The sequence below is a fragment of the Enoplosus armatus genome, chromosome 8 (genome assembly GCF_043641665.1).
Source record: "Enoplosus armatus isolate fEnoArm2 chromosome 8, fEnoArm2.hap1, whole genome shotgun sequence".
NCBI lineage: Eukaryota > Metazoa > Chordata > Actinopteri > Centrarchiformes > Enoplosidae > Enoplosus > Enoplosus armatus.
The window spans coordinates 8922896-9066373 of record NC_092187.1 but is presented as its reverse complement, the minus strand read 5'-3'; the positions used below and the strand labels follow the sequence as shown (position 1 = coordinate 9066373).

General features: G+C 40.6%; 10 protein-coding genes across 15 annotated transcripts in view; 4 read left to right on the top strand and 6 right to left on the bottom strand.

The window, feature by feature from the left end:
* acot7 (acyl-CoA thioesterase 7) overlaps positions 1-18646 on the bottom strand; it is a 54131-nt gene extending 35485 nt beyond the window's left edge. The window contains exons 1-6 of one of the 2 annotated variants that reach the window (XM_070910108.1): positions 18597-18646; positions 13153-13270; positions 10779-10935; positions 2044-2135; positions 1597-1711; positions 513-599 (exon numbers count right to left, since the gene is read on the bottom strand). In XM_070910108.1, coding sequence (XP_070766209.1) covers positions 513-599; positions 1597-1711; positions 2044-2135; positions 10779-10935; positions 13153-13270; positions 18597-18646 — 619 coding nt within the window. Of the gene's footprint in view, positions 1-512; positions 600-1596; positions 1712-2043; positions 2136-10778; positions 10936-13152; positions 13271-15059; positions 15305-18596 lie in introns of those variants that run through there. The other variant, XM_070910107.1, reaches the window with a different exon arrangement.
* Positions 18647-20055: 1409 nt separating this feature from the next.
* Positions 20056-20986, bottom strand: LOC139289483 (transcription factor HES-2-like). Its single transcript, XM_070911095.1, has 4 exons — positions 20897-20986; positions 20698-20793; positions 20497-20584; positions 20056-20390 (listed from the first exon to the last, which is right to left on the bottom strand). Exons 1-4 carry the CDS (start codon positions 20984-20986, stop codon positions 20056-20058), a joined length of 609 nt encoding a protein of 202 aa, XP_070767196.1.
* A 9025-nt stretch (positions 20987-30011) lies between these two features.
* Positions 30012-30971, bottom strand: LOC139289447 (transcription factor HES-2-like). Its single transcript, XM_070911056.1, has 3 exons — positions 30744-30971; positions 30455-30638; positions 30012-30346 (listed from the first exon to the last, which is right to left on the bottom strand). The coding sequence occupies exons 1-3, from the start codon at positions 30969-30971 to the stop codon at positions 30012-30014; spliced, it is 747 nt and encodes a 248-aa protein (XP_070767157.1).
* A 14249-nt stretch (positions 30972-45220) lies between these two features.
* Positions 45221-85723, top strand: espn (espin). The gene is made up of 15 exons (XM_070910854.1): positions 45221-45520; positions 48199-48392; positions 55741-55927; positions 56277-56459; positions 57718-57849; positions 59445-59700; positions 60303-60586; positions 64780-64941; positions 67693-67927; positions 69150-69203; positions 72768-72913; positions 73676-74053; positions 82839-82917; positions 83968-83989; positions 85576-85723. Exons 1-15 carry the CDS (start codon positions 45221-45223, stop codon positions 85721-85723), a joined length of 2760 nt encoding a protein of 919 aa, XP_070766955.1.
* Positions 85724-88762: 3039 nt separating this feature from the next.
* Positions 88763-101556, top strand: arhgef16 (Rho guanine nucleotide exchange factor (GEF) 16). The gene is made up of 15 exons (XM_070911211.1): positions 88763-88885; positions 89676-90315; positions 90921-90972; positions 91817-91980; positions 92446-92502; positions 94123-94283; positions 95583-95735; positions 95825-95954; positions 96446-96520; positions 96623-96715; positions 96945-97096; positions 97976-98164; positions 99406-99476; positions 100205-100306; positions 100463-101556. The coding sequence occupies exons 2-15, from the start codon at positions 89743-89745 to the stop codon at positions 100600-100602; spliced, it is 2112 nt and encodes a 703-aa protein (XP_070767312.1). The 5' UTR covers positions 88763-88885; positions 89676-89742; the 3' UTR covers positions 100603-101556.
* A 10-nt stretch (positions 101557-101566) lies between these two features.
* Positions 101567-106617, bottom strand: ybx1 (Y box binding protein 1). Of its 4 annotated transcripts, none has more exons than XM_070911207.1 (8): positions 106367-106617; positions 104347-104410; positions 104054-104087; positions 103873-103962; positions 103358-103702; positions 102990-103087; positions 102351-102637; positions 101567-101914 (listed from the first exon to the last, which is right to left on the bottom strand). In XM_070911207.1, exons 1-7 carry the CDS (start codon positions 106470-106472, stop codon positions 102397-102399), a joined length of 978 nt encoding a protein of 325 aa, XP_070767308.1. In that variant the 5' UTR covers positions 106473-106617; the 3' UTR covers positions 101567-101914; positions 102351-102396. The 4 variants fall into 4 exon arrangements, with proteins under 4 accessions (XP_070767308.1, XP_070767309.1, XP_070767310.1 ...); XM_070911208.1 differs by having other exon boundaries at positions 103002-103087; XM_070911209.1 differs by having other exon boundaries at positions 103421-103702.
* Positions 106618-108412: 1795 nt separating this feature from the next.
* Positions 108413-119259, bottom strand: ppih (peptidylprolyl isomerase H (cyclophilin H)). 2 transcript variants are annotated; one of them, XM_070910167.1, is made up of 9 exons: positions 119123-119259; positions 112323-112387; positions 112156-112179; positions 111274-111318; positions 110776-110818; positions 109894-109986; positions 109533-109624; positions 109389-109429; positions 108413-108949 (listed from the first exon to the last, which is right to left on the bottom strand). In XM_070910167.1, exons 1-8 carry the CDS (start codon positions 119186-119188, stop codon positions 109390-109392), a joined length of 468 nt encoding a protein of 155 aa, XP_070766268.1. In that variant the 5' UTR covers positions 119189-119259; the 3' UTR covers positions 108413-108949; position 109389. The 2 variants fall into 2 exon arrangements, with proteins under 2 accessions (XP_070766268.1, XP_070766267.1); XM_070910166.1 differs by having other exon boundaries at positions 109537-109624.
* Positions 115703-116758, top strand: LOC139288761 (probable G-protein coupled receptor 160). The gene has a single exon (XM_070910165.1). The coding sequence runs from the start codon at positions 115703-115705 to the stop codon at positions 116756-116758; it is 1056 nt and encodes a 351-aa protein (XP_070766266.1).
* Positions 119260-119864: 605 nt separating the features above from the next.
* On the bottom strand, positions 119865-122714 carry taf10 (TAF10 RNA polymerase II, TATA box binding protein (TBP)-associated factor). Its single transcript, XM_070910717.1, has 5 exons — positions 122332-122714; positions 121810-121967; positions 120848-120912; positions 120325-120439; positions 119865-120131 (listed from the first exon to the last, which is right to left on the bottom strand). The coding sequence occupies exons 1-5, from the start codon at positions 122462-122464 to the stop codon at positions 120042-120044; spliced, it is 561 nt and encodes a 186-aa protein (XP_070766818.1). The 5' UTR covers positions 122465-122714; the 3' UTR covers positions 119865-120041.
* Positions 122715-124227: 1513 nt separating this feature from the next.
* LOC139289402 (putative oxidoreductase YteT) lies at positions 124228-129468 on the top strand. The gene is made up of 14 exons (XM_070911001.1): positions 124228-124241; positions 124587-124695; positions 124869-124953; positions 125041-125114; positions 125228-125287; positions 125614-125721; positions 126001-126057; positions 126208-126338; positions 126595-126649; positions 126851-126943; positions 127055-127189; positions 127828-127929; positions 128421-128582; positions 128913-129468. Exons 1-14 carry the CDS (start codon positions 124228-124230, stop codon positions 129039-129041), a joined length of 1314 nt encoding a protein of 437 aa, XP_070767102.1. The 3' UTR covers positions 129042-129468.
* The last annotated feature ends 14010 nt before the right edge of the window (positions 129469-143478 follow it).

Below are 143478 nucleotides of genomic sequence, written 5' to 3'. Positions count from 1 at the left end.
AGAAAAACAAAAATAAACACACCCCTGGGATAATATTGGCTTATCAAGTGCTAAACTGATAGCAAACTGTAAAATATCTGGGTGTTTTGCTACTATATGATTGACTTTCTTCACCAGTCACTGGTTTACCAGCTCTCTCCTTTTTCAAGCTGGGCAGGAAGTGTTCACCCAGCTTGTTGTTTTTGGCTGCCTGCTGTGGGGGGGGGGGGGGGGGGGGGGGGTGATGATGAGAGCCAAGAGACTCAAACATACAGTGTTTGGTGGGAGAACCAAAACAATGAGCTAAAAGTGGGTTTGACACCATGAGGGACCCCTCTCACATTGTAGGAGGTCATTTCATTTATTGCTGATATCAAAAGAATTGCTTAATGGCCCGTTAAAGATTCCTCACTTTTCTCACAGATGGACTCTGGAACTGACTCTGCAACTTTCTGGCATTAACATTGAAAGTCACCACCTAATGACCTGCTCAACCGACAATCTGGAAATGCAAAAGAAACAGTTAGACTCACCTCCATGAACATAGTCATGCAGTGTGCAGTCAGACGGGCCCACCAAATGGATCAGACTGGACTGGCTGAAGCCAACTGTGTGTTGTTCTGCAATGAAAATGCACAAACAACAAAAGAAATGTGAGAAAAAATTGCATTGGAAAACTTGTTGTTGTGTGTATTTTGCCCAAGCAAGCCAACACTGACAAAAACTACATGCTTCCGTATGCTGCCCCGCTAAAGTCACTGTACCGACATGCAGCCTGGAAACAAGGTAACATACCTTTGGGTGGATCCTCTGCGGTTGAGTGAACATGACAAAATTAGAGAAATAGTTATCAATTTTACTATTACAATAACTGAATGCATTTACAGGGCAAATATGCACCTTTGTTCAACTTAACTGTTATTTAACAAAATCGTAATATTTAGCGAAAGGTACAAGTTAGAGGCAGTTCAACACAGTACATTTGCTACTGAAAACACATGAGGGATTCTTCTCTTACTCCATAGACATTATTTTACTTCAGTATTTAGCAATAATATGTCAACTTAAATATTTGTTTCAGTGTTTTTTACAGAAAAATCTAATTTATCTGAATGTCTAAACCAACCATTCAGACATATTATCTGAGCCAGCTAAAGTAAAATGTCTTAGGTTGAAGAAAATATTTGTTTTTGACTTCATGCTGCAGTTCATTATCGCAGCACTGAGTTGTAAAAGGTACAGCAATGGAAATACATACACTGACACAGAACATGGTGTCCTGTATTATGTGTACCTGAATGTTCTCCTGTTACTACAACCACTACACCTACTTATATTCCTGCACATTGATTGTACGACAAAAAAATGGATATCAATTCAGGCTCAAATACGTGTGTGTAGTGCCTCTGTGTTACAGTATTTGAAGGTTAAACCATAATGACACTTTCAGTGATAAAGTCAGCATCAATCATAACAGACATAAGAAGGAATTTCAGCTGGTATTTGCAACATCTTTAAATCCACGTGGGAGAAAAAACATCATCTACACCTCCGATTTCTGTTGTATATTAACTGCATGTTAGGATTTGATTTGAGGACTCTGCGGTAGGATGTTACCTGGGTTGGGAGGAGATGGCATCACCTCTTCAATCCTCGCTTTGGTCTCCAGTCTCTCAATCTTCTGAGCCTCATAGCGCTTTCTGCCCTCCTCCTCCTTCTCTGCACTGGCATACTACATACAGAACGTATACAGTATGAACGTATGCACAGCTGTACACACCCACTCCCTGTCTCTGCATTGATGCATGCAGTGTAAGTAAATCATTTTACCACATTGACAATCAAGACAAACAAGACAAGTGAAATGGACCTTTCACACCGTGAAATGTCATTATTTTTATCTTGACCAGATGGCCTCTCTCATGGATCCCCTCTCCCTGACTTGTGGTCGTGTTATTTCTGATACATACGGAGGGACAGAGTCAGATAGAGACAGAGAGAAGCTGACAGGTAAAATGCCAAACTTCGGTCCACGAAGGTCAGAGCAACCAAGTTTCCATGTACCTTGATGGGCGGCACCTCCATGATCTTGTCGACATTCTGCAGAGAGCAGGGGACGTACCACAGCGCTGCCTTGTTGGCCAGCTTTTTGGCACCTGCAGTCACAGAGAAAAGGTTGAATTCTTGTACCGATGGAAATGTCAGTAATGACTTTTACAGCTTTCTTCCAGCAAATAAACTGACACAATTTTCTCTGAGCTTTGAGACTGTAAACCAATAAGCAAGAAGTTTTGACATGTCTTTTAAATAAAACAACAATGGAGCAAACAATTTTGAAACAGCTGTTGTCAAAACAGACACTTATTAACACCCCAATAAAAGCCAATCCAGTTTTTAACAAATCCAGTGGTCTCTCTTCTGCAAACAAAAGGAGCAGAAAACAAATGAGGTCTTTGTTCAAAGACAATCATTCATGTCTACTCAGAACACATGCTCGCATTCAGTAAACTCAGTCCCTCCGTTAGTGCAAGGTTTAGCATAATCCCTAAATCCTGAACTTTCTGCATTCTCATGTTGTGATTATAAAATGGTTGAAATATAATGGCAACTCTCTCATTAAATTCTCTGTGCAAATATTTACATTGTGACGTTCATTCCTTTGACAGCCAAAAGATACAGAAACACGGTGAGGTGTTGACATCTGCGACGACTGAAAAGGTTTTCATGAGCAACTTTATTTAAGATGTAGGTGAAAATATAAGAAGGTGTCAACTGAAAAAAATCATTGTATCTGACACACTTCATCATTCCAGTGCAACTTACTTACTTTTGTTTTGCTCTTTAACCAAACCTCATTTGGACTGACAAACATGAAGTGTTGAATGATATTTTTATATGTCAGGTTTAATCTAATCTTTGGGGCAAAGTGACCATCTATTAGTGATAAGAAAGGTCAGAAAATAATGATCATTATTGGAGTATTTAGTACTCCTTTTGAAATAACGGACAATTATTTGAGTAGTTTCCCTGTTTAGACATTAGATATTTAAAGTCTTGTTCCATTTTTCCGTGCATTTCTGGATATTATGTTTCATTTTTTGTCATGTGTATATGAATATTTTGGAAAAATGTTGAAAAAATTTTATTCCTTAGATTTTCCTCTCTTGCAAATCCCTAAATAAAACGATCTTCATCATCAATGAGAGAAGTTCATATACGCGTCCTCCTGTGAATAGATATACGATCTGATATTTCCATATACCTCCATCCATGTGAAACCTTTTGGTGGTTGGAGGCTGTAGCATTAGCTCTGCATTCCTACAGAAACTTCAGAACCAGATGATCAGAAGCCAAAACTGGAAATCCCATCTCATAGCAATCAGACAAAGAGGTTGCCATAGTGATATCTGTTCTATTCTGCCTACACTTTTTCTCTTAATTTGCTAACAGAGAGAGAGAGAGGGGCTATTTTGAGGTTGTGTTGTTATGGCACACAAGGGAGGCACGCAGATTAAAGGCAGCACAGGGCCAGCAGGTTCAAATGAAATCACTGTCTTAAAGCATTATCACTTGTGGCTGCACCATCTGATGAACTTGGGTGGGTTAATGTGTCTTGTTAGGGCTGATAAGGTTTATATTCAGATTAATTTAAGTACTATTTTTACTATCCAATAATTCTAATTCATAAACTCATATAAAAATAGTTGCTTTGCCCATAATTTTACTACACATGCTACACATGCTTGTGTCAAATACATAGAACATACATTATGGCTGTATAAATGTGCACTGCATCCAAATATCCAAAGATATAAAAATAGGACATCTCGGAAATAAAGACATCTTGATGAAGATGAAGAATTGTGACTGTGTGCGCTGTGATCAACGGTAAACCAGACTTTGCAGAAGGAAATGTGAAGTTAAGAGAAGAGCGTGGGAGCAGCGACTTATGGCAGGCTACTCTTGGGGAATAACATTTGCATTTTACACCCAAGTTAAAGCCGTGCAGACAGCTGGGCCGCGTTGCCATGCCGACCGCACTTCTCTCCTCCTCCTCTCATTGGCTGCCACCCCTTGCCAACAACCAGGAAGTTGCCCACAGGAAAAAGGCATATTTACATATCCTTGACTCCACCAAGACGGAGTGACTCCAGTCTATTATTAGCTCCTGCTGGACCTTTTAAGTGAACTGTGTTTAGGACGGAGGGAGGAGGAGGAGGAGGAGGAGCGAGAGAGGGACAGAGGGTGGAGGGTGAAGCACTGGAATGAAACAGCCGGCTAAGAACCATTCCCAGTTCGACTGATGACCTTTTTGACCAGAATGTAAGCAGGGAACCGGCTTTGAATTCCAAATCCCTCTGCATCAAATGAAGACAATGTCATTGTCAGACCATGTCATCGCCTGGACTGCACCTTTATTATCTTCCTAGTATGCCTTATAAAAAGAGCACATACAGTATTATGCACTTTGTTAACGGAGAACCAACTTGAGACAGACCACATAACATTTTATCTCGCTTCCATTCATCTTGTTTGTATTGTTAAAATGCCTGTAGAAAAATGTGATCAATACTGAGAAATGGACTTATTGTATGTGTTGGTTTCTATGTGATTACACACAACTGAATGCAGTCACGAAGGAGGGGTCTCGACTAGCAGGAGGGACAGCTGGCTTACTTAGTTAGCATTAGCGAATTGGAAGGTTTTGGCTGCATCCACCCTGAATACAAGCTCCATAAATCTGCTCCCTCAAATTTCGACACTCGGCACAATGCTCAATAGTCTGGCTACTAGCACAGTGGCTTTGTGGCTGTGATGACAGCTGAGACAAATAGCACCCGGCAGTGGCAGGTACTTTTCTTTAAGTTGATGGTGTATTGGGGCAGCAGTGCACTGAGTGCATGAACGCGCAGGAAGACAAGTGCATGTGAGCGGAAGGATATTACACCGCAGACAATCCAACTAACATCACTTGGCTGATTTTACAGGAGTATAACGTCAGCAAACAGAAAGCACTTTACCATAAGCAGTAATAAAACATACTGATGTAAGCAATGGAAACTACAGCCACAGAGTCTGGCCGTCTGCTGCGGGACAAGTAAAAACAAAACAAATCAAATTAATCAGATTGTCTGAAACTTTCAGCTGACTACAGGCACCAGGTATTAACTACAAAACAAATAGCACCGGCACAGGCAGCCTGTGCTTTTTTTGTAACTATATGATAGGCAGCAGGATTCCCAAACACTATGCTCTGTCATATTTAATTATAAATTAGAGCATTTGTGGGTACTGATTTGAGTATTCACATGGGTGCTTAAGTGGGGAAAACATCCCTCCAGCACTACTTATGCATCATCCGATCCCCTCTAATCTACGTTTAAGGCATCAATCATTACTTCACACCATTCTTGAAATTTCCTCAGTGCACATTTTCTGTTCTCAAAGACTTTGAACAGTCCTGAATCCCAGTCCGCACTATCCTAAGATCTTTCATCTCTCATCTTGTCGTTCCTTTCCTCCTCCACAATTTCTTTCCCTTCCCGTCCGCTTCGCCCTCATCCATTTCTTTCAGCTGAAGCGCCTTCACTTGATTTATTGCTGTCTTTTACTTGTTCCCCCCTCTGCTCTGCTCTCCTCTTTGACTCTTACCCACTACCCTTCATTCTTCCTCCGAGCAGAAAAAAAAACCCCTTGTTTTCTTTTCTCTTTACTGAACAGCATGTTCCGGGCTCAGAGACAGTGCAGCATGGATCGTTCTTAGTGCTTGATCCCCATGATCAAAACCACAGATTTTCCATTGTGCTGAGCCAAGGCTCCATTACTTTTAACTAGAGTAAAGTCCCATTGGGGGATGTTACAGCCTGATAGAAATACATTAAATCATGCCAGGAGTAGAGTTTGGGGATGGAGCATTTTGACTGAAAAGGAATATCCAATGCTCAATTTTAGCATTATGATATATTTCAACTGTACAAGATTTAGTATTGAATGTTGTTATTGTGAGCGCTTCCCTTCTCAAGCAGCATTCAAAACTGAGAGACCCAACTGTAAAACAAAAAGCTGCTCCGCAGCTGATGGATTGCAGACTGATTCTACATAAACATAAACACACATAAAAGTTTTCAGTTGTACTCAAATGACCTTTAATTTGTCGTAGTGTTGTCTGTCCTGCTCAGTTATGCCCTCAGGAAATTCTTCTCTTCATCTTCTTCATCATCCTCTCTTTTTCAATGTTTAAATTTTGATTTGATAGATTTTACATCATAAAAGTTACACATCTTATTTCTCCTGCTGTGGGTGTTAATGACAACTGAATAATAAATAAAGATAATAAAGAACTGAGCTGCAGATCATAAACCTAAAAGTATACTTTTTTTGATCGTGTGTGTGTATGTTCACGTAGCACTCTTTCAGTACGTGAAGTCGTGTGACCCACTAGGATCATGGCAGGAACTGTCATGCTTATTTTAAGCCTCAACCCACAATGCATCGCTCTCAGCACTGTCTATGCATGTGTGTGTGCGTTGAGGGGGCACGATCTGTGTATGCTGTGTTTATGCAAATGCGTGCCTGAGTTTGCATGCAATACAAGCATTATTACCTCTGTGGGACTTTTGTGTACATGTGTGTTTGTTTCCAAGTGTGGCTGTGCACACGTGAGTGTGTATTCATACATGAATGTGCAGTGTTTTTTCTTTGTGTGGCAATCTCACATCTGCAGATCTTTGCCTGTGTGTGCGCAAAAACCTGATTGTGTGTGTGTGTGTGTGTGTGTGTGTGTGCCTGAGCACATGCACATGCAGTTCTCTAAAGTGGATCCATGTATATTATGTAGGATATGTATATGTGTGTGTGTGTGTGTGTGTGTGTGTGTGTGTGTGTGTGTGCATGTATATGAGTTTATGAGACTGCGCAGTTTTCTAGGTATGCATGTGTATGTTCATGCATGTTTGTACATACATGGGTATATGCAAATCTGTGTGTGGCAATGTGTGTGGGTCTGTGGGTGAGTGCGCATGTGTGTATGTTAGTGCGCATGTGCGATCCCCCCAGCGGGGACAATCATCACGGCTCGTGCCCACAGTAGGCAGCCTTCCCCTGGGGGGCCGTGACTGAGGCCTGCCTGACGAGATGCTGCCTGACTGACTGTGGAACCTGGATGCTTGCCTCCTCCCCCAACACGCGCACACGTGGCATAAACATGAATGCATAAATACAAAGATGCACGCACACAGAGCTTAATATACATACTGTCGCAGTGCACAAGGAGCATGCACGTTTACGTATACACAAAGCTGCAAGAACATGCATGGCTGCACCAACGCAGACCCTCTAATGTTCACAAAGGTGCATACACATATAAACAGAAACCACATAGGCAAGTCTACAACCAAACAGTAAAATTCCTTCTCCTGCGTTCCTGTTTCTGTCTGGGAAAAGATCTAGCCGGGAACGTGTAAAACCCTGCCAGACCTGCCTCAGTTTGAGACTTCTTTTAGAAAGATGGGAAGTGTGTGTGCTCAGTGTGCATCTGTGTGGGTGTGAGAATGTGTAGGTGTGTGACTTTTTCTATGCAGAATGTGTCAGCATGTGCATATCAGGCTCTGTATGCACGCAGGTTGTCCCTACACAACCGCGTGTGTGTGTGTCAGTATGTGTGGGGTAAGTGCGCGCGTCGTGTCGCAGCATGTGTGCAGGTACATCCACTTGGCGTCCGTGTCTGACTGGGCCACAGTGTGTGAGGACTGACGCTAAGCCGACATGACAGAAGCAAATAATGTCTGCTCCCGTTATCTTCTCTTCCCCCTCGGCCCCGCAGGAACCTTTTAAAGGGCCAAACACTGATGAAATCACACAGATGCCCGTGCACACACATGCATGTATACAGTACAGATGCACACACCCACTGTGCATGTACATACTATGTTCCACATGCATTACGCAAAAACACACATCCGCAAAATGATGCATTGAAATGCAAGGCGCAAAGAGAAAATCTAACGTAACCTTTCTCACAGTTATTGACATATGAATGAGCTTCTGCACAAATCCACCTTCAAAAACCTTAACATGTACACAAACCACAACATATGCTCCGCCATAGATTTACACAGCCCCACATACTGTGAATAAGAACGGACAATTCTTCTGAGGTTTGGATAGAAATAAATCCATAAAAACACACAGACATCCATAGGTTTGTATGGATAACAGCTGTGTCAACTCAAATGCACACAGCCATATACAGTATAAACACATATATGACCTACTTCCTATAGCTATGACCTAATAGACCACCAAGCCGCAGCCTCTCCTCTATCTCTGATGTTGTTGCTGCTTGTATTTCTGATTTGAGGACATAAACTAATCTGCTCACTGTAAACAGTGCTGGAAAATAATATCTATATACTGCTATTTAATTTTCCGAGATTGGGATAGATGTTTAATATGTGTTGTACTTGTTAGACCGACACATGATGGTGTTAAATATGAATCAGTTTCATTTGGGCTATAAAGTGAGCAAATCCCATAATAGATGTTGTGTTTGGCCCACACAGAATAATGTAGGTTCCCTTGTTGACATAAAATGTTAATATGGTGGGAATGTATGCTAATTTAGTAAAGAAATGTTAAAATGTGCGTCTAAAAGTGGAACTATCTGATATTTATAACAAAGTATATTAGGATGTCTTGGTAAAATATAGAAGGTTTACAAGAGCGACTTGTTTTTGCCCTCTTTATGAATAAATATAGAATACAGGAATAAACCATGAATTCCATTTTATTCAGATGTTATGACTGCACTGAATCATGAATCCTGTTATGTGCATCAAACCAAATGGTGCCTTGAGAGTATTCTTTCCATCAGCTCTCTTCCTGATCTTCCCTCTTCGGGGTCCTTCCTGACAGGCCATGTTCTGTAAGCGGGCTGTCCGTGTCGATGCCTGTGCGTACGTACACTGCTCTCCACCTGTCATCTCATATCTCTGCCTCCACCTCCGTCAACCTGCTTCCAGCCCAGCAACCAGCCAACCAACCAGTACAAGCCTGTTGCTAGGGCAACGGCTGTCTAGGGGATACTTCTTTTGTTTCTCACACCTCCTTTCCTTCATCCTTCTTTCTATCTCCCCCCTACTCTCACTTGTTCTTCCTCTTTCATTCCCTCTGCTGTCTTTTTGCCCATATGACAGACATGCCTGTCTGACTCTCTCCTCACATCTGTCTTTCTGTCTCACTACCTTTCTCTCCCTCTTTCGGCCTCTCTCACTGTCTATTACTCTCTTGAAGATGGACAGGCTGCTCTGATGCTGCAGTAGTTTCTCAACCAGCATTATATACTGATATATTGTCTATACATGTATTAATAGATGTAGACATGATTTCAAGCAGTTATAGTACAGTCAGCATATTACATCTGGTTGTTACAGACAGTCTGTGCATCGCTGTTGCCACTGGCATTTAAAGGTTCAGAGATAGCGCTAGGTCAGCCCAATGTGATCCTCTCTGTGCCTTTACTCAAGGGACTGTGTGTTTGTGTGTGTAAGCCTGCATACATATATGTGTGTGCATGCTTTTTTGAGTGCATGGCGCACATTAAATGTGCACATACCTTAATAATAAACAAGAATTACAGACTGCACCACTTGGCAAACATTCTAAAACTGGATACCAACATGGCTCTTAGTTTCTATTCCCCTGTCACATCACATAATGCAGAACCTCATGAAAGCAGTGTTTCATCTTTCATGCTTCTCAGGGCTGCGTTACTTACTGTGTGCTGCCCTCTACTGATCACACAGCAGAACATCACAGTGAGGTCATTTATTTCCCTCCTGACCTGACCAGACTCTATGTATATATCCAGCATTTGGACAAATTACACTTTTTCCAATTTAAAAAAACTGACCAAAAACACAAACACGCTCACCTACACACCCCATGCTTAACCTTTTGTAAGTAGTTATTTTGGTTTAAATACACTTTAACTCTAACTTGTCTCTGGTCCATGTCACACTTTGAGCAAAGAGATACATCCAGAGAAATGCACACCAATACAAGGGAGAGATGAATGAAGAGACAAAGACAACAGAACTGAAACAATCAGCTGATTAATGGATTAGTCGATTGTTAGAAAACAAATCGACAACTACTTTGATAACTGACTGACAGAGTAAAACTCCAGCTTCTTCAAAATGAGAATTTGCTGCTTTTCTCTGTTTTATGTTACTGTAAAATTAAGATGTCATCTTGGGCTTTGGGAAATTGTGATGGTCATTTTCAGTATTTTCTGAATTTTTTTAGACCAGTCAGGTGAAATAACCAACACATTAATCAATAATGAAAATTATCATTAGTTGCAGGCCTAGTTATTATAGCATATATTGTAGGTGGCAAGTATTTTTATGTGTGTATGTGGGTGTGTATCCTTGTGTGTGTTTGTGTACCTGCCAGTGAATACCTGCACCTGAATTTCGTCATTCTTTTCTCCTCTGCGGCGATGTGGGCAAGAATGAGGCTAAAGGTGAACGCTGCTGCGCAGGTGAGGCAGCAGGTTCAAACAATATACTCAGAATTCAAAACTCTTTTTTGAATTCATCATATTTGAGGTGTAACGGCATTATGAATATTACTTCTATAAACAAACGCAGCATTTTAGTAATTTGCCTAGAATGACATTTCATTTCACCACTCATTTGAACATATTATCGAAACAGTTTAAGGAATGCCTGAAGTTTGCTATGTGGTACATGCCCGTTGCCAAAGTATCAAATGCCAACAACATCCAAATGAGTCACCTGTAAGTATGTTCTCAGCCATGACTTTGACCTGCACCTCTAGTGAGTGCTTGGAGGTGTAAGTGATCTCAGCGGTGACGTGGGCGACCTCGCCAATGAACACAGGGAACAGGAACTCTGTTTTCTCCACCCGAACCAAAGCTGCCAAGCAGCGGTCCTGGAGAGAAAAAACAGCCTACTTAAAACATATAGAACATATTATACACACATTCGCAACAGTGCAAAAAAGGTTATGGTACGAGAAGTAACAGCATTAGCAAGTATCTGACATTTTTGTTCCTAAACAATCTGCTGGAGAATTTGGTTTGAAAGCCAGAGATCTTTCAGTCTGGACAAAAGTGGTGGACCCACTCATTAACATTGCCATGGCTAGAGCCACAGCACCAGTAGTCAGTTGGCATGGTGGCTCAGTGGTTAGCACACACGTCTCCCAACTTGAATATTGTTGAAGATTTAAAATCTCTATATAGGTATTGCCTGTTTGAAGCTCTGTTATCTAGAAACAAGAACAGCACTGATCTTATTTTAAGTAATTTGATCTTGTTTCAAGACTTCTGGTAGCTGGACATCCTGTTTCTTATTCTAAAATATCTTATCAAGTGATGTTTGTTTCAAGCAGAAGAAAGCTCATATCTAAAATGTTTTCACTTGATTTTGATTGGGCTGTTTTACAGTGAGGATGTTTAAGGCAGAGAAAGCAACAGAATGAGTGCCAGACAATTTAAGGCAAAGGCTGAGGGGCTTATGGAAAACATTAACAATTTCCAACAATGACGTGTTTCACTTTAATCATCTGAGCTGCTAAAAGTAAAGTAAGTAAGTGCAAGGCCAGGTGAAGAAACAGGAGTGAAGTGGGAAAAAAATCGTATCCACCAACATCAGACCGTGATGTCTCCAGGGCCACAACACAGAGATGCTAATCAGATATGTTTAAAGGCACCATGATGTCTGTAAAAGATCAATACAAAACATACACTTACAAAATATGTGCAACTCTTGCAATCAGTGTAAAAAGATGAGCAAGAAACTCAGACCCATAGACATGACACATTTCTCCTGTAATTCTGTATTTTCCTGGTTCAGGGTGTATTTCTGTGAAGTGCAACTGTTCAAAACTGATCATGAGTTAAATGGTTCTTAAATGTTTCAAAATCAATGAACGGTACAGACTAGGTCAAAATCTTGCTGACCCAAATCCCAATCTTGCCTGTCTTATATGGTGGCATTAGTTTAAGGAGAGGTTGTCAGAAAATCAGATTTTTACTGTTTACATTTGTCTTATTATCAGTCCTCTGTAAAGCGCCTTGAATTGCACTAACCTGTATGTATGAAAGGTGCTTTACAACTGAAGTTTGATTGATTGTGATGGTACCACTGACTGGAAACATGCCCATATGACAGATGTACATAAACATCAACAATAGAAATATAATTTCATATAAAAACATGCATTCATGAATGGTGCACAGCATATTAAAATTTGACGGAATTAACTTAAAAGCCGAAAGTCATTCTGTCTTTAAGTATACTTTAGAATATACTTACCTGTAAGTATTTTCATTCTTTATTACAATAGTTGATTGTGTCTTTATGAAGCAGATGTGTACTGTAGAATATGAAAAAGCACATTGTGTCCATAATTGTGTTTGTCTTTATGTCTTATCTGAGAGGTGAGATGTGGAACATCAGCAGAATGTGATCACATTGTTGCAGAAGGTGAGATGACAATCGAATGATGCAAGTCAAAAGTCGGTTAAAGTTTACCAGGTGAAAAGTCAAACCAAGACAGTGAGAAGGAAAATAACTCTCGGAGAGGCAATGCTGAAAAAATACATATATATATTAATGCAGCAATGCAGTTTGGAAAGACTCAAAAGCTGTTATAATGTTAATAAATTGTTAATAAATAAGGTGAACTGTGGATTTTTGTCATGGTTTTCTTATTATTTGAAGAGTACTGTCTTAAATTAAATAAAGCAGTTTTTTAAGTGTTGGACAAACTGTGTGTAAATAAGCATTTTACGTTATCTAAAGCAGTGGTTCTAAAAGCTTTTTAGCTCAAAGTCCCTTAAAGTAAAGCAATGACCCTTCACATGCTGGAGAGAGAAACTTTCAATGTTCTTCTTTCGCCCACTTTTTCATTTTTCTCCCCATTTTTTCACGTTTTCCATATTTATAAAAGAAGTGGTTCATATAAGTAATGATAATAATTTCACCTTTATTGTGCTATGCAGAGTATTTCTGCACTGCAGACTATTATGCCATTATATTTTATATTTATTTGTTTATTCAGGTGTTGAAAAGGAACATTAAATACTGGTCAAATGTATGATTGCACAGTTCACAGTGTCTGAACATAGTTGTTGTCTCTTACCCCGTTTTGTGTGTTGCAGTGTCGCGTGCCAACGATGCATCCAGCTTCCTCGATCATCTTGAGGATGATGCCGCCGTGGACGTTGCCCACAATGTTGGCGTCGTTTGGCGTCATGATCCTGCAACAAAGACAAGATGAGTGAGCGTTACTGTGGATCTGATGGCAGGATTACAACATGTGTTGGTAGCATTAGTTCTTGACCCGACCAGCCAGACTAACATATTGAGTGTGAAACTGCGGAAGAGACAAGAAGGGTAGTATCTTATTACTCTAAAAAAGTCAACATCATGAGACAGTCTTGGGCTGTGGAGGGCAGAAGATGTGTAAATCAGCACTACCATAGTTTAAAGAATGTGCATAAGCTGTATGTTTTCAGTTTAACTCACTAAGCAGTTACTAAGTACATTTCGATCACCTGATATATTCAGTTTTTGATTTATTCAGTTGTTGTTGTTGTTGAAACCTTATCTGTAAAAACAAAAGAACAGAAAAAAATCTGACATGTTTGTTGACTAAAGGCCAGGAGAACTATCTAGGAACATATCTGCTGTAATGTGCGTCTAGATAAACTTTTCAGATGGCATGTGCACACATACTGAGCTCAACATCAATTTCAAAGAACATGTCCCACATGTCTATCTCATGACTACAGACATAGCGTCATTATCGCTGACGGTGCAGTGTGCTGTCAGGTACATCAGCTGTTTCCAATTCTTGAGTGAGTGGGTTAAACTTGTCTTACCAGTTACAATGTAATCTGCTTACATACTCAGTCACAGATGTCAAAACACATAGATACGCACCGTTGCACTGACATCTGACTAATCATGTTATTCAGAGTTACAAAGTGTGTGTATGTGTGCGTGTGTGTACAATAAAAAGCGAGAAGATCCTGATCTTGACATCATTAGCAATCCCCTATTTTACAGGAAGGAGGAAGGTGTTTACTTCTAATAGAACTGATTGTGCAATAGTCATGCTTAATGTGTGGTTACAATAATAATTAACCACCTGAAGATTACAACTGATGCCAAATGATTAATGTTATCTTTTATATGAAAGGCAGATGACTTCCTCTAAAACAGTATGAGTCAGAGCTGCTTTTAGACTTGTGGGGAATTTTACAATTGCAACACTAAGTAACAATTTACCGGCATCAAGAACAGAGCAGGAGCACTACACTTGAGATTGTTGTATCACACATAGTAACCTGAAAATACATTAGTAACTCCTGTATATAGCCATGCATATAGCAATACAATGCAATTCATATTAATATTTTGTCCACTCCATTTATATACATATAGCAAAAATGTTATACACTGTTTATAATATATTGCAATCCAATCAACAGCACAAAAAGCTACAGCCTCAAAAATGACTGCAAATGACAACTTGAGATCAACTAGAGACCATCTTACGATGGGATCACGCCAGCCGCACGCAGAGTCAGCAGTAGTCATTACTACATCATGAGTACTCCGTACTCACACCCACATACCAACATAGCATTTTGCGCAAACATCCGTTAAGAACAACCATTAACAGTGACCCGTGTCTTGAAACGAATGTGGGCCAGAGGCGTAAGAGGCCCTTCATTTTGATCTACACCCGTAGAGATTCAGGACTGCATCTTGCACGGATGTGGAGTCCTTACCGCCCTTTGCTGCATGTCATCCCCTCTCTATCTCCCACCTTTCCTGTCTCTCTCATCTGTACCTATCCATTAAAGGCAAAAGCCCAAAAAATATCTTTAAAATAAACATTAGTAGTATTTTTAGTATTCTTGTTATGACTTCAATTTTGTTTGAAAACCACAAATATCCTGTATCCTGTATATTCAGCATAACTGTGTGTGTGTGTGTGTGTGTGTGTGTGTGTGTGTGCGTGCGTCAGAGATGGACTACCTGCTGAGTTGATATTTAGAGCCCTGCTGAGCTCCTGCCTCCACAACTTTCCTGACATCTCTGCTGACTTGCTGACTTTGACTCGCTTGGCGTTTCTCCACCACCGCTGCTGTCTTATCCACTTCATCTGCTTCCTTGCTGCTCCGAGGCCTAAAGCAACGCATCTTTTCACTCTGACTGACTCTCAGTCTTACTCTCTAACCCAATTCCCTTCTGTATGATCTCTATGTTCACATCTCCTGAGAATTTAGGCCCTGACGTTGCTGCCATGAGTAATGTCATGGCAGTGTTAACGTTGACCCCGCCTTGGGCGTCACGACTGGTCAAACTGGATTTCAACACACCCAGTGATGCACAGACAGACAGCAGTTGACCAATAAAATCTGGCATCATCACACCTTGGTTTGAGCGCCACAGCTGACAGAGATAGTAAGAAATATCTCAGTTACATATGTGCCAAGAGGCCCAGAGGCACGTGAAGCGCACTTAAAAGTTAAAATGTTGTTTGTGTTGAGTTAGAATGTGCTTTTTCTTTCAGAAACTGTCTGCCTAATTGCTTAGTTTATGAAAACATATCTCCATGGGATTTTTCTTCAACAATAGTGAAGAAATCTAGAATTAGAACAACCAGACAATACCAGACCAAGATCACAACCACAACAGATATAAGTGCCACAAGACATGTCTGTTTAACATATTCCACACAAAACTAGTCATAGGTTTTTATAAACATCCCACCGGCAGACAAACGAACATGCTAACATAGTCTGAAAGCCACTGATAATGCTTTTAAAGAAGGGGACCTGAAAGAACAAAAGTGTTGCCGTGTTGTTTCCAGAGTTGATTTAGAGGTGAATGCCTGCTAGACTGAAAGACCCTCAGCCCTTTAATCCTGTTCATGTACTGGATGGATCACCTCTATTGCATACAGAGTAGCACTAAAGTCATTCACAACTGAAAACTCACAGGAGCATCATGTCAGCAACTCCTCATTCTGTACGTGCTGTTTTGTAATGCACTGACAAGCTCAAGCATTTTATCACTGAGGTATGAGGTATTGTCTGGGTAGTTAAAAGTACCCAGCAAAATGGATTAGAATTAGTGAGTGAGTGTAACATATATTTACATGAATATTACACAATATACAGACTTTATATACAGGTCAAGGTGTGACTTTTCAGTTGCCTATATGCATCGGTTTTTAAGTTGTAACACCCACGCACTACACCTAAAAGTTTTTCACATTAATTCTCATTAGTTATAATGTCGTCTGGACCAGCTACACCAATAAAATAGACTAAGTCAAACTCTGCTGCCTGCTGAAACAAACACAAAACGTTTTACCTGTGTCGAGAAGAATAGAGGCAAAAACTGTGAATTAGCCTCATTAAAGCGCATCTTGGTGTCATTTCTGTCCCGAGCCCCGACAGTAAGAGCACAGCAAAGCACAAACAACTGACTGGGGTGGAGGGGATTCTGCATCACAAACGGGATCAAACTGTATTTTAGCCAGGCAATCTTACATTACCAGGTAAGACAGGTATTTGTCAAACACACACCTCAAGCCTACATGTGCATTTCTGCATGTTTGCATGGACAGATACACACCAGTTGATTATCCCTTACATTAAAAGGAAGGTTGAATTATCAAAAGACATTAGTATTAACAACAGCTGCCCAGAGAAACACGTTATATTTGCATTTTAGACATTTAGCTGATGCCTCTCATCCAAAGCAACTTGCAGGTGAGCAGAGTAAGCTTAAACCTAAATTACCACGTTTGTAAGCAAGCAGCAAGTGTCAGGATCAAAGCCCCAACAATATTCCAGCAATCCAAGGTGTACAGAAAAGAGTTAAGCAGTCTGAGGTTTTTTGACAGCAACTAGAAGAAGAAAGCAGGGTTACAGTCAAGAAACTTTTAGGAGAGTTCACTGAAAGTTAAAACTAACTCCAAATGAGGTCTGAAGATTTACAGCAAATCAAGCTATATTCAGCCAAATACACATAATCTCTATATGGGATTATATCAATTTGGTTATAGGATATGTTTGTATGGTCCTAAAAATGCATCTCTGGTTTGGAAAAAGTTAAGTCGATAGGAAGTAATAAAAAGTCAGATAAGTGGACTTTAGAGACAGGAGGTGATGTGATAACATCCTCCGCCTCTTCTTAAAAAGAGACGACGTGACTTGTTTTTTCCAGAGTTAGAGGCATTTTAACACAGGGAGTTGGAGTGAAGGAGACAGAGCAATGACCAGGCATGGGAAGTCTATGTATCCCAGGGTGGCTTAAGTGCTCGGATGTTTGAATATGACATAAGCAGCTAAGGGCAGCCAATAGAAACAGTGTGTGTGTGTGTGTGTGTGTGTGTCAAACAATCGTACAGTGAGAAGAGCATCAATGACGTGTCTCCAAACAGAAGAGTAGCCTCAGCATTGCAGCACACTGCACCATCAGACAAATATGGAACCTTAAATACACGAATAAAACACCATGACACGTCTGTGGATGTTTCTGACAGGGGTAATTGAAGGGAGTGTGTGATTTCACTACAATTCAGGGTAAAAAATATGAACATACACAAAGCAGTGAGTGGGTGAACAGTGTGTCAAAGTGTGGCACTGGCAGCTAAATAAATCAGGCCTTCAATGAATGCAACTGACAAGTCAAAACTGGACATATGAATGATGCGGTAAGTCATAAAAGTAATTTTAATGCTCCTGTTTTTTGGGAGAATGTAGAGCTATGGGCCAAACTATGTGGATTTGTGTTTTTTGACAACATTGCAAAACTTCATAGGAACTGACAAGGGATTCTTTGGAAGCAGCTCAGTACAAACAGAGCTGTTGTACTGTGACAGAGCTACAGGGCTCCACCTACTGGCCAGCACGAGTACAACAGACTCCGCATGCTGCTGAAGCTATGAAGCCAAGTCATTGCGAAGGTATTTGAATAGGTAGTAGACACATTAACACTGCATCGCTCGTAGCTGGCTGCTTGCTTCCAGTGTTCTTCCTCTGGGTATTACCTGTGGGGGAAAGGGATCAGCTGCACGCGATGTAACTGACACCGTCAAGACAAACTGTTTACAGAATGATTCAAGCCTGGCCTGTAAAATAAAACTTTTATTGGAGTTTCGGTATAATGATGGCGACCTTAAGGTGTCCTTGGTAGTTGAAGCGCGTGTCCTGCCGGTGCAACCCGCGTTGAGGTCATCATGAGACATGCGACATAGATGATCTGCACCTCTGCCGGGACCCCACAGGCTAAATACCGGGGAAACACGCCGTTTGATTTGTAACTAGCCTAGATGAATCACTGCCGACCACCGGAAGAATACAGACCGCGTGTCTGTGCAGACAGTAGCGTGCTGTGTATTATACCATGAGGCGGATTATCTGGGTTATCAATCCTGTGGGGGAACGACGCAACGACGCCGGTGGCCGCGGCGTTCTCGTCATTTGTCGATCAACAGCACGTTATTGGCATGCGAAGCTTGCTCGCACATGTGCTTATGTGTCGTATCAAACGTCCTACCTGCATAATTGAAGGGAGGATGCTGCCTCGCGCGCCTGCGGTGCCGACATGGTGGTGGTGGTGATTATGAGGAGGAGGAGGAGGAGGTCTCGGGGTTTTGCTGGTCTCGTGTTGCAGCGCGATCCCTGTGAGATGTGTGGAGGGGGATCAGACTCCTCCGGTGTCCGCCGGCTGCTCTGGTCACAGTCTCTTTCAGAAATGAGTCATCCGGAGGAAAAGTACCTGCACTTCACAGAGGCGCAACTATCATGCTTTGTTTAATGTGGCTAAATTGTTTTGCAGAAGTGGTTCATTCAAAGTGTCTAAAAATGTGCTACGCTTGTTTTACAAGATGACGTAAACCAAATGACAGCCATTTAGCGTCCACGGAGTGGCCGGTGCCTCTCAAAGGGGTAAATGGGAGAGACATGATTGTGCAACAGAAATAGAAACCATAACCGTGTCAGTGCCTACAACCGCCGGAGGAGGGCAGCAGAGACCGCATTTACTCCAGCAACATCAACGCGGGGGCGGTACTGCACGTTGCCTAATGTGGGCGCGTTTGACCACAACATCCGTCCCGAGTGACTAACGGTTTTTATTCTGTTCAAATCTGCCGGAGAGGTTTGTCGCCCAGGCCTTCTCTCATTAAACAAAGAGCTGTCTCCATGATAGCAGACAATACATAATATTTGCTGCACCAAGGTTCAGTTCACAGCCTGGTGAAGCTGTCTTTAGTTTCCATGCTCCTATTTGTTGCGAATTGCTTTTTCTGTCCCTGTAATTAAAATGTAAAGCACACTCAGTTCATCCCTTTGTGTGTAAAATGTGTCGACTAAATAACAGTTTCTTTCCCTTCTTTGCCATAGAATGGCCATTTTATAACCTTTTTTTTATGCGTAATTACGCACACGAGTAAAGGCCAATCTTCTTACGAATGACCATAAAGTGTAAACAAGAAAACCCAACACAAGATCTAACCACGAGATCGTAGTTTTATTAGTGTTTATATAACATATATACAACATTTGCTGTAAATAGCAAGAATAGAACACATCCCAACAGAGATACTGACAGTGACACATAATGTGTCTACAACTTTCATCTGCACAGACTCAGGACATTGAAGTCTATGGTGCAAATTCATACACACTGACCCTTTGGGTCTTACAGGGCTGTTTCAACGGCCCTTAATCACTTAGTCCGCAAAGAGGACTAAATATTTAACGTATACATACATGCAGATTTAAAAAATACGACTGTCTAAACTTGTCAACTTATACAGGACAACAGACTCGTGCGCAAAACGTAAGTATATAATACTCAACCAATACGATTTAACGATGAATTCTGGCTTTTCATCAACGGAGACGAGGCGGTGAATCACTGTGCGTATTTACAAGTGATGCTATCTCAACATGTTGCTTACATATGAAACACTTTACAGTCTTTTCACAGGCGTTTTGGGGAGACCCGGCCTCTACCAAGGTCTCCACATGGCTGCGCTGACGGCCTGCGGGCCTGGCTGCGCTCGGCTGGGAGCCACTGCGCAGCTGCTGCTGTTGCGGGACTGGCTCTCCAGTCTGGAGCTGAAGCTGGATTTGAGGCTCAGGAGTCTTTGTTGGATCTGAGGGAAAGTCCTGGAGCTCTGAGCGCAGCAGTTCAGGCAGGCTGGGGTGACGGTGGCGGACGCGGAGTGCTGGACGAAGTCGTTCACCCGCTGGCACGCGTCTTGATCCAGGCTCGTTTTGGGAAGCAGAGCGGAGACGCGCTGCAGGCAGGCTTTGTAGCCTTCCTTGTAACTGTCTGCGGAATCTGAAAAGGCAAGGTAATGTTAGGTTTGTTGTTCAAAAATAGTACGAGCTCATTATATATATTAATCTATCAATAGAAGTGTTAAACAAGCAGAACCACAACTCACTTTTGGTGTTCGCAGGGGGCATGTCGCTGAGGAACCTCACAGTCATTTCCAGGATGTCGGCTTTCTCAAGCTTGGAATAGCGAGTCTTCTGGAGAAAATAATAAAAAGCAAATGTTAAACATATGAACTGAAACGCTTCCTTAACTTTAGTATATCTGAAGAGTGTTTTCTGCATATCTTGAAATGTATATAATAACTTACATCTCTGCCTGTGAGGGGAAGGATGATGTTTTTCAAATTGTTCAGGCTGTCGTTGATACGGGCGCGCCTTCTTTTTTCCATCAGAGGTTTCATAGTCTGAAAAGAACACGTAATATTTAGCACTCATTCATCACATTAAGAGCAAGGCATCAGAGAAAATGTTTAAGATAATGAAACAAAATTCAGTGACTTCGCTTACCTTTCGGAGCTCAAGAGCTTCTTTTCTTTTGGCCACAGTTAGCCTTGGAGAAAAAGATTGGAGAGCTTCACAACCCATGTTTGGAGACATTTTCAGCGTCGTCTTTGTGCCAGAGAAGTGTCCAGAACACAAGTCGGTGAAGATGTGTCTCTAACTGCCAAAGGCTGCAGTATTTATCCAGGTTCGTGGCGTCGGTTTCAGTGCGTCACGGGTACGCCCCCAAGCCGGCACGAAACGATTTTGATTGGCCAAGTATTGGATGAAAACAACCCAAAACCATCAAATTTAGTAAGATAACCATCTGTCTTCTACTCTAATCCATGCGTAACAACTGCAGTGCGTGTCTGCGTTATGATCCATTGACTGAATCAAACAAAATGTGCGTCGAGAAGCTGAAGAAATGTGTGCGTAAAGAAGCTTAAAATCTGGACACCTCCAATGCACATTTACCAGATACCAGTTCTGTAAATTCTTCAATTTACATCATATAAAATGGTACACACTTAGGTTCATTATGTGATGTATAGTAGATGGAATAGGTTGTTCGCAGCAAATATAATAGTTAATAATAAGATATAAGTAATAGATGTAAGAAATATATATACTGGTGCGTAATTACACAGTGTTCAGAGGTGGCAGGGAACACAATGTAGGCTATATAGCATTCATTTATTTTGTGATAACTATGAAACATAACAGATTACATTAAAAAGTAGTATTTTCTCCGCAACAACATTCTCTCAGTTTGCCGAATTCCCTGTTGCTGTTCGACAATGAGGTTTTACTGTATTTTATTGTGTGCAATTTTCCCAAGTTTGATTACATATCCTTTAGATTACACATGCACACTTAGAACAACGGGGTGCAATACATACATGACTGGCATAGGGGTCAGGCTTGCGTGTATGGAAAAGTCTCCACAGAGATACAGACTCCTACTCCAATCTCATACCCAAGCCACGCTACTTTCAAATAACATCTGCTGTTAGATTTTGACAACAATAGTTTTGCATATGACGTTTTTATGCAGTTTCAGCCGGGGGGGGGGGGTCTCTACCTGTAGGGTGTATCCCGCTGCTGCCTACGCCTCACGGAGCGAGGTGGGGGCTGAGAGAGAGGGTGGGTAGTGAGGCAGCATGCACTTCTATCACAACAGCCACCGCCAAATATAAAATGAGCCTAGGCTATTAACTTATTAGGTGTCATAGCTATTCAGAATGTTTACTTGTAGACTTGGACTTGGTGGATTTAATAACCAACCATCGTGTCCTGCGAAGTATGAATAAAACTTTGAATTGGCTTTGAGATTTTCAGATTGTAAATAAAAACCGTAGAGACATGACAATCCATCAAATACCACTACACTCAGGGGAACCACGCGAGCAGCACGCGCCACGGGGACCAGATGGCCGTCTGTTACAGAGCCTTCACCCCCCCCCCCCCCCCCCCCCCAACCTCCATCCATCGACCTCCCCCACATGCTCCTCCTGCACCACACCAGCATCCTGAATGTCGCTGTCCTACCATGGATCTATCCACATCTCATCCGCGCACACACACACACACACAGGCTGCATTGCATGTATCTCTTTTTCTATAAACTTTACACGCACGACACATGATCTCCACGCGGTTTTGGCGTGGGTAGCCCATCTGCATGCTTCTTATGGGTCCATGTTGTTATTGTCCAACTGAAACACACCATTCCCCCCCCCCCCTGTTTGGAAACTCCGCGCTGCAATTGTCTCCTTCCGCTTGACTCCTGGATATTTTAGCGTCCAAGCTATCATGAAATGCTTGTTTATCAATATTATATGGTGATGACGAAACGCAAAGCTCAATCTGTTGATGGAGACGAAAACACATTGAGGATCTTAAAAAGTAGTGTCGTTTTATTCTGACGTGGAGACAACTTCCCAAAGTAGAAGCACAATAACCCACACAGAATTACAAATACAAAACTGAGAGCAGTCATGCAGAGGGATTCACAGACACATGGTGTCTTAAATAGACTTAAACTTGTTTTCCCTTCACTCACTGCAGTTTGATGTTTCCTTTTTATGGCGCATTGGGATATTAATGTTTACTACAATTTAAATGGAGTTGGGGGAGATTCAGCTCTGCAAATCTTCAATTCTAGTATTTCTAGAACTGGATATGAAAATAAACAAAGTCTACAGAGTCGAAATGTGGAGGTCACCATCATGTAGACGTGATCTTGTTGTGCTGCTTCAACAAAGCCAAGCGCTGCCCTGAAACTGAGAGGCACACTTGCTGCACGCGCCCCTCACCGCCCCGCTGGGATGGAGGGATGATGGGGATGGTGGGGGATGGTGGGGAGGTACACTTCTCCTCCGTTTTTTGCTCTTACCGTTAGAGTCCTCTTTTGTCTTTTCAAGCAAATTCGGCGTCGGTAACCCATCTGTGCAGGCCGGATAACAGGGAGCCTTTGTCTGAAAATGTCCCGACACTTCATGGGAATTAAGAGTCACACGCGGGCTGCGGGGATGGGGGAGAAACAGCGAGCGGGACTCCACCTGACTTTTGCTGCAGCGTGATATCAGCTGAGAGAAAACGGGTGGCTGTGGTGTTTTTTTTCCCTGAGTCTCAAACTATAGAGAAAACTATATCCAGCTATAACAACTATAAACAACGTTTGATCTCCACATGTGACCATCAGCAGGTCTGAACTGTTTCAATTACCAAAGTGAAAGAGAATGAGTTGAGATCATGCATGAAGTGTTCAACCCTTATTCTTCTCAATATGTAATGAGAGCAGCCTTGAGCACCACACTTCAGTCTACACTGCTCTTAAGGGAGTAAAATAGGTCAAATATCACAATTATAGAAATGAATCCTTAATGTGACTATAGGCTACATGTTTTTTCAATATACTTCACCATAGTCTTTCCTGTGTTTGACTGGCTGCTGGTGCCACAGGATGAAGTCAAAGTTATCACTCCTGATACTTGGATTTTATCTTTGTGGACAATCTTGAGTCATTTGTATTTATTGTGATGAAGATTTTGTGCCTCCGTGATATTGCAAGAACTTGTTTTGCTGTAAATAAAAAAATAGAGAATTTAGTGATGTTGGTGTTTTTGTGAGATGTGATTACTTTGTTCTACCGCAATGAAAATAAAATAACACATTTGAAATTTACCAGACAACTACAAAGAAATTAGTTCGCAAATACAAGCTGGACACACCGATGGCAAGGGCTGAACGACTACACAATAACATCCATTGAACAAAGCCTTCAACCCCTCACTGCATCAGTAGGATAAAAGCAGCAAACTGTGGTTTCACTTGCAGCCTCCATGTGTCAGTCTGTGTGAGTGCAGAGCATCAAACTGGACGTATACTCATCCGATCTTTCAACAAATATGGCTTTAAATGGAGTAAAAGAACATACAGTGGGAGCAACATGGATTTTTCCATTCAAACGAGAATTCATTTTCTTCAGTACACATTGACATTGTGTCACACATGCACATATCCTCTTGTGGTCTGGACACCCCCACCCCCCAGATTGTCCAATCAGGCATTATAGAAGTCTCTGCCTCTTGTTTTCTCTCTATTGTAAATCAGTCTCTGTCCTCCAGTTTGTTCCCTGACTATTTCAAACAAGCCTGTAGTCAGCCAATTTTAAAGAAACCTTGATCCAACACTCCCTCATGATTACAGACTAATCTTTAAATTTCATTTTCTCTCAAAAACCATTGAGAAGGCTGTTGTCATGATTTTGTCTCATCGTTGGTTCATATGATGTGTGGAGTTCCACAAGGTTCAACCCTTGGTCCCATCTTGTTCAGCTTGTACTGTATATGCTCCCCCTTGGTTGTATTTGTCACTTTAAGATTGTTGCCTACCAATGCAGACGATACCCTGCTTTATTTATCATTTAATCTGATGATTTTAACAATCTGGACACTCTACACTGTTGCCTTTCTGCTATCAAAGATTGGATGTCACTGATTTTTTTACAGCTAAATACGGACAAAAGAGAAATCTTGGTCATTGGCCCAGACCAAGTCTCAAAGAATATTTGTCCATACCTCTGGCATTTAGCAGAGAATATAAGCATATAGCATCCGCAAGAAATCTTGGATTTTGACCATCACATTAAGAAATTGGTTCAGTTTCAACTCAGAAATGATGCCAAAATCAGTTCAGTATTGCCTAAGAACACTGTAGAGCAAATTGTCCATGCATGTATCTCTTCCTGCCTGGATTACTGTAACTCCTTATTGTCTACAACTGCTCCACTTCAATTGGTTCAAAATGTGCCATTCTGGCCCACTTACATTGGCTTCCTGTATGCTTCAGAATTCAGTTCCAAGATCTTCCTACTCACATTCAAAGCCCTCCACGGCATGGCACCCTCTTAAATTTCAGAATTTATAACCCAATACTCTGCACCAAGATTTCTCAGATCTGCAGACCAATTGTTCTTAAATGTTCCACAAACCAGGCTCAAAACAAAGCTTTTACAGTTTTAGCTCCAACTCTATTGAGTGCCTCAATTGAGTTTGTACTAAATACTTAAAAAAAAAACATTTGAATAGGCTAGCATTTTTATAAGCTTGCTGCTTGCAATTCCAATTGGTTTTATTTGTCTTTTAATTTTGTTTTGTTCCTTAAACTGTTTTTATTGTTGAGTATCTGTTTCCATTTTATAAATCGTATTTTGCTGGCTGTTTTCATGCTATGCACTATTATGCATTTTTGTTGACTGTGAAGCACTTTGGAACTGCTGTTTTTGAAAAGTGCTGCATACATAAAGCTTACTTACTTACTTAAGTTGCTCGTTGCTACTTTCTTCCAGCTGGACTTGGTGGTATCCCACCACTGTTCAGAATCACACAATATAATGTGATGCCAAAACAGGCAAATACTCATCCAATTGGAAATTTCTACGCATTAAAAGACTACTGGGGATTTAGCATTGCACTTATAAAGTTGGGAGACTAAAAAGAGACACATAAAAGACGATTGGTCAAATTTGAAGCAGCAGTGGTGAAGACATCCTGTCTCTGTAGTATGGATCAATCTCAGAGCTCACTGGATCCTACAATTTCCACAATGCAACTCAATAGCAGCTTTCATTACACCCTTCCCACCAAGTAAATGCCTGCTCTTTTCAAACCCCAAACCTCCACTTTGTAAAGCAGCATTTCTCTTAAAATCGTCAGGGTTATTTGTTCCCTCCAGAGCCACTGAAGACATTATACAACAGGCTGAGTAGTGCATCTCTTGAAGTTTAGTTCACTCAGTTTTCCTGTGTAAAATCAACTCTGTCACCACACAAATATGTTGATATTGGATTATTCTGCAAAACCCCAGAATATATTAAATGACAATGTTTTTCTGTATCTAGTGTCAACATTTTCTTTCTCCAACATCTGCCTGGTATGGTTAAGGTTGGAGAAAAACTGTGTAGTAACTGCAGGCCTCTGACAGGATGTGAACTCCTGTCTCCTGCACAAAACTCAGACCCACCCACCAGCCTGACCTTCGTTTGATCTCCCTCACTTGCTACATAAAGGGCTCACTGCTTGCTGCATTGGCACTGAACACAGGCATTGTATTTAAATGAGGAGCAGATTTGTCTGATATGAACGTGATTACCAGGGATACTGTTAAAATCGATGAAATGCTCCTTCAAGACAGTAATGGGCACAGACAAGATAATGACCCGATGAAGCCAAAAGTGTGTCACTGTTTTTTCAAAAGTGTATTTTGTTTTTGCTTTTGGACATCAACAAACTGAACAATGTCTTTAGAGTCTTTAGAAGTTATTCTATCATGGGACTGTTTTCCAGTCTTTTCTGTCTTTTCATGCACAATTTTAGTCCTCTTTCCTTCTTGGATAAGAAAGACATTTTCTTCACGAATGGTTGGACCATTTAACACCTTGCCTATTATTTCCACAATAACGTATATCACAATTATGTGGTGTGCACTATGCCAATGTTTTATGAACTGTTTTGTCTCTTTAGGATTAAGCAGACTCACCCATTGATACACACTGATCATCATATTTTGTTGTTCGAAATTAGACTGTGAATTGATGTTTACGCCCCAGGAGCCTCTTCCTGTTCCTGAGGTGCCTTACTGAGCAATGGAAAAGAGCCTTCATGTTTGCTGCTCCCTGCAACATTAGAACATGCTTCAGTCAGGCATTAAGATTCAGGAACCTCTCGCTCTCTCTTTACAAGCTTTTAAATCCATTATCTGTAAATTGGAGGCAAGCCGATCCAGCTGTCACTGTTTCTAAATTATTCATTTGCTTGGAATATTATATTGTGATCATTAGTGTCATCTGTTTTAGGATTTGATTTATCCATGTTTGAAAGAATTTGAATCTATTGCAGATCTGTTTCTGTATTACCTACTACGGCATATTTATTGCTGTTATTTTATTAATCTTACTTTATCCTTTTGATCTTATATGTTTTGGGATCCATGACTTTTCTCTTTAAGTTGTATATTCTATGTGGTGGGCCAGAACACATTTTTAATCTCATTGAGGCCATTTCCTTGTTAAATAAATATATATAATATTGGCAGATGCTTTTGTCTAAACTGACTGAAAATAAGTGCCTTTATCCTCCATAGAAACAAAGAACATTAACAACTTAAAACATTTTTCCAAGTCTTAAAACAATACTTACATGCTCATATGTACATTCAAATCATCATAATCATAAACACAATAATCCTCGTTGTTGAGAGATCACTTCATAGCACAACTTTAATGTGAGAGATGGGAGACAGGACCCCGTTCTGTGCAAAACTACATTTTGAAGTTCAGCTAGAGCTGATATGACTCTTCAGCAGTCTGAAACAAATAAAGTGTATGAAATTCCCTCTTTGTGTTACGACCCCTCCACTGCAGCTCAGCAAGGACACACTGTCTGGAACCATAAAGAGGGAGTTTAATACTTAAATACTGTAACTTTAGGAAATACCCACTTGATAACTCAGACTGATGAAGCCTCATAGCCTCGGTTGAACATTAGAATGTCGATTTTGTCCTCCATCACTTCCATTAACGCACATAAGAGCATGCGAGTATTGTCTTAAGATAGACTTGAAAAAGTGGAAACTTAGTGGGAGCTTTAAAGGACCATCACTGTGGGTTTGTATAGTAGCTTGTCCTTTGCACTATTACTGACCATTTCCCACAGAATACCATGAGTTTTCACATACATTTCCTACCTCATAGGGAGCCACTAGTTTCAGTTCATCCCAGTACAGTTTGACAGTCAACCTGGAGAGACATCAAATGTGCTTCAGATACAGTAGGTGAGCCATTAGGGAATATTTCCTCACTGTTGTTGGTCCATTCAACAATTCTCCAACATACATGATTTATGCCTCGTCTGCCTCAAGACATGAGTGCATAAACAGATATATTGTCAGAAAATCCTGAATGTTGTGAAAGGGATAATCTGAATTTGTTTGTTGCAAAGTTAAATGTTCAAAAGCTGTGGTTCAAATCCAGGATGTTGGACCTTGAATGCACCGGCAAGTGAGAGTCCCTGCTCTCAGCTGCATTACCACAGGAGGATAATATCAAGTTGAATAAAAATAAACACTAGGTCTTAAACATGTTTCAAATTGATTTGCATACCATATTAAAGTGAATGAAACTAATGGCTGCCTTAAAGCTAAGACATCAAACTCCACGATATTCTTCAGAACAGGTCTACCTCCTGTCACAATACTTTGTAAGATGCCCATATCGTAATGCATTACAGATACGTGCATACTGCATATTAGACCAAGAGTTGTACACCCCCCCTCAATGCTTTTTGTTATAACAAAGTTATAATGATATAAAAATAATACTTTATAAAGTCAAGTATTAGAATTGGTCATTAATATTCTGCCCATGTTCAATAAAACGTCTTATAAATGCAATATTTTCATAATGGCTGGAGAATGTAGGTTTGCTCAGTGCACTGCTCATTTTCTGCCTCATGGAAAATTATTTTGAATATGACTGATCAGCAAAGTCTAGAGGGAGGAGGACATAAGAAGAAGCTGCAATAAGAAACATCTACAACTATGTGTGTGATCCTATGTGCTAAGATAAAGAATAAACACATGGGACACAGAAGTACTCATTTCCAATATAATTCAGTAAAAGTGGTAAATTCAGGATACTAGCCATCTACAGATATCACAGAAACACAACCAAGCCTTGTGGTATGACGACCAGTATGCCTATAAACTTATAGGCCTGCTATTGACAAATCACAGGGACATATTGACTAATAACTTTTAGTAAATGTTACATATTGTAAAATTACTGAGAAACAAGTGTGTGTTTCTTTGGGTTATGTCAACTCTTGACATTGTAATTCACAACTGCAGTTGTCTCAGTGTGTGTCCCGTCACACAACCAGTCCAACTTCTTCCCACCGATTTGGCGGCAACTAGAGAGGCGCCTCACATCTCCAACAATAGAGCAGCTGCTCATCAGCATCAATGGGCTCAGGCTGACCTGTGGCTTTATGCGTTTGCGCGCCTTTTTATTACTTCCACATAACTGAGATTCCCCACGATTGAGACGTCTGGGTTTCATGATAAATTTGAGATCTTCAGACCACCACAAAATATCAAACAACACAACCATCTTCGACAAGAGAGTACATTTATTGAAAAGCTTTTGTCAATAACAAAACAGTTGAAGTTTCACAAAACATGTTTTTTTCTTACATAATGTCGATGAGTAATACATAATCCTATTTAACACATAGTGTTTACAGACTATTCTTTTGCACAGACCAAAATACTTTTAAGTCCATCGTGCAAACCTCAAACAAAATAACCCTTGGGGTTTTACAAAAGTGTTGTCTACAACCCACATCTTTGAAACCCCAAAGAGGATTGCATTTTTAAAAAGTACATAGACTTCAGTTTCTGTGAGATCTGTGCTCGTGTGCCTTCTGGCATTAAACGCAAAATGAGCCAAATGCTGAATTACATTATTATACAGCAACTCCAACAATTCTCAATCGCTAATACTACAGTTATTGGAATACAGGTAGCATAAATAACATCACAAAATAAATAACACGCATGAGTTGAATGTCCATCTATTCTACCAAGGTCTCCACATGGCTGCGCTGACGGCCTGCGGGCCTGGCTGCGCTCGGCTGGGAGCCACTGCGCCGCTGCGGCTGCTGCGGGACTGGCTCTCCAGTCTGGAACTGAAGCTGGATTTGAGGCTCAGGAGTCTTTGTTGGATCTGAGGGAAAGTCCTGGAGCTCTGAGCGCAGCAGTTCAGGCAGGTTGGGGTGACGGTGGCGGACGCGGACTGCTGGACGAAGTCGTTCACCCGCTGGCACGCGTCTTGATCCAGGTTCGTTTTGGGAAGCAGAGCGGAGACGCGCTGCAGGCAGGCTTTGTAGCCTTCTCTGTAACTTTCTGCGGAGTCTGGAGGGAGAGGAGATTTGATTAGTGGCTTGAATTGCATATGTAGCCTATAATCTCAAATAAGATAGTTTGTGCGATGCGTATTGTAGTTCAAGAGAAGACGCTCACCTTTGACAGGAGTGGAAGGAAGGTCTCTGAGGAAACGGACGGTCATTTCCAGAATATCAGCTTTCTCCAGCTTGGAGTAGCGTGCGTTGTCTTTGCCAACCAGAGGAAGAATCAGGCTTTTCAAATGACTGAGACTGTCGTTGATACGAGCACGCCTTCTCTTCTCCAGCAAGGGTTTAAGAGTCTGGAAGAAATGAAGAAACCACGTTATTCAGCTGCACTTTTAAAAGAGTCAAATCAGAAACATTTCCAGGAACATAAACAGCGATAGATTCTCTCGTTCTCTTACCTTTCTCAGTTCGTTGGCTTGTTTTCTCTGGGCCACGGTGGACCTGGCAGGGAGAGGCTGGTTGGCCTCAGTAGTGATGCTGGGACTCATTTCGTTTGCTGCTTGTTGTTGTGCTTTTTGAGGGGAGATACTTGCTCTTGGAGCGGCTGAGCTGAAGTGTGCCGCAGAGCTGGAGAGCCTCCTATTTATGTGCGTCCGGCGCGTCAGAGGGGAGGGAACACAAGCCATTGAGCTGGGGGTTTGACACAAGGGGGGGCGATGCCTTTGGGAGATGAGCGGAGCTCCTGTCTGGACCATCTGGCCCCGTTGGGCCGCTGCGTCTACCGCTGGTATGCGGAGTTTCGCGATGATGTTGCGCTTTATTGCGTTTAAAATTTAAAGCTTTAACGTTCACCCAAGATCCAATTACACATACAAGCCATATAACGTTGTTCCTCCTTCACATATAGGATATAGCCTAATAACTGCTCGCTTGTACTTTTTTACAATAAGGATTGCCTCCTTTTTCACCTGGCTTTATTATTAAATTGATAATATTTCTGTTTATTGTCGTGTTCACACACACACACACACACACACACACACAACTGAGCGACCAAATCATTTTAGTTTGATTAGATACCCGAGAGCTTCACTGCTGTAAATGAACAATTAAAAAGTTGGATCAAAATAATCAAAACACATAAATTAAGTCCCTTTATTAATGCTCATGGGCTCGACTTGCCTTCCCGCCACAACAAAAGAAACACAGAACCAGATGAGTGATTCTGAGGTGACAGGACTAATCTATTCCTACAATTAATAAACCAGATACCCAAGCCACGCCATGTATGGATTAACATCTGCTTGTGGACCCTCAGCAGCTTGTTTCCAATATCAACAACACGGTGTTTACCTGGAGCAGTGGGGGAGGAGACTGAGTGACGTAGACAACCTGCAACATACGCAGATAGGTGCGTGCATCTGTGTGAGTATGGACATAATATATGAATAAGAGCCATGCAATACACAAGTCTGCCCGGATAACACGGTGAGGAGTGGGCCTGAGAAAAAAAAACTGGACCTCTTTTGAAGTGATACTCTCTCTTCTATGGACACAATATTATTATTAATGTAATATTTAACACTGTAGATGAATTAAATGAAACCGATTTTATTTCAACATCTTGGAAGAGTTTCAGTCAATCTCTGCTGCTGACCATTAAACCAAACACAGTGCAGTGAGCTGCCAGTCGGACTCACGCGTTCGGCACGCGCCACAACCGCGCAACAGATGGGAACCCCACCCCACCCCCACCCCCCTTACACACCACACACACCTCCCTCTCCTCTGTCTCCCACTCTGCTGCTGCTCCCATCAGCATCCCGGACCCTGCTCCTGTTCATGTGCCTCCTCGCCATCAGTATGCTTCAAATGTTTTGTGTTTTTTAACGGCGCAGATATATATATAGCAATAGTATGTCAAACCAAGTAAAAATAAGGAAGTCCAAAAACGATAAGTTCATAGCAAAGACAAATAATACTAATAAAACTACATCTATTTTAAAATATTGTTTATATTTAATATTATGATGTAGCCAATTGTCCTGGAGCAGTGCTTTTAAACCAAATTCAGTTATAGATCGTCTTGAATACCATTGAACAGACCGGCAGACCGACTTTACGCACAACATTTACGCACGTAATTGTTTACACTTCCAACCTTAAGGCTCAAAGTGAATAATAAAGAGCGGGAACATGTTCAACACGCTGAAACGTCATTGCACATTTCTGTTTATTTATTTGCATTTGGAAATTTGGAAAATGTAGCTCCACAAGCACATATAATTTCGAAGAAAACGCTGCTCCTCGGCTGCAAGCTGCCCTGCTGTAGCTGGAGGGTTTTCAACCTTCTTTTTCTTTTCTTTTTCTTTTCAAGCATTATAGATGAGCGATTTTGCACGCGTCCTGCCCCATGGGGCCCCAAATAACTGCCATCAAGTCCAGTCTGGGAACAGGACCTTCGAGATAACACCCCAAAAAAAAAAACTCAGTGGTCCAAGAGAGGCTTCGGTTGGGACCCTTTTTGTCCTTGTTTCAGCGTGGGTATCCATCTGTGCAAGCTGAGAGCACAGTGACCCTTTGTTGAAGGACGTACAGAAAAGTGGATTCACAAAGAATTCTCCAGAAACTGCACGGGAAAGGGATATGATTAGCTTCTTTGTTTTTTTCCGGCACAGTCTATTGAATTCAATGCCTGGCTATTTATGTCAGGGTGGGATAAGGAAAAAAATGGTAAAAATGGTTTTATTACATATCACTCTTATGCATTATGGATTATGAAGAATAAGTTAAGAATAAGTATAACAACACCCCCCTCACGTTTTGGGCAAGAGTATTATCTGGAGCAAATGTATCCCCAGACAACATCTTAAAACTTAATCCTTGAGTTTGAGAATAATATTCTGATCAATTAGAGTTTGGTCGTATAAACGGCATGAGACTGACACGAGCCACAGCGGTCAGACAGATGGAGCCCGTTTATTCATGCATGAAACCAAAAGCGTCGACGGACTCGCTGCTTTGCTGAAGGAGATCGTCCCCACCACGGCTACAGCCAGGGGCTTCCAGGCTCCTAGGGTTTTCCAGCCTTCAAATCGGGACTGCAGCTGAAAGGATGTCTGGCATCCCAAGCCAAAGTCTACGCCAACATTATGCGCATCACAGTGAAGCATCTGTATACACTGCCGGCTGCTGTGTGTCAAAGTCTGATTGAACTTCCTGTTGTTCCCAGTTTGTGATCAAAACCGACTTCACTGAAAATGAATTTGATTAAAGAAAGGCCCTTTCTGTTCACCATAAGACACTTTATACCCGGTTTTCTGTCGTAAAATATCCGGATAAAACCGTCATGTATTAACTAAAATTCAGCTGAAATGTTAGAAGTAGTAGAGTTAGAGCGTGTGGTGTGTTTTTGAAATATAAGGACATTTAAAACAGCTTATTTCACAGAGTATAGGTCTGTTTCCCCTGCTATCCTTGAACCAGGTTTTATCTTTGACAAAAATCAGATGAAACGCTTCAGTGGGGTAACTTGATATCCATGGCAATTTATTCAAATGTGTCTATTTATTGAAAGAAATGTGATGAAGTCTGTGCATCACTTCCCCTGAACTCATTAATACAGGTTTGCAAAAAGGGAGACTGTATTTAAACATCTGAAAAGAGGATAAATTACACTAAATGGTATTTCTGGCTCTATGGGTCAATATATCAGACTTGGTGCTTTTGCATTTGTGAGGGTCTACATGGAAATAAAGAGAAATGTCTTTGTAAAGCTTGTTTTGATTTAAATGATTGGCAGTCACAAATAATTCAGAAATACACTGAGGAGCAGAATGTTATTTTCTAGAAATAATCAAATTGAAGTTAATGTTTGAAACTATAAAAAGCATCTTGCTCAGTATTATTACAAACATACAACACACTGAAATATTTTGTAGAAATGCAGAGCTATTGAATGAATCTTTATCTCATGTCTCAAGTCTGCTGAACTACTGTGGGTTCACCATTCTGCTGTGTCTTATGGCAAGACACGTACAGCAGAGTGATGGACCAAGAGAAACAGGTCACACTGAACAGTTGTTGTTATTAGCCTTGTTTTGTTCTATGAGACCGTTAAGAGAGAGTCAAGAGTTAAATATAAAGATTTTAAGTGATAAAACAATTTTAATATATCAAAAGGAGGACAATCAAGCAACACAAACAACACTGAGAACAAAGATGTCAAAAAGACCAACATGGGGTCATGGCCTTCATCAGGGAAATGACCAAGAAGAAAAAACAAATGACTGAGCCTTTTGTTGACTTTACTATATACTGACACACCGAATTGATTCAAGCCAACAATGTCTTGTCTCCCTTTACTGCCTGTGTGGTACAGAGGGACTTAACTATAGACTAATGGTTTCATGAGGAAAAGGATGGGAGCAAACAGATTTGCATTAATAGTGCAAACAGTTTCACTAGTACTGTGTCGACACTACAGTCCAAACAACCTTTTTTCCCCTCTGAAGTTTGCTGTCCTTGTTCTGAGAAGCACCTGATTTAGCTGCACATTGGTGGCAGATGCACAGAGAACCCCTTTTTCACCTGATTACACCCACTGCTGGTGTGATGCTGGGCTGATCCCTGCACTGTTTGCAGAACCTGTGGTTTTCTGAAAGACTGTGGCACCAATGACTTCAGCACTAATTCACTCGCATGGTTGTAGATATTTTTCCACACAAACAGCTAAATTTGGCCTGATGATATTGTGGTTTTCTCACAAATTATCCTTTGCTATAAGTGGCCAAAAAACACTACAGTTTTCTTTCACTATGAATCCATTGCCATCCTCAGCTTGTTGAACTGATAAATGGCTGTGTTGCGGTTCAAGCTGCTTGGAGAGGGAATCCTTAATTAGACGGATTGTATTTCTAACAGAAAAGTGGGCTGAACTGCCTGTTCCAGCTACAGTATCAATAGCTCTCCACCCTACACCAACTCTACAGCAACATGAAGCTAGCCAGCCTCAACTGTGCAAACAGCTTTCTCTTGGCTCTTGGGCACATCTCTCTACTTCTGTATACCAGACTTCATGTGCTTCCAGCACAAAGCACAGTGTAAAGCTACTTTAAAATCATTCCCATGATGTATGATTGTGTAGCTGTTTGACACAAAAAACAACAGACAATGGGGAGAGAGATCAACTAAATAATCATTTATTTCCTTTCCCTTTACAATCTTTACCCAACTTTTATGATTTAAATTCAATTAGATTATATTAAAAAGCCATAAAATGTAACCATGATATTCTGGGTTTGGATTCAGCCCATATTCTTTGTTACATACTGTCACACCCTGCTTAAATTACGGTCACTCTCCACTTACAACTATTTAGCAAAATGTAAGCGTCTTTTCTTTTAAAAAGCACGTCTGTGAGAAATATTTTCAGGCTTTGGAAAAAAACAAAAACTCAATTCAAGCTGCATTAACTAGCTTCTTCCGTAGCTTTTAACTGCATCTTGGTCTTTATCAGCAGATTGTTTGCTCAGTATGATGAAGGCCATGTGATGAGGTTGAAAGCCCAGAAAAAATCTAGTAAGTGGACTTTGAGTTAAGCTTTTTTTGTCAAACTGTTTCAGGGTCACAAACCACATTTGATGTTCAGGCTATTGATCTCACAAACTTGAACTCTTTTCAATGCTGACCAATAACATTACAAGTCAGAAAATAAACACTCACTGTAAAGTTGTTTTTCTAAGTGATATCATCTTCAAGGTGAAGAGGAGGTCCCAAAACTGAACCATGAGCAAAGAAAACTTCATGAACAGTTTCCTTCTTCTCCTCCACATGACAGAAAGCAACATGAGCCTAGATCTAAAAAAAAAAAAACGTGGGATTAAGGGATTTTCTTTTTAGATGAAGGTATACACTCTTTGTAAGGGCTTCATCTGTGGCTTTGCATCTCCGATCAAGAGGAGTCAGGTGTGGGTGACTGGTTGACACTTTTGCTTCATGTGGTGGTGCTTTGTAAGGTAACCACTGTCCATGGTGCTGAAGAGCACTCTCTGGGTGTTTTGACAGGTGAACGCCATCTGCGACGCTTGATTCTGGCTCTGAAGTCACCCATTCAAGCCTGACAATACATGTTGGTCCTCATGTAGTAATTGTTCTCTACCACTGAAAGAGGTTCAGGACAACAAAGTCGGCGAGGAACTGGTTTGTTTAGATTTAGAATGAGATGTGTGTTAATGAAACAGAGAAGGGATTCATAGGTTTGGACTTTATCCTGCAGAGGAACTAATGAACGCCCTGCAAGAATGAATGATCCATCCAACACCAACACACCGGCTCTATTATCAGTACACAGTATGGAAAGAGACATTGGTCAAGATGGGTTCCCATAGGAAACAATCAAATAAAAAGGTCCATGTTCATTCAGTCTTACTTTGGGCTCATTATCTTATCCTGAGAGACATGTGACAACTGCAGCAAAGTACAAATAACAGTTTTTGGCTTAAGACCCTTAAAATAGATGGAACTTATTGACACTGGCCGCTTTAGGTATACTCCACAGCTCTACCATGAAGTCTACTTTTACCAAAGGTGATAATTCGTTTTTATGTTTATTATTGAGGTCGTAGTGGGTGGTGGTGTTGAAATCTTGCCCACCTCATGTATGTAAACTGTCAGGACTGTTGTATTGGACTGCCTTAGATTGTACAGGTGTACCTAACAGAGTGGCCAGTGTATATTCCTGTCTCCCTTTGTTCATTGTGTGATGTAGGTCAGGTATGTGTCAAAATTTTCATTTTTTTTGAAAAATCAAAATATCCTGATATCTTCAGCTGTAAACAATTAAATATACATGTTCGTGTGTTGACAGTAGAGATGCTCTTTGTGTGGCCTCAGAGGGGGGGTGGGGGGACATGGAGGAAGTAACGACGGGCATCTAAATATATAATAATGTATACTTTTACTTTATAAATAAAAAATTGTGAAATATTTGTTTGCAAATGTTTTTACATAGCGTTGTTTTGTCAAAGCACTGATGTGACACTTCTCCCTCTGGGGATGCAAAAGGAAGACCTATCAAAATTTGCCGAGAAGCTTCCCACGCCTAAACCAACGCTGTTTTCATAAAGCATCTGCTGCATCCGTGACGAAAATCCAAACTTTTTTTTTTTCTCCTGCACGACGTCCACTTGACGTCACGGATTCTGTCCCGAAGTCTGCGTCAGCATCCCGCATCCCTACAGGCTGCGTGCTACATGAGACGGTAACAAAAGAGAGCTACTGATAATAGTAATCTCCAAATAAAACATCACGAATCGAGCTGCCAAAATGATGCAGAAAAGTTGACTTATCAAAGTTATCAATTTCCTTTCGAATGAGATTATTTAAAATCTCAAACATACATCCAAGAGTCTAAAAAGATCTTACAAATATACGATGAGTGATTCAGCTCCCTTATATCTTCTAAACAATGCCATGATGCCCTCAGATGTCGTGCTCTCCGCAGGCTATTTGTTTTTGAAGGACATGAGACCAAAGTCTGTTGTTTGCTATTGAACACAAACATAAACTGAAACACATGGTAGAAATCCAGCATCCCGTAGTACTGAAGACATGAAAGATAAAATGTGCCGTAAAACACGGACAGAGAGAAATGCATAGATGTTGAATGAAAGACCACAGATGGTGGTTCTCTGTGAAAATAGTGTATGAAAGACATAAAGACTGGAGAGGTGTTGGAGATGTCATGCAAACACTAATTGTGCTTTTCTAACTCTACAGACGCTTTGCCATTTGTTACGTCCTTTGTCACGGCTCCCCTTTGAAAAGGAAGTCCCTGACAGTGGAAAGCATCAAGCCTGGCGTCGTTTTCAGAGGCGGAGAAACATTTTTTTTTTTTTTTGCTAATTGTACATTGCATAAATCAGACGGGATGGCTCAGACAGGATTTGAATATCCAAGCCAAAAGCCAAGCTGCAGGGCAGAGCACACATCTGGTGGCGCACATTTGTTTTGCTCTTCAAAGTTGACAAAGGTAAAGTTATGGCGTCGCATGGGCTTCTCCACCAATAGCGGTCGTCTGCAGCTCTGACAGACTCCTCGTTCACGCACCTCGATGTGAGCTCCACAGCAGGCCAACCCTCTATTCATGTTCGGGTAGATGCGTGAATGCGAAAATAGAGACACTATCTGACACTTCAAAATAAATTGCTGTTTATTTCTTCATCTTTTCGTAAGTAATAGAGTATATCAGAGATTGGAGCAGCCCCAGTGACAGGCAGGACAGGCGGCTTGTTGGCGGGGTTTTTGAATATTGGATTTGTGATTGAGGGGAATCCATTGTGCGGCCATATCAGGGGCACGAGAACAGCACGAGCCAAGAGAACAAAGGCAGCAGATGGCTTTCCTGCTCCGATGAATTATTGTGAAGTTACAGAGACACAGGGACCATTAAGAGTTGTCCGGGGGGAAATTAAGGAGTGGGAGGTTAATCACGAAAATACATTGACATTAAGCTATATTGCAGCAATGTCCAGTATAGAAGAAAACAGTCTCAAAGTGGTCAACTAATGATAATGTTGGCTAGATTTCTTTTATTTTCCAAAAATGATTCCTCATTTCATTGCTGTAACTGTTAATAACAATGGAATAAAATGAGAATAAAGGGTTCCCATTTTGCCAAACAAAAAAGGTGGTGCTGATACGGCAAGATGTAGGCTATTCATTGTTGCTAAGACAAATATGGATGTATCCATCTCCGCCTTTCTGGATTTCTTTGGGACATTTACCAAAGACATTGGTGCTTTTTGTTACATTTTGAATTGAAAAGGAAGCTGGCAACAGCAAATAAGCAATGAATTGCTCTTCTTTTGGTTAATTAAGAATTCCCTGTCCTACTCTTGTAGAGAGAGACTCAAGCTTGCAACACTCTTTAATAGGCCTATTTAAATACACACACACACATATATATATATATATATATATATATATATATGAATAACCCTTATTAAAATCTTATTATTTCTAGGTATTGCATGGTCCTGCACAGTCCTTCAGGAGTGCAGCTGAACTGAGCCATAGGGGGCGTGGCCTGTACGAGGTGCCCGCCCACAAAGAGAACTGCGTCTCTGTCATTGAGCCCCAGACCTCGTGTTGTAAAAGGGCGCTCAATACAACTGCAGTCTTCAACCAGCAAGCATGGGCTTCAAATGACGGGCAGTGGGGCAAGGAAGACACACCCTGGTATGTTATTTTACCGTTTTATAAATGTAGTAATATATTTATAATGTGTTTTGAACATGTTACTTATGTGTAGCATCTATAGGACTTAATTTAATCTCAAGGCACTGTGATTTACATGGATATATATATTATATTCATTCATATTCATATTCAATTTGCTGTTTTAATATGATCAATGTTTATGGTTATATATATTAAATATTTTGTGTCAGTATCTGATGTAATGTTGTCTGACCTTGAATAATGAGATTTGTCCAACAAATTGAAAATGACAACTACTGTAAAACCAAGGCTGCTTTAACTGTAATACGTTACTGTGGATGTTTGGATTAGATTTTAATATTGAGACATGCATATAATCTGCTATTTTATATCTTTACATTTCTTTATATGGGGTACAGCTATTCCGACTCCACTGTATGGATGTACAGTTATTTGGTGGAGGCTACAGTCAAATAAATGAGGACCTTATACCTTATATAGATAAGAATAGAGAAACCATTTAAACTGCACTTCACCATATTTCGAGTAAATTATATCACATCTGAGTGTCCACAAGTTTTGTCTTTTCACTGTAGATGCTGCATTGTTAAAACACCTGTCAAATTAATTTGACAAGACAGGCATAGTTGTTTCTGTCAATCGCTAATGAGCCTGAGTGTGAGAAAGTCTGACCGTAGAAATTCTCACTGCAGCTCACGGATGACTGGGTCACCCTGGGAGAGACATCACGCCTGCTCGGTGAGTTCAAGAGGACAGAAGACATCTAACTTATGTCTCAAGGCTGTGGGAAATAGAGAAGCAACAAGATGAACTTTTGTATAAGATGCTAGAACTTAGCCCAAATCATCGCCTGTTACTGCAGAAAACTAGCACCTTTATTCCTGCTTTTCTTATGACGCTGATGATATTTCTAGGAATGTGGGTGCACTACAAGTTCCAGGGATCATTATAAAGGGAAACAACCACAAACTATAAGTTACTATAAGAACTATATGTTATACAGAAAGCAAACATCTATATGAGAAAAACATGAGAAAATTGTTTTTATTTTCAGTTGTTAGGTGAGGTGTAAGATGTGTATTAAATATTTCAGTAAGGAACACGAGAGAAACATATATTAAAGCTTTCATGGCCTGAAATAGTATCTCTCTATACTATACCATAAAAAAATGGAGGCTTGACTTTTAATGTCTGTTTAGATTATGATATTTATGGGGAATCCAAATCACTCCAAAATTCACCAGTAAGAGTAAAATCATTGTACATCAAAATAAACAGTAGTAGGATAAATGTCAGCATTTCAAAAAGCATCTTACAGCAATAGCTGTACTAAAGCTGCAGTATTCATTTTACAACCACCATTCATGAAGAGTTTGACTTAAAATTAGCTTTTTAAGGTCCTCACATCTCAAATAAAGATTATGTTCACAAATTTGAATCAAATTTATTACAAATTTAAATATAAAATGTATTAGGCTACATTTATAATTATGTGCTTGTAACATCAACTTTTGAATATAGAGAATGCTTCACAAGAGACTACTTTAAAGTTTTAAATTTCATCATAAATTACTTTCAGCTCAAGCAAGAGTATATGTAAATCCAAAAGACTGCAAGGATGAAAGGAGGGACCAAGAAAGACAGAAAGGTTAAGGAAAAGATGAAAAGATGTAACTGATATTGAGGCGAAGGATAAATAAAGTAATTTCCTCTCTTTGTGTGTTTGTCTTCTTTCAGCTGCTTAATAAAGTTTATTTTGTCTGGTCTCTTTTTTAATAAACAGTATGTGTACTTCTTATTATCGATGATGGTGAACAATCGTTGTGTGTATTCTTTGTGTTATATTATGTAAATATGTGTATGTGATGTATTCATTACAATTATTATTAGCATTAGTATTAGAATTTTAGATGGTACATTCAATATAAATTTTGTGATTCAACATTCAGACTGGAGGCTTCCTCCCTGCACGCGCCTGCGAAAGCAATTACTTTATGGCACGCGCCAACCAGCTGGGCCGCTGCAGATGGGCGCGAGGAGCTGCTCTATTTAACTACAGGCCTACTGGTATATTGTATTTTGACATAACCTTGTTTTAGAAGGTGGGTTTAAAAATGTGTAGCCTGACGTGGTGAATGGAGATTTCAAGAAAAAAATAAGATTATCATTATTATTTTTATGTAATATTTTTTATCTTTTTTATTTTATGTTATTATTTTTGATAGGCATCAAATCAGAATTTTTTTTCAAATTTTCTAGAGGTCATTGTCATTAAGATGGGTCTGGGTCATCCATTAAAGTATTAAATGAAATGTCTGACAGGCATGACCTGCTATGAACACCTTTATCGCTCAAATTTAGGAGAACATTCGTATTTTGTTCACTTTTACCAGTGAATTTGGTACTTTTCTCTGGTTTTAACTGGTTTAAGCTGTATCCGGGCTATACCATTGCAAACAGGCAGTGGGTTATGTTATAAGCAGCATGAACTTGAGCAGAAAATTTGAATGTTCCCGCGCAGCAGCAGATGTGACCATACAATAGATGGGGCCCACGAGTTGAATAATTGAGTCCAATTTGAATAACTGTCGCACGTCTGACGCGTGCAAGAAATACCCCAGCTTTCCCAGGCTTTGCAGGAAAACCGTTGGCAGCCCCTTCCCAGTTCAATAGGGATTTAGCTTCTCATTGCTTGAAGTTGTGGGAGCGTCTTTAACGAACTCTGGGAAAAGACCCCAGATCACATACACATGATTAAATCCTGTGTTAGAACCCTTCACTACAGAGCTGTAGGTTGCACCTGCACCAAAGAAGGGTTGGGTAAATGAGGTCCAGACATAAAACACAAACTGGTAAATAAATAAATAGATAATTGATAAATAAACATCCTTTCAAAATCCAGAAATTGTGTGTAGGCAAATTAAGCAAACTGTGGGCTCATCTTTTTACTAAACAAAAAAAAAAATCACTGTAATTAAATTCAACTTATTAATATGCTACACTTAATTGTGTCACTACTCTTCAGGGAGTCCTGCCTGGGTACATATAAGCCGATTGAAAACAAACAAATAATAGTATGCCTCTTTGAAAATATATGCAACCTAATAAGACGCCTAATATGATATTGTTCAAACCTTAGGCCTTATTATATAGGCCTATATTTTTTATCTGCACGTAGGCCTAACATTCCTCTAATGGAAGACATATAGCCTATGGCATTGATGTAGCCCCCCCCCCAAATCGTGTCAGGGAGTTATTATTGTCCATTTCCTTTAGGGAATTGTACAATTAGTCAGACCGCTCGTGGGAATTTCCCCTCTCCTCCCCCAAATCGGCGCGTGGTGTCTGTGACAGTTGGACCGATGCAACAGATGGGCCAGAGAGGCACGCGCCGAGCACGAGACTCGCCCATACCCCCACCACCCCCACAGCAAAGCCACCCACATCAGGCCGAAGCCTCTGAAGCGGAAAAAACGATCAACCTAATCTGACAGTGAAGAGGAAGAAAGTGCGGAACCTGGCGCGAGGCTGCACGTTTTCTTATTATGACGTTGGCTCCCAAAGTATCCCGTGAAAATAAAAGAAACCCTCAAATAGATGTTAACCTATAAACACGAGGGAGCTCGACTGGCATGAATTTCAACAGCCCTCCTATTTTCAGTGTATAAAGCCTTCAAAGCAGTGAAATTAATTGTCCATTGATTTAATAAAAAAGGTGCGTTACTTCACTTTTTTTTTTCAAATAATTGTATTATTATGTTTAACGTCCAAACGTGATATGCGATATACAGTGATTTAGAGAAGCCAATAGAAAATGATGACTCGGCACCTGAACACCTCCGCAGGTGCAGTTACCTTTGTAAATATGAAGCTTTCCTGCCACCGTTTGGTGATCAAAAGTATTGCAGTTCATCACAACGTCAGGCTCATGAAAATATGGGTATCCGCTAATACCATATCCAGCAAGACTTACTTATAAAACTCTGGGCTGGCCTTGTCTGAACGACAGACTAATATGGCAATGTGTTTGGAAGTGAAAGCTGCGCAGAGAAACGTTTTACCTGAGTAGACTTGTTATTATTTAACTTGTGATGTGTAGGCTTTGACTTATTCTCCCAGTCCTGTATTCAAAATTTTACGCCAGTAAAAGAATCCAAGTGTTATAGCCTACCATATATTACATTATTGGATTATTGTTAAGGACACATCAACGCATACGCAGCATTTTCTTGTTGTAGCAGGGCGATGTGGAGCTATACTGTTAGGAATCTCAATAACAAATCATTATATAGAGGCTGATAACACACTGTTTTGTACATAAAATCTTAACCTGCAAAATAACTACTGACGTTAGATTAGTGGAGTTTATATATGTTCAAGAGTAGAGTAGGCTATATGTATAAAGTTAGATACAGTGGGGAGACCCAGGTAAAGTACATGTTTGTACATTGCAATTAAAATATTTGCATTACCACCCATTTATTTTCCAGAAGTAATTTGTTCCAATACATAAAGACCAGAAATTCTTTGTAACCACAACCATAGCAAAATAGCAAACACTAAACTTCAACTATTGGTTAAGAATAAACGTATTATATTGTGGTATACTGTCTCAGTAGCTACACAGAAAACAATATCGCTTTATATCAAACAAAGCAGAAAATTCTCAGGTATCATTTGTAATAGACTATCAGTTAAATGTGTTACAGGTGATACGCCATATTCTGTGACCTGAACAGGATTTTCACGGTTAGGGGGCAACAGCTCCTCAACAAGATTCTGGACGTCTGTAATTCTTCACTAACCTAAACAGACAAACACAAGCATAACACAAATTCAGAAGCTCAGTTTTGCACAAGGCCACCAGATGGACCCCTACAGGGTGCACACTGGTGTCCAGTGATGCTGATTTCAGAGCCACATGTTAAATTAATGGAGCGAGGCTGCATGCAAACGAGACTGGGCGTGTGTTCAAAAAGCCCATTTCTGAATTAGTGTTTAGCCGTGGGTCTATACTTGACTGACACCCACCACCACAGTTGTATAACTTTGTCTGTCGGGCTACAGACTCAGAGTTTTAAGTAGCCTGCTCGTACTGCCCCTTTAACTTCTGAGCCGATTTTCAGAAAGCAACAACCTGTAACAGGCTCAGCGTTCCTCCCCCTGATGGATTATTTAACAGGCGCTGAGTCCCATGTCGCCATCTGCTATTGGAAGAAAAACACTGCGGAATATTCTCTGAGGCACAAGATAGACTTCAGCAAACAGAGTAAACAAAATAATTAAATGAAAATAGTTTAGGCTACAGGACCACAGAAACTACACTAAACCTTTGCAACAGGTGTTGAGCATCCTGCGGGCGTTAGAGAGAAAAGAGGCGGACAACGGAGCCACATCGGCGGGCAGAACACAGGCAGCTTGGTTTGTCACTCAGATGAAGAATGGACTGAGTTTTATTCCAACATGTAAAAGGCTTGGCATATTAAAATGTGTGTGAACGGAAAAGGATCTTTCTTTTGACCGTTTGGCTCTGGGATGATGTGGAGCGATAACTGAGCTTTCCCACAAAATTAACCAGGTGACTGAGGTGATCTGAAGCTTTGCAGATACATGGCTGACCCCATCCGCGCGGTGAACTGATCGGGCTCGACGCAGGCAACCAAACCCAGGAGTCGTCCAACCCGCAGCAGTCATGGTGGTGGAGGAGGACAGGACGCTGCTCGCCGCAAGGCAAGGGGACGTGCAGACTCTCAAAGTGCAATTAGCGGCAAAGGCGCTCACCAGCGACGTCAAGGACGTGCTGGGGGCTTCGCCGGTCCACCACGCAGCCCGGGCCGGGAAACTAACCTGCCTGCGTTTCCTGGTAGAGGAGGCAGGACTGCCGGGCAACTGCCTGGCGAACAACGGGGCAAGCCCGGCGCATGACGCAGCAGCCACCGGCAACCTGGCCTGCTTACAGTGGCTGCTGACACAGGGTGGATGTCGGTCGGAGGTGAGTGATATGACCTGGGAGCCATTTCTCTGATGTGGAGCCCGCCTGCCCCCCCGCACCCTGCCCCCCTTTCACCTCAGCAACTGGGGGCCAGTTGATTTAGGGTATATTTTAAATAACGTTACATCTAAAACGTACACGTTATCTAAAAGACTTATAAAACAACATTTAGACCATCATGATACACTAAACCCATAGTAATAAAATTCAAGAGGTACAGCTACACATTTCACATGGTGTTTTTGTGTTGCAGTTCAAAGAGGAACTTCCGCAAGAGGTCAGTTGACCACAAGGCCAATAAATATGGTTTAATCTATATAATCATGATGCCATTAGTTCACATCTAGTGCCCAAATGTCCTTTTATCAAGCACTGACCCCTATCAAAGAAAAGAGATATGCACAAGAGCCTGGATGCTTTTTTTTGTCATTGTTTTGATGACGTATTGAAAGACAGCACACTCTGAGGAATAGAAAATAAAGAAATTCAATTTAAACTCACAAAACCTCAGCACATGTAAAATACTGGTGGGCATTAGAAAACGTTAGAGTAGCCCTCTGAACTTTGTGACTTTTGTTCTGGTTTGAGTTTAAAACTCACTTCCTCGTGTTCCCATGGCAATGAAGTATGCAAAACTGGATTTGCAAATGTGATATCCTTTATACAGCACATATAGTAACTCATGAAGGGCACAATTAGAAATGCAGGGGAAGATGTTTGGTAAGGAGTTTAAAGGAGGAGGATTAAACCTTATGAGCCCTTATGACTGAATTACCTCATTCCCATGTCCCGGCTGGTAGTAAGATGCAAAGTATTCACACCAGAAGAAGGAATGCAGCAGTAATACAGTTCTACTTTACTGCTCTCTGAAGTATTAGTTTAGTTTATAGTTGCATATATTTACCAGCATCTGTATCCATTATAGTCTGATGTGCCTCCAATTCTATTGGTCAGCCATCCATATATCTGCTTATATGATGCAGAGCATGCTTCAAGGTATCCCAGCATGCTTTGGGTGAGAAGCTGGACATGTCCACAGTCTATCACACATAGGGAGACACAACATTCACAATTACTGGCAACTTAAGATTTTCCAGTTTGCCTAACCTGCACATTTGTTTTGACTGTAGAAGGAAACCCATGCAGACATAGTATGAAGACCATGCAAACGTCACACAGATGAGACCCAGCCAGCTACATCAGTTTCATCCCCATGACCGTCTTGGTCTGAGGTGACAGTGCTCATGACTAAGCCACCGGGCTGCTGACCCATATTATGTCTTCTCTTACTCTAAAACGATTTAGACTGAACACAACACAAACAGGAGAACCCGAGTTAATCAGGCACTCAATCTGACCTCCACTAATCTGTGATTCTGAATTTGAAACACAGTAATAAAAGCTCTATCATCTGTTTGATACTGTCTCCATTACTTTTGAGGGCTGCCTGACAGACAGCAGAAGAGCGTCAAAGAGCTCCCCACGCCAACAGACCTGATAAGATACTTGGCTGACATTTACTCAAACCTATCAATTACTACTTGCAGTGTAATCTACTTGATGGGTCGTCAATGCTAGCTTTCACTTTTCACCATTGTGTCTTTTGCTTTTTGTTACTGCACTCTGATCCCGATTTTATCTTATGTAAATGATGTTCATTTGAGGCACTCCACTGCCTCAGAATACAGATTTAACTTCTTTGTTGACAAGAGAAGCATGCAAATACATTTCTTTCTATTTTCTGTGTTATCTATTGGCCCATCTCTTGACACAAGGAACAAAAGTATGTTACAGTTAAGTTTTAAAAGGAACATGGAAGCCGTTACCTCATGTGTTTGGGTTGCATGAGAGCGTTGCAAAAGCTATAATCTGTGTGTCTTTTAGAAAACCTTTAGTCATTTAGGTATTTTGGCTTTAATATCTGGGAGTAATGCAGCAAGTTAGAAGCTCAAGACATACTAAGTTTTCACATGAAGAATGTTGTGTGTGTGGCCAGTTTTTACAAACAAGGTATGCATTTATGTTAAACTCAAATATGCCTGCTACTCCTTATACACTTCAGAAAATCACAGTGTAAACAGTTTTGAGCACTGAAAGAAATTAACCAGCAGAATCATTCAAACTACTGTATGTAAACAATACATGATACATCAACCTTTATGAAAATGTTATATGACCCATTCATCTCACACAGCACAACACATTCTATGATCGATTCCCTTCATTTCAACAGTGAACACTAAAAGACAGCAGCCAATGACAAAAGCTCGTTCCTAAAATAAACTGTGGTGGAGCAGCACCAGTCACTGATACAGTTTGCTAGCTTATTAACATGACTTTGCCCTGATCTCTGGATGCCAACCACTGCAAGTTTCAAGGTAGTAAAGTTAGCATATCAATAAAGAAGCATTGTAAAGATTGGACATTTGCTGGAGGGTGCTGAGAGATTAAATCCTGATGTCATAATGTGGACTCAAACTAGGAGCAGGTTTCTACAGGAACCTACAGCACTGTATATTTTACACTTCACTACAATCTAATACAGTACCCCTTGGTATTGCCATTTTGCACCACAAAATTATTTTGATTATTAGCTTTTTTTAATGGAAAAAATGAATGGGAAATTGAATGTCAGAACTGCATATTTCAGCTCTATTCCTCTTTTGCTTGATTGACAGCACAGGGACAGTTCCGGTGCCACCGTTCTCCACCTTGCGTCCCGCTTCAGTCACCATGAGGTCACTGACTGGCTGCTGAAGAGTGGCGAGGTGGACCCCGGGGCCTCCACCGACACAGGCGCCCTGCCTGTTCACTACGCTGCTGCCAAGGGAGACCTGCCCTCTCTCCGACTGTTACTGGGGCACAGCCCAAAGTAAGAGCAACGTGGTTTTGTCTTTAGTGCCGTCTGTGAGCTTCTGAACTCTCAGTGTGATTTACAAGTTGCTGATTTCTTGTTGCTGTTGTCTAATAGTGATTTAATATGGTAACTTTAAGTTGATCTTTAGAGCACAAGCTCTAAAAGCAGGCCGGGTTTCATTGATTGAGTGCCTAAAAGATTTTATCTAAATATATCTTTTTCAAATTAAGTGATTTTTAGTAATACACAAGACACAGTGGTATTATGACTTCATGATGGTGAGCATCCATATAACTGATCAGTGCTGGTCTCTAGAAGTTACTTTCAATCGTCATCGTTATATTAGTCGCATCCTCTGTGGTTAGTCATTGTTCCATCTTGTCAAAGAGATTTTAATGAAAGAGATTACTGAAAAAGTGAATTTAAAATAAAAATCTGAGGTTGTTTCTTAGCTGGAAAAACAGCAGTTAGGAAGACAGTCGTGTTAACTGTTTAACAGATATGCTAATCAATATTCGATATAAAATCATTACCACATTATTAGTTATTTGTATTACATATACAGTGGGATATAAAGCTAAACGCTCATGTACTACTTTACTCACTACTATGTTTTTCTCTGGGGCCCTTCAACATCCCCTTCACCTGTGAAGACTGCAGTGCAAATGTGATTTTAAAAGAGCCTTTTATTGTTTGTTGGCTCTCGTCAGTTTTCTCCTCATGTTTGTAACTGAGACAGGTTGCAGTAGATCCACTGTTCAGATTCAGATTTCAGACTGTTGGTACTTGAGCAGTCTGACATTGATAAATGATCTACAAGACTTCAAAAGGTCAACAAGGCAACTCTTTTCAGATGCTTACCAAATAAATCAGGACTGATGTAGTTACAGGCGGAGTTTTCGTCAGTCGATCAGCTTTGGGCTCTTGGGCAATCCAAATACTTTGTGTTCAGATCCCATTAAGAAAAAAAACTCTTAGTGGTTTTGCTTTCCAAATTAATGCACACTACCACAACCCTTGTGTGCTGCTTACGTAATGCAGCTAGAATCATTTCCATAATGTTTACACAAGTCTGTAGAGCTGCATGACAGCCATGTCAACAATCGAATGAGTCTGTGATCTAATATTTTGTCAATTGCAAAATTAGGTACTATGTATGGCTGCAACGCTCATCTTCATCTCATTTTCTTGATTAATTGTTTGGTCTATAAACAAACAGAACAGAAAAATGCCCATCACAACATCCTAAACACAATGTGACATCATTGTCCAACAGTCCAAAATCCAAAGATATTCAATTTACTATAATGCTAGACCAAGAAAATCATCAAATTCTCTATTCTCTAACTATCATCAAGTGTTTGTGTGTGTGTGTGTGTGTGTGTGTGTGTGTGTGTGTGTGTGTGTGTGTGTTTGTGATTACCCCTTGATGAATATCATCCCTAATCAGTGCAGTGTCAGACCCACCAGTGCCCTGTAGAGATAATGCCCTCCCATATGGACCATTGCATCTCCAGGACACGGATGAGGCGATAGAGCGACTGAATTGGCCTTTCTGGGACGCAGTTGTAAGGAAAGGATGAGCACAAACCAACACCGCACTCTTATAAACACTCTTTATAAGCAGCAACCAGGTCATTTGCAGGTAATATCTGCTAAAAAAAAAAAAAAAAAAAAAAAGGAGGCATGGTTAGGGTCACCGCACTCCCATTTTTAAAGTAATTTAAGTGCAAATTTGGCAGCATCAGTGCACCAGTATTCAATAGTTGTTACGCAACTTTGACCAAATGTCAGAAGTTAGCATACTAGTTAGTTACTGTATCATCAGTATTGAGAAAAAAGGTACATTGAAAAAGCTCCTCAGTTAGATGCAGTACAAACCTAGCTTCAAGTGAGATATGGGAAAATATGCAGCACTGTTGTATAGTGTATTATCATCAGATCACTGTGAATATCTAAAACGTTAGTCGCTGGAGTAAACACTGATCAGCTCCATGTTATGACACTTAATCTTTACAGTAGTTGTCTGAATGTGTTTGTTTGATATTTCAATATGGCTGCATTACAGCAATACATACAAAACTGGCACATACAGCGAATGAACAGTCCAGTGACTTGCTCAGGAGCGTCTCAGTAGCATGGCTGTTGACTGGTGCCTCCCTACAGAGAGTGGTGAACAATGAATATTTTTTAAACTTTAATGAAATCTTTCTATCTTAGTGATAGTGAAGTGAATTCAGGACACAAACAGATCCCTCCAGCTAACATTAAGTAGACAAGACGATTGGCCTCATTTGTTTTTCAGATTAGCATTATTGATAGCACCTGTCGGGTTATAAGATAATAAAAAAAGGAAAATATGATCAATAAGACAACCTAATTATGAACAATGCTCACTAACTGCTGCCATAAAGAAATAGAAATGTCATGAATTTATGACTTAGTCTTCAAGCTGAACAGCCTTGTCTGTTGAATAGCTTTAGCTCTGTTGATCTTAGCAGGATGAGCAGCTTGTCAAGGCACTAACCTTGTGCTCTGCACCTCCAATATTGTTTGGTTGCACCCCAGACAGGTGCATAGCTGCTGAAAATTTAATGAGCCTCAGGGACATGGTAGCTCCCTGATAGCTAGGCCCCATTCACTCTCCTCCACCACCACTCCCACTGTTGCTGTTTACCACCATCTCCACGGCGACACACAGTAGCGCCAACCGGCGATAAGATAATGAGGAAAACAAATCCGTTTGAATAGACGGGCCGCTTTCTAGTCACTAGCCTCAGGCATTGTTTAGAACTGAACTTTGCAGGAGAGAGATAGCATTCTTGTTTCAGGGGTTATTACAAGCTGCAAATTTGTGTCAGCGAATTTTAAGAGGTAATTGGACGGCTCCGACTGTCTTACTTGAAAAATCAGAAGGACAACATGACCCCCTCTGTTACATCATGACTTTGCTAAATGGGAGCCTATTGATGGTACAACATAATGAGATGCACAGAGGTAAAAGTACACATACTAACAGGTAGTAAACATTAAACAAGCAACACCAACTACATTTGAGGTCTGTTGTTGCATTTTCTGATTATTTCAGAGCATTTTTGGTTTCACACCGTTAACCCTGACACAGCCCTAAACAAGACCCTGAAAATCCTCTATGCAAGAGCTCATACTACCACCTAGGCTTTGAACAATATGGACTTTCGAAGGCTGGTACTGTAGACTGGTTTGATGGTTTATTTATATTTGATATCTAATATGTATATCTTTAGCCAATCCGACCTTTTCATGACAAAAGGATTTCAGGAGTTTCCCCCTGAGTTTTATTCTGAACTAAAACCAACCCCTGAAACTCACAAGTAAAACTACAACTACCACATCTATTCATAGGTTGGGTACAAAAATATATACGTACAAAAGATTAGTGCTGGTTTAACCGTACTTGCAGTACCCAGTTTTGTTATAGTATAGTTATTGTATTTGGATCAAACTATTTCAAATGTGACACACAACAGATGGGTTTTCTTTTGAATGACATGTGCACAGGTCAAAAGCACCTGAGACAAGTACTCAGGTACCATATCATAAAATTACCATAAAATGTCTGCAGTATTCAGCTGTCTGCAATGTTGTACTCATTAAGCAATCACAAATGTTGTGTGTGTGTGTGTGTGTGTGTTACAATTGGCAAAGCACAGATACAGATTTGCTTCCTGATATTTTCGTGTTTGTTAGATTTATAAGCTACCTCTTTTTTTGGTATTGGTAGCTCGTTTGTCCGTCCATCCCAGAGAACCAAAACCAACAGGCTCATGTGCTGTGTCTCTGCTGATAGCCTCCGTACACAAAAGACTGAATGAATGAGAGGGGGTGAGCAAGAGAGAGAGAGAGAGGCTACAGGCAGGTTATGCAAGCAATTAGTGCAGATTAAGATCTTTGGCCAAACCATAATTCCAGCATGCAGTTGAGAAGGGTAGACTTCTGCATTAGGATATTCTGGGAGGTTAGCTGTCTAAACACACAAGGTGGATTCGCAGGAAAATCACCAGTCTTCTAATTTCTTATTTAGTCTTTTCTCACTTCTCTCATGTAAAGAGCAGTTGCTGAAACAGGAATATGTACTGTATAACTCAAATGGTTCATACAGTCCAGCATTTATATTTATACTGACTTATTCCAAAATCCTGTACTGTATCCAAGTAGCTGATGTAGTAGCAAGGCAAAGCTTCAGTGCTAGCACAGATGAGAAAAGACAGAAATGTCAAGACAATTATTCATAAAGATGAAATAATAAAGTAATTAAGATAGCTGTTAAACATGAGAAGTTTTTTCTCAGGATATGAGAACCCTATCTCTTCTCTGAAGGTCATTTGTGTTGTGAAGAATTTTGTATGAGCCTCTAAAGTCAGCCTGATGCTTATTGTGTATCGATATAGCAGCTCACAAAGAGGTCCAATTAGTGCTCTTACAAGCTTTGAGTTGTTGAGTGGTTAGTTCTTAAGTTAGGTGGCGTCCAGCATTACGTTTAGACATGGAGAGTAAGGGGTAAATAGGTGAGTTTTTCACTCAGCCACTGGCTGAACTGCACTTATTTTCTTCAGCACTAATCTTCTTAATAACTTCTTGGTACAAGTTGGATAAAAACCCCTCTCTGTTCTCTTTTACACGGCAAGAGGTTTAAACTGAGAAAATTTAATGTAAGATGCCAAGAGTTTAGGCAAAGGGCCCACAGTATTACAACTGTTGTAAGAGTATTGTTAGAGTTGCAATTCTTAAAGTGAAGGATTCCTGGTCCTCTACAGGTTTCAAAACTAACTAGGTACTTGCAAACACAAAGCTGTTTTATGTAGTTTTGATTATGTGTAGCTTCAGTGGGAAAAGATACCCTAAAACCCCATCAAATGTCCTTGTGTGTCCCAACAGGTTTCTTGTCTGTGTTTTGGGGCTCTGTTGTCAGCAGCTGCAGCCTCTGAAAGAAGAGCTGGATTTTATGTAATAAGTATAATTCCATGATAAAATGTCATACACAAGAAACTTAAGTCACATAGCTAAATGAACAGCATACATTCTCCCACAACATTCTTCATTATTTAGACAGGAAAAGCCATTAAGAAGCTAACAAGCCTTTATCAGGCAAGAAGACCATTAGTGCGACATCAATTACTTTGCTAGTAATGAAGATAACCTTGGTCTTTGTTACCGTGTACATGGGGGGAAGGGAGGGGGCAGTGTACAGACAATTACTGAGGTAAATTACTCTTCGGAGCTGAACTGGAAATATATCAAATGTCTGCTACTTTAAAGAGTGTTTTTTTTTCTCCTTTGAGTGACAAAGTGACTGACAAGGTAGCGCACCTTGCGCCACTTGCTAGCTCTGTTGTCACACAAGGCTAACCTCTTTCTTAGCTCTTTGAAACTTACACCTGTTCTCCAAAAGCACTTTTTTAGTGGAGTGTGTTCAAGCCTCTTCACTGTGGAGAGTTGTGACAAAAGCAGTGTGTGCTTTGTTAGAATCGTATCTGTCTTACCTCAAATACACTCAACTTTGTCACTCTCACAAGTTTGTGGTTAGGATAAAAGACAAATGTAAGCTTCTCTGCTACATGGACCCCTGTGAGCCGATGAACTTCAGCCCACTTTGGTTACACTCATGAATAATTAACCTGTCTGCCCACTTCCTGATGAGAGAATGCAGATTACTTCCCCTTCTTATTTTGAAATATTCAAGATGTGCTTTTTTTCTTTTCCCTCGATCACCCAGACTTCCATTGCTTATTCTAACATTTTTCCTGAAAGACAAGCCTATGCCTACAATTTCCACAGATGATGTTATTTTAAGAATGTGTATCTCTTTTCTGGCTCAGGACCTGATTGATCATAAGCAGATACAGCTTTGCGTCTTAAGATTTGGACAGTGTTGTTTTAATGTAGGGTCTTTAGTCACTAGAGTTTTGGCCTTGAGCCACATCCTTTTGAGGGAAAGTTTGGCAGGGTCATGTTTGTGTCTACAAGATCCACCCCTCCACTTAAGCCCTGCCTCACATTTCCCTCACCTTCTCCACTCCTCTTCACCTACTCAGTCTGTCTTGGCCACTGGCAACCCTCCGTTAAGCACAAAGCAAGTCTGGCAAAGCCAGTGGAGTGATAAGCCTCTTAGGAGACTCACTGCTCATTTGTCAGTGTCCAAATAAAGCACACCCTTATGGGATTTAGTGGGGAAGCACTCGTTCACTCCCTGACCTCCCGCTGTGACTGGAAAGATCTGGGACGAGGAGGGATACAGGCATTGGATGAGCAGTCACAAGGGGGGCGGGGCTAAGGGGCTCCGGAAATGAAGGGGAGCGGGATTTGGCTCAGCGTCACTGCTGTCTGCTCTGAAAATAGCCGTATGTTGACATTGACAAAGGGATGTTTTCCCGTCCCAGTTACCTGTTGCCTTCAGACGACATCTACACATCCAACCATTCAGATGAATCTAAAAACACAAAACATCGGCTGAAAGCTGAAAGAGTATAAGCAATGATTTGTTTGCAGTGTCTCAAGGGTACACAATTTGTGTATTGGCTAATTATGAAAATGAATTTTATGACTATAGACAAATCTGGGTTGTATGCAGAAGTAGACAAGTAGACACAATAAATCTGTCCAGCAGATCATGTAGAAGGTTATATGTTGAAAATATAGTCATCAAATGCCAATAAAATGAAGGTTCAGAATCAGAATCAGAAACTGTTTATTGCCAAGTAACATACATTACAAGGAATTTATAGTCTCAATGAGTCTCAATGTTGAGTTTTACTGTTGAGTGGTAAAAATTGAAGAACTGAAACCAGGTGAAACACTTCCTTTCAGTTCTGGATATAATTTAGGATTTTCTCTGGGCACAAACTGTAATTATAAATTAAGTGACATAAGTTAGTGAATGTCACTGATTCTAGGAATGGTGTTTTGTTTTTTGACAGGCTCTGTAATGGTTTTGCATTCTATTAAAATGTTGCATTGCCATTTGAAACCCAAGCCTTCCTCTTTACTTTATTAGGCCTGATGAATATTGCTGCAAATAATCCATGCTTTCATTGTATTTAAAATATACTGTAGGTTTCACCTCTTCATTCGCTTCTGTGTTGAAAGCCTTTTCAGATGCTCTACAAAAAATATTTGCAGCAACTATTTCAGCAGGAGTCAGCAGATTTTATTGATGCAGGCTTGCATGCAAGTATTAGTTGAACAATTAACTCCTATTTTGTTTCTCCCCAACCATTTAGGTTTCACTGATGAAGGAAGGACAGGCTGCGACATACAACCTCCATCATACACATTTGGTCTCCATGTGTCTCTTCATTTACCTTACTGTTTAATTTCCCCACAGCGTTGTCAACTCCCAAACTAAGAATGGTGCCACGCCGCTCTACCTAGCCTGCCAGGAGGGACATCTGGAGGTCGTCCAATACCTGGTCAAGGATTGTGGGGCGGATCCGAGCATCAGAGCCAATGACGGGATGACACCTCTGCATGCTGCTGCCCAGATGGGCCACAACACTGTCATCGTCTGGCTGGTATGTTGGAATATCAGGACATTATAGATAATGAACTCACTGATGTCTGTGATCAGGCAAATACCCTGTATTTCATATCTAGAACAACTAACACCGGAAGTGCATCATGATTTAACTCTTTAGATTGTCTAAAATCAAAAACTGTATAGAGAACTGTCTGAAATAACAATATAAAAGTTTACTTGCTACATTTACTGCTTTATAATTTGTTTAAAAAATGTAAATAACCCCTAACCCTCTGACCAGGTTTTTACTATTAGAATGTCAAGGCAGATTTTCCCCAGAAGCAGCTTTCATTAATTATTCCTTAAGTTTTAGCAGACGACTGTCACTATCCTCCCTCCTTTAGATGAGTTTCACGGAGATCAGCCTGACAGATAGGGATAGTGACGGGGCCACAGCCATGCACTTTGCAGCCAGTCGCGGCCACGCAAAGGTGCTCAGCTGGCTGCTGCTGCACGGTGGAGAGATTGTCACTGACAACTGGGGAGGGACGCCGCTTCACGATGCTGCAGAGAATGGTGAACTGGAGGTGTGTGTTTGCGTCTTATTTCTTTTACTTATGCAGTGCTCAGAAATAGAGTCTCCAGTCAATTATCCCTCAAAAGTTTATAAATACAGTAAAAAATTTAATATAGTGGCATTTTAGTATTGGAATGTGAAAGCTTTCTGGAGAAATAGTCAAGGCAATGCGAGCAAGAGCAGAGATAATTTTATGAAAACAATATTCACAGATGTCATATGGGAGCATTATGATTCTGTGTGCTCACATATCCAGTCCACAGTGACTTTCACGCTTAACCATCTGTTTTGAATGAATGGCCTTTAGCTTATGGTTTTACCACCACTCAGACCCACTACTTTGACTAACGTTTTGTTATATTTTAACTCTGGTCAGTCAGCTGTTTCAGCACAGGCTTGATGTATTAAATGTAGAGAGCATTGCTTTTTATGTATGATATCTGAGCAACAAGGGTTTGAAACTCAAAGGAAGGACCCAAACGCTGACTTACAGGGTGCTGGTGCAAGTTTTGGACTTGAGAGACCATTAATAAGAAACTGAAACATGAGTCAATATGGCAACACAAAGCTTGCTCAGAGAAAAACAAGCTCAGTCTGGCTTCCACCTGCCACTTGACATCCAGTCAGATGCTTTAAACTGTTTAAGTTTCTTTTGATTTCCAAAAGGAAAAGCTTTAATTTAAGAGAGGAACAGGTTTCCCCCACCATGTAGAAACCACTGAAGTAAAGCAAACCAAACCTACACGAAGTATCCTGCTTTTAGGAAGGATATTTCATTTCCTGTTATCTATAAATGTGACATATAAGCAAGACTATGTCCATAAGCCTATGAATTAGATGGCCATTGAAAAATCAAGTGATATTTTACATCCTCCTGGTGAGGGTGAGGGATATTTTTAGATTCTGAATGATAGTAAATAAGTGTAAATATAATATAATAACCGATTGAGTGGTTTATAAAGAACAGTATATATCTCTTTTACACTGTACTAAAGTGTTGTTTTTTTCTACTGTGTTTTAGTTTATCTTTGGTCATTTTGGTCCACATCTGAGTCATGCAATCAGTCAGCCAATACTTGCCAATACAATGTTTTACACAGTTTCCACAGAACTAATTATCTGAAAGGTTTTGTGTAAATTAGTATTGTATTAGTTAGTATGTACATTGTTACCATCACTGACACTGACACCATCATTTTCTCCATCGTATTTATATCTGACTTCTATCACTTTCTCTGTCCTCTTGTCCGCCTCACGTCACTGTCCAGTGCTGTCAGATCCTCGTGGTCAATGGGGTGGACCTGGGCATCAGGGACCAGGACGGCTTCACAGCGGCAGACCTGGCCGAATACAATGGCCACTCCCAGTGTGCCAAGTATCTGCACACTGTGGAGAACATGGTAAGAGACACAGCTGTGCTCAACATGTCTTGCTGCCATGCATCCTGACCTCTGACCTTTGAAGAGTTCATTCTATCTACTTAGGAAGGAACTTTTTTTTCTACATCATGATCAATATCTCGGACATATTGGATTTTGCTAAAACTTAACTGAATTTGAAACTTGCTATTTAAAAATTCCACTGACCTGCAACCCTTTAGGTCGGTGGTTCCCAACATGGGGCTGGGACACCAAATGGGGGCCCAGGACAAATCTGAAGGGTTAAAATGATTTAAAAGATAAGAAATAAATTTGCCATTAAGTTTATTTTTAACTTTTTCCAAATTAGTTTTCACTGAAATCTCAATGTTTTCATCTTTTTCAGGCCTCTAAAAGTTCTCCACATTTTTTGGTTGAAATATTCATAATTTATGTCCACAGTAACCTGTAACCTGTGACAGGGGGTCATAAGTAGACTTTGCCTCATTTTAAAAGGGTCACGAAGGTTGGGAACCACAGCTTTAGGTGCTACAAAGATTGTTTGTGGAATTATTACACAATATCTTGGACACTGCTGTTCTCATCAAACTTGGAGACATATGTCTTACCGATGTGTTTTTTGCATTTTCGCACACTAATTGGTCTAATGGGATCTCTGCTCTCAAAAGAAGAACGCATATAGTATTTGCTCTAGAAAGAGAACATCCGTGAAGGACGGCAATCAAACTGTTGCCTTGTTTGTTCTATCAATAGCACAAATGCCCAACTTTCACCTCATCCCACTTTGCTTATAAGGTATTATAATATTATATTAGTATAATTATAAGTTGTCATGTCTGCCACAGTGACAACATGTTCCATGACCAAACTGTAGTCTATATTCTGCGCAATAGTCCTCAAACATTTTATTTTAGATATGTCTTACTTAGTTGGTCCCCCTGAGTCAAAATGCAACCTTGGAAAACACAACAAAGACTGTGCACATTGCAGAAAAAAAAACTGTTGTTGCTGAGCCAACATGCCCCTTAACTGACATCACTTTATCTCTGCTAATTACCAGAGCTATTAACACTTGACATACAGTGGCCTCCACGGCTTCAACCCACTGAAATCCCCAGCTGGCCAGCGGAATAATAAGTCCTCCTCACTGAACTCTCTTTGGTGTGTGGGAAACATATTTCCCCCCTCTTGTACTCTTCCCCTTATGGACATTCAGCCATTCAGAGTCCTGCGCTGTGGGAGAAGCAGAGGGCCCCAGAGCTTTTTTGATCAGCTGTGAGATGTTTCATTAGTGTGCAGTAATTAAACTCGTAATTCTGTTCTCCTCATGTAAGTCATCAGGGACTGAGAGGTGGTGGGATTTAAGAACTAATGAATGAACAAGTACATCATTCATATTAACAATAATTCATTTATGTTATGTTGTGTAATGACACTGAACCCTTTTACATCTAAATTAAATGAACCCAACATGTTTTAATAATGAGTAATTACTTAAGAATCTATTGATATATTAATGGTTTTGTTGTTTTTTGTGGAAATTATATCCACATATTGGACAGTCCAGCAAAACAAATATATTGACGCTTATATTCATGAACTGCATCCTCTGACAGAGTGTGGAGCACCGTGTTTTGTCTCGGGACCCCTCAACGGACCTCGAGTACAAGCAGCCGGACTCGGGCCTCTCGTCCCCAAACACCACCATGCCCCCTGCCAGCCAGGCAGCACCGTTCGACATCAGTTCACCATCCAGCTCCCTGTCCAACTACGACTCAGCCAACTCCAGCCAGTCCAGCACTGGGGAGAAAAGGAGCAGCTTAACAGCGTCACGAGGCCCGCCCGCTCAGCTAAACACAGTCGCACACACAGGTCTGCATCTAGTAAAAATAATAAACTTTACTAGACTTTACACTTTAGACTAGAATTTTGTATAAGGTGAACTGGTAAAGTAACTCAAAATATACTTTGTATGATATCTTTCCTTTTATTTAATTCCAAATAATGACTTCCTTCTGTTTTAGATTGAAATATCAACAGCTGATGAGCAGTCAAATATATATAGTTTATCAGGTCATAATCACAATATTAGGTGAAACAAGCTCTGCTGTCTTCAATCATTTAGCCATAAAATAGCATATAACAGCATCTCAGTAATGGTGGAACTGTGCTATTTACTGAAGCGACGCTAATGTCATGCAGCAGTTTGCTTCCTCTTGTTCTATGTCATTGGCGCATGGTATACAGGTGCTGCACCCTAGTGGTCTGTGCATTTGCATGGAGAGGTGGACCATCATTAGAGTAACTCATGTTTCTCATTCATGTTTGAATGGTGTAACAAATGGAGCAAATGTTGAAAGGTTACTTTACTTTAGTTTTGTTAATTTAAATCAGCAAAGATTGGGTTCTTGTGAGAAAACTCAGTAAGTCAGTCTACATTAAACCTGCTTACATGGGCCGTGTCTTTGTCACAGGTGCATCAGAATCGGCCATCTCAGACATGCAAGCGTACATGGACATGCTAAACCCGGACATTGGCTCTGACATGCCCAAGAACAATGAAATACCTGCTGATGCCACCTCCAAGCCCCCGCCACCACCGGCCTATCCACCCCCACCTCCCCCACAGTCTCCACCGCCGCCACCCCCACCCCCGAGCTACCCAGCGCCACAGCCCCCTCAGGAGCCGTCGTCAGCGGAGTTCTTGAAGGTGAAAAGCAACTTGCGGCATGTGGAGAGCAACACCGGCAAAATGGAGGTAAGGACAGAGGTGGTGAGCTCCTGCTTGAGCTCAAAATATGAAGCTGTTTGTAAGTCGAGCCTCAGAGCTGCGCAGAGATGTCCTAGCCATTACATTTTAATTATTTGTGTTTGTCCATCAAATGGTTTCACTGTGCAGAAATAGTACGGTCTCACCCTCTGGCTTATTTGTAGTATAAAGACAAGCAAACAGACAGTGTAGTAACTCCTTGTCTTTCTTATATGGGATGATGCGTGGCATGTGGAAGTATATTAAACACAGTAGGTTAGGTAATTGTAGCTCAAAGTAGCCGTTATGCTGAGCCTGTGACATGATGAATGATATGGAACAATCCTAAAGAAGCAGAAGGACCAGGATGTTTGGGATAAATTGGCCATTAGCTGCTATTTTCCCTTGTGTCTAATCAGTTGGGCTACTGCTCTTGTGTAACAGCGTGCCTTGTCTGGGTGTCCACAATGATGTTATTGTGTTAGCACAGCTAACGAGGCTAACAAAGACGCTCATTACTGTGGCAGGTCCTCTGGGTTGACACACACAATGGTTGTTGTGATGGATTTGATCTTAATTCCAGTAATTAATCTGGCGTCAGATCACTCAAAGGTGTGTTTAAAGAGCTGACAAGGAGCAGCAATTAAAATTGGCATCAACATTTGTTTCAGTGTTGCCTCTGGTGGTTCAGCGCTGCTGCGAAGTACATTAAAACTTGTTAAGTTGTTGCTAATTGAGTTGTTCAGAGAGCATTGTAATTCCGACAAAGATAACCAATCAGAGATCACTTTCACCTCACGAAGAACTGAATGTAATATTATTTAATGTGAATTTAATGTGACAATGTTTAATGTCTTCTAGTATGATGATAGTGAGACACAAGTCTCTTTCCAGTCCAATGAACAAAGTTGCTTTAGCTTCAACCAAACACTACAAATGTGATATTTTTAATTCTTCAAATAATTTGTTGTAGTCTTAATTTTATTAAGTTCTGACAGTATAGCATAGCAAATATTGTCTGAAATAATGTTTTTTATTTTGCACCTCTAATTCAGTCAAATGAATGGTTGTCAGTGCTGTACTGTTTCATCTAAAAGCAGAAGTACATGAAGTATATGAAGTCAGGGAGCTGCAGAACCAGCTGATTTGCAGGAAAGACAGACAGAAAGACTGTGTGTATAGATCTGCAATGCAAAGCCAGCTGTTGTAGCTGTAGTAAAGTCCACAGGTAGAGATAGTGTGCTGTCTCCAAGGTGAGCGCTGTGTGTGTGTGTGTGTGTGTGTGTGTGTGTGTGTGTGTGTGTGTGTGTGTGTGTGTGTTTGTGTGTTTGTGTGTGTACGCATGCGCCATCAGCCATATGGGAGAGAGTTTTCAATTAGTGCCACCCCCTCTTCTCAGGCCGGTACCCAGGTGACCAGCCCGGGGCACGCCCTCATTAACAATTTATCCAAAGCCAGTACTCAGAACACTTGCAGACATGCGTGCACACACACACACACACACACACACACACACACACACACACACACACACACACACACACACACACACAAACGCCCACAGTTAAGATCAGTGTGTACCATATACATTGGGAAAAACAATCTACCTTGGGCGCCATAGTAACAGGGAACAGAAACCTCATACAGGGACACAGGCGATCAGATGGACCAATCTCACAAGCTGTAAAAGTATTACAACTTGGTGTGTACTCTTACTATTGACTCACTAAAAGACATAGTAGGACACCTGTTGAATGCAGTTGTGAGAGAGAGTTTTTGTTTTGTTTATGACTACATACTGTAGGCTTTCTCTGCTGCTGCTTCTCTCACCTCATTTGTCTGTAGTTGCTTTGACTGAAGTCAAATGTTTCATGTAGCTACTCCACACGAAACATTTGCTTCTCAAGTTTTTTTATTCTTTAGAACTACTGTAGTCCTTCCAGAAATCTTGAACTTTGAGATCACCCGCGATTAGTATTTTTTCCCCCCAGTTATTTGCAGCTAATTCGGGGCACTGAAGGATAGAATTTTCTGATACTCCTACAGCCTGAGAGATTTGAGTGGGTGATTAGGGCAGTACCTGGGTCTTTGTGTTTTGCATAAGAGGCCTTGGACAGGGTTGGGGAGTGGTTGGTCTGCGGGCCGGTGGTGACATCATTGCCACTACTGTGGCTGGCCCAATTATTACTTAGTTATTGATGAGGCCTGTGGGTAAAGTGAGAGGGCAGGTAGAGTGACAGGCGTAGCGCTGAGCGGAGAGGAGGTAACACTCTGGATTTGGTGACAGCTACTCTCTGTGCTCCGCCGGGTTTTGTGGATGAGTTTCTGTTCAGAAAGGAGGAGAGCTGCAGGAGAGGATTCTTAACGCTAAGGTAAGGGGTTAAGAGGAGTAAGAAAGCTTTGTTGTTACCAGTGGCAAAGGAGATGTCATGTAGAAGTTTGTGCTGCAGATACAGCAAAGACATTTCAAGTTGCTTTGCGTCTTTTGGCTAATCTCCAGGTTCTGGAAGTGCTTGAGCTACTATATGGTTACGTTGAATGTGTTGCATTTGTTATATTCTAATTTGCCATTCTGTTGTAATGGGTTGTTGTAAAGTATGAATGTAACTTTTTACTCATTTTAAAATGACACAAACAGCCTGTCTGTGTCATGGCCATTAATAATCTGAGGCTTTTGGAAAACCATATACAGATGTGATTAACCATGTCAAACCGCAACCAGGCTAAACAACCTTTGATAATGCAAACAAAAACATGACACTGTAAAAACAACTATACAACAATGACTTTATGCTGACAGACAGATCTGTATAATGGGAAAATGGCTGTCTGTCTATGTGTACACTTGTATGAGGGAGGGGAGGGGGCAGCTAAAATGCTTTGTACATTTGCTATTGTTGGCCCACCTCCCCAGGGGATGACAATCAAACCATCAGTAGCTCTCCCCTGCTCACATTACCCTCCCACCTGATGAGTGCTCAGGGACCATTTCTTTGACAGCAGACATGAGTCAATACAACTAAACAGGCTTATAAGAAGTCAGAACATGACACCACAAGAGGAGGAGAGGTCAGGGATCAGCTCTAAATTATTTCCACTTAAGTTAACAATTGACATCTGCTTGACGTCTGAGGCTCTTGTCTGGCTTTCGTGAAAAGTCATGGCGTCGGTAAGCATTAAAATGTAAATTAAAGCAAGTCTGACGCTGATTCTGTGGATTTGAAAGGCAAAGTAACTATTGCTATGATGGCTAAGGCACGCTTGTAGCTGACAGCTTTCAAGGACAATTGTTGAAAATATACAATAATAAGGGGCCTTCTTTTTCACATTTGCACAGCATTTTTTTAATACTTTGTTATAAACACTTAATGTGTAGGAAAAGATTTAATACAAAGTTTTTTGAGCCGAGCACTAAATGCAAATGCAAGGCTTTTTGCATTAGGAAAATGTACCCTCAGATTGACCTGAAGAAGCATGTTTGTCATTATGGCTGCTCCAAATGCAAGGTGAGCTGCTGATGGCTGGTTCCTCTGAAATGCATAGTTCAATATCCTTTACGGCTCCAGTTGTCTGAGATAGATGTCAGAGCGGAAAGTGAGAGTGCTCAACTCAAAAGGGCTAAGTTTAGTGACCTCTGGCCCTGCTCTGTGAACAGAAAGGTCTCTCTTACGTTTGTGGAAAAACTACATGTGAATTCTCTTCTCTTCTCTGAACCCACAGTGTTTACATGAAACATGAATGCTAACGTTTCACTGGAACTGAATTAAAGCCTTGTTCAGTTATTCAAATAAGGCTGCTTTGGTCACACGGGAGAGATAATCTGCCAACAAAAGCTACAAAGGCATGTTTTAGTGTGTTGTCCCACAAATGACAAGCTCATTTCAAAAGCACTGTTTAACCGTATTATAACCATTTCCTGCCATTCAGCTCACAGTATTTCTAAAACGTCAATATAGTTATTTGGTCAGCCAAACACCTATGTTGGCGACTACTGTTTTAGAATCATAATCTTCATCACTTTTCATTTGACTCCTTTGTGTTTTTGACAACATGAATTGTATATTACTTACAAAAGTTGTGTTTAATTTATCATTTCTGTGCTAATAAAAAGTAGATTTTAAAAAAACATGAAGCTATTTATGTTTAAAAGTTATTTAAAGCAATTTATTTTTCTCACTCATTTTTTCTTTTTATCTCTTAAGCAGTTGACTCCTGGTGAAAGCCACGACAAACTGCGCCGTGTGGATTCAAACAGGAAGTCAAGGAGCTTCAGCAAGCAGCCCAGCACTGGGGACTACTACAAGACATTGGGCAGCGACACAGCAGAGCCCCGAGGGAGCAAAGGCATGGCACCCAACGAGGAGGTAAGCCAGATCTCAGTTGTTAATGTCAACAACAACATGTTCAATGTTGTGACAACGTCACACATCATCCGGTTCATTCAATGAAATATATGTATACATAATATGTCCAATGTCCAATATGTTCATTGTATAAAGGGGTCCCTCCACTGTCTTGTGCTTGTATAATGTTTTGGAAATATATTATTAAAAAATACAGCAAAGATATATTTGATATGTGATTGAGTGATTTGATATATTTGCCTTGCAATACTGTAAAATACTACGTGTGGGAAGGTTACCACAGCAGTGGGTTTGTATTTCTCTGTATCCACGTTAATTACCATCAACCAATAATAAGCTGGTTATGATGTAACACTGTGTTTAATGCCAGTCATCTGACATCCACTGGGAAATAATGTCTCTGAACTAGGTCACCACACAAACTTAATTGTCATGTCCTTTGATGTGGTGCAGCTTTGTTCATCAAGGCAGTAGCTGATTTCAGACAAGGTGTGATATTATAAAGTAATTATTTTTTAAATTACTACATTTTAATATAAATTAAAACATGTACTGTTATGCAATTTAGCATGCACTGCAAAATGTTTGTAAAAATTGCAAACCAACAGTATATAGGCTGAAACTCTAATGGATACTGGTGTAGGGTTGGTTAAAGTTGTACTGTTTAGGGTTGTGTGGGCATCTCAGTGCCTTATAAAGGTCCTATTCAGGGTGCGGTTTAGCTGAGTGACGGCGTGTTGGGTTACCACACTGACTGCACTATTTGCCTGTGCATTATGCCACTCGGCATGTTACATAATCTTGTGTCCTCTTGAGCTTTTGTTTGCCACCTAATGCAAACTGCCACCTCATTTCCATTGCTTCTTGAGTCTCCACCCCATTGTGTAAACTGTCCAAGGACCTACAATGGAACAAACTCAGGACAATCCCAGACAAGCAAGCGCTTAGCAGGAAGTCACCAATTACCAGATGTCCTATAAAAATTCCACTGAATCTCATGTTTCAATTTTTTCTATGGTAAAGGATCTGTTGTATGAATTAGTTTGTGTTAGTGACAGCTTGTGATGATTTGTTTAAATTTGTTTAATGAATGCTTTTATGTTTTGTTTTGTTTTAAATAGAGAAGGGGAGGAAGTTAACCTACAAACAAGTCAGTGAGATCACATAAAGCATAAATATTTGTAAAAGATGAATTTAACCCCGACATTCAGGTATTATGTGGGGAGAACATTTACATTTCTCAGTTATTTTCTAATCAACACAAATTCTGTGATTAACTATATTTCCTTTGATTTAAATTTGGCAATAAAAACTCACACACATACAATGTAATGCACCTTGTTATTCTTATTAGTACTATAGATGGAAATTATATAGAATTGTAAATTTAACATTTTGATGAGGCTTCTGCTGACCAAAACGTATTAGTGAGTTTTGTGAGCTTTGTGTGTTTTGGTAGTAGCTCAAAAAATATAAACCTAACCTCATGAAAGGAAGTAAACGTATTTTAGATGCTAGATTATAAATTAAAAACGCATTTGTCGTATGTACCCTAAAATATTCATCAAGGAAAATTTCTGTCTGTAACTGCATGTGCTCTCCAAGATTATTGGTTAAACTACCTGTTTGCTGCCACATACCTGCACAGGCAGCTGAATGAATAGAGTCTGTTAGACTCTCAACAATGTCCCTGGAGAGGTGTCCTTATAATCTCATGGGTATCAGCAGTGGGGAGTGTTCGGGGTGATACGGGGTACAATCCACATTGAGCCAATTAAGGCCTCAGTGGGGCCCCTCCTGGTCTCAGAGGCACCCTAGCAGATGGACCGGCTAATCAACGGGAGCAACGGCACGTGCTGCCAAGACCCATCTGGACACCCCCCCCCCCCCCCCCCCCCCCCAACTCTCTGGGGGTTTTGAAAAGTAACGGGGGCAACAATGATGAGCACGCGTCTGAAGAACGAAGGAGGGGCGGGGTCGAGTTAAATGTCACGGCCCATTAACTTCCTTCCAGCTGAGTTATGGCACGCTTTCTGAGTGTGTCAGACACGTGTGTGCTGGGGGGTGGGGGGGGCACAGGGCGTGAGGGATAGAGTGCTATCACTTGCAGTGACAGATGGCTTCTTCCCACTGTTTTCCCTCAGAGTTTCCCCCTAGAGATTAGGTCACATTCGCTCTGTTATTAGCAATAAGGTATTATGTCTTTATGAGTTGATTAAAGGCGGCAGGAAGCAGAGGGAGGACACATTTAATAGGGCTGCATACATCTGTCACTGTCGACAGTGTCTGTGCAAGAATTTAAAGCTAGCTCAGCCCAGCAGGGGTTTCAACTGGCAAGCCTATGCAAGCAGGGAAAACAAATGCACTGTCACAATGAATGTGTTTTTTCTCAAGTCAAAAAAGGCATATTTAAGAAGCAGGTGTGTTAATTGTTTAATGTGTTTTTTTTTTTACTAATTAACATGTTTTAAGAGTATACAGCTGACATGTGGAATATAAAAATCACACTGATTCCCAGAGGCAAAAAAAAAGCTTTAGGATTTTAATTATCAATGTTCAAATGGTGTTTAAATTTAAGTGGACAATATCATTTCATGGGCCACCTGTCACATTCCTGTTATCAGTGACCAAATATGGGCCAACAGAGTAACACAACAATGTGGTTGCTAGGAGAGACAAAGAAACAACAGGTTAATGGGTATAAAATATGACTGACTAACTCTGCTCTGTCCCTCCCTCTTCTCTGATCAGGGCTCCGTGTTACTGGAGGAGCCTACCGACAACCCGGCCCACAGCCCTGAGAATGGCACCACAGAGGAGTCGGTCGTGCCCCCACCTCCTCCACCTCCGCCCCCTCTTCCCCCAAGCAACCATACACCAACACCCCCTCCACCTCCTCCACTGCCCCCAGAGACACCAACCACCCAGAATCATGCTGCCAGCAGCACCTTCACCAACCAGCGACGCCCATCTTCCTCATCAGGAAGTGAGTGTCCCTTAACTTTCTTTCTTTCGCCATCCTTTTATTTTTTTGTCTCTCTTCATTTCCTTCTTTTTTTTTGTGGCACTAAACATCTGCTTATAGTTAAAGAAAAAGGCAACACATTTATGCACATTTTTTCAGAAAATCACACATTATAGGACAATTATTCCTAGAAAGCAGAGCCCCTGGTATTAATAGGCACAATGTAATCTCACTGGGTAAAGATGAATTGAGTCTGACCCTAGCATCCTAAATAACAGATTATAAATTAATGATGTAGGGCTACCATTACCATGAGAACTGGTTTAGTGTTCAGCCATTTCCTTAAGTGCCCCGCACTGCCCTGGATGCTGCCATCTGACCGTGTACACGCTGTTCTAGTTGCAGGGAAATTTCAACTGTTGTGTAATGTTGCGAGTTTTTTAACTGGTAAAGATGAGCTGTCCGTGGTTCCCATGAGTATTGAAAATGCATGAAAAGTTTAGGATTGAAAAAAATAAGTCCTCATTGTGGGGTACGTGGCAGACCAAGGCAATGTCTTTCTCCAAAATACACAATTTAAGTCCTAGAATTTCACCTAACAAGCTTTGACAATAGAAAGTTTGTTAAATTTGATTATGTTTAATAAAATGTGTGGCCCCTGTTAAAGATCATACAACTTATTATCACAATTCCTCATAGGACTTTACAGAAAGATCTAACTAATAATCAGTCACAAATAACAGAAAATTAAGCACAACACATTATCCCATCAAAGAAATCTACATAACCTAACCTAGCCTGTTAAGCACTGCTGACTTTTGAACCTGAAGATGAGGAAAACGTCCCAAAGGAATCATTAGTTGTAAAAAAAAATTGGAAAATGGGAGAAACTTTGGGTCAGGTCAGGTCAAAGAGGAATCCAAGATGGCTGGGCATGCAACAGATGCTCAGACGTCAACGTCAAACAACAGTAACATGAAGAGTGACAAGACAGAAAACAAATGAGCCAAACATGCCAATTTTCTCTTCTCTTTTGGTAATAATTAAAAATATTATACTAATGCGGTTCTAGTTCCTTTTTGTGATTGTCAAGCCACTGTTGTTCTGCTAATATTGCCCAATCATTTTTCTCCATGTTCCTTCTTTCACCTGCTCCATCTCCACCCGTTTCTTTCCTTTTTTGTTTGTTTTGTTTTCCCTCTTTTTGCCTGCCGTGGTGTGTCCTCACTGCTGCTCTGTCAAGGCGGGGATATGTCTGCCTCTCAGGCAGAGGGAGGGGCACCAAGACACACGAAGAGTAAGTACAGATTGCGAACCAGTCTTTCAACTAAATCAGTTCACTCGGTAAATCAGTTCACACATATCAAATTTGGGGTTCACAATAGGCATTCACTCTTTCCACAACATTATAAAACCGTAATCTCGAGTCTAGAGTAGTCATATACATATTTTGCTACTCTCTGTTTCTGACTTGAGAGACAACATTGATTCAACCTGTGTATCCAGAGTTCTATGAAGTGCAAATTAAAACACCACCGTAATAACAATTACAATATAGTTCGAAAGATATCAACAAATTAACTGAATCAGTTTCCTTGTAGAAGCCTTAATGTTCTGTTTATTTTCTTACATTTTTTACAATGTTAAGAATTGACCATCACAGTAAAAAGTCTTTCTGGTGAACCAGGTGGTGACTACCATAAATGTTTTAGGTAATTAATTAATAATAAGTAAGTAATGTCTGTCACCTTTTGTGTGGTTTGAGAATATACAGTATATTATATTATACTATTTTTCTTATAACATAATTTGAGAATTGTCAAAACAGCCACATGGGGTACAGATAATAAAAACAGGAAATGCTAATTTCTGATGAGAAGCTTATTTGTCATGGACACTGCATGTGAGGATGCTCATTATTTCAAACAAAGGCTTAAGTGAAGGATCAATTACAGTATATGGCTTCAGCTTTGCGTCATAGCTGACAAGCAGTTCATAGGGCAATATAAACTATTAATTGCTTCATTTAGGCACCTTTTTACAATCTATGTATTATAGGCTTTTTCACCAAATCCACCTGCTGCCTAATGATAGGATAGCAATAAAATACTCAAAGCTACTATGAGCAGCATGTGCTCACTAATGGCATGATTTGTGCTTCAGCATTAATAAAAAAGGTAATAAACAGGCCATTGGGGGGTCATAAAATTAAAAGCCACCAACACATCTGAGGGCTCAAGATGAGTTTACAGCTCAGATACTTGTTGAGACGACGGCAACAAACCAGGTGGCTGATTGAAAATGCTGCTGTAACAATGTAAATGGTGAGAAGTTCTCTATTTTCTATTGATCAACAGGGGGAAGAAGATTATACTTTTTATATTATACAGGACACATCTTTATCTGAAGTGCTAAAGAGGCAGCGTGTGTGCTCACTAATGATATGAGTTGTTCTACAGCATTAAACAGGTAATAAACAGGCATTTTGGTGATCATAAAATTAAAAGCCACCAACACATCTGAGTGCTCAAGATGAGTTTACAGCTCAGATGCTCATTGTGACTGACGGCAACAAACCAGGACAGAACGGAGAGGATCCTACTTTTTATATTACAGGACACATCTCTGTCTGAAGTGCTTTACGACTAACCGCAACGATAAACTAACCCAGTGCAGAAAACCTGTGCTGTGAGAGGCTATTTGTCAAATGTTCTCTACCTGTCACAGCCCCACCCCTCCTTTACACTCACTCTGGCAGACCTGCTGAGTCCACACCCCTAGCCTAAACAGAATTTGAATAACACAAACACACAACCTTTGACTCAAGAACGCACAAATACGAAGGTGTATTCAAACAGATATAAGTACACCAACGTCAGTCCAGTGTAAGTTTTGTTTTTAGCCTTTAAACACATCTTATTGTGGATAATCAAGTGTTCTGGAGCTCTGCAATGAAGATTTGTCATGGGGAAATGGGTGAAGGTAGGCTGTGTATATTGCCAACATTAGAGATCGTACTTTTAAGTGATTGATCCAGTTACATTTTAAATAAGAATGTTTTTACAAGAACTACAAGCACTAGTTTTGGTAGCAAATTTATTGAAACTGTATAATCTGTTGACCGTCGTAAATTTAAAGAGCTGTCATATGTTGTCATAAAAGTGCGTCAGGGTTCAGTAGTTGTTTCCTTTTATCCACAAACTTTTTACAAGTCAAAGTATGAGTGTGTGCAACTGCACATTGTATAAGGCTCGAGGGGTGTCGGTCACCAGTCTTTCTCTGTAATCCAATAAATGTGAGGTGAGACTGTATCTATGTCACGAATGCATGTATGATTGAATTGTGTGTCAGGTTTGCCGCGGTGAGGATTGGTCCATTAGGGTGGACTAACAAGCTGGGGATTGAAGGGCGACTGTGTGTGTGTGTGTGTGTGTGTGTGTGTGTGTGTGTGTGCGTGTGCATGTGTGTGCATGTGCGCCTAAATGCATCTGCCCATGTGTGCGTGTGCAATGCGTGTGTTAATTCCTGGCCAGCTTGCCAATGGCTCGCTGTCACTTCCAGTTACTGGTGATTCCTTTAGATTTCCCCCGACTGTGATGATGGGTCATTAATAGAAAGCGGCTCTCTCCTCACCAAGAGAGAGAGACAGAGAGAGGGAGAGCAAGGGAGAGTGAGGAGGGGTGGCAGGCTAGCGAGGCTTTGTGTCCAGCTAGACCATTGTGGTCGACACAACAAGAAACATTTTTATGGGAGGACTTTTTTTTTTCCATTCCTCGTGTAGAAAATGAGTTATCAATGAGGGATTGAGGATATTCAATTCATTGGAGGTTTACATTTACTCAAAAGGTGAGGTAGCTGTTGGCTCTTTGGGACAAATATGTATATAATATGTGAAATTTAAAATGTTGTAAAATAAATGTGTAGCTACTGTAATAGTTAGTTGTTCAATATATTATCACATTTGATTAGAGCATTTTACAGCCACATCTTAAAAGTTTGTGCATAGATAAAACTAAAATAATAGCTACATAGTTGTTGTTCCATATATTATTACTTTCCCAATGACGTTGGAGTTTGCTGTTTGAATATATTTGTATGTGGTTATTTGTGTTAATGTTGTGAAAGTGAAAACAAAGTCCCTTTGTTAAAGCATTACCAATAGAGGTCATAGTTGAAGTCTGTCTGAATTTGTTGCATTCTTCACTCTAAGAAGATTAGTGTCCATGGAAGCTGAATGTATATATATTTGCCAGAGACCTACTTTTTAAAAAGTTTAACATTCAGCAGTAGCTTAGCTTGTGTATAAGTCAGGTGACACTCTGAAAGAGATTGTGTGCCTCCTCTCTTTGGGTTCACTGTAGTGAAATAATTTTGAATCACTCCTTCTGATCTAATCCCGGGTCACTGCAACTGTTGATGTTGATGTAATGGTTGCCGAATGTGCTGAATTCTCATTGGTTTATTTGCAATTGTTTTTGAAATGTATTCACTGGAGTTTGGTAGCTGGGAAGCAATTTGATTAATCCAAATTATGTCAAACCCTTTTAGAGAGACATGTCTTTTATTATAAAAGCAAATATCAATCGAAGTAAACAAATCTAAAAAGAAACTTATCAAGCTTATCAATGAGAGACAGTGTCTCAGTACACCAAAATGACCTCCCCTCACTATGCAACATGCTTCAGGTTAGTATTGTTACCTGCCTGATCGGATGAAATATTTAACACTGAAATGCCACCCAACCCTTCTCTCGCTCCCTCCTCTTCAGTGTATCTCTCTCACTCTCTCCGTCTTTCTCTCCCTCTGTTCCGTCGTTCTTTCTACCCGGTTTCACTTTTCTGCTCCATCCTTTTGTCTGCAGGCACAAAATCTTTCAACATGATGTCCCCCACTGGTGACAACTCGGAGCTGCTGGCAGAGATCAAAGCAGGGAAGAGCCTCAAGCCCACACCTCACAGTAAAGGCTACACCACTGTCTTTTCCAACAGCGGACCCACAGGCAACAACGTAGGTCAACAGTGTTTCTCCACTACTAATGATACATTTATCACTGAGAAATACAGAATTGCTCATTTTAGAAATTCAACCACAGCTTTTGCAATTACTTGTGGATTTGATGACACTCTACCTTAAATGAATCCAGAAAAATTAAGCAAAATTATCCCAAACCATCAATGGAGAGATTAGGTATCCAGCGACATGCCTGTGTTCACTGACCACATTACATCAGTGCAACTTTATAAATCTGAATTTAATTTGATAGAAAAAGTAATTCACTGATGATTCAGGGTTCCTATCCCAGAATTTGTTAATTGCCAAGTTTTAATAAGTTTGGAAACTGTGCACGATGTTAGCGAGGTGACACCAGAGCTCTCTGACCTCAATAGATCACCTCAATCATGAGAACTGTAGTACTGTCATGGTTTCATTTAGAAACAAAAGTATTTCTATCCCAGTTTCTAATTTTCTAAAACAGTCTGAACCTCAATTAACACACATTTCAACGTCATCATTCATACTTAATTAGTCAGAGTCAAAGTGGTCATAAGCCGTAAGTTAAGCTACTATAAGTAAAGGCTAACTAATGTGTCAAAATCTCTAAGAAATCTTGGCATCATGTGAGACATTACATTTTCACAAGAATGCCTAATACTGCCTTCTAGCTGTATGCTTCTAAGGATGTAGTTAGGAGAGTAGTTACTGGTTAAAAAAAATCCACCAGGTGTTTTGTCACACCCCATGTTCTCCTGTGTCTTTATTTTTATCCAGGAAAACACTGTATCTCCACCAGAGACCCGCACATCTAGCCCACCAGCCAAGCCGCCATCCCCTCCACCATCCAATACGTCTGTCACCTCCCCACCAACCACGCCTAGTCCCAGCCCCAGTCCAACTGGCTCTGGATCTGCCAGGACCCTGTCGACCTCTGCGAGCTACGAGCAACTGTCCTCCAACTCTGTGATCAATGGGAACAGTGGCGGCGGCATGACAGGAGCAGAGTCGGGGCGGAAGATGAGCCTTGCAGATGTGGAGGCGCTAGTTCCAACTCATGACGAACAGGGAAAAGCGATCCCTGAATGGAAGAGGCAGGTGATGGTGCGAAAGCTTCAGGTCAAGATGCAGGAGGAGGAGGAGCACAAGCGCAAGGTAGGCAAGATGTTGCAAGGCTGTAGAAAGTTTCAGAAGTTTTGTCGTGTCTTAGCCATCCCACTTGTGTTTCCGTAAATTTTAAATGCTCTGCAACCTTGATTATATATGGCTTCAAATTTTCAAATAAGTTTCACATAATAAACAACACAAAGGGGATAGCTGGTGCTTGGATTTGAGTGTGGATTTTTGTGATTTTGAACAATGAGGTTGAAGAAATGTATTTTTAACATTCATGCACGACACAAGTTTTGCTCTCTTTTTGACTTGTCAAACAGTTGAGGGAGACACGTCCAATGGGAGTCAAGGCTACAAGTTCATTTAGCATCTATGGTTTCTTTACATGATAGCTGAAGGAGAGTGTGTCAGTACTGTCAAACAAGACACAGTTAGGGACTTGACCACCTTTTCAGCATGTCTCAGTTTAATTGCCATAACCTTCCTTATACTTATCTTTGCAACAAATGCCATGGCTGATATTCAACAAGGGTTTCAGTCAGCACGCTGAACTTGCTTTGTTTCTAAATTTGATTATTTGGCTTTAGAATCAATGACATCTACCTCTCTTTTTCTCTCTTGATGAACAGTCACTGCAGTGTGTGGTAACATGTATTTAGACAAGGTATTATTAGTAATTCATACTGTAGCAATCTGAACACTTGTTAGTCCTGTGTAATACAAGAAGGACTCTATGCAATATGTGATTTGATTGATTAAATTTGAAATAAATCTGACTAATAATTTATTACCATCAAGGATTATAACCTTATACTCTTAAATGATCCAGCAGGGAGACATTTCTCCCCAGTGTCCTTTAGTGATACTGACATGTTTTGTTTATTTGTTGAATGTCTAACTGGTTGTTGGGCCTAAAAGTAGTAAACTAAGCTGAACATTAAGTATTTGTGAATATTTTCCCCTGTAAATAACACATTGAAAGATAATTTATCAGTAATGACATGAAGCGGTATTGGACCTAGCTAGCTCTAAATGCAGATATCCATGTGCTCACTCATTTTTAAATTATTTCTTTGTTTCTTAAGTCATCTCTATCTATGCATGTTTCTTTTTTTCACATCTATAGCCTTTATTAATAGCAAGAGACTCTGGGGTGCAGTGAATTGAATACTTGGCTACAATACCCATCACAACATTAACACACTTGACTAATGGATTCACAGTGTGGGCTGGTGTTTGCTGATGGAGTTTTGTGCCTCCAAGTTTTTACATGCTGATTCAGTGGTGTGATGCCGGGCCCATTCACACTACAGGTCAACCAGTAATAATACAAAAAAATACAAACAAAGAAAGAACTACATTTGTATACCACTTTACTCTTAAAGTTGCAAAATACTGCAAATAAAATGTGCATGCAGTGAGGGTTAAAAACCTGAATGCCATCTGCTTCAAGTTGTTTTTTTTTGTTTTGTTTTGTTTTTTTACACAGGTAGATCATGATAAGTTAAAGAGTAACTTCACACAGTTGACAGTTTCAACACTGTGGCACCTCTAACCACACCCAGTGTGGTTTCCTATCACTGTTGGGTGTGGACACTGAAGTGTGTCTGTCTGTTGCACTGGTGCCAGTACCCAACAGTAATGTAACATTACACTTTAGTGCAGTGTTACATCATATTTGGGTTGCAGACAAATGAAACATTTAAAAGCAGAATTTTCAGCATTTGTGTAGTTACTCTAAACTAACCAAGAACATAAAAAACGGGCTCATAAAAATGGGAGAGAGAAACTATAAAGTGGGATTGAGAAAATATGGACGTAAAAAATCTGCAGTGTCAAGTACCTAAAAGAATTACAAATGTAGACATGATGCAAACCTATAACACTATTCTATACATATCAATATTGGTATAATTAATACATAGTTTGCCAATTAATTCAAAAAGGACAAAGCCTTCTCTGTTCTCTTTGACTCAAAATTAAAAGTAGAAAGTTCTGTGCTTGTAATGAGGCAGTGCCATTGCACCACTAAATCCATGTAAATCCTGTGTGTCAAGATGGATTTGCACTGAAACGTGTGTTCACACCAGGAACCTCGAGCTGAAGGAATCCCTCCCTCCTTCCCTTTTTTCTTGTCTTTTGGTCTCCTTTGACCTCTGATTTAGTTTGCGGTAAGCGGACACTACCAGCCTCAGGAATGGCACTACTCCCCCGTCCATAATGCCATTTTGGGCCCATTTGGAGAACTGATGACAGAGCATGACCTAAACCATATTGAGAAGCAAATTGAGAACCTGCAGGTCATGCACAAGGTCTCAGAAGTCGAGAAGGAGCTAGAGGAACTGGAGAGGGAGCTTCACCAGCTCCTACCAGTGTCTGCTGCCCTCAATCAAGGGCACTTCTCAGTCAATCCAAAGCAGGTACATGGCCAAGCTGAAGATCTTCCAGCCTGGTGCAGCAAGATTTCTACCCTGCTCAAAAGTATGGCCATTCTGCTTGCCACTCTGGGGGGAAAAGAGATAGACATCTTGGATCTTATATGTCCTGGATATTCTCCAGAAGAGGCAAGGAATGTGAGCGCAGGTCAGTCTGAACCAGCAGGATCAGTTGGGACAGGATTTATTGGACGGTCTCAGTCCTTCTCAACAAGAGAGGATGTGGAGAAGGAGATAAAACAGTGTGGAGTTTCAGTGAAGAACCTCAAGGCCAATTACGAAATTCAGAATCAGCCGCAGTCTCCAGATAAGAATGCAAATAGGGTGTACAAACGCAAGAGGTCACTCCCTGTGGTAAGTGAGTCTAGTTATCGTCCAGAGACAATTTGTGAGGATGATGTCCCTTGTTCCTCTGCTGAGGTCCTTCAGTCCCATACCAATGGAGATTTACCTTCAGTGGAGGAATCAGTCTTACCAATAGTTGAAGAACCAGTTATCATTGCATCTCATGCTACTCAGATGTACGTGCCCTCCGAGGTAATGGCTCCTACTACCATTGAACAGTTCAACCAGGTTCTTTCTACAGACCCCATTTTAAATAATGATCAACTAACAAGAAGCTTGGAGGTGCAGACAGATCTAAGCTATGTCCAGGAATGCATTGAAATGAGGAAAGAGAGAATTGTCTTTCTTTTCCTTGAACACTGGCGGAAATACACTATCTCTGAATCTTATCGGACTAAATATACTGGCAGGAGAGGAAATCATTTGGACGTGGGCTGGGAGGACTACAACCAATTTAGTGCACAGATTGGTGGGGAGATGCAGAGTGAAGATGACAAACTTCTCCTTTTCATGAAGTCAAAGCAGGTAGTAGGAAATCTGATAGGCCACTGGAGGACAATCATGAGTCAAGTGCCCACACGCCAGATCCGCAGGCTGAGTCGTGCCCAGATGATCTACTGGCCAGAGCACTTCTTGCCACATATAAACGGGTCACCTGTGAGATACGAAAGCCTGACCCTTGACCTCTTCATGCTTGGATACTTCCAGTTGCTGGAAATGAACATGTCTCGCAGCGAGCGCAAATTCCGCCACCTCTTGTGCTATGAGATGTTTGATCGTCTTGGTACCCATCAATGGGAGGTCATAAGGCAGTTTCACAAGGAGGTCATGGAGGAAATTGAGAGAGGGAAGCGAGACTGGGGGGATGGTTTTGAAGACATAAAACTAAAGTATTTTGGAGACTCAGATGATGGGGGAGGTGTGATGACAGCTTCTCTACATTCCATGTCTCCTGACATGTCCATTATGCCAATGCAAGAGTCACTCCCTCCCCCACCTTCTCATCCTCCACCTCCTCCACCACCTACCCATCCTGCACCCCCACCTCCAAATGCACAGTCTACTCCTCCTGCACCATCACCACAAGCTTCCCTACCAGTCTCACAATCAGATGTTTCTCCATCATCATCATCAGCTGTATCTGGCAACAGCCAGTGTGTGGAGCAGAGAACCCTGAAGGACTCATTGGAGGACAATGCTCAGGAGGATATAAAACTTAGGGAGCAGATGTCATCAAATGAGGCAGTGGTTTCTAATGGGGAAAGTTCAAAGCAGGACCATATGCAGAGCTTGACAACCCAAACTGTACAACACACTGATGCAACAGCAAAAGCTGAGACAGTGCAGGACACAACAAAAAGCTCAGTACCAAATCCAGTGAAAGATGTTCCACCTGTCACTGTTAAAATCAAAGAGGAACCTCATGTTGATAAACCTCCACCCAGAGATGAACATAATGAAGACTCAATTAAAGTAATCTATGAGCTAAAAGAGTTCAGCAATGAGGAGATCATCAGATACATTGACCGAAGCTTTGCTTTTTGGAAAGAAAAGGAAGCTGAGCTTTTTGATATCTAACAACTATGTGGACTAAGGGTCCATCACCATACAACCAGTGAGGAAGTGCATAAAGAGCAGGATCAGGGAAGCAAACCTGCAAAGTAGAGTATGTTGAGAAAGGAAACTAATCTGGCTTTTAGGCCTTGTCACATAAGGGACTTAACAGCAGCAAAGAGCATCCACTTAGGTGTACTGACTTTTCCATTTGCATATGCTAAAGTGGATGAAAAGAAAGCCTATGATGTCAAAAGAAAGAAATTTGCTACAACCATTTAATTTTGAATTGTGTTGAACCAAGAGCTTTTTGAATCTAGTATGATTGATTGCCATGGTACACTACTTTTTAAAAGAAAAGGATTTGCCATAAATGCCATCTTTGTAATGAAGGACATAATTGGTAAAACTCTGCACACTTTGTTTGTATTGAGTACTTCAGATTGCATTTCATGTTGAGATAGCCTCAGTGACTCAGTATCTCAGAAAGGCAAGGGATTCACTTCACAGTCAGAAAACTATTATTTTAAGTGATCTTTGTCAAAGGCAAAGACACTAGGTCTTCAGTCTTGAAGAGTTCGGTTTACAAATGGCCCTTGTCTTTAAGTCTGTGACCTCATGATTTTGTTTATACAATGTGTGCCTTTCAGTATAGATTACAAAGATTAACAGGTATGGTAAATGAAAGGCCTGGAGAAACAGCTCAGATACTTTTTCATTAGTAATTCATTCAAATTTGCAAAAAACAAATAAAAGCATTTACTTGACAAAGCTATTATCTAAATGAAACACCAAATTAAGGGCTTGTAATTGTTCCATGCAGTCTGTTCTGTTGTTTCATTATTCTATTTATAATTCGAGTGTTTTTGAGAGATTTGCTCAAACTTTCCATAATTGAATTTGTGTTCCTTTATTATTTGGTTTCTACATTGCTAGAAATAAAGTTTGACATTTTTGTGATTATATGATTTCAGTAGTTCTTTCCAAAGTCATTCTACTTTAACTGTTGGGTATAATCTGAGTAGAAAAAAGGCCAAATGAATATTATTTTGAATAATCACACTGATATACGTACCAATGAAAGCGCCACTGTTCAACAACAACAAGTTCAATTGTGTAATCCTCTGCTGCGACGCTTGTAGCAATGAGGAACCAAACTATTCTCAAAGTGTCTCTTCTGCAGCATCAAGCTTACCTTCAAATAACCCTCTTAGCACCACCCGCTGTCATGCTATCCGTGGCTTACAGGAGTATAAGGAGGTTACAGTGAATCTTGATCAACTCACAATCCAAAAGGGAAGGCAGTCAGCTGATACACTTAAAGGCATATATATAGATTTGTATTTATTTGCAGTATTTGTTACAGATTTCTTGAATGTAAATAGCACAGTAATGATTAATACCAAGATTGAAGTTATACCATGCAAGTCAAGTACAGAACTATAATTAGTTGCGCTTTTAATCTGTCAAGCTTGCACACTCACACAGGGCAAATATTTGTATTCACAGTATTGCTTGCAAGTAAGTGACTGTCAAGTCGACACTAAATTCAGACAATGCATGCATAGGCAAATAAAACAAATAAACACAAACAACAAAAAGTCAAATGGGTTAAACTGATATTGTAATTCTAAGCCCACTTCAACAGAATGTGTCCAGACTACATAGGTTTATGTATTACATGTCAAGGCAATCATATGGAAAGATTTTACCAATTATAAATCTATGTAGTGGAAACAAGTAATACCCTGCTGTTTATAGTTCGTATAACTAGAGATCAGCTCGAGCATGAAAAAGACACCCCATCTTTCAGATTCAACATGATTTGCACTGCCAAATTCATGACCCACTAGCACAATATACAAGTAGCTTATAACTGCCAATTGCTTATTCCTTTAACATGTTATGTGGCAATAACACCACAAATTGCCACCAACTACTAGCACAGGATTTCTCTAATATCATAATAATAAAGCATCTGCCATAGCGGTTAGTACATATCAAGGTCAACTAGCCTTTTACAAATACTGGCTGATAAACGTGAATTCAGAGTTTCTTACTCAGAAGAACCCGACAATTCACACAGTCATAATCCAGAACGGTGTACAGGCACAATTACAGGTCTTTGCTTTAATCATTGGGGATTTAGAGAAACTTGCCTGTTAACTAATTGTATTGCATCTATTATTGTTTGTAGTTGATGCTTGCCAGGCTAATGTAATAATACCTTCTCTGGCTCTATGGGAGGTAGTCCATTGGCACAATGAACGACATGAACCTGACCCAAAAGCTAATGCCTTTTTGATTACCAGCGGGTATAGGTTGGGTAGCAGAACTTTAATTCTAACAATCAGTGTCACTTAATTTTTCCTTTTTTACCATTGATTTTTAACTGAAATGGCCCCGCAACTCTTTAGCAGTTACAATTGATTAGCTTAACCTTCACTTTTTTGTTGTTTCCCCTTGATTCCTTCAGTAATAAAAATGAAATGGTCACAGGTTCGATTCCTGTGTCTGCATGTTCTCTCCATGTTCATCTGGGCTCCATTCAGTGTGCTAGTCTTTGTGTGGATGGAGGATGTTACTAATAGTATAATGTTAATGTGCATGATTTAACTTGAGTTAAATGGGCAGTGCATAACAATATCATTGCAGAGTTTAGGAGGTTCAACAAGTCACTGATAGATATATGTTAGTGTATAGATGCCCTAAACTAAACAAACTGAACACGACTTTGGCCTTTAGCACATTTGCTTTAAAGCTACTGTTGTTTGGTTTCGTCATCAACACTACAACACTTCATACATTTATTTGTGTATGTTCCTTTCCTACTGTTCATATTACATAGCTGGTCCTGAATGGTTTAATAAATACTTATAATTCTAAAATGCGCAACGCAGCGTAAACCAGGGACAATTCGTCGGTTCACACAGTACTATGACCTTTTGTAATCAAGTTACTTTCAAAATACTTCATTTTACAATGTCAGGTAGAAATTTCCACTTCAAAAATTAAACATAAACACAACTGAACTTTAGGGTGTCTAGGTTGTCATGCCTCTGGCCAACATGACCCATTTTAAGGTACCAAACACAAGCAAATCTGTGACTCGAGCATGAGCAGTAAGTAGCCTTATTCCAGTGTTCATACAGTCCACATTTGATCTATTTATCTATAGCAAATCTATCACATTTTTCATGTTTTTTTTTCTTGTTCCGTAATTCCCAGGGGAATCATTAAAAATTCACTGTGTAGATAATCTTACCTGGATTCATGTATGCCAGGGCAAGTGAAAAGCTTTAGTAAGAGGAATGCAAAAGGGTAATGTATCTTGCCAGGCGAAGATGAGAAATCCAAGATGGCTGCCCTCTTTCTCTCCCCTAGCTCCACCTCCGATTACAGCCTGAAGGAGAGAAAAAGATCCAGTTACCGTTTGTGTGCATCGTCTGAGAGAACGTCCTGTAAAACAGTGTCCTGTCCACTGAAAAGGCTTTGTTTTAGAAACAAGAGTACCTTTTGTGAACTCCGTTTGCTGTTGTAAGTTCATAAATCAGTTTACACAGTACACTATATGCATACATGTGTATTTAGTCTTTTAAGTCTTTCATAAAGGCCATTTGTCAAAAATGTGACATTAGAGAATGTGTATATCAGTTGGACTAATAAGTTGGACTCATGTTTCATCAGTTTTTTCCTGCCCTCTCCAGCATGTAGAGAGGCTTTATGCAAAACTGCAGACATGACCTTTGATTGATTGTAATTGATTTGATTGCAGTTTTCAAAGCCCTTGAAAGAACACTTTTTTATAATAATAATTATTATTATATTATTATTTTTAAGTACAACAAACGCATAGAAACTCCTTCAGTTTCAGTAAGCAGGTTTGTTGAGTTATCTGGATAACTTCGCAGAATAAGACCCTGGAAATGCCAAAAAAAACTGCAACACAAATTGACGTAAGTATTTCAAAATAATGAATGGTTAATGACTCTGTTTTACACATGTGAAGTGTCTCTGGTGTAATACATAACTGTGTCATGTTCTATGTGATTTTGTCTACACATCGTTCTAATAGTTTCAGCTGTATCGCCAAGCCCTAACTGACGGCATGAAGGGCTTGAATGTTTTCCCATAAAAATGTATAGAAGCTCTCCTAGATTGACAGGATTGATGATATGAAATGTGACGTTACAGGACACTGCAACATCACATTTCTTTAACCATATGCTCATGATGGTGTACTGAAACAATAAAGACTGTGATAAATGTATTGTATTTTACAAGTAGAGGAGGGTTACAGAGACAATGTATTTGAAACTAATGTTGGTCAAATATTTAGCATAGTTAGATCCTTAAATGATAAAAGAACCGTGGTAAAATTAATTTGGGGGATGAGGTCATGCAAAGCAGGCTAGGAGGGCTGCTGTTACAGTTAAAATCTTTTACTAACTGGTATGGCCCCCCCCCCCCCCCCCCCCCTTGTCCCTCTACAGGTTGAGGAGGAGGCTGCACGTCTGGCATCAATGCCAGCCTGGAGGAGAGACATGATGAAGAAGAAAATGGATGAAGAGAGGTGAGTAACGAAGCTGTGTCGCTGTGCATGTCTGTTTTCCATCTAAACTTGTGTTTATTTTATCCTAGGTCAGTAGGGAGAAATTGTGCTCATTGTGTTTGCATATGTTTGTGTGTTTCTTCACCAAGATATCCATGGAAATAAGGATTTACTAAAATTGACAATATTTTGTACCATCATTTTCCAGTTTTCATACATGTACTCTCTGGCCACTATATTAGGCAGACTGAGCTGATTTTGTACCAGTTAGGATTCTCTCTCACCTGCAGGTGAGCCTGAATCTTTCAAGGAAATTATTTAACAACTAATAACATCAATATGCCTGGAACAATCTTGAGCATTCAGTTTTGAATTACATGCTTCTGATTTTCTTCACTTCACAAGGAATCCTGCTTTGCTGTAGAGAACAAAGTCTTATTTCTGATAAGAACTAGCATATCTGGCACCAGTGCTCGCAGTACAGTGTGTTCAAAGACATACAGTATAACACCTGTTGCCCACTGGAAAGTAATAACATTCGCATAACACATAGTAACTGAATCTGTAATCTGTTTACTAAGACAGACATGTGACTTGCTGAGATAGTTTGTAAACAGAAAGATTTCCTTAAAAAGTGGCCTGTGTCCATTTAGCTGAGGATGGTAACTATGTTTACAATGACATTTTGAAATAGGGTAGTAGCACTAGAGCTATGTGTTCGACCTAATCTGTTAGTTACTGTTGTTTTGACTGGTGCATGTGGGTTTGGTCTGCAGTATCAGATGGCTTTTAAGTCAAGACGGTTTAATTATGAGATGCAAATTTGTTCTGTTACAACCTTCTATTAAGACTGTGCAACATCCTTCATCTGTCTTTAATGTGTTGTATTTACAGTGTAAGTTTTGTATAGCTTTATAAATTTTCATCTCCAATTAATGTTGATTATGTTACATTCTCTTTTATTTAGTCATTGGCAAGCCTTGTAATTTCCTAATGGCTTCAACTTCTGGAAGAAATGTTGTTGCTGTTTAAGATATTTACACCTTTTCTTCTCATGCTTATGTTCTCCTGATGTGACAGGGAACAAAAGAGGTAAGACATTTTTTTTCCCACCTAATAATGTTTACATAACATTGATCTTCTTGTAAAATGTGTTATTTGATAAGAAAACAAGTCTCCAGAATTTCCTAATTTGACTATATAGACTATCAATCTCGGATCAAGGCTTTCATCTAGTGGCCACAAATGATAACATTATTAAAGGCCATGAGAGGAGGAACATTACCGTTAAAATCACACAGGGTTATAACATGAATCAAAGCTGATACAGATGTTTACAAATTGGTTCCTTATCTATAGTAGCCAAAAAACTAGATACTAACTAATTCCTTGTTAATACTAAAAGGGAAAAAGCAAAAGAGCACTGACGATGCCTTGTGGCATGATCACTTGGTCAGAAAACGTTCAGCGCTTTTGTTGTTGTTGTAACGACTAAAGCCACTGGGTGGCGGCTATCTCTTCTCCAGTTTACCTTGCATTTCTCACTGACAAAGGTAACCCTGCTGCGGTGAACAAGTTATCTTACACTGGTGTATACATAGACAAATATACAAGAATAATGAACAAAGTTAAACTGTATGTAACTTATATCCATTTGCTCTAAATGGTAAGCTAACAAGTATTAGCTAGCTATCCCAGGGCTCATGCTAACGCCATAAGATAAAACTCCACCAGACCACCGCACCCTCACCTGTCATTAGCGTTAAAACACTATATTCCCGCGGGCAGGAACAAGTCGCATAGTTGAGTAAGTAATGGCACATACGCCTATGAGTGTTTTTTAATATTTACTGATAGAAAAGGACACTGAATGTTTAGCTAACATTGCCGTGTTTCTAAAACATTTGGACAGTTAGCCAGCCAACGCAATCTTTTAGCTAGCTAGCTACTTCTAAAGGCGCTCGACTCCCGCAGCAGTTTCGACACTCGTGTTTCCTGCGTTGTCCAATTTATTCCCACGTGGGCTGAGCAGCCAATAGCATTACAGAATGACGCGACCCCACGCTTAATTAAAATTGTGTGTTTTTTCTTCACCCTGCTAGCCTCAGTGCTCACGTTTTTCTTAGCAGACATTTTGTCATGCCAGAGCAGGAAAAACACAGGTGTAATTGATAACTGCTGATTGAAAACGGCTGCATTCCATTCAGGTGAGCTAGTGTCAGGGTCCTGGTATTGTGCACGCTGGCTCACTGGCATGGCTTACTGGGTCACTTGATGCAACCTAGCCATTGTTAACGAAAGTTGTATCACGTGTTTTGCCCACCTCAATGCTCTTCTGGCTGAGTGGGAGTGAGTCCCTGCTGCCAGGTTGTCATAGCAACATGTTAAGCCCACGGTGTTTGAATGAAATGTTGGTATCCTCACACTTCTGGCTGTGTAGTGTAATAATAGAGGAAAAGACTGTAATTTATCCTATGACACACATTAGAAAATCAAACTAGCGTACTAACCGGATGTATATTATTTTGTATTATACAAACTGGTTTAGTGTGAGATGCAATGATTGTTTTATTAGAAGGCCTATTAACAAATGTTCTTTGAAGAATACCATTTAAAAGCTTCCTGTACAATTCTAACTTCTACTTTGTTTCTCCCCCTGTCTTCGTGGACGCATCTAGAAAAGTGGAGCAGCAGGCCAAACAGGCCAAGGAGATGGAGGAGAAGACGGAGCTGGAGCGACTACGGACCATGGGCTACGACGAGACCAAGCTGGCCCCCTGGCAGCGGCAGATCATTCTGAAGAAAGGGGATACAGCCAAACAGTGAACTGGGCCCTCTCTCCCTCCTCTGCCCTGCAGCTCTCCCCACCCTCACACACCCACCCCAAGGCCTTCACTGAACACCTCCCTCTCCCTGATGCTCCACCCTGCACTGTACGCTGGACAGTGGGGAAGAGCTTGTCTCTTCTAAACCCTGTCTCACTCTTCGGCCTCCAGAAATACAGGGACCATGCTGTGGTCGCTGCTGTGCACACCGGCTTTGAGGCTCAGCTTGGGTGAAACGTGTGACCCACCACCTCCCATTGAAAGTCTCATGGACACAAACTCTTGGTCTTTTAGTGCTAACAATAGCAGTGGCATGCACTGATTTTCCCCGCTTATGACATTTGTTATAAATGTATGTCCTTAGCTAAATTAAGATTATCTTAGTATATATCTATTTGCTTTCCTGCAAATCAATAGAAGCTATTTCACATAGAAGATTTACTCAAAGAGGTTTTTGATAGATGGAAAGGGGCTACTAGTGAGCATTTTTGCCATGGGGAAAAAAGCCTGTCATTGCATGTATATTTTCCCTTTATTAGCCACACTCACCGTTATGTAATGAATGGAAACGTAGCACCACATGGACATACTCAGCAAAGGCTTATTAAAACCTGAAGCAGCTAATGCATTCTGTATGTAGACAATATCACATCTTTATCATGTTATATACTTAGTCATGAGATTTTTGTATCAAGCTCATAGAAGCACTTTCTAATGGCTTCATTTTACTGCCAGAGTTGTAATCTTAACACCGCTCAAACTAATCTGTTTCTTTAGATAAGCTTGTTGTCATTTCTCTGTGGATTTGGAATATTGATATATATCCTATTTTAAATAATGTAAAAATTGTGTAGCTGTGCAAATTGAATTTTATTAATTATCACTGCAAAAAGCTGCAATTTTCCAATTTTAATTTTTCTATATGTGTCCTAAATGTTACGCTATTGTGATCATGAATGTGAAATGTTGTGTGCATGTGTTGCATAATGTGTATCAAGCATGTCGTGATGTATTATTGACCCCAGGACCCTGGATTTTCAGTGAAAAACTAAAGAAAAACAGACACACAATGTGAGCACAATCCTGCTAGGTTTCTATTTGAACATGGCCTTTTAAAAAATAAAATAAAATAAAAATGCAAAACATGCACATGTGAAGAGCAGCATCTTACACCAGACATCTCATCTGCACACTGAATATTGCAAAAGTAGAGAAAAGACATCACTTTGTCCTGTGTCCTGTTCCAGCCTTTGACCCACTAGCCTGTATGATAAATCTTTGGTCAGCTGATCTGCTCACAGAATGCAGAGTGCTCACTGTCTGCCAGAAACCGCTGTAACATCAAAAATGTGCTGTCCCTTAGATAACGCCTGCTGTGCATTAGTACTCTACAGCGTGAAGAGTCCAGTTTCAATACTCCACCCCATGTCTTTGGCTCAAACATCTGATTATAAATAATACTTTTTATGTGACAGAACTGATACAAAGAGAAGGTTAATTATTATACTGGTCTTAGCAGTCACTTCTAGTTCCAGGTTTTCAAGCATTCCTAGGATTCACACATTTGTTGGGCAAGGGCTCATCTATTTGGGGCTACATATGGAAATGTGGGTTTATTGTCTGATGTCTCTTTCACAAGTATTCCCACATGGTGGAAAATGTTCTCCATGTTTACTACATTTATGTTGCATGTGCATTTTTACAAATGTAGGATATCGAGCGTACACGTCATGTCGTCATGAAAGACATGGTCCTGGTTGGGGAATAATTCGGAAATAATCTAATTCACTGTCATCGGATGCCATATGATGTTGAAATTGAAAATGATGTAAACGTCATTGCCATTTGATTTTCTATATATATTTCAACTCTGTATATAGTGACCCTCTCAGAATGTTCTCGTTTTATTGTTTCCATATTGCATCTTATTACATGTCTCAGCCTTGCTTGAATAGAATGTCGGCTAATTCATGTATAACTATATTTTCAGACTGTTAACAATGAAGACAATAAATCTTTAATCAACAAACAATGTCCAGAGTGTGCTTGTGTTGCCTCCAACAGAAACACAATGTACTTGAATAAATGCTACCTGAAGCTTATTATTCAGTTTTCGCTTTGAGCAAACTGACATGTGGGTTGTGTAAACTGGACTTTAACTGTGGTGACAATGTGCAATCATACATCACAGCAGGGGAATTACATATCAGAATGAAATTTAAAATACAACCAATGCACCACCAATGACAAAAACTTTACAATTATAAAGTTTAAAAAGAATAATAGCAAAAAATAATAAATTTAAAAAAATTAAAAAACTAAAAAAGATAACCAATCTAAAAGTTAGGGCTACAGACTTTATTTATATTATATTTTAGATGTGTGTTTAGATGTGTGTCAGACACTTTTGACATTTATTTACGGCTTTCCGTACAGAAACCTTATAATAAGCCAAGCTAACCAAAAATCTCTGAAATGTGGGGAAGAGTTTGGTTTGAAGATCTTTTTTTATTTTTGCATGTGGACTGCACGCAGTGTGAATGAATCAGTGAGGAGACTGTAGTGTCGTCTATTAGTCACCAGAGGGCGCCAATGAGCCGTGTGTCGCCAATCAGGTAGACAGAATGTCAACAATCATCAGAAAGAAACAAACAAACAGAAGAAATCCGATGGAAGATCAAATGAATTAGGACATTTTATCGTCGTGTATTTGCAAAAGGATTATATACTACGTGGACTCGTCAAACTCAAACTACACCTGACGTTTTAAATGCATTTGATTGGCCGAGTTTTATGTGGTCAAAGTAGTTACTCCAGCGTCAAAAGAAACAGCTGTTAAATCCAAGTGTTGAGCAGCTTTTCTGTGAACGGTTGCTTTCGTGGCTGCAGGTCTCCGCGTGCTTTAATCTAAATTGGCACTTTTCGTTGATTGACGGACACTCACCTGTAGTGACGCAAGCAGCAGGGATTAATGGGCGCCTGCAAACAGAGGAGGAAGTGAGTGAGTAAACCAGAAATATGTGACAGAGGGGAGCGGAGGACTACAGCTGCTGCCAGAGCTGCACTTCTCCAGGCGCCGGACAGCAGCTCTCCTGGAACCGCCGGACTGATCCGAGTTATCATTTAACAAGAAGGTTGCTGTTTGTGAGGACACCTCGCGCAGGTAAGACAGCTGTTGAGCGGCTCACAGTGTCGGTGTTTGCTGAACTGCGTCTCACCTCGCTGTTATGAACCATGGGAATGCGAGGCAGACATTTTTGCTCCCACCCTAATCCGACTTTCAGGCGGCGAAGTTATTGGAAATTCAGATTGCGACTAGCAGAAAAAAAGCTGATTGTTCATTTTGCTGTAGGTGTTATAACAGTATGTATTTTAGAACTGCAGTTAAGGCACGTGCCTTTCATGAATGTTATTATAAGCCTGTCACTATAACATGTTCATAAGAGTTGGGCCTACATAATAACGTGTCTGTGTGTCTGCACTTGACATTATACTCTTTGCACATGGCAGGTTTGTATTTATCAGCAAAAAAAAGTGTGAATTTGTTTTCTTGTAGTTTCTGTGGTGCACACATTTGCTGGAGCAGGTCTCTCTCTGTGTGCTTTTGTGTGGGCAGTGTAGGAGTGAGCGTGAGTCACGGGATAAGTCCCTTTATATGTGAGTTTGAGGACTGACACAACTGACTGCTCTGTCTGACTGAGTGTGTGTGTGTGTGTGTGTGTGTGTGTGAGGGATTGGAGGCTCCCTTCTTCGATGGGAAGAGATCTGGGAGCCCCACTGTAGGTCGCTGGTGGTATTTGAGGGTCATCCAGACAAGAGATACTCATATTACCCCTGCTGTTTCCCCATGTCTCCATTTAAGGTGCTACTTTTTGCATCTTTCCTGCCTGTAGTTTGATCTTATGTCTCCTGGTTATGCATGTAAAAGCTTATTTCTTTTCCCTCCTCTTCAGTCTCCTCCAATGTTGTAGGGGCTGAAGAGCTCAGTAGACCGGGCTGAGGTGAAGGCGGGAGGACACCATGTCCCACAGACAGTCAGACTGCTTCATTGGCGACCAGGCCCCTGTAATCCTGGAGAGCCAATTCTCCACAGAACTCCATATATCTGAGCCGGGCGATGATTGCTGCCAGTCACAAAGCTCCCCCACACCCCAATCTGAAACATCCATGCTCCAGGGAGATGTAGTAGACAGGATGGTGGTGCCTCAGCAGGTGGTTTTGAGCACCCAGAGTCCTGCAGCACTGAAGGTTGGCACCCACCAGCTCATCCCCAAGAATTTAGCTGCGGCCAGCCGGCCTAAAACCCGCCACCACACCACTGTGGTGACATTCCCAGTAGCACTGGAGATGTCCAGCAGTGGGACTCGGAGCCGTCACTCGACCCAGGGGCCAGATTTGTCCTGGGAGGATTATGACAGTGATGGAGACGGCTTTGCTTTGAGGAGGAACCGCAGGAACAAGTCATACAGAGCGGCTGTGACCAGCTTGGACATTGAAGCCATGTCAAAGGGACGAGCGGCTGCAGCCACACTGAAACCTGTAAGAGAGGATAGAGGACCCAGTCCTGGTCCAGCTCGCAGCCCTGGACGCAAGGTAGGCCGAGGAATTTGGGGTCAAAGGGCAGTATGTGCCCATTTACCATAAATTCATTGTTCATTAAATTTGTAGTTGCAGTTGGCTAATAATAAAACCATAAAAGAGGTTGGTTGTTATTAGTGTTTTGTAATGGAGGGCTACCTGAAGCAGCCATTTTCAAGCAATTCATTCATCTTCATCTACATCTATACAACTACCAAACTAAATGAAACTGTCAATTTCGATGCCAGTTCTGTTCTTCAGATGAAGACAGAGCCCACCTGATACAGTTCTGTTCTACTAATAGCCTCATAGGTCACCGCCAGCACAGCCAATAGCGTTGGCGGTGACCTCTGTCAAATTCTCCTTTAGTCATAGGTGTGATGGCAAGTTTCCACAACCGTCTCCTATCTTCCAGACCAATGCCAGTGTTGAGGAAGTCCTCATAGGATTTTACCAGACTATACTTAAAAAATGCTGCATTTAAGGATTGAAAGAAAGGCAGTGATGAAGAGGGAATGAGATGTCAGCAGGAAAAAGATATAATAAATACTGTGTAGTATTATTGCGGCACATGCATTCCACAGTGTTAAACCCAGGCTGCACTGCTGTCTCCCCTCTAGCGAACTCTGGGGAGAAAGAGGAACCAGAACAAACGTGGGTCCTTCAAAGATGGTAAGTTCACTAATGTGTCACCCTATCCACTTCTCTAAATTTGGATACATGACTACAAATAGATGGGAAATAACAGTGATGTTTGGTGTTTTGTTTTGTTTTTTGTTCGGATTGCAAAGAAATTAAGTGTTGTAGGAATTTTCAATGAAAATAAAAAACCTGGACTTGATATGTGGATGCCATAATCTCAGTTTCTGAGTTTAGAGAACATCCCCTGAGGCAACAGCAGCGGACCGAACAGGAAACCGTTCACTCTGAACACTCCCAGCATTCTGAATGTCCCATTGTTGAGTCCTGAATGTTGAATTTTGATGTCCTGTAACTTCTCCAGTTTTGAGTGTTTTCTAAAGCTCATCTTTCTCATCAAATATTTCGTTCTCATTATCATAATCACATTTCACCTGCACATTTAACACTGTGAGAATCAAATCTGTGACCTTTCACTAACATAATGGTCTCTGTATTATTCCAGTAATGGAACACTCATTTAAATCGAACTATCTGCTACTATCAGCTTTATTAAAAAACACATGCTTTCTCACCTCCCACGCTTAAATTCTCAAAGTGACACATGTTACTATGTTGACAGATTCCAACTCTGCTTTAGCATTTCATTTGTTACACTTAACAGAATATCTACAATTACTTTCTTTCAATATGTCTGACAAATGTATGGGTGACTAACAACAGAGTCCTTCATGCATAAGCCCATTGTGAGGGAAATATTTCAGTTTAGAAATTTTATATTTTCACCCTTGTTTTGTTGTTGTAAAAAGTCATGTGAATCCAAATTGCACACCGGGACTCAGAATTCTTGAGTGATGTTTGTTGATGCAACCCTCAGCTACACCGCGCCTCTACCAAGAGATTCGTGAACGAGGGCTGCACTCCACCAACCAGGATGAGCTGCTGGATGACTTCGTGGTGGTGGAGCCTCCCGTGGAGGACCAGGGCATCGTGGTGAAGAGCTACCGGCCTGCACAGCTCACCTGGAGCCAGCTGCCGCAGGTAAACCTCCATCTGCACTGACAGACAAAGTGTGAGCATTGAGGGAAACAGCATCAAGTGCAACCTAAGAGTTCCACAAAGATGTTTGAATTAATAATGTAATTCATTTATAATTATAGTGTGTATTAAGTGTACTAGGACATAAATCCATTTCAGTCATCACTTCCCTCTACACAGAACACTGACAGCCAATGTGTTTGTCTTCTGTTAAAATATATCTTCAGCTGAATTATAAAAGTGTGCAATATAAAAGCTTACAGTCTTCATAAACTCCCACACTCCGTGACCCCTGTGTGGAAATGCCGACTACGTTTGCTCTAGATGTCAGATCATCCACCGAGCTTGTCTGACAGACTGGAGACAAGTTGACATTTCATTTTTTACCATTTTCAAAACAAGCTCTATCTCAAATATACAGCAGGATGCGGAGCGTAACATTATGCTTTCTTTGTATCTCTCACAAAGGTGAGGGACACAGGTATCCTGACATTGATCTCACCTCAAGAGAGAAAGAGACAAGAGGTAAGTGTGTGTGCCTGCTGGTTTTTGTGTGTGTGTGTGTGTGTGTGTGTGTGTGTGTGTGTGTGTGTGTGTGTGTGACAGTAGACTTTAAACACTAGAATGTGATGCAACTGTAAGACAAGGGAAATGAAGCGTCTCTTTAACATACACATATTTTATATTGATTTTAATCCTACATCTGTCAACATTGTCTGGCAACAAGTTCAAACTCTCTCAGGTTTTGTCAAAAGGATTTCTAAGAAATGAATGAACTCACTGAGCAGAAGCAGAAGTAGACAAAACAGGTTGAGGTAATATGTTGGTTACATTACATTGCAAAATAACACCTGGAAAGCAATTGAACATCACAGACTGGTACCATCTATTTAGTGTAACACTCTCTGAGGGTGGATTTTCCCTTTTGTAATGCGTCCTCACTAGCAGTCTAACAGCGGATGTCAATACCAAAGGTCCACACTGAATAAAGCCACACCCTGCCAGTGTGATCACACTCAGTCCGTCTCCTGAGCAGGTGCTAGTCTCGCTCTTCTGTGCCTTTCATGGGTTTAGTTTTTAGTGCTTACGCAGTGGCCTTCAGATTTGCAGTGATCCATGACAACTGTAATGCTACTTTTTAGGGATATGAACGCATTTTGCTAACTTACATCAACCTAAAAAGACTGGGCGTGCTGTAATATCAGGAAGATTTGAGCAGCCTCACGTTATCTCAGACAGAGCAGAGCTTTACCAGGTCCACCAGGCAGACTATCGTCCTATTCTTTAGTGACATTTCAAGCTTTTAGTCTGAAACATCAAGGTTGCTCTGATATTGACAGGATGTGGTGTTCTTGATTTAGCTCAGCTAATGCCCTTTGGTCCTTTCCGAGCCACCTCACCTTAACAGGAAGTAGGTGGGTAGAAGGTGTGTCATCACCACCTGGTAGTTCACCTACTGTAAGACTTTGACCACAAACAGCAGATGTTAACTAAACCCTCCATTTCAAAATATATATATACTGTCTTACAGTAAAAACTATTTTGAACACTGCTACGAACCAACCACGGCTGATGTGTCTCCCATTTCTGGACCTATTCCAGTGGATAATTGGCAAACTGTTACCCTACAGTACGTAGAGAATATGTGAAGTTTCACCTGTAAACATCAGATTTTGGTGTAACTCAGTATTCTAGATTCACCATTTAGCTCCAATATTCGACATGTAGGAAGACGTTTGTCATAGAGCAGAGCAGAGATGCAGATTTCTCCACCAACAGCAGCCTCAATAGACCAGAATGCATTGCAGCCACAGCATGTGTTTTATTTTGTGTCAGGGACGTGTCTGCTTTGCTCCTTTCAGCTATGCATAAAACTCACAGTTGACTGCAGAAAGTAGGGGCCATTTCTCTGGATGTCATTAAAAGGAATTCTGGGAAATGTAGGAAAGTGTCCAAGTTACCCAGAGGAAAAAAACAGGTTGAAGGAAAGTGGGTACTCCAAAAAAGTAAATGGAAAAATAACAGACATCCAGCAGTAAGAGCATCACAGGGTGTTTTTCTTTTTCTTTTTAAATGTTAAAGCTGGAAAGAAAGTACACTTTTATGTGCACACTAATTTGTGTGGTTCGTGTGGTCATTTGACAGGCCATTTTTGAGATCATCACGTCGGAGCATTCGTACCTGCACAGCCTGGGCATCCTGGTGCGTCACTTCAAGAATAGTGAAGCTCTGAGGAAAACGATGACAGCCACAGAGCACCATCACCTCTTCTCCAACATCTCTGTCATCCACCAAGTCAGCCAACGGTGGGCACAACATCTCTTGTCGTCTTTCTTGTGTGTGTGTGTGTGTGTGTGTGTGTGTGTGTGTGTGTGTTTGTGAGTGTGTGTGTGTGTGTGTGTGTGTGAGTGAGTGTGTGAGGGAGAGAGAGAGGGGGTGATGGAAAACTAGTTGTGGGGGAGGGTCACCATTTTGTAAAAAAAGGTATTTGATGATGCTATCAGTGTGTGAAGCAGTGTAATGGGCTGTTCATGTGCATGCAGTGTGTGTGTATGGTCATATAGTTGAGTTGTAATGCCACTGAGACTTGGTTTCAAGCGGATAATTGGTTGATTTAATGTTTCAAGTAGAGTATTTGCCCTCAGCATGTTTTTAGTATCCTGTAGGCTCCGTCGACATGTTTAAACACGCTAGCCAAACAGGTTCTGCTGCCGAGCTGCTCTGAGTGATATTCCAGGGCTTTAAGATGATAATGTGCTTGAGAACAGCCTGTGTTGCTCTGTGCATTGCAAAAATAATGTAACCATATTTTGAGTTGAAACACATCCAGCTGTAGCAGCAAGAGTCCTTTTTATCTTTGATCCTCTTGTTCTCTGTTTTCCAAGTAAAACAGTGAAACTAGCAGGCAGAATGTGTCCCAGAAGCTGCTGAATGACATGTCAGACCTACAGTATCTGTGTGTGAATGTGTGTCCCGTAGTTGCTTCTGGGGTTGGGCTGTTTTTCAGGTGTCGTTTTACTCCTTTTTGTTAAAAAAGCACTTAACAAGGGTGAGGCTGAAAGCTGTGAATCGTGTTGATGGTGCTAATAATAGAAAGCAAATACAAAGCTTTGGCGGAAGGAATCACCTGGATCTTGAAAGTAAAGATAAAATTTACATATGTTTAATATTTGAGTATATTGAGTTGATTGGGAGTTAAATGGAGGACGCCTTTTGTTTTTTAACAGAACAGTTACAAACATTACTTAAGTTTCATCATGTAAATAGGCTCTAATATCTACTATCGAAGTCAGATAGAACATTAAAGCCCCAAAGTGACAATTTGTAGTAACATAAAGTTTGTAGTTCATGTTAGCCTGTCCTTCCTGGACCTTCTCAGAATGTTACTAACGTTGAAATGAAAACACTTGATAAATTCATCTGTACATGCATGCAAGTGTCATTATCACAATACTAATATCCTCAAATTTGAAACATATCACATTCAGTTCAGCCTGTACATACTCTGTCCTCACTCTACTCTGATACTCTGTATCCTGCTCAGGTGGTCATTCTGTGTCCTTTTAACTTCTTCACAAACCTTCCCACTCTCTCTCCATTTTCAGTTTTTTTGAGGACCTCGAACGGCGTCACTATGACAACCCAGTGATCCGAGACATTAGCGATATTGTTCAGAACCACGCTGTCCACCACTTTGAGCCCTACATCGTCTACTGCTCCAACGAGACCTTCCAGCAGAGGACGCTGCAGAACCTGCTGTGAGTATCGGAACAAGCTGTTAACAAGCTGTTCCAGTAGAAACACGGCCGGATGAGCTGAACTTCTCCTCTTTCTTCCCGTCCATTAGGGCCAGCAACACAGCGTTCAAAGAGACCCTGAAGCAAATTGACGGGAGCAGTGAATGCGGAGGTCTGCCAATGATCTCTTTCCTCATCCTCCCCATGCAGCGAGTCACCAGACTGCCACTGCTGCTGGATGTCAGTTTAACCTTTACTTAACTTTACTGCCATGCAAGTTGTTTTTAGTTTCTTGGAACAAATGTCAGCTGAAAATACCAATTTCCAAAGAAATAGATTAAAACTTTATCTATTTTTCCTCAAGTGTGTATATATATTAGGCTGTCATTCCATAAAGCTCATTATTTATTTAAGTCTGCATTCGCTACGTTATCTCCATGTTCAGTGTGTGTCTTTATAAAACAATGTTACTTATACATTTATACATTATTAATACAATGTTATTTATAAAAGCCTGTAAAGATGTGCGCCCATTAAAATCATTAGGCATGAACACATTTACATAGAGACTAATTTACAAAATTAGAAACGTAAGTACACAAATGAATAAAAAACATATGTATATACACACAACTATAATTTTGCATACATGTACGCTAGAGTTAATAAGTTATCAATGATTTAGGAACACATTTTTCCTTAAGTTTCATACCTCTGTTCTCGCCTCACAGACAATCTGCCAGAAAACTCCAGACAAGACCGCGGAGTACTTTGCTGCCGTCTGGGCGCTGCACGCCATCAGCAAGGTAGAGATTCCTCAAAAGAGCTCTGCCCAATGCTCATTTGAGAGATGCGTGTTTATGGTCATGACTGTCATTATGTCATTGCTGGGATTATTATGTCAACAGTTGGTCAGTAGCTGCAATGATGGAGCCAGGCGGATGGAGAGGACAGAGCAGATGTACACCATCCAGAAACAGATGGATTTTGGTAAAATCAAGGTAAGAGCCAACGATACTGTATGTTTCTGCACAAACACCTACAAGGAAGAAGACGGTGAATATAGAGATCCCAGGGTTTGACTTGTTAGGTAAAATGCTTGCAATGGATGTAAATATAAAAAGATTGATGCAGCTCCAGTACAGACGAACAATGATGCAGATCCAGTACAGACGAATACATCTTAGTCCAGTTTGCTAACATGGACAGATGACTCTTGCGTCCTTGCAGCCATTTCCTCTGGTGTCGTCGTCGCGGTGGCTGAAGAAGCGTGGCGAGCTGGCCGTCTGCACTGAAGAGCTCAGCATCTGGAGGGCTTTCAGCAACAGGAGCTACTACCTGTTTCTCTTCAATGACGTGCTGATTGTCACCAAGAAGAAGAGGTCAGTGGGACTAAAATACACAGACTTTGTTTTGAATATTATCCACTTTAAGTCTAAAATACTATTTTGAGGAAAAGGTTTTTACAAAACTTAAACTGACAGACAGACGTAACTGATTTTAATATTAATTCCCGAAAGTATCAGCAAACATTCTCAAGTATGTCAACATAATCACAATTAGTAAGATTCAATCTAATAGGATCACTTCAGATGCTTTCAGCTTCCTGTAGTATCTTGTTGAAGCTAATGTTTTTAACCTCTGGACTTGTACATTTCAAAGCTTCTTTCACAGACCAAGTCACTCTCAAGATTATAAAAGAACTTTATTAGGCATCTACTAAAATGGGGGGATAGAGGAGAGAAACATCAGAATCACAACCAGTTTTTGAAGCATTTCATGAACTATGTGGGCTTCTCCTGCGGACACTTGAGTAGATCCAGCTGAGAAACTGAGAGAAAAGAGGAGAGGGGACAGAGAAAGGAGTATGGATGTGGTACGTGCATACTTGAGATTCTTCAATCTTGCATTCAGCGCGTCAGCTCGACAGACTGCAGCTTTCTGTTTTGAGTTAGGGAGAAACCAAACAATGTCCGCTCAGAGGAAGGAGGTGCCCACAACACTGGAGTCATTTTCAGGGTTGTGAAGTCAGCTATGTCACCCAGTCTTCAGGTGACAATATCTAGGAAATGCTATTTGCAAATAGTCAAGAAATGTGGTGTGTGTGCGTACACCGCAAAATTGTTGCTGGATTTAGCTACACTATAACGTGCAAACATGATCGTTTAAAATCACATTATTTCTGTGAATGTTCCTGCACATTGGGACACAAAAAATATCCTGTAAATGGACATGTGAGTTAAACCTGTTTGTTTGTCCAGCGAGGAGAGCTTTGTGGTGATGGACTACGCCACTCTGGAGAATGTGGCGGTGGAGGTCGGGGAGGATGCAGAAGGGCGGACGTCTCCGCCTGCCAAGAGCAGCTCCAGCTACTATCTTGCCTTCAGACTGCTGATGAGCAGGAACAGTGACGGGAGGGCGGAGCAGATCACCCTGGTGGCCGAGTCCAGGTACTGCTGCTCTCAGCTCCCATCAGCCATGAAGTGTACATAATGAGTACAGTTATTATCCCTCAAGTGGGAAAACCTGGTCCTGTTGTGATTTATTCAAAATCACATTCGCTTGTGTGACCTGAAGGGGTTTTCCATAGTAGGGGAGGCAGTTGCGATCAGTTGAGACGTGCGGGCACGGTGCGAGTGTCTTTCTACTGCACAGCAAAGCAAGCAGAGTTGTTTACCTTGATGACATCTTGGAGGTGTGCTAGTCACACACCACAGTAACAGCCTGTCACCTGTAGCCCTTTTCAGCTGATCCGATGACCAAACAGTGCAGAATATGTCCATATCTGGCTGATTAGACCTGTTTTTTACTGAAGAATAGCACCAATGAAGCTCCACTAACTGGGTGACAACGTGCAACGTATGAAGCGCCTGTGCAAAGAGTCCAGTGTTTGAGTGTCTCTCAGTGGCTATACACTGTCTAGATGTACAGAATAACAGAAACACTTTGACACTCATATGTCCAGTCTTTGTTAAGACTGTATTGCTGGTGAATCATACTGAACACAGGAAAACGATCAATTACTGATGCAGAAGTCCATTACCAACAGACTGGAAGACATTCACAAACATGTCCTATGACTTGTAAAGTAAATAAAAGCATCCTACCGGCTCGCCAGTGCTTTTAAGTGAAGCAGAAACAGCAATAACTTAACACAGCTCCAATTCAGCTGAAGACCAGTACACAGTAAAATAAGGTCAATATGTCAAAGTACAAACAGGAACAAAGGAGTGAAAACAAACTCAAAAGCACAGACAGAAAAGCATAGAATCTACAAAAGTACTGGAAGAGACATTTAAAAAAAAAAAAAAGAAGAGGCAGCTCTCTCTAGTCTCCAGCACAGACACACATGAGTTTAGCCGCTGAGGACACAGCTAAGGTTGCTAAGGGTCACAGGGTTTCCACCAAGCAGGACCACAGCAGTGCGACTTGTGGCAGCTATCCCCAACTGTGGGGCTGTAGTGGAAAGTCATCAGGGCTCAATGATGGAAAAACCCTACTGGAAACCAAATCTGATGTTTTGTATCTGGCTCCCTCTATTGACAGAAGTCTTAATGCCAACCTAAAATGGTCCCATGCATTTAGTCCATTCATAAGAAACAGACTTTTTGTGCTATTTGTACAATAAACTACACTGGGTCTGGAGCTATTTTTAACAGTTTGCTTATTTTTTTTTGTCTCTGTTGCCAAGGGTGGACAGGGCACGCTGGATAGTTGCTCTCACAGAACACAAGAAGGCAGGTGTCTGCACTCCTACAGCTGGTAAGTCAGCATGCTTTATTTACCAAGGGAGTGGTTCTTTGAAGTACACTTCGGGTTAAATCTGGGTTTGATCAGAATTTTCAGTCTGTACATGTAATCTTTAAAAGGAGCAACTCATGACAAATCTGTTCTCTTTCCTTTCATGTGTAAATAATTAATTTGTGTGGAACAGAAAACAGACTGTTTGCATTAAAATGCAATCTTATTCACAACAGAGCTGCATAGGTTCTCCCTTCTTTTACACACATGTACTAGAGAATATCAGTCATACTTACTCACATTTGACTGTATACTGTATGTGAAACAGATGTAGGCCTATGTGATCCTACAGTATGTGCCAAATGTGCCTTGGACATACACAGTACAAATTTCAAAACAACAAAGACAGATGTAGAGCAATCATTCGGATTCCTGTGTTTTAGGCCACAGTGTGCTACAGAACATGTACAGTGTTTAGGATATTAAACAGAATATTATTTAAATTAAAGCAGTGATCTGCAAAAGCGTCACACAGGCAGCACTCACAGTGGCTGATTGTATAATGGCCATTGTTTTAAGAGTGAGTGTATCTCTGTTTGATATTTGATATCGTTATCAAAGGGTGTGCCTTTCCAGGGAAAATGACACATGCTGGGAAGTGATGTGCTGTAGATATTCAGCAGTGTTGCATAGGATATGTTTTTACAGTACAAACAGGGTTCTTAATTCTTCACGGGAATGTGTTTCAGGTCTGCCACAGTATGAGGCCACCAAAGCCTACATGCCGAAGGAGCCAGATGAGTTGGGACTGCAGCAGGCTGAGCTCGTCATCGTTCTGCAGAAAGAGGAAGGTGAGGCCCTGCCCTGCATGTGTGCTTAGCTCCATCACAGCCTGATATACATCAAATCCAGACCTTAATGCTCAATCAGTGTGCCGTCTTCTACAATTCACATAAAGGCATGCAAGAGTGCTTTAAAGGTAACTCAAGCTGTCTTGCCCTTCCCAGCCTGGTGCTTTGGGGAGAGAATGCGAGATGGAGAGAGAGGCTGGTTTCCTGCCAGCTGTGCCACAGAGATCACCAACCCCACCGCCATGGAGAGCAACGTGCAACGTATGAAGCGCCTGCGCAAAGAGACCAATGTTTGAGTGTCTCTCAATGGCTATACACTGCCTAGATGTACAGAATAACAGAAACACTTTGACACTCATTTGTCCAGTCTTTGTTAAGACTGTATTACTGGTGAATCATACTGAACACAGGAAGACGATCAATTACTGATGCAGAAGTCCATTACCAACAGAATGGAGACATTCACCAAGACATGAAAAGCCTCAAATATGGCCTTTAATGCTGTCCTGGTGCCGCTGTGGTATAAGATCAATACACTGTAACCATGATGTTCCTGGTTTGAGTCCAGCCAGTGTCCATCTTTCATGTTGCCCTCTACTGTCTACCAATTATTTTAAAACCTGGTCATCAGGTCAAGTCTCAGAGATGAGCTATTGTTTAAGGTGTTTTTGGTCCACCTACTGGATGTTGGTGTGAATGTCAAGTTAAGCTCAGATGCAGCCCAGGGTTTAATTTAAAATCAAACCTAATTCTATGGTCTACATACACTATAGTATGAGAAGTTGCATGCAAAAAATATTTAAGTGCATTACCTACACTTTGCTTTCATGAGTCTTCAGAATCAGAAATACTTTATTGATCCCCGGGGAGAAATTATACACATATATATATATATATATATATATATTATATATTGTCGCCTAACCTCAATATATGGAATTGTTCTAGTTTTAAATGTTGCTTACATTTGTGTTGGGTGTCTGTTATCCTGGTGTAAAAGAAAATGTGACCACAGAATTATCAGTTTTGGTAAAACATTTGCCATTTTAAATGTAGTTTATGACATGCTGTTCCGTTGTTGAATTTGGTTAATTAAATAACTCACTGCGTCATACATGGTTATATTTGTCTAAATATACTATGTGAAATGAAAAAACACTCCCACTTAACCGTACACTATGTAACAAAGAGATTCCATGGTTTGTCATTGTTTAGAGCCCGTATACTTGAAAAAAAAAATAAAGCCAACACTTGAGACAATTTTCCTGGTTTCTGGAATTTTATTTGAGCTTGCATTTTGTTAAAATGTTTGAATACATAAAAAGTTATTTAAAAATGTCAAACTGACCAGATATCAAATTCCATATTTTCTTTAAAAACCATTTGGTGTAAAAACTTAGGACAGATTTAGAAAAACATTTGCTGTTTCCCCAAAACGTTTTGTAGCTGTCACATAAAAATAATGGAAAAAAAACAGGTCTGCATAGATTCTGCAGGCAATCGGTGGTAATCTGGTCAAATGCATGGTGCAAGCTTGTGACGATCGTCAAGTCAAATCTTTATTGCTCAGATCTTGTTTGATGTTTCTTCTTGTTGTTGACAAAAAAACTGAAAAGGGAGGAAAATTAGAAAATTAGTCCATTGTTCATCCGAGTTTTCAATCATTTGGGTTTTGTCACGTAGCATGCTGCACCATGAGCTGCCTGAAAATGTGCATCATCACCAGATAACAAAAAAAGAATCCAAAGCCGCTGCTCATATGGAAAAGAGACAATAGCAAGTGGGCTCTATGGTGTCAGACAGTTTGCTTTATCAAATCCACTGCATTACCTCATGCTTTGGATCAGCCACTACAGAGCCTAAAGACCTCTAATGACAAACTAGACAGAAAAAAAACACCTAGGTAGCTGTTAAACTTTAATGTTGTTTAAATGTACTGTTATCCTTAAATGTAGGCTGTCTGAATCCAGATATTTGTGCAGAATAAGTTAATGCAAATGATAAAGAGGGACCCAGATCAGCCATGGTGAGGCTATAGACTCACCCGGACGATGGTAAAAGATGGTAGGTGCCGGTGGGCAGGTTGTTTCCTACTCATCCCCACCCTGCTGGGCCTCGGGAGCGGACGTTTTCTCTGCAGATGGGTCACCTCCTGTCTTGGGCTCCTTGGTTTCCTGGCCAGGTTTGCCACCAGTCTGTGGGCGTCTGCGGCGGTAGTTGAAGTTACGGCGGTAGCGCCGCTGACGGGGCTGTTGGTTCTGACCACCTTCACCGCCCTGATTCTCCTTGTCCTCCTCTCCGTCCCGCACCGGTCTGGGACGGGGTGGACCCCTGGAGTCGACAAGCAAAAAGCAAGGGGCTGTAAGAAAACATTACTACACAGTAGCTAAGAAGTGGCAATATCATGCACAGAATACAATATCCACTGAGACAAGATGCAGTTTTAAAGTAAAAAAAAAACAATTGCTGCAAAATAAATTTACACAATTTGGATGCACAGCTGCAATTTGAGGTTAGGCTGCAATAAAAGGAGAGTTTCTCTGGCCAAAACAGATGGCGTTTATTTATTCAGGTTCTTTTTAAGAGGAAAATGTCAGTTGTTGGACTTTGGGCTGATTCGGACAGCCCAGTGATTTACTCTCCTATTGTTGCAACCCTGCGTCAATGAAGCCAACATGCAAACCTTGGTCTGAACCTTGGTCTGAAGCCTCTGTGGTAGTTCTGCCTCACTGGTTTGTTGCCCTGGTCTGGACCTCCCTGGCTCTCGTCACCCTCACCTCCCTGAAGGCAAACACACAGGCAAACAACAACTGACAACTGGAATGAAAGTGGCCAGCTTGTCATTTAATGACGAGGCTGATAAAAGTGCAACATCAGGCAGTTCCGACATATATGAGATTAAGGGCCTGTTAAGATATTGGCGAGGCCCCCGATACACCAATTTTTATTGTTCACAACCACGAGAGTGTTAGAGAGGAGAGGGCCTAGAGTTGAGTATGACATCAACATATCAAGGGACCCAACCCGGCTGGGTGCCCTGTGACTGCGTACCTCAGTCATCTCTCCGCGTGGTGCGTTGGTGTACGGGGGCCGGCGGCCGTAGCGTCTACGTACAAAGTATGGCGGGTAGCGTCGTCTGCCAGGGTAAGCGGGCCTGCGTGGCTGTTGCTGCAAGTCTCCTTCAGGGGCGCTCTCTCCCCCATCTCTGCTGCCTTTGTCGCGACCTCCGCTGCTTGGCTCCCCCTCTCCGTCACTCTGGTAGTTCTCTGGATAGTCTCCACCGCGGGGAGGGCCCCTTCTTCTGGGATAGCGCCTATAGCGGTTCCTGTCAGCGGCGTACTTACTTCCCTGGACTGCAATGCCTCCTGGGCCGGTGACATTTGCCGCCTCTGCTCCCTGTGCACAGTGGCATTTTTTAAAAGGGAATGTTATTACCCTAATGAATGATCTAGGGAACCACAATTAGTAAGATGTATTTTTATCTAGCAGCTGCAAAATAAAAATCTAAATTTTGGACATTAAACAGTTACAAAACAGCCTGATTTACCAACCAAAGCACATCTTACCTTCTCTCCCTCAACTACATCAAACTCCACAGTTTCTCCATCTCCAACACTGCGAAGGTATTTCCTCGGGTTGTTCTTTTTGATGGCTGTCTAAAAACCATGAATAGTTCAGATGTGAGATTTTATACACTTGATCATTTGATAAAAATAAATAAGAAAAAAAACACTACCTACAACTTACCTGGTGTACAAAAACGTCCTCTTTTGTGTCATTCCTGAGCAAAAGGAAGAGAAACTTAGTTAGCAGTGTCTTGATGAACCAAAGAATGCAATAATGTTTCAGCGAACAGACTGCAACTAGTGTGAGGATTAATCATGTACTGAACATACAGCATGGAGAACAGCAGACAAATCGTCTGGTCAGCTTTGTAAGCAAATCAAAGCCATAATAGGATTGGGGATGTTCCTTCACACACACAGATGATATCAGGGTCTTCAGGAAGAAGGGATGGGGGTGGGGTGGGGTCCACTTACCTATTGATAAATCCATATCCATTCCTGACGTTGAACCATTTGACTGTACCCAAGACTTTTGTTGCTGCAATGAGACGCAATAAAACTAAATTATTAACCAAGTTTAAGCTTCAGTCATTTATTTTTCAATGTTACACTGACAATATATTTTGACTATAAATTAAAAGCTGCAAACCAGCTTCTCCATGTTTCACTAGGAAACATAAGGAACCATACCATAGGAATCAAATAACGACAGATGATGAAAAAACAAACCAAGGCCACAGATAATGTGGAAGTTATATTTAACTCCCAACTGTCACCCTTTTTATAGATCCTGGTGCTTAGGGGTGTCCTGTGCCAGCTGCACTTGGTGGGCGGCATGGACCACGAGCATTATGAGCCAGTAATGACTATGCGGATCTTAAGATTTCTTATAACCCACGTTAGTCAGTGCCTCTGTCTCACGGAGCTGCTGTATTACGGTATATCAAAGATGGATGCAGTAATAACGTGCGCTGTGGTCGCTGACAACATCTCAAAGTTGAGGTACTACAGACCTACTGCCCCATTTTAAGCCGCCCTGCTCAGTACTTGAGCGTTCACACGTGGTGGAGTCGCGCCCGGATACGTTAGCAAGCAGCGTGCCCAGCTGGCTTATTAGCATAGTAGCTAACTGGGTCTCTCAACCATGTGGTTGGATTAAAGCCAGCAAGCGGAAACTACCGTGTCACATCGGAAAGCATCTATTGTGGTCAATCGTTGTGTAAGAATAACCTGGAATATGTCGTTTGTTGTAATGATTTTCAACGAACAAACAACTAAATGGCGAAATGAATCCGTGAAATCATACGGCGGACATTTTGAGTGGCCCCTTCTACCATGTAAATAGCAATCGCTGGCTGGCTAGGCTAACGTAGCTTATTTAGACAACGAGCTACCATTGCTGTTAAAGTAGCTAGGCCATAATGCTAGCCCTTATATTCGAGTAAAATACGGCAGCCGTTGGCAGTTGTATTCTGATGTATTTAGAAACCAGTCTTGGTATGATAGTTTCGCCAGCTATGTTGGCCATACGCTTGTGCATATGGTTTGACTATTTTTGAAGATAAGATTACTAACACGGAACCAGCCTCGTTCGTGTGAACAAAGGGACGGCCAGCAGCTAACGTTAGCTTGCTTTCGACGACAGTTGTCGTAGCCGGCTAAAGGGGCAGTATAAAATAACTTAATGTTCCACCACGATGTGCGATAACCGTTTGAAAATTAGTTAACGTAACGTTAACGGTCTGTTCTAACGTCTCGACGTCAACTGCTATTGCCCGACTACATTTTATTTAGGTTACTAACGTTAGCGCAGAAACACAGATCCTAAAGCAAATCCAACAGTCCAGGCATGTGACGGCCAGCCGGCATCATGGCATTTTGAGACGGCTATTGGTCGTTAGGAGGCCGATGGACAGGAGAGATCAACCGGCTAAAATTTTAGGATTACTTTCCCCAATCGTTTTTTTTTTTGTCTTTTTAAATTAATGTCACAGGGAGAAATTAATAATTCACCACGGACATAAAACCCATCATCAAGCAGTAGCAAAGCTAACATTGTTAATAACGACCATCGATCGATCTTCCAACTGACATTTTTAAATTTGTGTTGCTAGCTAACGTCAGCCAACGTTTCGTTTGACAGCAATGGGGAATTCGTTTTAACGTTACCTTGTACAAGATAAAAAATCTCTCACCGTCAATACCCCATTTATACCAAACACTACTTTTATTAGAAATCCCACACGGTAAAACAAAATCGGGAGAAATGGTGGTAAGTGGTAACGTTACTGGGTTTTTTTTTAATGTATGCCAATTTCAAATGTGCAATGTGAGTTAATGGCAACATCAGATTGTGAGCGTAGTAATTCAACGGTTAACTGAGCCAGTGATCGGCTTGTTAACGTTAGCAAACGCCGGTTTCCCGCATAGCCTCTTCTGTGTCCCTAACCGCGTTAGCTAACGTAGCTAACTAGCTCATTTCCAGTAGTCTTACCGATGACCTTCTTATCCCCCGCGGAAGCTGCGGCTGCCGGGCTGGATGGGCTCTCCGCATCGGCAGCAGGCTGCGGCGGTTGTTGCGTCTCGGCCTCGCTGCTCATGGTTACTTCTGGTTGGTAATGGCTTCTGCCGGCGGCGGCTCTCTGCTGTGTTTCCCGGTGCTAGATGGTAACCTGGGCCGGCGGTGGTGGGGGCTACTGCCTTCGGGCTCTCTGCTTTCCTCTTTCCGCTCCCGTTGCCGATCGAACTGGGCAGAATGAGAAACTGTGCCGGGGAATGTTCCTGGTCGGGGGTCCGCCCAGCTAGTTCTATTATTGGTTGGAATCTATAACGAAAAACAAAACGCGTTCCTATTGGCTAAAGCAATTGTCCATTTCGCGTGAGCGAAGCGTTTGCTAAAAATAATTGGCTAAAGGAGAATGTACCTGTCTATTGTCACCACCCCACAGTGATGTCAAAGCCAGACAAGTCAGACAGATAACCGTGACACTTATGGAACGGAGTGTCTGCTTGGTTGTGTCATGTAAGTTGACGGATTTTAATAAAATGTACAAATACTTGCAAAACATGATGACCACAGTTATTATTATCTGTTCCACAAGGACTCGCAACAATGTAGAACACTCCTTTCAGAACCACTTTTCTCTAATTCATTTAACAAGAATACGTTTCGTACCCCTGCTATTACAGTTGAAATGTGATATTATTGTGGAGAGTAGCTCCAATCAGTAGACTGTTATGAATAAATGTCCTATCAGGACACATTTCAAAATAACCATAATGTTATCCAACAATTTAAACACCAAGCATTATCTTTGATTGTGTCCTGAAATGATTTGGGATTCACAGTCTTAAATGGTTACACTTGTCAAATTATAAGGGGGTACAGTAAAGCTCAAGTAGCAACAGTGAATCCTGATATAATAACATACAATTGGCCTCTTCTCTCATATTGCCCTGCAGAATAAACTAGTTAAATGGAGTCATTATCCTGAGTGAATTCAGAAACTCCACTTCCACTAGCACAGAGCAGACAGACTCAGACTTGGTGTGAGACAAACCCACCGCAGCCCCCCGCCCATTGTCATGTTAATGCTCCGCTGGCACTGTTTATGAGCACTGGCTGATGTGTGAAGAGCTCGCTGTTAATGGCCGAGCCCTGTTCTCCCACACAAAGATGGGCTTTAGCATTGACCCCAGAAAGCCTCCCCATGAAGAGCATCCCCCCCACCCCCCACTCCAGGAGAAAAAAAGAAAAAGAAAAAAAAACCTTCTTCCTGCCTCCATAAGAACAAAGTCTCCATCTGAAAGGATTCTTTTGTGCCAAAGGAACGAGGTCCCAGGCAGAAGAGGGAGAGCGTGGATGGGGGAGGGGGATTGGTGGCTTGGATTTGTATGGATGGCTGGGATAAGAAGAGGTAGCCGTAAGTTCAGCAGAGGATTGCTTGGCACTGGAGTGTGTGCTGCCTTGGAGGACTCTCGTGCCTTTCACCGTAAAGTGTTTCCCTCCTCTGCTGCATGGTGATGTGGTTAAGATTGATTATTATTACCCACATTTCTACGGTCAGAAACCTACCAGGTGGTGAAATTTGTCTACCAAAAGTAATGCATTTTACATTGGGTACATGGTGTTCTTACAGTGTTGAATGCAGATTTGAATTCAGAGCAGTTTCAAAAAGATGGATATGCAACTAGTTTCTTAAATACACATTAAAATGGTGGATTAAAATAAATAAAAAGGGCCTGATGATACTAATAATTTCAGATTTGTTTCTCACTTGTAGTTGGTCTTACATTCCATGGCTGTTATATATATATATATATTTTGTGAAATTGGTCGACAGCAAATACCTTGTTACTGCTGTGAGTTTAATGTCAAAACTAATTACACATGCATACTTTAAATTGTATATACACTTTTACTATTTGGGGTTGAGAGAACATTAAAATGTTGAATACTGACAATATAAAAACCCAACGATGTTAAAAAATTTAGAGATTATTTTTATAAAAATGTAAAACAATTTATTGATCATACAGGATACACAGTGTGATTGAATTAGGAATGAGAATGTTTCACATGCCAACCAACTTTCTCTTTAAGCTGAAATAAGTCACATTTTCTCATTTGTCTTTTTATGACAGGATACACAAATTGTCTCCATTTGGACTCAGTATTGAACATGAAGTTTCACAAAATACTTTTTTACACCCATATATTCAGTACATCCTGTCAGTACCAAAACCCACTTGAGATGTGAATAATCTTATTTGGGTTTGGATGCAGCAGTTAACCTGGAATCAGGTATACCAAAGTTAAAAAATGGCCAAAATGATGTACTGTTGAAGTTTATAATGTCCTTCAATGTGCATTACTGGAGAAGGCATCCATACAGGAAAACAATATGTGAGTTGATGTTTGCTGAGGAGGTATTCAAGTAACCATGAGACACTACTTCATGTGTACAGAGGTTGTGTAGTTCCCGCATGGTGTTGTGAGCAAGCTGGATCACATCTCTCCGCACTGTGCAATGAGGATGGGGAGCTTGGGCTTGTTGTTGGGTCCCGTAGGAACGTTCTGGTGGGAGGAATTTTGAATAAAAAAATAAAAAAACAACTCAACTTTAAAACAGTCATGTAAACATTACACCAGACTAAAATGATCCCTGGGGATTTATGCACAAAAACAAGATTAATTTATTATAAGTGTCGATAATTGGGTTTCAGTCACAGGTTGGATGCCTGCTTTGAAATACATCACTGTTCAGATGAAAATGTTAAGGACAGTGAATGTTAAACAAGCATTAACAACATTCTGAAATACGTGTGCAGTCCTCCTCAAAACTAGATTTGAGCAACGCTTGAAATTATTCGGGGAACCAAGTAACAGCAGTGCACCATTATGAGTGGTCTCCCTCCTCTTTCCTCGTTTTGCATCACTCTAAAATGTCTTCATTATTCCGGCCAGATTCCGACCACTGAAACAAATATAAATTAATATTACAGTGAGTTTTTACCTCAATTTTTCTCATGATCAGCAAACCATCGACCACTTTTCCTGAAACAGTCGTAAACAAGACAATTTCACTCAACTCGCACATAAACAAATTGAAATGGAGCTCTAAATCAATATGAATGCAGAATTAATAATGTAGACTTACTCACCAAAAACAACATGCTTCCCATCTAACCAGTCACATTTAGTGCAGGTAATGAAAAACTGACAACCATTTGTCCCTGGACCACTGTTTGCCTAAGTGAGACATTATCGATTATTCGGGTTAATTCACTTTGAATGGATCAATCAAATCCTATTGTCTATAGAGGCTGGGGTTAATTCACTTTGAATGGATCAATCAAATCTTAACTAACTTATCATTTTAAACAGGATAATTCAGAACACACAAAATGAGTGCAGGAAAACAAACATCTTGATTTGGATCAAAGTAAGTCAAAGTAAACAGACCCTTTCCTGATTCAACAGTGTCTGACATCTGGGCATGGATCTACATACATACATACCATGGACAGAAGACCAGGCGCCGAATGCTTCATTCTGAAGTTTTCATCTGCAAATGGACCTCTGTAGATGCTGCAGATACCAGTTCCATCACCCTTCACAAAAAGGACAAAAAAACAGGGCATAAGATAAGGGCTCACAAAGTAGTGAGAGAAAGTCTTGCATTCAAAAAGCTTAGATGTGCTGTAATTCACAACATGTCCACTGAAGTAAAGACTGAAGTCCTCCTGCTTGATTGCAAATTCAAATTCAGTTTTGTCTGACATCATGGCAAGGTTTATTTAATTTAATGAAGACAAGAAATGGTAGATAGTTTCATAAATGCCTCTGGGATTATGCCTCAGTTCCTACAGCAACATACTATATATCTCATCCACTGAGAAAACCTTCCACCTTGCCGTCAGATTTGGAAAAAATCTGGCCTACTAGTTCACCAGCTTTCAAAATATCACTTTCTTTATATGGTTTATGGGAAGAATCTTCCTTTACCTCATTTCACACTCAGATCTACCTTACACCGTCCCACTCCAAGCTATAATCCTATTAGAGATTACTGTTGGTTTCAATTCTTTCCCCTTTTCATCCACTCAAGTGAGGTTTAGCATTTACAGTAATGAAAAAAACGCATTGCTTCTTCTGCTAAGAAATGAAAAGATTATAATGTATGTCTACTTGTGTCATGAGAATAAGAACATTGAAGAACATTCATTACTTGGTGTAAAATGTGTGTGTCTTGAAATGTTCCCAAAGAAGCCTTGATCTAAGCCATAAACGCAAACAATGACAGATGTAAAACATTAAACCTTGAATTATTCTTTACTGTCATCCCAAAGATGTGACAAAAAGTACCAACCAGACTGCAGAAGAGGTGTGCATGTACTTACATTTACAAAGTCCCCCCCTTGTATCATAAAGTCTTTGATCACCCTGCGAATGAACAATAAAAACACATCAGTGGAGTCAGATTTGCTGAACTAAAAGCTGTTATACATAAAGTAGATTTAAACACGCTGACACACAAAAAAAACAAACATTCTTTGATTAAATGTAAAAACAATAAAACATGAAGAATTCAAAGGGGGGGGTGAATAGTTTTTATAGACACTGAAGTTCCCATAAAACACAACATTTTGCCTCTAGAACTATAAATATGAAGAAAAACAGAGACAGAAACAGCCTGAATGCCAGGGCTGACAGTGGATACCAAGGGGAGGCTGCTCCAGGAGACAACCAGGTTAAATAACAACTCTAAAAGCCACCAGAGGGTGTGGGTTTCTACTTGAATTAAAATAATCAAAAATCATTCAAAAGATATTACAAATCCTTAAAAGAAATCCTTCCAACATCCGAGCACAATGTGAGCTATACAAACCAAGCTGTACCTGTGGAATGTGCAACCTTTGTAACCAATAGGGACTCCATCCTTCCTGCAGGACAGACGTTTGAGACAGAACAAAGTGACATTAGCAGTAAAGACAAAAATACTGTACTGTACTACAAGCTATAAGACTTGTCTATGTATGTGATGTGAGCTTTGACAGTAGACGGACCATAAAACATTTAGGTACGAATGAACACAGACTGTATGCCGAGATGCATCTTTGGCTGGCAGCTGTTCAACCATCATCACTTCAAGACCGTTATATTGTATCTTCCATTAATTTGAATATCCGTGTGTACGGAGAGACTCTCTGCAGTCTTTGCATATGGGACCAGCATGACGGAACAGTGTTGGTTGCACACAGAGCAGCTGGTCCTGTTAAATGGTCTCATATTCCCTCCATGCTTGACGACCATGTTTAATAGCTGGCACTGCACATTGTGGGTTAAAAGCTTCCTTTGGCTTTCTCCAAATAAGCCCATTCAGATGTAGAAAAAGCAGAGATAGAGCAATAGCAGCTCATTTGTTTTTTCTTTGTGCAGGGTTTGGGCCTCGTGCTTCTCTCAGCAGGTTATGGCACATTTTAAGTGTTGTATAAAAACTTGTTTGGCGATACTTGTCATGCACGTGTATATACACTTCAGAGACCTGATTAAGGCACATATGTGGTCAAACAATTCAGTTTCACCTGCAGAAACCATTTGTGTTAATCAGGTTTGTACTTATCCCTTCACCTGATTCTCATTGTCATGTTTCAAATATCAGGGCGCTGCCAAGTGCTGGGACTACTCAGATTTGTTAAGTGCATGTTGAGACAATGTATGAATGTGTGGCCGGTTTACTGTACAGGATGGTGAAGAATACAGCCTTTCAACTGCCTTACCTGAACTCTCCAGTGCAGAACTGCCTGTAAGAGATGATGAAACTGTAAATGACATATTCGAAAACTCAGGAATAGTCTAATTGGTATTAACATATATACCAGTGAAATTAAAACAGACCACGCGATCCAATAACCTGAGCGGCCTGTGACGCAGACTTTCCCCTTACCGGAAATTCTCTGCTGTCTTTGGAACCACATCAGCAAACAGCTCTATCTTCATCCGTCCGACATCCTGACAGACAGTTGAGAAAAACTTTGTGTGAACAGTTGAACACACAAAACAAAGAGATACCCAATTAAGGCAGAAACATACACCACTAAAAAAGATGGGACAAACAGTCTCGCCTCAGGCAAAGCTCCACAGAATGAATACAAACAGGTCATTCTCGTTCACAGCATGATACTGACGGCCTCATGTGGACTAACTAGTTACACTCAGAGGCTTGACAACAGCATTTAGCTCAAAGATATGTTGAACTGAATAACTAGTGTAGGATTTGGTCTCGTCTTTCTTCCATCTACTTCTTATCTTATTCCTTTTACCTCTTTCAGTTCTCTGTTGACTTTGCTGAAAACATCAAGAAGTAGTAGTTTCATCTCAACAATACAAGCTATTTTACTACAGTTCTGACTGCATTTCCCAGAGGTCAAAGGATATGTAATAGAAAGATGTAAATTGGAAGACACCACCGTCTTGATGCAGCACACTACCGGACATTAAACTCTGTATGAGCTGTGTGTTTACATGCGCTTGTGTGCGTTTGGCAGCGTGGGTGTCGGTCCATCCTGGCCTCCCACAACCCATGCAAGTGGCCGACTGTTACAACAATGTCCGCGTGTCTGTATCTGTGTGTGAAAATAAACAATGTGCTGGTTTGTCCCCTTGGCATCACTGCACAACTCCCCCTTCACTCCACAGAGACAACTCACAGTAAAATAAGCTAGTCATTGGACCTCCAGTCTTTGCCATTTAGACAACAAAGTATGTTCATAGTTTCCAGGCAATTAAATGAAATACTGAAGCTACGTGTTGACGCGGATCAAACATCTACCACTGGCTGGAGTGTGACGTCTACGGAAGTCAAGTGCCTAACAACAGGTAAGACAGCTTATAACATAAAAAAAGAAGAACGTTTCTTATCTGATAACACACATATTTAAAGAGTCTAAGTGTCTACATTTTGATAAATGTATACTGTTGAACTGCTTCTGTTGTGATGCTGGTATGAGGGTGTCAAATTTCAAGGATCACTTTGGATTCCTTGAAACAGTGACCAAACTGTAAAGGGAAGATGGGAACAAGTATCAGGTGCACAGAACTGATTTAGATACAAGGCAAAGGGTTTCACTTCAGTCATGCTGAAGAGTACAAAGTCCACCTCTACCACACCTACTTTCATTCGCCTGCAGCTCCCTAACGGTCGCACACAGCAAACAAACAAAGATCCTGATATGAAGTTGTCCTTTTTTATTTTACAGACATGGTTCTGCATGTCTACTTCAACACTTTGACAAATCATTAGGACCTGTAGAGGTGCATTTGTGACTATTTCTGTTTATTAAAATGACTACAGCCTTACTATTACAGGCTGATGACTGTGACTATATGTAGTGAAATTAAATTGTCAGGCGATTAAACCAACAAGCTCTTCCAAGCTATTCTGGTAAAGCTAATTTATATTGTAAAACGAAATTATTTCATTATAATGCAATATGAAAAGGACATACTTTTACTTGTGGAGGAATCGTTCATTGCTGGAGTATAACTGTAACACTATAAAAGAAAAAGAAAGAAAAGTACTAGACTTAACTTTTCAACAAATTGAGGATTTCATTAAAAGCATGGTATAACAGCTGTTTTTGTCAGTCAGCTAGGCAAGTATTTCTGGGAAGCAACCTTAGGCCTCCAGCACTCAGCACCTGATGTTGTTTCCTTGGATTCTAGTGTAATCGTATAGGGATGTGGTGCAGGCGAACAAAACCAGTCACAGGGTGTGATTTCAACAAGCAAGTATTGTTAGAAGAAGCTGCGTTTCCACCCGGGTTACCTGTTATAGGACATGCAAATCGACACATGAGGCAGTCACCTCTGGGGCATATGGGGAGGGGGCAAGCAGGCTTCCTTGAAGACACAGAAGGCGTGTCCCATCAGTTGTTTGCATTCAAGGTGGAGCCATAAAGACCTGCCTGAAAGGGAACTACTCCACCTGACAACAGTCCCTGTCGAGCCTTGATAAAAGCATGCAGGGCTAGCAGTTTACATTGCATTACATTCTGAACCTCTACTTAAACTCAGTGGACCAGGACAGCCTTGGGCAGATAGGTACGGATTTATTAGGGTCACACATTGTTTTATTGTGTTTTACCTGGTGAGTAAATGCTTCAGATGGCAGAACTTGCTTGACCTGCCATCAATGTTACAAATCATGTGGAAACGAAATGCTAGAAATTCAGGTCAGGGTGTGTGTGTGTGTGTGTGTGTGTGTGTGTGTGTGTGTGTGTGTGCGCTGCTGGAATGAAAACCATTACTGTAAGATGTGGACATGGAAGTGACAACATGTGCAAAAAAGGGAAGTCAGAATTTATCAGATCAGGACATGTTTTAGTTTTAATACAACATATTTGAGAACCAAATTGTCTTAAAACTGCAATGATAGATTTTTCCTCTTAGGCAGAAAACAAAACAAATATGGAGAGACAAATCTGCCAACTGCTCTGCACTGGACATACACTTTGTTTAACTGCAGTGTTTGGGTGTGATAGGAAACTGGACTATTAGTTTACGATTAAAACAAATCTGGTGACAAAATAATGTGGCCAGATCCAAATGACACCTGTCACTATTCAACCTGCACAAGTTTAGCCTCTACTCCAATTTCCTCAAGACAGTTTTACAAAACGAACACATTAGTTCAATTTTGTCTGTAAAGCAAAACAGTTATAGTTGGTAATCTTTGTGATTAAATGCTTAGAAATCAAACCAAGAAAAGATGTATGTTATATCATTTTTAAGGATAAAAATGCATCTAGTTTCACTAAAGTGCAAAAGCAGATTGTCTGGGGTAAACACATGCCAGATTTTATACATCTGTCCTTTGGTGGAGTGTTGAATGTGTGTCAGGTGCTGGTAACGTGTACCGTCAGGGTTGTTGTTGAAACATAAACCACCTCCGCTAATATCATGAAAAAATTAAGCATTAACAGATTAAACCTCAAGGAAGAGAAGAGGCGTTATTTCATGCAGCAAACGTGATTACATGTAGTATGACATTATTAAGGCTGTCATCTACTTACTTACTTACTCTCAACCATTTCTCACTACGTCCATGTGTGATTAACCAAAGGTTGTTGACTTATGCAACTACATTCTTTGTCTTGTTTTTTTCCTAATAATGATTAATTGCAGTCTATAGTTTCAATAGCCAAAGTTCCAAACCAATATTATCTTGTCTTTTTACAGCATTTCCTGGAGCACCTTGATACTGAACTTAGCACCGTTTCAACGACATTAATGCTGCTCGAGCCGCCACCAGCCATACAGTCAAAAATGCTGGCCATTACAGAGCGATGGGAGGGGGGGTCTGACTGTCATACAGACAACACTGAAAAGTATCTGTTACATATGCTTTTCAAGGTGGGACTGGACGCAACGGTCTTTTACATTTGCTACCGGAAGTTGTATACCTCCTTTTTGAGCATGTGCAGCATGTCTATCATCCTGGCTGACTTGGTGATGGCGTGTTCTATGGCAAATGTGTGGTTTCTTAGAGCTGAAAGGTCTCCTGTGTCACCCTGCTTCCTCTTGGCTAATGCCTCTGCGACATATGGAGCACTGCCGCTGTCCATGATGTGCCTGGGTTTATTAGACTACTGTTCAGAGGCTACCAGCCTCGGCAACCAGAGCGCCTTCTGCAAATTCCTAAGGAACGCAATCTTGACATTGCTGGTGTGGATGCTCGCTATTGTTTATTCCTTTAGTTCTGTCAAAGCTGAGCTGATGGAACTGGATTATGTGACAGGGATAAAGACTCTGGTATGTGAAGTAGAGGAGTCTACACTAGTTACCTACTTCATTTTGGGAATTTTCACAGCAGTAATTTGTGCATTGCTGCCCTTTTGGTCAAGGATTGCCCAGTGGGTGAAAGAGGCTGACAGGTTATTTGAAGCGAGGGAAGAACAAGAGGACGAGAGGAGCGACTTGTTGTTCACCTCAACCAACTGCACGGATACAAAAAGCAGCGAGGAGAATTATCTGGACGAGACTATTGGGCCACGACCACCTCTGTGGCTCAGCCTAACGCTGGGCTTTGGTACATTTTGGATGCCTTATCTCGCTGTGACAGTGGCCTGTCTGGTCTTTGGCTTTGGAGTACCTGCCTACATCACTGTAAATGTTGTGTGGTTGGAGTGCACCAACAGTTTACTGACAGGTGTGGTGTTCTGGGTAAAGAGCAAAATGCTAGGGCCATACAGCAATCTACCAGAAAACGTGTGCTTATGGCAAATTTACTGGCATTTGAGCCAAGGAACACGACTGCAGCCACTCCCTGTAGCTGTGTTTAATCCAACAAAAGGGAAGAGAAATACTCTCCTTTATCTGTAATACAAAAAAGGGCAACAATAAACATCACAGACCTGACCACCAACAGCAAGTGAAAACCATGATACATGCATCTATGAATGGTACACCTGTGTGGATGCTGTGTTGGATGCTTAAACTGACTTATGACGGACAGTTAAAAAGCCTGGACACAGAACGGCATCTCGCACCTCTCCATCAGCACATGCAGAGGTTTTCGAGCAAAGACATGACAAGAGACTGTGACTAAACATCCAGATGTGGAGAAAAGTGTTGCTGAAAGCTGTGATCATTAAGCTAAACTTTTGTTCTATTTTCTACATTCATACAGCCTTTTTCAATGTATTTAAATGTTAGACTTGAGGAAAATGCTATGATGATTTATTTATTTATTCATATCTTTTCCCTTTTGACGTTCTGTCCAAAACATATATTGTCTTCTCAATAAATATCCTGAAACACAGTCCTTTTCTTTCACCGAGCCGTGCATTTTTTTTTCTTTGAACATTATCTTTTAATCCACACATGGATGAGAAATCCTATAAAACAAATCAACCACTGTGAGCGCTACAACATCCCAGAGGAAGACTATCACCAAGCAAGAGAAGATATTAAGGTAGAGTAGCCAATAGAGGAAGTGAATCTGAAAAATATTTATGCTTTTATAGACCAGCATAAATGGTGAGAAATAGTCAGCAGCTGCTAGTAGTGTGTAAGTTAGGCTACAAAACAACAGAAGCAGGTATCTACCAATAACAAGCAAGATTACAGTCAAAATATTCTAAAATAAATACAAACTCTGATTAAACTACATAGCAATTGTTTAATTTTTTTTATGCGTTTCACCCTTTTGGCCTCTGGGGGAGGACACATGGTACTCTGGAAGGGCAGCTTTATCAAGTTTACTACATTGCACTGAAACATGATACAAACCAATAATTTCAGCAACTGCATTTATTGTGAAAGGAGAAAAATGTAAATGATTTCATGTCGAGACTGATGCTTACATAGGAACACAACTGGAAGACATCTGAACATGTAACTTAAAACTTCCTAAAGTTGAAAAAAGAAATTCATTCAATCAAGTAAAAAAAGTGCCTATATAAAAGCCATAATGTAAGTAAAAAAATAAATAAGTCAGAGCCCTGAAGTACTGATCTAGTACTGTTCACAGAGAGGTATGTATAGTATGTTGTAATATATGTGCAATGTGTCTTACGATATATTCTGAAACTACCATGTCAGTAAAATTCTACATTTCTGTTACAGAGATAAAGTTTATATTTATTCTACCTGGTTTATAACACAATTTTGACTTGGATCGAAAAAGGATGAGAGTTTATGTCTCCCAAAAACTTGCAAAGAGGTAGTTCAAACTTCAATCCACCGCCCTTCTTTTCAAAGTCACTCCACCAGCACCACCTGCTTTTCCCCTGTAGCAACCTCAACTTTCCGACTGTCAGTCCTTTTCAAATCTGTCTGGGACATATTGGATCTGAGAAATAGTTTAAAACTTTACAAATAAAAAGTTTTTGTGTGTATATTTACACGAATGTATCTTGTATTGTAAACTAAAGCTGAACCTCAAACCAAAACAAATCCAGAGCTATGCAGACATCCTACATGTCTGTTTTCAAAAGTGAATTTCTATAAACTAAGTGAAGTGACGATCAGTTGCTGGTGGCTGATGTGGAATATCTGCGACCTCTTAAAATAACAATAATTACCCTATAATCCTACGGAGGCCAAGTGAAGGACTTAATTTCACTTTTGAACTAAATTTAGAAAACAGTTTATGATAATAAAAAAATGCTACTGTGGAAATAATTTAAATGTTATCGCGAAGACAGTTTGAGACAGCTTGAGACAGGATGAATGAGGCTTTTTTCACGCGACTGACAGATATATAGGCATATTATACCATAGCCTACTTTAGAACCATTTACAGCCACGTTTTCTTCTTACAGCGTTTCACAAAGCAAACTGCCCTGGTGATGGACTGTCAGGTCAGAGGTCGTCTTACAGACCACAACCACGAATAAAGTACTATCTTATTTACAATAAAGCGGTATCATTGAGCGAAATCATTACATGTTCTATCCAGACATATAACTTAACACACAGACCACCATTTCAACAATTTTACCGTAATTGCACTACAAGCCGCTCACCACAATATAAACATCTAAGAGAGAAATGTAGAATCTGTATATTGTTCATCGTTATGTGTATCAAGTATGTCTATTAAAAGGCAGCAGTTTAAATACCACCGACGTACTTCACTGAATCACAACTTTTCACCTAAACATAACATTATGGTGAGATGCGGTAACGTTAACTCAACGTTAGCGGTTTGTCGTTGTTAGCCAAACTCTCTCTTCTACTCACCTGCCCACCGATGGTTATGTCGAAGAAAACAATCGGGTTGTTGGGATTTGTTGACTGAACAGACATTGTGACACGTCTGCCGCTTTTTGAGACTAAATAAATATGCTATTTAACCGATTACACGCGGATAATTTGAATGTCCAGCATATGCGCTGTTAAGACCTACGGTGGCTCAGGAGAGACAAGGTAAGGCTCGCAGTTGGGGACAAAATACTGCCGTTGCGAGAAGTGCGATAGTTAAAAGATGGAAAAATCCACCAGGGTGCCGTCTGGCGGTAACTCACCATTTATCATTTAGACGTTCAGTACCAACAAACCACAACATTTACTGTTAGAATCAGGTAGCTTCGTGAGTGCTTGTACTGTTGCACTGCACTAAAGCTGATACCTAAGAATACATGTCCACAAGCCCAACAAAAGTATGTACTCCAGTCAATCAGCAAAGTAAAATAGTTATCTGGCTTTATATGTTCTTCCTATAGCAATTTCCAAAATTTTAATCTTAAAATGACCATTCCTAATATCTGTTCTAAAAAGTAATCAATGTCTCTGAGTACTACAATCTCAGTACATATAAAGGAGCTTCATGTCAGTGACATTGACTAACTCTTTCCACCACTGTACCCTCTTCATCCAAGCAGGCTTCCTAGCTAATCCAGATGTAACATCTCACAGACATCATGTTTTTGGTAGGGGTTTTATTTTCACAATAAAACAGAATTTTACAATTTAACATAATACGAAGGGGGCTTCACAAAAAAATAACAAATGGCAAGGTGACTACAAAGATTTGTCAAAGCTGTACTAAAGCACCATAATCAAAAAAAAAAACATTTAGCAATAAAGGAGTTGACAGACTCTAGTGGGTCAGCAGGGAGATAAAACTAGCAAAAGCAAAAAGCCTTAAAGAAAGAAAGTTCTATGTAAAGTAATATGGTTTCTTGACATTGATGCCGTATTCTGTGAGGGCAGGAGTCAGGTCCTCCATAGTCAGAGTGTACTTCTTATCCTATATATAGAGAAGGAAAAAAATAGAAAACAATACATTAACAGGAACAAAATGACCAGAGCACTTACATGCAGTTGACAACTACCTCTGTCACCATCTTCTAACAGCACTCCTCTTTCCTTACACACAGCACTGTCAAAATATTATATGGAGGTATTACATTTAAAGCACGGTAAAAATGGGAAAGACTGACCTTTGTCTTACTCCTTGAGCTTCCAGAGGCAGTGCCCTTCATTTTACAGTACTGCAGCGCATCATTGGCAATGTCTGAGATAAACTTCTGAGAGGCAAGGGAGATCAGACGGATTCTAAGGAAATGAAAAAGAAAATTGTTGTGGTTTTCATGGCCTGTACACAGCCAGAGTGTGTCCATCTATTTATCGTGGAAAAAACAAAATAAGTCAGATCAAAGAGTACCTCTGATCTTTAAACTCCTAGCAAGTGATTTATAAATCTGAACAGACTGGTAAACGGACTGCTTTTGTTTAGTGCTTTAAACCAAAGGGCTTTACAAAGTGCTACTAATTCAAAAGCAGTCTACCTGCAGCTGCTCAAGCACTCCTTTTGTGCCTGCCGTGTAAGTTGCTGCTTATGACTCTAATTTTTGAATGTGACAACTAATAACAATACTGTGATTTGTGACATTTGGGTCCATGGGTTACCAGGTAGACCCACACTCGCCTGTAATTCATTGAGTAAGTCATTGTAGAACTTACATTCTTGGATCAGAAGCCTCAAAGCCAGCCCGGTTAAGGTAGTAGCCTGTAACTGCATCAGGAATCTGAGAGAAAAAGAAAAAAAAAAAAAAGAGCAGACTTCAGCTTGTGGTCAAGATCCGCATAGTCTGCAACAGAAACTTATTTGTGAAGAACATTATTACTGCATGTCTGCCACTCAGTGATGATCAGCCAAATTAAATGTAGCAAGAACACTGGTACAGCCTCTGACCACAGAAGGAAACTAACAGCATTGTCTAAGGAGGACTGTGGTTGGTAAATAACAAAATTTCATTTTCACCAAAGGCAGGTAGACCTTAAGTTGTCAGGAATGTCAATTGAATGTTGTAAGCTATATTATGTTTGATTATACTGTTTGTACAGAGGCAAATTCTTCAGCAGGGCTGCTTTATGGCAATATTGGATTTACAGGTTGTGATTGAGTGCCTTGCTTTTTCAGTTATTTAATTCACTGGATAAGCCAAAAACAGACATACTATACCCCATCTGTATATTTATAATAAAGAGTTTCTCAACTTAATTGCCATTAAATTTGGTGATGGTGACCAGTTAATGTGGCTGGCAGGGTAGACAAACTTGCCAGGTGTTTCCAGCATTGATCAGAATTTAACTGCAATAATACTTTTTATGACTTTTTAATTATTATGTGAAATATTACTTTTTGTATTTTTGATGACTTATTTTACAAAATTTATCTTACTGTTAGTTATTCTATTAGGTACCCTGTGTCTTAGAATATACTGCTTATACATTTCACATTCATACTCTATAGTTTTTATCCTTATGTTGTTGCAGTCTCTGGCACAAGAACGTCCTTCAGGATAAATAAAATGATATCTTATCTGTTAATAACTTCAACATATGCAGTGTTTTGAATTTCTGGCCTTTCTGACAAATCTGTGAACGCAGCATATGGTAAGCTGAAACAAAACTTGACTTACTGTGGGAGTGTACTCTTCCAGCTGCATGAGGAAGTCTGCCAGAGGGGTGGTGGAGACGGCAGGCTTTACATCTCCATTGGTGATGCCACCAGGAACATAGACACCATTGGAGACAGAAGTGTCTGCTGATGGTGTCACCATGGCCGCTGACACTGAGGCTGTAATGCAAGTGTTTGGGATGGAAATATGTTAAATTAAAGAAACAAAATTGTATACCTACCTGCTGCATTTCACAAATAATGAAATGTTACAGTTTTTACTCTTAGGGAAAGGTGTTTTGCAGTATTGCCTAACGTTACACAAAGGTTGTGCAAAGTCCAATCCCTGTTTGCAAACAGGTGTTGCACAAAATATCAGGTCCTCACATGATGCATGAAAAATGCTTAAGTTAACGTACTTGCACATATATTGTCACGGACAACCTAATCATCCATCTTCAGTAGAAAAATAGCGATCCTACTTTGAACTATGTGTTTAGCACAACAACATGGACAATAACATTTGCCAAAGCCATAACGTTACCATTACTCGTGACCGAAGGGATGCTGCTGACGTTGGTTGTTGCATTATCATTTGCGATGCAATTACTTGAAGTTGAAGACGGCGTAGATGACACTCCAGTTGTGACAGATTGATTAACGTTGTCAATATTCATGTCGGTGATAATGTTAGCTAACGGGCTAACCTTGACTAGCTAGCGCAGAGAAATGTTCCAATATGCCAAAAAGCGCGATTCCGTGCTAAACAGCTCAAAGACTAGTCTTCTACAAAATACTGTGTTGTGAAGTCAAGCTACTTTTGTAACTCGGAGAATGTTAAAATCACGGAATCAGTCGCTTGCTGACATCAGAAATGTTTGTAGCTACCGTGCAAAAGAAAGCTGAGCTCACGCTGCAGAGCTAATCGCGTCATGTGACCATAGCAGTGTGGCTGTATCGGATTTGACGAAGGTAGCCGAATATTTCCGAAGACCGTCTAAAGTTATATTTACTAGTCAAACTTCGTTTGTCATTTGTTTGTGGACTGTAGACGACTTTGATTTAGTGGTGTCAGCAGCTAACTAAGTAGACAACTGTATAGCTAACAGATAAAGAATAAAAAGGATTTAGTAGCGCTACTAAAACCCCTTTAACGTTATGCGTTATCTGCTGACTGCATATGTGAAACGAAATATGATGTGAAACACATCTGTAATTGTGAAATACAAGAGACAAAATGCATAAAAGCAAGTCAATAATAATATTCTGAATAGGTAGTTGAAATGTTGCCTTCGCAGCTGTCGGGAATATTTCAAGATGTCTGTAGCGCGACGGTATGTGGTGTTAAATGGTGATTCATTGGGCTGGTTTGCTAACCAAAATGACAAAAGACGCTCTTTGACCTGAGCAATTTTTGGATAGCGAAGACGGTTTTGGTAGTTTAAGAGACGTGGCACCACCACGCTTTAATTTATATCACTCTGTCATATGACTGCTGTGACCTTGATGACTCAAATGTGACCTCAGCGACCTTCATGTGACAGTGATATAATTTCCCACCAGTCTACAGACATAGTTAAGCAAAATGAACAGAAGAATGAGATCCCTCTTTCAGGAAGACATTGTCACCATTCCATTATGTAATCCATTACTGAGGAAGGTTTGTTTGGAAAGTGTGGACCTTGTCTGTAAGATACTTGATCACAAACAAACCTCAAGATGTCAGTTTCAAACCTCAAAATAAGAAATGACATTGATATTAATTGCTCTTTCTGTGGACTTGATGGTGAAACAACCACATTTTTGCAAAGATGGTCTGTTTGGTTTCTATTATGCATGCAGTTCAGAACAAAAACAGTATTATAAATATATTATAAATCTTTTTATTATCTTAGCAAAATTTCACATTAGTACATTTTATTACAGAAAAACTTTATTTAAAATGTTATAAATGAAATGCAACAGTACATGTAAACTATCCAGGGCTCTACAGGCCCCAAAGCCTTAAAGACTCTCAATATATGTAAATAGACATATGTCTGTTATTGTTTGTTATTGCAGTTTTCAAAAAAAACAAAAACATTAAGCATATTGAAGGAATTGTGACAATCCTACAAAGCTGCCTGATACTTCCATATATCCAATTACCTGGATGGCCGATAATCTCCAGGCGTGCTTTTTTTATTAGGGTGCATTTTGTCTCTTTAACTCTGCAACATGTTACAGTTTACGAGGAACCGTGAACGCAGCAGAAGGTGCTCGTGCACTCTGTAGGGGGCGTTACGCAGCTTTCTGACTGCTTTACACTCGTCTTTTTCTTTGTTCGAAGAAGTGAACCACTCCGCTTTTGTAGTCATTCACTGGACGTAGATGGTGTTGTTATCGCGTCTGGACAAAATTGGACCAACGCGGAAGACAGACAGAAGGTTTTGACATCTGTATGGGACAAAACAGGTACTGATCCAAACAGCCACGTCATGCACTGACAAATAATATTTACCAGAAACACTGTTTAGCACAATTTAATGGGCTACTTACTCTCATATACTGTATCTGTTAGGGTCTTTAATCAGCGCAGTTGGAATGATAAAGGGGTGTTTAAATTGTTAATTTAGTCCACTTTCAAATGGTGGCTAATCTATAACGAGATAACTGTAGATATAGTGATTAACAACGCAGATGTTAGGAAGTGTGAGGTCTCTTGACAGGCAATGAAGAGGTGTTCACCTCTGACTGATGATTGTTTATTACCTCGGGCACTGTGTAAGGTGTGTTTACAAGCTCTGATTTGTATCACAGTTCACAGGGTGCCAGAATGACTTCCCCTGTCAGTGTCATCGTGGTGGGAGCTGGTAGTCGAGGGGAGATCTACTCCCAGTTTGCATCCATCCACCCTGAACGCGTGAAGGTCAGGAGAGATTTCATGTGCCTTTAAGTTCATTTTGAATACAGGACTTTTACTTGTAATGGAGTATTTTTCCGTGTTGTATTTTACTTATGTAAATGATCTGAATACCTTTTCCAGGTGTTGCCCAGGTGTTAAGTTGTAATGTCTAACAGAGCTCATCTTCACCATGTCAGGTTGTCGGAGTAGCTGACCCAAGGAAATTCGCTCGCACTAAACTTCAACAGCAACACAAAATTGAAGATGAAAACACATTTGACGGTGATCATCAAAAGAAAAAAATGCATTTAATTGTTTATAATTATCTGCCTCATAATAACTTATTGAATGCTCTTTTGCTCAAACTAGACTGGCACAGTATAGTTGAAAGAGAGAAGTTTGCAGATGCTGTGTTGATTTGTACTCCAGACCGCCTTCATAAGGTAAACATACAAAATGTGAATGTGTATATTCTGTAAATATGTGTAACTCTCAATTTAAGTCTTCTGTGTACACACCACATTATCGGCCTATTAAACTAGTTTGTGATCCTCAGGAACCTGCGGTGGCCTTTGCAAAGAAGGGCTACCATGTTCTGCTGGAGAAACCAATGGCAGTGAGTGTTTTTGTAAATAAACATAAACCATCTCACCATAGAGCATAACTTTAACCTTGATGTGGGTGTTAATGATCCTACAGGTTGATTTTTACAGTATTTTTTTTGCATGTTTGTAATTTTGGTTAAAAATGACCCTTTTAAAGAATCATGTCACTGTATTTTTTCATCACAATTCAGTGTGTGTGTTAAAGTACTTACAAATTTTTGGAAAAATATACTATTTCGTCTGTGTCAGTTTCTGAAATATAAAACCTGTCTTCTCTCCCTTTTGCTTTCTATGATTGCATTTGGGTGACACTCGTGCTGTCCTCACATGACTTTAGACAACTGCAGAAGACTGCACGTCCATTGTGGAGGCTTGCACTCAGAATGGTGTGATGTTGTCAGTGGGTCATGTTCTCCGGTACGATCCCGTCATCCACAAGATAAAGGTGAACACTTTCTGTCACACTGTCTTCCGTTTATGAAAACATTTGGCGGTTTTCTTCACCAGGCATGGGTCACAGTTTTGGGTTTAAAGATGCCAATTTGGGTACCTTAACCTGTAATTGAGTTTTAAGGAGGCGAGCTAAGCATATTTTGACTGTTTCAATTACAGAACACTGACACTTCTTCTCACACTGGAACAAGTGGTGAAGAAAATCACAATATCCAACTTAGGATTTTGCCTTGTTTTGGTTAAAAAACGACATAAACTGATCTTTTTCTAGGAGCTGATAGATGCTGGAGTCATAGGTGATGTGATCCATATTCAGCACCTTGAGCCGGTAAGAATGCAGATAGAAAAGAAATAAAGAAAATTATACAGCAAATCCTCAGGGCTCTTCATTCATTAGACAGTAACACTGTTTTGTTGTTTTAAGTCCAAGGCATAACCATTAGGCCTACAAATGAGTTTTGTCAACCTCTTGTTCCAGGTTGGGTTTTATCACTTTGCTCACTCATTTGTTCGGGGGAACTGGAGGAATGAAGCAGAGAGCTCTTTTGCTCTTTTGGCTAAATCGTGCCATGACATTGACCTAATACATCACTGGGCTGGAGAACGCAGGTAAGCCATCAGACAGCAGTCAATGATTGACTCCAAGCTTGTCTGATGTTCATAAGTAAGATGCACTCAACGCTAAAGTAAATAAGTTGGTTGGTCAACAGGGTGATTATATAAATGTATCAATTTGTGGTACGCCTCTATTCAAACAATGCTAACTAGACCCTGGTGGTTTCCAGGTGTTCCCAAGGTTGTTTTCTGTGAGTTCGATCTGTTTTCCCTGAGATGAATCATTAACATTGCTGTTTGCTCTTGGCAGATGTGTGAAAGTGTCATCATTTGGATCTGTCAGCCACTTCCGAAAAGAAAACAAGGTGTGTTCTGTTCACAGTATTTGACCTAATACTAAGAAATCATCACTATCGCAAAGCAAACTAGTAGCCACTGCAGATATGAACTGTTTTCCTTTATTGTATTTTGTCCTGTAGTTTTACAAATGAATCCTTTTTATTGCAGACATAAATCTCTATACTAAGCATGAATATAAAATTTGACGTTGATAGTTTTTTTTCCAGCCCACAGGTGCTGCAGATCGCTGCCTGGATTGTTCAGTAGAAAGAAACTGTCCATATTCAGCATGCAAAACCTACCTGGATAGAGTGAAACAGGTTAACATCTCAACACATGATTTTCACCAATTATCCACTTTACCATCTGTGAACATATTACTTTACTCGCTATGCATCATTTAATATGTACTGTATGTGTATGTGTGCTAGGGTAACACTGGCTGGCCTGTATCAGTCATATGTCCGAGCTCCTTCCCAGACATCGAGTCAGTGACTGAGGCACTGAGGACTGGACCATACGGCCGCTGTGTCTACGAGTGTGACAATGATGTCTGCAGTAACCAGGTTAGAAAACACTGGCTTTAAAACACACTTAAGACTGGCTCTTAATCTCCATGGCACAACATATTATCCCTCTCGAACCTGTTGAGTTTTGTTTCTGCTTAAATAAATCCCACCAGGGACGCACCGGTAAATCCATGGTGATTTCAAACGTAAGGTCAAAATATAGTATCACATAATTTCAGCTAATATTTCCAGACTGCTGCTAATACTCCCAGACCTAAGAGTGACCTAACATGTTAGTAAACCACCATATATCAAAGACTTCCACTCTTCCCAAAAGGGCCATAAAATAAGGAAGACCATCTCAGATGTTACCTAGAAGCAGCTGAATAATGTGTGGCATTATTTATATGTATGTTTATATTGTATTTGCATTGCCTTGTTGCAACTGTCTGATCCGCACTATAGCTTAAATAGCCTCTGTTATTATTGACATCCTTTCCTGTTTCCAGAATTTGTGTTGTCATTTACTTATGTAATATTAGTCAAAGATAGTTATTTAAACTGAAAATTCATAATTTACTTTCCTTTTAAAAAATACTGTATTTATGGTGCTTATTAAGGTTAAGGTTATTCATTACGTTTAGAAGCATTATACATATCCCCTTATTTCTTGTTCATCTGTTCTGCTTGCCCAGGTTGTTAACATGGAGTTTGAAGGCGGTCTGACGGCAGCCTTTTCAATGGTGGCGTTCACTGAGGAGATCTGCAAGCGGAAAACAACCATCAATGGCAGCAAGGTAGGACTGGAAGGAATGTGGATTGTAGAAAAGACAAGGGAAAGAAAAGCTAATACTTTAGATATAAGCAGTGCTACAAAGAAAGGAAGCCAGCAGGAAAAAGATGCGTCAACTTCTGGTTCACAGAAATCAAAGTAGTTCTACTTAGCCAAAAGTGTGTATGCATTGTAGATAGAAGGAGGGTCACGAAAAAATATTTCAGTGACCACACTTGCATGGGGAACCCGTCATGTTGAAACAGGACCTGCCCCAAACTGTTGCCACAAAGTTGTAAAAAATAAATAAATAAAACCATATGCGGCAGCATAAAGTGCGCTCCTTCATGGAACTAAGCCAAACATGGTTAAGCTCAACTTAACTGTAATGTAGGCTTTGAGGCTGGAAAAAAAACTACTCTATCAAAATCATATTGTGATATACATATGTTGCCTGTTTCTTACATGGATGCATCAGCTAAATATATACCTCTATAATGAACTGTGTCTTCACAGGGGGAGCTGACATGTGATGGCCATGAGATATGCGTGTTTGACTTTCTGACCCAGAGATCCACAAAGCACACGGCACACAATAATGCCCCCAGGAACTTTGGCATGAGTGGACACGGTGGAGCAGACTACCACCTTATGGATGCCTTTATTGCTGCTGTGGCGGTGAGTGCTTATAAATACTATGAATTTTTTATTTTGTTAATGTCTCGTTTCCTGTTTGTTTTTCTCCCTGACCCATGCCAGAATCAACTCATTTGGTTGTTGCAGTATATGAATAGCTTTGATTTGAATCTTTACCTTAGATTGACAGTTGACCTGTACTTGCGAGGACTACGGACAGATCAAGAACATTTTTTTTTATTACATTTTTGTAGGAGAAGTACTGACACTAAATCCATGTATATGATTTGGAAACTGACTATACGATATGTGGTGTGTGTGTGTGGGTGTGTGGGTGTGTGTGTGTGTGTTTCTGTGTTTTTGTGAGCGCAGAACAATGATCCATCCCTGATCCGCTCGGGTCCTGAGGAGACGCTGCTGAGCCATTTGTTGGTGTTTGAAGCAGAGCGCTCACGCCTGGAGAGCAGGGTGGTGTACTGTGGTGACATTAGCCAGAGCTAGATGACTGAAAAACACTTTGACAGGAAAATGATCTCACCTTTAAAAATCAAACACTATGGGGCTAAATCTTGGAGTGGAGTCAGGCTGATCATTTAGTTCATATTGCTCAGGGATTTTAATACTGTGTGTGTGACTGAGTGAGTGAAACATGATTTTAAATTATATAAGCACTATGCCAAGAACCTGATCATTTGTTGTTCAGCATAATGTCATTGTTATCATTTTCTGAGTAATGTTAATGTAAAGTACTCATCATTTCTGCAAAGAGTTGTGAATCTGTGTAATATAAATTGTCCTTGAATCACTGTTTGCTCTTAATGTGCCTCTGAATGTCGTCCCACACACAATATGACTTTTCCCACGAATGTCAGTGTGCAGAATATACTGTATCTTAGGATACTTATGAATCCTGAGCAATTTGATGCCAGTAGATCTGTCAATGCTCAGGGCGTAAATGTGAAAAACTACTGCTGAGCTATGGAGAACATAAATGAATTAACTGTATTGAATTCATAAGTAGCACTGACTGTGAACAACTGCTCATAAATATACAATATACATAAATATACCATTATCTCATACACAGCTTACTTCCTGTTGAGTAACTGACACATCAAATCTTCACAGCATATTATGTAGATTAGAAGTTAGATTTTGGAACATTTAAAAGCTCAGGGCAGACTTGTTTCTGGTGGCTCAGTATGCAGTACCTCATGGCAGCCCCAAGGAGCAGCACCAGCTGTAAACATCAGCTCAGTCAGTCTTCTTTTCCCTCTGAATCTGAGGGGTAAATAATGGACAACCTCCTTTTTGTCATGTCTGCCGGGGCATTTAATAAACCTAATGAAATTAGCAATTGGGTGATAGCTGATAACATAGGAATATCAATAAAAAGCAGGCCAACAGATATTTTCAGTTATACTCACCCTCTTATTGACCAGTATCAGGAGAGCTGCTCCACGCACTGGCTCCTTTGTCTCCAGCAGCACCAACTCCACCAAATCTGGGTCACTGCGGTATCACAGAGGTTGTAAATTCATTATGTGTAGTTTTTTAAGCATACATCAAAACAAAAACCTACCAAGAGGTTTATTAACGACTATGCTATCGCTAACAGTCTGTCTGTGACTGATTATTCTTTGCCATTGGTCTTTGAGCATCATGTTACCTGCACTCTATCTGAGTGCAGGTAACTCAGAAGCAATGACTTGACACCTGGGAACAGGTATTTCTACAGGAGCGTTTATCTTATCTCCCACTGTTGGTTGAAACTTTAATTGTCTACAATGTAATAAGCTATTTACCATACTTGTTTATACTTATTCATGTACACTTTTGCCGATGACTACTTTCGTTTGCTGATATCAAGACTACAGCTGCAGATGCTACACAGCATAGAGCAGATTTACATGAATGAAACAACACAAGCATTTACAGTCTGCTTTTGCTTCTGTGCATGTACTTTAACCCAGTTGGTGTTTTGGAGGGTGACTGTTTTTCTCTGTTCACCCTGCAAACACACCTATCTGCTAGAGAAAAATTTCCGTAACTTTGGTGTGTGGTTACAATCAATAAACAAAGCAACACAAGTGTTCTATGGAGGAACAAGACAATATACATTTTAAATAAGTGCTGCGTTGGGACTAGACATTCACCTTTGTATTAAGCGTATATCCTAAATACATTACATATGACAATATATGTATGTTTTCAAGTGAGAAAAGACTACATTTTCTAAACTCCATCATAGAGTTTGCCATGTTTCTGTTGCCCCCATTGAAAAGGATGAAAAATGTTATTCAGGGATGCCCTATGCTGTACCGTTCGTCAAGCTGCGTGAGGAGCTTTTCCATGAACTCAACACACTGTTGAATAACTGCCAGATGTTGCTCAGAAGCCTCTTTCTTTATGGAAACTCTCATTAGAAAAGCACGATGCTGCTCCTGCTGCTGCAAAGTTTTCTTTCTCATTGCAAAGCTTTCAGTCCAAAACATAATGGAAGACAGCGTACAATGACATGGCAATGACATCTAATTTCCTTCTTTATCTCTCTCTTTCTCTCTAACACACACACACACACACACAGAAAACACCAACCAATTGTCTCTGCTTCGTTGTGCTGATAGTTGACAAAGTTCAGTAAAGTTTAGTTCTGCTCCTCCGCTGATGGAAAAAGAAAATCACAACATATTTTGATTGCTGATAAAATAAACATCTTTCTTTGCTTCGATAATGTTTCATGGGGATTTACTTTGTATGAATGTTTGTCCAGGTCGAATTCCTCTGTCTCTCTGAGGATGTTTTTGTGAATGTGAAACTGAGGTGAAACTCATGGACTACAAGGTCCTTGCTTTACCTAACATACCCAATGGGCGAATCTTGCACCACAGTTGCTGTATATAAGGAATGATGTACAGCAAACATTTTATTTATTTATTAGTCTTTGGTTACTGAACTCCCCAAAGAGACTAGCTTGATGAATGTCTCTTTATCCTGCTTATTACATACAAACTTACTAAAGAAATGTGTCATTTAAAATGGCATATTGATTCAAAATTATTAGATAAAGAAAACATGTCCCAAAAAAAGTTATACTGGCTATACTGTAGTAAATATAAACATTTAATTACATAATTAATCATTTTATTTATATTACAGTTCAGCCTCTAATCAGTGTTCAAAAATGTAGTTATCTCAGAATAAATATTAAGTAACAATAGAAAAACCTTCTCTTTTTGTCCTCTTTGCCAGGCATTTGTTAGTGAAGAAGTGGCATCTTTTAAACACAAGGTGCCACTAGTTTATCTGATTAGAAGCCAGACTGTGGTCTGTTGTGGTAAACAGTCTGTGATTTAGGACAAGAGGATCTCAAAATGCTGTCGAATATCACAACAATAATGATGAAGCATATAATGGCCATGCCCACAACAAACAGAAGAAAACGAGAAACATTGCAGAAAGTAGTTTTGGCACAGCAGCACAGTGCCACACTTTGTGGGAACAGCAGGATGATTGAACATTGTACACTCAGATTGCTGAAACTAAACGTTAAACGTTAGCCTAACTAACATTAGTTGTAAGCCACTAAGTTAGCTAATACATTAGATGAAATAATATATTAGCTTTATATATTACCACAGGTTAAATACTTAGTTAGCATTAAACAATAAAATGTTAAACAATACCAAACAAGCGTTAATGTTAGCTAGCTAGTCGTAGGTTGGCTAGCTAGTTGACATTAGCATTAGCCAAACTCAGCTAGCTAGCTAGCTTGTTAACCAGCTGACTTTGTGGTAGCATTATTTAACCTAATAACGTTATTTAATTGGTTTCCTTAGCTGTATCTAACTACTACTACAGCTTAAGATAGCAAAAACAAGTTTGAGTGATATAGTAAGATGCAGACCAAGATGTATCAAAACGTCTACTGTCTACGTTGGGTTAAGTAAGCTTGCAAGTTTAATGTAGATGCAGCTAATGTAATTAATTAATTAATTGCAACCGTTAGTACAACCACTAACTGTTATTTTGAATTCCAAGCTAGCTAGCTAGCCGGCAATGTCAAAGGCATGCAGTTAGCTATATTCAGAGACATAAAAAATGAAATACAATAAAAAATAAATGAGATTAATAATTAATGAAATTAAATACCATTTTGTAGCTATGATAAATGCTTATCACAAATATGGTAACAATTTACAACAAAAGGTAGCACAGGTCAAGCAGATAAAACAGCCAGGACTTCTTAATTGACCAGGAGCAATAACTGTTAGAGAAACTTGGGTGATGGCTCTTATGACTAACAAGCTATCACTGCTAGTTGGCTTCAGGTCAACAATGCTGTGAACTTGTTACAGCAAACAATATGGGAAAAATGAACATTTCTTGGTATGGGATTCAGCTGTTGGCGCCCATTTTGGGACTGGCAGGTCTTCTAAACACAGTATGACTCACATTGCATCATACTCAGGTAGAGCAACTCCACAGTTTTATCAGGAAATCACATTCCATCATGGAGGGAGGTGTCCATCTTAATAACCCTATGAACACAATAATGTCAACAACAGCACACCATTCCTGGACCTTGCAACACATCCAGGATGACTAATTCTGGAGTGTGTCCCAGAGTCCATACACCCAGATGGATCACGTTGTGTTGACTGTTGGACCGACACAGTTATAAGACTACTGTGGCAAGAAGGGTGTGTTGAGAAAACTGAAGAAATGACGAAATGATTGAATCACAGAAAAAACTTTGTCCTGGTGCCAGGGAGGGATTACAGCAGTGGTGTGAATTGGCACTCCTTCGGGCAAAGCTTCATTTTCCATTTGACGTAATCTGTATGGTAATTCCTTGAGCGGTTTCCGAGCAAACCACAAGCATATGGTTTCTGATTGAGCTAAATTAATCTTTTTAAGAGTCATAAAGGTCAACCTGGAGAAGTTCCCTTATCCTGTCTTTATGAAGATGATTGGTCCTCACAAGAACAGTTTAGACACACACACACACATACACACAAAACGCCAGATAGACTGGCGACGTGCTTCTGGAGACAAGTTTGCAAACTGAGTCAGCAGCTGTATTTTTGAATGACTCAACCAGTCCGCCAAAGAGCCCTTTCGTTTCTCAGAGCCCTGCCCTCAGCCCTCCCTCACACACAGGCACGCACTGCCTACGTTTACGCGAGGCCTTACCTCACCACAGCATCACTTCCTCTTACTTTACTAGGATGTCTGCAAATAGCCAAAAGAAATATTTTCCAAGGACGTAAATCAGCTGAGTGGTCAATATTATTGGAGAGGTTATGAAAAGGTTTATTTTATGTTTTATTTCAAAGGTGATTCTGTTTCTTCTCACTGTGTCTTTCATTTCCTTAGCTTGAAGCTCTATTTTTTCCAATAATGATATAGACATGCTGTGGCGAGTGATATGGTATTTCTGCCAACCTAGTAATCCTATGATCCTCCGAGTCATTTACTGAATGAATCAGTCACGTTGCCAGGAAGAGACTCCGACATCTGCTTTGACTTTTCCCAGACTCTACCTATTTTCATGCAGCGATATCTGCTGGAGGGCTGCTATAGTGCCACACTGTGTTTTTCCCCCTTACAAGACAAGGCATTTGTGAACAAGGAAGTGGAGGAGGAAAGCGAGGAGGGGAGCAGTAAACTCTAAAACATGATGCAGAACGGCTCCGTCAGTGACTCAACAGGAAATGATGGATTGGGAGTAAGTAAGGTGAGAGAAGGAAGAGGAGGAGGGGTGGGAGTGAGAGGAGAGATAAAGTGAGGAAAAAAGGAAAATTGACTTTGTCATGCCTCAAGACTCTGAGCTATGTTGTAGTGAAAGACAGACTCATGAAAGATCGTATAACATGGTTTTCTGAGGAAATCTCCCCCTCCACCCCCACTATTTTACTCATTGAAGTCATGATGTGCACACACACTCTGTAAATAATCAGTTGAATAACAATCTTACCAAACTTGACTATGTTCCGATGAAATGTGACCCTGCGTGCCGTGTGGTGATTCAAAAAGACTTTGACCTCAGAACTATTTGTGAACACTGCAAAGGCAATATTGTCTTGTGTCTTCCTGTCTCATCCGTTTACCCGAAATTAAAAACACTCAGTATGTCCTGTCCTGAGCAATCTTGTGTTAGTGCCAACAAATAATATTTTTTACTGTGATGCTGTGGGGATTTATACAGACAGTCGCCACTGAGGAGCGAAAAAATATAAAAAAAAACATACAGTCTCTCTACATTAAAGTGCAAAGCCTATTTTCTCTCTCATTTCAACTGAAACTCTTAATGAAGTGGAGATTGGCTTCACAGGGCTGCGGAAGGCCTCCTGCTGGGCCTGCAGACCCTCTGCCCACATTGAGGCCTGAAATCACTGGTAGGGGAGCTGCCCAGGCCTCCAGCGCTGCATCCTGGGCAAAGAATCGCTCTTTTCATGCTCGGGTCTCTGCCATTCATTGAAGCTATCACCATGAAATCGGATGTCACAGGGTTTAAATCACTTTATTCCTTGCCACTTCCTCAATCACTTCTTTGCCCGCTGACTGTTTTGTTTTTCTCTGTTGGTACCCTGGGAAAAAAAAGTGTTTTGCTTTCTTGCTGTCTTTTGTAGGGATAGCACCACTACACAAAAAGCTGTGAATTTGTGTTTGTGTGTTTACTGCCATTTGTTGAAGCTACATTTAATTCATGGGACACTTAAACAGCCCGTAATGCTATTTGAGTAATTCAAAAGAATGCAAATCAATTTAGCATCAGGATAGATTTCACAGAAAGTATTTTCCTCTGGCCCTCAGTGCAGTTCCTGAGCTACCCAACAATCAAAGGCAGCACAGACATCATTCTTCAGCCCGTCCTCCTCTTCCTCCCGGTGGCTGTTGGTTCTTTGATAACTGAGCTGTCTCCTCACGGGATGAGGTCAAAGGCCGTGGTGCGAAGCCCACTCAGACATTTGAGGAGTCTGATTCCTTCCTGACGCCTCCAACTTGTCAGACCCAACCGCAAATCCATTAAATTAAAAAAGATTAAATGAAGGGTGTGTTTTTCAAATCACGAATAACTCTGCAGACGGCAGCGATAAAGTCTGAATGAATGGGGTATATATATATATATATATATACCCTATATATACCCTCTGTTTGGCAGTCTCCTTTGAAATAAAAATGTCAAACATGACTGTTCCATGTCAGGCTGAAGGAAGTGGTGGGTGGTAACAAAGACGTGCAATAAACTAGATCTGAGAAGAATTTCTCTCTGGTTTTTCACAATTACTGTAACTTCAGTCCAGAGTTGAATGACGATGCTCCTGGTGTCTGCTACAGAGTTTACTCATCCACTCCAAAACTCTTGATTTAATGGAAAGGAATTTTAACTTTTTACACATGCAGCGGCTGTAGCTGAGGCATTTTTACCTAATCACCTATGTGAAGTCTCTTTATTTGTTACAGCCTCTAACGTTGATTCACAGGAACGACAGCATTACGATTAAAAGGAATGTGAAACTCAAACATGAGACAGGTCGACTGTGACTGAAAACAGCAGCAGGCTCGTCTGACTGCAGTCTAATTACTATTACATGTTTGTACACAGCTGGTTCCTCTATAAGAGAACTCCCTGTGTCACCATGTCAGCACATCAACCTACACAAATGTATTTACCATGGGACACGTATGTTAACACCTACTTACCTCATTTCCTACTCCAGCTCGAGACGCTGTTAAATGAGAGGTGGGCAGGCATTTATCTTGTGAGATATTTCTCATTTCAGGGGTTATCTGCTGTTCACAGTATTTTCTGGAGAGATGTTAAACAGATCTGCTCCACCAATCCAGCTTGATATTTCAGGAATTATTATCAACTTGTACTCACTGTTGATTCCTGCTCAAACCTTGAAGTTATTTGTCTTTAATCATATTGAGCTATTAAAAATTATATAGAAGGCCTTTATTTTGGTCCAGCTTTGATGGCCCGTCTTTAATTTTGCAGCAGCGTGAGGGAGTTCCTTCAGAGCAATCCATCACATCTTTGAAAAAGCACAAGAAGTGGGGAGAGGGGGGTTACAGATGTGGGAGGTGGGCTTCTGACTGCACTGACAGCTGTGAGGGACGGAGGTCTCTCAGAGCAGGAAATGACTTGACCTCCCCTGTGGGAGACTGGCCCACCCCGACAACAACCCCCACAGCTCTGAGCATCCTGGGTCGCCACAAGCGCCCACAGAGGGCGCGGAGCAACAGCAGAGCGGCAGAGACGATTAAATCTGCCGGTCCAGGCGGCAAAAAAGTTTAGAAATTTGAATGTTGCCGTGTCACCTCTGCACAACAAAACAGAATGAATCACAAGACCTTTGAAGGGATCGTGAGTATTAAGAGTCTCAAAATCAAGTTGTGAGCTGCACCATCACTCTTCAAAGACGAAGCCTGACTCTTGTGCAGCTGACAGCAGTTTTACCTCTTTATGCCACACTGTGATCACGTGCTACCGATCACGTCATTGCATAACAGGAAGCTGATCAAACAGCTTACATGCATAAAAAGTATGAGTATTCCTTTAAGCAAACAAATTACGTTGATAGAAGAGGGTCAGTCAATGGAAGAACGTTAGATGTGGTATATTTATTTTGTGGGTTTGAGATTTACGGCAGGTATATACTGTAGGCAGAAGGCACTCCTTAATCCATATATGACTCTATATGGATTTTATTAGAGTATTACAACACTGGAACAATAGCACAGAAGGAGGGAAGGTCACAGGGTCATTTGGCGTCTCTCTTACACTTTTATGAGGTGGTTATTTGATTCAGCACTTCACAATATTTAATGTGTCTGTTTGCCTGAAGATTTATTTGGATTGAGATCATTTGGAAGTCTGGATGAAGACTGTAGGCTCAGTGTGGTCTGGACTCTGTGGTGAAAACAAGAATGGCCTGCACTTACGTCCCCTGCTATTTTCTGGTAAATGGCCTCCTGTATTGTCCTTGTGCCTCGCTCAGTGTGGGTGAAGACAAACACAGACAGTGAACTCCTATGCGACATGCAGACTTCAAAACAAGTCCTCGTCCACCACGACCGGGCCGCCAATCTCGTGCTTGTTCTTCTCTATCTATCAGTCGCATATTGTACTCGGGCCAAAAGCCACCCACACGCTCTCTGACTCCCACACAGGTCAGACCAAAATTGTTTACTGCCTTATGAAGGGCAATTTCCCATACACTCATTACACAAGGCAGATACAATTATTCTAATTCTGGAGTCACTTTGTGTAGGGGAAACATTGTTTGCAGAAACTGTAAAATCTGGCTTTTTTCTTTATTAACACTCACATAAATGATCTCGGAATAAATGAGATGTTAAGAATGCTCAGCAATAGTGAGCATAGACATTTTTAGCTTGAGTTAGAGCCTTGAAGTGGAAATCATTGATTTCCACAAATGATCTGTTCCTCTGGCAGTGAGGACACACAGTTTGTGGATGATGATAGCTGCACCTGGAGTGAGTTTCTGTGGGAATAAAAGCTTATTTGACCCATATTTTGAACTGAAAATCCACCAGGCTGACAACTCTCTGGTTTGCTGTAGTGGAGAAGTGTGAAGGTGAAGTGTTCAAGTCCTTCAAATGATCAATTACATTTAAAATATCAAAAGTTGAAGTCCTAATTATGCTGAATGGCCTTGTTACTGGATTGTTATGGCTGATGTATTAATGTACGAGCAGCATTTTAATGTTGTGAATGGTTAAAAAAGTGCTGACCTCAACTTTTTACTGTTTGGTAGTTGAATCAAGAACATTGCATCATATCTAATGTGTTTGAATGTGTGTAAAATTTAAATCTGCAGTGACTATTGATGTCAGTGAATTGTAGATTAAAAAATACAGTATTTCCCTCTGAGAATAAGTGGAGAATTAAGTCGCAAATCAACCAAAATATTCAAGGCCTATATAAAACCACACACACACAAAAATGTAGTTATTTTCCACCACTGCTGTTTTATTTCCTAATGGTGTTTAGTTTTCCCAAATGGTTTTTATTTTAAGGGATTTCTTCCCTTTAAGGCGGACTTGGGTGGAGTTACAGTAACGTGCTCCGGGTGCTGGATGCATTTATAAGGAGATGTGGAAAACCGCGTCACCATGACAAAATGAGTTTCACCTCCCAGTGTTGTTGACAGAGGAGGGATGTTGCACATGGTTCAGTTTTGACTGGGACGCAGGCTCGTACTTTACAGTTAGATTTCCTCACATTGGACAGGATCAGGTCGGCCGAGTCCGGCTTTACGTGATGGACAACTAGTCTGCGTTTTCATGGTAAGACCTCCTTCCATTTAGCCACGAGAATAATCACGTTAAATGATGAAAACTGGGCTTTAAATCCGCTTCAACTGAGCTATCAGGAGCAGTGATATATTTGATGTGAACGGGGGAGCCTGCTCATTTAAAACCATACTTTTATATATTCCTCGTGGGGAACTTAACCTGAAATGTGAAAGGAATCAGGAGGCGCGGCCGTCGGTCCAACATGACATTAACTTTAGTTGTTTCTTTGAAAAGATCATTTAATTGAGCTGTGTGTGGACTGATTCAGCTCCTCTATCAGGTTTATTTGTTTTTAAGCAGCAGGACTCACTGCTCTCCGGAACCGTAGCACGGTTCCCTGATGTCCCATCGAGACGGGATGGGTGAGTCCTGGACTGCTCGGCCCATCCCCGGTCAGCCGCTAGTGGGCGCTGCGGAGCGAGTCAACCGGCAGGCAGTGCCAAAATATTTCAGTTGGTGTGCGGAGTTTGGTCCCAATTTAATATAAAATAAAATATCTATCTATGTACATACATGTATCTTCAGAATATCTATCGACTATCTATCTATATATATCTGGTTATATTTACTTGTAGCCTATGGATATCTGCATTTATTAATATAAAGAAACTTTATAATATGTACTTTAATCTGTAACAATATGATTTCAAATGCACAGAAAAATGTAGTCTAGGCTGGTTGATGACTGGCTGGTGATTGATAGCGTAGTTAGTTAGACTACTCTAAAATTTAGATATAAAATGAGTCAAATGTTGAACATTGTAAACAGTATTAGTATGTAACAGTGACAGTATTTAGTATGGTATTGTTGCTTCACAAGATCGTTGCCTACCTGTTATATTCCTTAATGGTTAAATAAATATTCTCACTCAGTTTACTCAGATAATTAAAAAAAACAATCTTTTTACAGGCTATCACATTTGAAAGCTGCATATGAATTTACTAGAGGAAATACAATTTTGAATAGTTGTAAATAGTTCAGCCTATAAATACTAACCTTTTCTCTACCCTTTGCAGAAATGTTGGGCTATAGGCATTGTATAATTACCAAATATTTAATGCAAATTTGTGTATAACTGAGTCAAAATCACAGTCTACAGCAGTCACTCACTAACTCACAAAGTGGCAGATTTGCTACAGCCTCCTGGGTAACTTCCACACCTGCAGGCTGTGAGCAAATGAGAATCAGCTCAGTTGTAATTTTTTTTTACTACTACCAACACCTAGTGAATCAGCGTCAGTAAACAAATATGGCTCTTAATAATCTGAACAGTGCATAAATGATTCATGTCATTACAAACTGCTTGACCGTTATTGAGTAAACTAAAGCACAGTTCAGGAATTAAATGAGCCAATCCCACAGACTAGTGATTCACCAGTATCGCCCCCACAGTGAGGAGGATTTAAGTCCAGATTCAAAGATTCAGATTCAATGGTTTTAGTTTTCACACGCTCATACAATAGTTTGTGCGGTGAAATGTAGGGTGGCATAGTCTTGAGGATGTGCTAACAATGCTCTTGTGCAAAAAAGAAGAATGATTAGAATAAGAGTAAAAATTTGGAATTAGAGAAATAGATATTTAAAGATAAAATACTAAAGTATGGACTAAAGTATATTGGCCAATATATATTTTTTTCCAGTATATAAAAATGTGAATGAAAAGATTGAATTCCCTATTAACACTACCTTTATTAGAGATCCGGCATTTTGGTCATGGACCTAGAATATAAAAACATAAAATGTACTTATGTCACAGGTATAAGGCAAAACTATACAAAAGATTCAAACGATTAAGGATCGATGTTTTTGCAAATGATAAAGAGAACTAAAACTGCATTTTAATTTGTCTCATTCACAACACAAACTGCCTTTTTCCCCACCACATGCCACAAAGGTTGGGTCATGCCACTCTTATCCCATCATGCTGTGTGCCGTCTTTTGAATGGTTTTATGAGCTGCCTCTGTCAGGCTTGGCCCTGTCACATCTACAGCATGGGCCTCACACATGTGACCGATTAAGAACCAATACATGTAGAGTATACAGTATTTCTGCAACAGGTCTGGTTTGTTAGTAGATACAAATACTGAATGTTACTTGGCCACTAGAGTTTGCAGCAAGGTGTAAGTAGGTGATGTAAAGCACATGCTTCATGCCATCACCATAATGAAATTGTCTGTAAAGGTCCAGTCAGTGACTGACCTATTGCCTGAAAAAAAGCGAGGCAGGACAGTCAAGGACGACACATCAAGCCTCCTGCATGAGATAAACAAACTGTTTTTTAGCCTCTGGCTTGTCCCTCCAACAGTGCCTCCAACACGGTCCTCCCGCAAGGAATTTGTGGCACAGGCTCATACCTTGGCCATGTCTGCTTGTCTCCATGGCGTATCTTCGGTCTTAACCTCATGGGAGAGTTCACTTGTATTTTCAGGCTTGCTTCACTGCGCACCAAAGTGACACAAAGGCCCATTCATGCCTGAGAGTGGCTCCATTCATGGACACTGAGTACTTGCTGGTAGAATTCATAATTGTTCAGCGTCTTCCATCTCCGAGGCTCACTGGCGGAAATGACGCCACAGTGGGTTGTTTTAAGGATGACATAAATATTCAAATAACACGCATCGGTCACTGTTTTGTTTGTGGTGGGGTTTTTGTTGCATTATGCATGCTCTGCGTTGTTTGCTTCCCACTTCGGCTGCAGGCCTACAAAGCAAGACTTGAAGAATAAGATTGCAGTGATAGTAAAATTGAGACCTTGCTTTGCCCTCCGGGCAAGTATGTGTGTGTGTGTGTGGGGGGGGGGGGTTACTAATTAGTGCTTAGCAGGTGAATATATATATCACAAAGTAATATAGTTCATTTGAGTTTATTAAGAAAAACAGTTGGTGTCCATGTTAGATTTGCATTATAAAAAATGTTATTAAAAGCTAGAAGAGGCACATTACCAAGAGTTATTGCACTGATGTTTTTTTAATATTTTATATAATTCGTCTCCTATTAAAGTTTGACTGGTACTTTCTGATCATCACTTGAGTCAAGGCCGCAGGGCATTGAGAGGCATCCCTGCTGGAAGCTGGAAGGGAATGAGTTCTTTGATTGTGGACTCTGCAACGGGGTAGAGACCTGCTGACAGGGGCTTCACTCAGTTCCTTCAGTTGTCAAATGTTGTCTCTTTGACCTTCCACCTTGTGACTAAAGCCGATATTTTATTGCCTGATAAGTACTGGCAGAACATAAACTCGCAGAAATGCAATGCCTTCGAATGCTCCCCCCACAGTCAACTCACTGCCTTCACCTCTTAATCTATCTACCTGTATGAGTTTATATATTATCAGTTATCGTATCGGCCACAACAAACACACATCTGTGTTACTTTTATTTGCCCCTGCAATTCTGTATCAGTGCATCTCTTAGGATGGCGACCACCTGACCCAGAATACATATGTTCATCTACATGCAGAAGTGATATCAGTTAGTATTCATGTCATATCAGGAAGCAGTTTAAATATTAGAAGGGCAAGCGTCTGAATGTAGAGGAATTTGTGTCTATATAAGTCTGAGACTGTACAAAATCTTCTTTCATTACTTTGCAGGTAGCGACATATTTCATGCAATACCTTTTCTTTTTTTTTGGTCACGAGCTGCTCATCTCTAGAACACCCAGTAAGACTTTCACTAACAAAATATGTCCTTGTCAGTTGCAGTGTGATGTCTTTAAATGTACTTGTTAAAAATTCTATTATATTATTAATTAATAAACTAAAATATATTCCAATCTATTGCCAAATCGAGTGTGTTTGTAAGCGCGGTGCTTTGTTGTGCCGTCTCAGTGGTGCAGTTTGTCGTTCAGCATCACAGGAATGCTGCACAATTAGCCCCTGTTGTAAGGGCGGATACTGCAGGGTTTCATGGTTACAGAGAGGAAGGAGGGCGAGAAATGCTCCTGCCCTCCCACATCTGACCCAGAGGTTGTGCAATAGCCTGCTCATCAGACAAATGGCTTTAAGCTGCAACCACAAAGAGAGACACATGGCGGCTGCCAGAGCAGACTGAAGTCATTTACTGGGCTTTTGTTGTGACTGTTGTTTCTTAAGAGGCTCTCTTACAACAATGCAGTGTTTCAGGAATGTACATTGTTATTTACTGTGCCAAGTAAATATTTAAGACAGCTTCAAGATGAAAAACAAATCTTTGCTACTACTCTCACAAAATGATTTTTACTTACGCAGTTATGTGTCTTTGCAGGCTTACTTTGTTCAGAGTGAGAAATGTCAGGACAGGGCAAGAATATAGGTGTGTAATGATAGTTGTGATGGATTAATAATATAAATGATTTAATATATGTGTTTGTGTGACTCTGACCTTTGAACTGCCTGGTAGGATGAGTGCATGCAGCTGGGTGTGCTGGATGGGGTTGTGTTCCAGATATATACTGTTTATTGGCAACGATTAAGGTGTGACAAGAACGAATGAGAGAAGTCACGTAATGCCAAATGTAGAAGGTTTTCTCATGTTTTTTTTGTTTAAAGGCTAATTCTGACACACCTGCTATAACAAGAGAACATGAATGTATCCCTGTTACTCCCTGTAAAAGATAGCCAGATGAA

Excerpts from the sequence above, each read along its gene's own strand:
- LOC139289483 (XM_070911095.1), bottom strand. The coding sequence starts at position 20,986 with ATGTCTCCAAACATGGGTTGTGAAGCTCTCCAATCTTTTTCTCCAAGG. Across the intron at positions 20,794-20,896 it reads AAGCTCTTGAGCTCCGAAAG|ACTATGAAACCTCTGATGGA; the intron begins GTAAGCGAAGTC and ends TGTTCTTTTCAG. Across the intron at positions 20,585-20,697 it reads TTCCCCTCACAGGCAGAGAT|AAGACTCGCTATTCCAAGCT; the intron begins GTAAGTTATTAT and ends TATTTTCTCCAG.
- LOC139289447 (XM_070911056.1), bottom strand. The coding sequence starts at position 30,971 with ATGGCTTGTGTTCCCTCCCCTCTGACGCGCCGGACGCACATAAATAGG. Across the intron at positions 30,639-30,743 it reads AAGCCAACGAACTGAGAAAG|ACTCTTAAACCCTTGCTGGA; the intron begins GTAAGAGAACGA and ends CATTTCTTCCAG. Across the intron at positions 30,347-30,454 it reads TCCTTCCACTCCTGTCAAAG|ACTCCGCAGAAAGTTACAGA; the intron begins GTGAGCGTCTTC and ends CTCTCCCTCCAG.
- espn (XM_070910854.1), top strand. The coding sequence starts at position 45,221 with ATGGTGGTGGAGGAGGACAGGACGCTGCTCGCCGCAAGGCAAGGGGAC. Across the intron at positions 60,587-64,779 it reads GCAACACCGGCAAAATGGAG|CAGTTGACTCCTGGTGAAAG; the intron begins GTAAGGACAGAG and ends TTATCTCTTAAG. Across the intron at positions 74,054-82,838 it reads AGGAGGAGCACAAGCGCAAG|GTTGAGGAGGAGGCTGCACG; the intron begins GTAGGCAAGATG and ends GTCCCTCTACAG.
- arhgef16 (XM_070911211.1), top strand. The coding sequence starts at position 89,743 with ATGTCCCACAGACAGTCAGACTGCTTCATTGGCGACCAGGCCCCTGTA. Across the intron at positions 90,316-90,920 it reads CTCGCAGCCCTGGACGCAAG|CGAACTCTGGGGAGAAAGAG; the intron begins GTAGGCCGAGGA and ends TCTCCCCTCTAG. Across the intron at positions 100,307-100,462 it reads CGTTCTGCAGAAAGAGGAAG|CCTGGTGCTTTGGGGAGAGA; the intron begins GTGAGGCCCTGC and ends TGCCCTTCCCAG.
- ybx1 (XM_070911207.1), bottom strand. The coding sequence starts at position 106,472 with ATGAGCAGCGAGGCCGAGACGCAACAACCGCCGCAGCCTGCTGCCGAT. Across the intron at positions 104,411-106,366 it reads GGGGGATAAGAAGGTCATCG|CAACAAAAGTCTTGGGTACA; the intron begins GTAAGACTACTG and ends GTCTCATTGCAG. Across the intron at positions 104,088-104,346 it reads GGATATGGATTTATCAATAG|GAATGACACAAAAGAGGACG; the intron begins GTAAGTGGACCC and ends CCTTTTGCTCAG.
- LOC139288761 (XM_070910165.1), top strand. The coding sequence starts at position 115,703 with ATGCTGGCCATTACAGAGCGATGGGAGGGGGGGTCTGACTGTCATACA.
- ppih (XM_070910166.1), bottom strand. The coding sequence starts at position 119,188 with ATGTCTGTTCAGTCAACAAATCCCAACAACCCGATTGTTTTCTTCGAC. Across the intron at positions 110,819-111,273 it reads AAAGGTTGCACATTCCACAG|GGTGATCAAAGACTTTATGA; the intron begins GTACAGCTTGGT and ends GTTCATTCGCAG. Across the intron at positions 108,950-109,388 it reads TGATCATGAGAAAAATTGAG|AACGTTCCTACGGGACCCAA; the intron begins GTAAAAACTCAC and ends TCCTCCCACCAG.
- taf10 (XM_070910717.1), bottom strand. The coding sequence starts at position 122,464 with ATGAATATTGACAACGTTAATCAATCTGTCACAACTGGAGTGTCATCT. Across the intron at positions 120,913-121,809 it reads TGGAAGAGTACACTCCCACA|ATTCCTGATGCAGTTACAGG; the intron begins GTAAGTCAAGTT and ends TTTTTCTCTCAG. Across the intron at positions 120,132-120,324 it reads GCTCAAGGAGTAAGACAAAG|GATAAGAAGTACACTCTGAC; the intron begins GTCAGTCTTTCC and ends CTCTATATATAG.
- LOC139289402 (XM_070911001.1), top strand. Across the intron at positions 126,339-126,594 it reads CACTGGGCTGGAGAACGCAG|ATGTGTGAAAGTGTCATCAT; the intron begins GTAAGCCATCAG and ends TGCTCTTGGCAG. Across the intron at positions 126,944-127,054 it reads ACCTGGATAGAGTGAAACAG|GGTAACACTGGCTGGCCTGT; the intron begins GTTAACATCTCA and ends TATGTGTGCTAG.